The sequence below is a fragment of the Rhinolophus hipposideros genome, assembly GCF_964194185.1.
Source record: "Rhinolophus hipposideros genome assembly, chromosome: 20".
NCBI classification, from domain to species: Eukaryota; Metazoa; Chordata; class Mammalia; order Chiroptera; family Rhinolophidae; genus Rhinolophus; species Rhinolophus hipposideros.
This window is the reverse complement of record NC_138066.1, coordinates 34,984,210-35,122,173: the sequence shown is the minus strand read 5'-3', so window position 1 is coordinate 35,122,173 and position 137,964 is coordinate 34,984,210. Positions and strand designations below refer to the sequence as shown.

The following is a 137,964-nucleotide window of genomic DNA, read 5'->3' as shown; positions in this document are numbered from 1 at the left end:
TTGCTCTAATAGGAGCCACAGGACAGGAAGTAAAGTAGGTAAGATGGAGAAAGAATAAACAATTAAAAGCCTACCCTTCTCTTCCCCTTATTCGTCCCCCAGTACCTTCCCTTCCCCTTTCATATCTCAGCTACTCATCCTTCCACTACAGATCTACCCTCATTTCCAGAATTCTTGAACACAGTAGGCATTCAATAAATGCTTTTGACACGGAGTCAAACTGTATCTGGTTATGCTCTCTAGCTAAACTTTGAGTGGAAGCACAAAGGGGGAAAGTGGACATTCCCCAGATCTGGACTAGGTTCTCCCGCAGGACTGATTGCTGGGGAACAAATGGTTCTCAGACTTCAGTGGGCATTAGCATCACCCGGAGGGCTCATTAAAACTCAGATTGCTGGGCTTTACCACTGAGTTTATGATTCAATGAGACCCGAGAATTTGCATTTCCAATAGGTTCCCAGGTGATGCTGACCCTGCTACTCATCCTAGGGCTGCTAATCTACCTGCTGCTGGTGGAGACTGTGAACCACCGTCTTAGGGAACCACAGCCCCTCACCCCAATGCGCTCACCCTGGGGGCCCGGTTGGTTCCAATTTTGTATAGTTTAGGAGGAAGAAACAGGTGAGAATTGGAAACATGTGACTCCTGGTCTGCCCTCCACCCCAAGGGTACAGGGATCTAAGAAAAAGGATGAGCAGATGTCTGTCTCGGACTGATTATCTGTTTTATCTCTTTTGAAATAGTCCATTGACTTTATCCTTATTGAAAGTCACTTCCCAAAAAACATGTTTTGCAGCAGCAAGGGAGCACTAGGAATTTCCTGTGGCGAGGCAGCGCCAGTGTGGGGAAGGGAGAGGCAGTGCTGAGCGAGCGCCTTCCCTTGGCTCGGGCAGAGCCACGTGCCCCACCCCCTCGCTTGCACATGTCTCCGCCGCCACCGCCAGCAGCAGCCGGGCTGTTTATGAGCGAGTTGTTGTGGTAGAAATGGAGCAGGCTGCACATGCCCGGCCCATGTGACCCCGGCAGCCCGCGTGAGCCTCGAGCCCAGCCGGCACAAACACACTCGGCCCTGTCCTCTGCTGGCGGGAGAAACAGGAGGAAAGATGAAGAAGGAAAAAGGCGCCCTTCTCCTTGTCTCCTGGCTCTTTATCCTGCTACTGTCTCCTTTTGTCTCTCCTGAAGCACCAGGGGAGCAAACACCCAGGAAAGAACCACGGTTTCCCTGGGCATATTCTCCTCCCAGGCAGCCCCGTGACGTTTATACAACCCGAGCCCTAGGCCCTAAATGAACAAAGAAGGGCCTCCCCAAGCCAAGAGAACAGAATGGCCCATGCCAGCCCTGGAACTGATGGGCTAATGTCAGCCTGGAGGCAAGACCTGGTTTCCCTTAGCCTGAGCTCCTCAAATCAGGCTGCCTGGTCCCCTCTTTCTAGGAAGGAGGATGCCACACAGAGATGCAGCGAGTGCCCATTCCGGGATTAGCACAAGGAGAGTTCAGGGATTTGTGGGGTCAGGGACACCAAGCAAGGGTTCTTTCTTTAGCAGTGTCTGTGGGGTTAGTGGACAGGAAGGGGAAAGTCCTTTTGCCAACTGGGGATAGGGAGGAGCTGAGGGTGGGGTAGGAGGGGGCAGAGGGGAGGAGATCTGGAAGAACTTCACACTAACCCCAGCCCAGCTGGAGAACAAACTCGGGTGCTAAAGACAAGCTCAGTCTCCATCCGTCATGGAAGTGTCTCCTTCCACCCGCCTGGCCCTGGGAGCCTGTAGAATCCTTCTCTCCGCACTCTAACCCCAGACCTCCCCCCTCCACTTCCAGCCCTCTGCTCCAGCCCTCTGCCCATGTCCCTGTTTCTGAGCAGCAGTGCCTCTTGATGGGAGGTGAGACTGTGCTGGAGTCAGGCGGACAGTAGGTTAGCAGGAACAAGCAAATGAAATGAGCGAGCACGACCCACATTTCCTCATGGCACCAAAACTTTGCAGATCCTGCATTGCAGAGCTAGCGCTTTTTTTCTTTTCTTTTTTTTAAATCTCTGCTGGGCCCCTACACACGTCTGCATTTTTGCAACGAGTACAGATTTTTTTTTTCAGGGTGCAAACTGTGCATTCTAATGAGCCAAAGCTCCTTCCTGTGGCATTGAAAACCTCTTTGGCAAATTGCTTTTCCCCCCACCAATTTAGAAGAAGGGGGGGAAATCCCAAATTTATCTTTCTCTACTTCCCTGCCACCCTCCCCCAAGATACTGCAGTCTTTCCAGCCCAACTAACAGCTGCAGACCAGGGGAGAAGGATGAGAGGAAAATGATCCCTGTTCCTTCTTTCTATGCGCTGAGCTGGTGGGGCTGGGATTGCTTTTTTTCCTGGGCAGCCCATTGCACCCTCCTCTTTCCCTCCCCATTCTAGCCAGTGTTTATGTAAGCCTCCCAGAAGCTCCACACGGCCCCTGATGCCCGCCCAGCCCAAGGCTCCTCTGAGGTCCATCCTGCTCACGAGGACTGTCATGAGCCTCTGGCCTCCCCAGGCAGCTGCATGGAGATCTGCAGAGGCCCAGGGACTGGGGAGAGATGCTGGATAAGGAGAGGGTTTGAGATAGAGCTTGAGATATGGGGTGAAAACAGGCAGGCACACAGGCACCGCCCACCCACCACACACACACACATTCCCCTGAATCTCAGTCCTACAGAAGCTCAAGGACAGCCAATGGACAGGTGCAGGTACCTGGAACACGATACCACTAGTGGGCTCCAGCAGCAACATAGCAGAGGTTGGGCAGGATGGCCTTGGCATAACATGTGCTGGATGCCACCACCCCCTAACCCAGGAGACGGAACCCCATGTCAGAAAGAGGGTGATCTGGGGTTGCCAAGGACAATCCATGCCATCTCCTGGATCCTGTGAGGTGGGTGGCATCCTGGGCTCTGAGAGGGGGACCCTCTTTCAGGTTCCCCAAAGAATCTGCTGAAGAAACGTTGGCCCAGGATGGTGGGTGGCTTTTAGAGGGCTGTTTCTAGAGGTATACATGACTCAGGCAGGTGAATGGGGAAGTGGGATGTTGTTCTTTAGGGCTTTTTATGCAACTCTGTCTGACCTTGGTGGCCTTCCACACTCAGTGAATCAACCCATTCTTAAGACCTCCTGAAAGGAGGCACCATGGCTCTTTAAAGGGCCTGGACCTACCATGTTTCCCCGAAAATAAGACCTAGCCGGATAATCAGCTCTAATGCGTCTTTTGGAGCAAAAATTAATATAAGACCCTATATCGTATCATCATATCATATCATATCAAGACCTGGTCTTATAGTAAAATAAGACCGGGTCTTAAGTTAATTTTTGCTCCAAAAGACGCATTAGAACTGATTGTCCGGCTAGGTCTTATTTTCGGGAAAACAGGGTACCTGCCCCTCTCCTTTCATGACCAGCTGCAGATCTCAAAGTCTGGGAGTTAGGGAGAGAAGGGAGGTCAGATGCCTGCTTCAGTTACTCACCTCTGTAGCAGTCTATGTGGAAGTTTGTTTATTTGTTTGTTTGTCACACCCTATTCTGGCCCTCTTCTACCTTTACAACTAGATGAGGGGAATGTAGGGAGGGAAGAGTGTAGGGAAGAGGAAATGTGGTTGGAATTAAAAGAGAGATTCTGGGAAGCTGAGGTACTGTGGGGGCAGGAGCCAGCAGTGCTTCAGGCTTCTCTTCTTGGGGGCACACCTCACTTCCAAGTACCATCACTGCTTAGGAAACACCAGGATGAGCCTGCTGCTGAGACATTCCAGCAGGAGCAATCATGTCTCCAGGAAGGGCAGTCTTGCTGGTGGCAAGAGTTTTATCCTAGGCCTGGAGTTGAATTCCCAACATTTGCCATTTTCACTGTGTCTTTAGTAGTGGTAGTTCTAAGAGATAGCTGGGGGAGCTTTAGCCCCTCCAATAATCTTCATCAACTCTGTCATCCTTTGATGTGACATCTTCTTAATTTTAAGTAAAGTGCTGTGCAAATACATAGAGCTTCAAGACAGTCACCTAGCCTCTGAAGCACCTTGGGCAAGTGAATAAACGTCTCTAAGTCTGGATTCCCCATCTCTAAATTAAGAATGAAACCTACAGCATAGTTTTGTTGTGGATATTAACTGAGGTAATGTGTGTTAACGCACTTAGCCCACTGCCTGACGTACAGTTGGTACTTAATACTCCTACATATTTATTATTTCCTTTCTTTGGAAAAAGGAGTAGTAAGGTAGAGATAAAATCTGAGGCAACACACATCCATGGAACCCAGCCCTGAATCATGCCTCACCTGCTCTGCCTTCATCTCCCCCAAATGACAAATTAGCTCAGACTTTTACCCTTCCCAAGACATCAAGGCTCTGGGAGGGCTCAGGAAAGTTAGCTGGCCTTATAGAGAATAGGCAAAGGAGCTAGGAGGGCAAAGGGATGAGTCTCTTCTAGGCACATGGCTGGTTCCCTGATTGTGGGGCATCCCCAGGGTTTCTGTCCCAGGTTATCCCAGGTTTGCATCACCTAGGCAGGCAGGTTTTTCCTCTGGGCAATGGTTTGCTTGGTGAGAAAGGAGGGGGAAGGGAAGGCACTTACTGAAGCTTGACCTGGTTACTAGCAAGGACCCACCCTCAGTCAGTGAATCAGTCAGTCAGTCGATGCTGGCACAAGATTTAGGCCACCCAGGCGTTGCCCTGTTACCCAGAACAACCCACTGACAAGGAGAATAGATCTTGGATCAAACGCACACATCCACACGTATTCACACTATTCACACTTACACACTCACATATGTGGTTTCTCATTCACAATCATATGATCACAAACACACACACACACACACACACACACACTGGCCAGAGGTTAGAGCTCTCAGTCCCTTGCCTTTCTCTACTCTATCTCTGCCGTCCTCCTCTGTCTAAAGAAATACAGGAGAGTGAGAGACATATTTGGAAACACACACACACACACACACACACACACACACATACACACAGAGGCACAGGATCTAACCCTGCCCCTAAATGGTGAGGTCAGTCCCCAGGATCTCAGACTCTGAGGAATCTGAGCAGAAGTGTGTACAACATGGAGGCAGGGCTGGGCCTTGCTGTGGTAGGTTGTGGACATGTATCCATTCCACACGGTTCCAATCTGAGTACGGTTTATTACGGATCCAGTTCCTTCTTGGCTCAATTTGGCTATAGGAGGAATGGAGTGCGTGTGTGTGTGTGTGTGTGTGTGTGTGTGTGTGTGTGTGTATGTAGGAGTAAACTGGAATGTCCAGCTGGCAGGAGGGGTGGGAGGTGGGGTTGAGATGTACCTGTTGCCTTAAGGTCAAGGTTGAGGTCAAAGAGAGGCCAAAGCTAGATTCTACTCCAGGTCCCCAAAAGAAAGCCAGACAACTCAGCCTTTTCTCTCTCCCTTTGGTGGTTCTGGGTCCCACAGTCTCTGTCCTTCTCCCAGCAGCTGTTGGCAGAGAGTGGAGCAGGGCGGATAGACTAGTAGCTTCTGGACCAAGGGAGAGTCCTGTCTCTTCATTATTCTGTATCCTTCTCTCCAGGTACAGAAGGAAGACCCCAAAGTTACTTCTTTGTCAGGGAGAAAAGGAAGGCCCTCTAAGAAGTGAAGAAGAAGGAGGGAGCAGAGGTAACCCCCCTTCTTTGCCTTCTCTGTCCCAGACTCCACCTTCATACCTCACACAGACTGCAAAACAACCTAGCTTCTTGCCAAGAGTTAGGCTGACTGAGTTCCAGCTCTAGCTGCCTCTGCTTCGTCCTCCCTCTTACTTGCTGCAACTCAGGGAGGGAGTCTTGACCCCTGGACCTACCCCTATAGGGGTAAACACCAGCGAATAGAACAAGGGGTGGGCAGGATCGCCAGAACAGCCAGAGCTGTGGGCATTGGGAGGATCCAGGGCAACTAGAGGGAGTGTGCCAGTGGTGGTGCTGGGGCTGGTAGAGAGCTAGAGGTCATGCCAAGGGCCCTGCTTTTGGGCCCAGTCCTGGCAGATCCCTGGGCTCTGACTTTGGCTCTCATGGAGAGTCAGGAAGGGCACAGAGAGCACGCAGCACCAGACATGGCAGCTCACCTCCCAGCTTTTCCTCCAGAGCCCAGGGGGAGGAGGGAGAAGAGGTGGAGGCTGAGTTCTGAACCAAGTTTTCCTGAAAAGCCTCTTTCCTTGTTTGTCCTAGCCCCTCCCAATCCCTCCCACGCTCTGCTGCAGCTTCCCAGGCTCTGGGCCAAAAGGCCAGGGTAGGACAAGGAAGAGCCCACTGCCCTCTCTCTTCCACTTTTTTTTTAGGGGAAAGGAAACAAAGCTAAAGTCCCAGCCATTCTAGGAAGCCCTTCTTCTATTGGGAGTCAAAGTCTACTGGGATCAGTGGTCAGGCCAGTTGCCCAGCTGCCGCTCCTTTAGTCAACCTCACTGTCCCCTCATCTCACTTCCTTACTACCCAGCTTACTCCTTCCTTGGTGCCCACACTCCTTCTTTTCTCTACCTGTCTGGCGTCCGTCATGTTTCAGGCACTGATGGCAATGCTGGCCTAGGAGCTGCCTGTGAATAAGTAGAGAAGGGGGGAAAAATACCCTTCCTAAAAGCACTGGGATTGAGGAAGAATTAGCCGGAAGCAGCAGGTGTCCCAGGCTCACTTAGCTGGTTGAAGAAGAGGCTTTTCTCTCTCTCCCATAATTCAAGCTCTCAAATGGGATAGATCTCTATTTGAGACCTGTTTTTACCAGTGGGGCGATGGCTGCTTTGAAGGGTGATGCTGGCTGTTCCTAATCTCTATTCGGTGTTTCATTTGCTCATCTGCCCATCTCCTGATGTTTAGGGTGGGCAGATGAAACTAGCAATGGATGTCTGACTTTGGGCCAGTCACTTCTAAATCGCATTTTCCTCATTATTAAAGGAGGGAGGGTTAAGATGATCTTAACCCTGGGTGTTCCCTTCTGAGTTACCTTCTGTGGAATCCACAGCTACCCTCAAGCACCGGGGTTGGTGGAAGTGGGGGGTGTCACGATGCTCCCAGGCCCCTGCCTCACCTCTGGCCCCATTACTTTAGGACCTCAAAGCACTTTCACCATAAAGTTCCCCTCCCTTGTCCTTTTTATTTCCCAAACAAAGGGAAATGACTCACTGCAAAGTCACCTCCAATGGGTGGGGTGGTGTCACACAAGCAAACAAGGAGTCCCCAGGGGCATCCCCACCCCCAGAGCAACTCCTTTCCCTAGGGGGTGCTCTCCCTAAGGGGAGTAGAAGGGAAAGGGGGTCATATTTCCTTTTGGTCTCAGGATTTGGCCCCGTAGCAGAAGTTCAGCTTAAGCTACTGACTCAGGAGATATCTCCCTCCCCTACTTGTCTTCTCTCCCCGTGTCACCAGTAACCTCAAGGCGAGGTCAGTTCTGAAATCACGTGAAGCCCTCACGTTTGCAAGGTTTGCGGAAAAGGCCTGTTAGCTTTGATCTCCCAGAGAGCAGCCAAGCTTGCCAGTCCCTCCCCAGGAATTCACATGCCTCTGCCATACAGGCTTTCCAAACACGCCACCCTGACTCTTCAGCGCACCCCACCCACCCGGTTCTCAGCTCCTCCCTAGTCCCAGCAAGAGCTTTTGCAAGGCAAAAGGGGGAAATACACGCAGTCTGCCTACTTTGCCCGTGGACTACAAATCCCGGCAGCGTTGGCGTTACGCACGCGCACGGAGCTCAACGTGCCTGCTGCTGGAAAAGTGTGTCACTGGGGCACGAGGCGCTCCCTGGGATCACATGGTACCTGCTCCAGTGCCGCGTGCGGCCCGGGAACCCTGGGTTGCTGGCGCCTGCGCAGAGCCTTCTGTCCCAGGGAAAAAGGCTGGGGCAAAAGGCGGCTGAGATTGGCAGAGTGAAATATTGCTGCCGAGGGAACGTAGCAGGGCACACGTCTCGCTTCTTTGCGCCTGAGTGCCCTGTTTTTCCCCATCACCTACTTACTTCCCGACTGCAACCTCTCTCCCTCTGGGACTTTTACACCGGGAGCTCCAGATTCGCTACCCTACAGCGCTGCGGAGCCGTGGGGCAGTAGCACCCGGTGCACTGCAGACCCGACCTACCTTGCTACCTTCTAGTTAGAACTGCTGCAGGCTGATTTCCCCTGGCCCCTTTCCTCCACACTCTCTCTCCTCTTCCCATGCAAAGCAGACCTCCGTTTCCTCAGCGTCCTCCCCTTCTGCAGAGCTGCAGTCCGGCCATCCCAAGACCTTGCTGCAGGATACCTCTGATCCTGCTCGGGAGCCGCGGGGTCCACTCCCTACCCTCAGCCAGCGCCCAGGGGGCGACAGCGGCAATTGCAACCTCCAGTTTGTGTCAAGGTTCAGTTTGAATGACCACTCTCAGCCTGTGAAGACATGACGACCCTGGACTCCAACAACAACACAGGTACTGAGATTTCCTTACTGTCGTCATCCTTTCTGTGTCACTGTCTCCTCACTTCCATCTATGCCTTAGAACAAGAGGAACTTTGTAAGGGACTGGGGACTCCGTCGGCGCGGGGATTTTCTAGCGTGATGGGGGCCACAGGCAGGGATTTCTAGAGCCGGTTGTTCGGCCTGGCAATACGCCCGGAGGCGCTCTACCACCACCCCACAGCGTCCTAAAGCTCTCTTTAGCCTGAAGACTGGGATCCTGGGCAGCAGGAAATAGAGAGCAGGTATATGTGGTGGTGAGGTGAATAGTTTAGAGGGCCTGGGAGTTTTGGAGCAGTGCCCCCAGAAGCATCCATCTGTCCACCCCCTGCAGCTGTGGCATGCCTGGCCTTTTCGGAAAGAGGGCCTTCTCCTTCCTCTCTTTCTCTTCCTCTAGTTTCCGCAGGCTGGAAGGAACCTGAGAAGCAGTGGGGTGATCGGGACTCCAAAGCAGGAGGGGCTGGGGCAGTGGGTCGGATCTCACTGGGGAATCCTCAGTGACAGTAGGAACCGGCACTTGAGGAGCTGGGAGAGTGGCGCTTGGCCCCAGGGAGGATACCCACTGCGCTGGGGCGGCCCAGAGGGCTCACATGGCTGCAGAGCCGGGCCCACGTGCTGCGTTTGTTTTCATTCAGCAGAAGCCGTGTTCGCCACCTCATTGGTCGTTGCCTCTCGGCCCCGTTACATAATGAGCTCCGCCCTCCGGTCGCCCCGGCAACGCGTGTTCCCTTCTCTCCTCCCCTCAGTCGTCCTGGTCCAACTAGCTATGGGGGCCCAGCCTAGGACCCGGTGGCCCGGGAGGGGCGGGGCTGCTGTTCCGGATTGACGGGAAGCGGAGAGGGCGGGCTCTCGAGTTCCGGGGTTCCTCGTTGGGGAGCCACGTGCAAGAGGCACACGTGGAGCGGGGACGTGAGGCCTGCTGAGGGCTCAGCTCCCGCCCCGCCCCGCCGAGATCTGGGTGAAGCTGGGCTGACTCACCGCCCCCGCCTGCCTCCTTTTCCTGTCCGCTTGCTCCGGTCCCCCCTCCTTCCCATCACCGAAGCAGAGTAAGATGGAGCCATCCCTGACCTCGCGTGGCCTCATGTTTACACTCCTCAAAGAGCTCTCACATTTAGTTACCGTTCTCTTCATTTCTTTCCTCTTTATTCTGTTTGCACCTATTTCCTGTACTGCCTTTAGACTCAGCTTCACCACATTCCAAATTCTTTCTGTTCCCCAAGCATCTCTTCCCTTAGTCCTGCAAACAGGCTTACTCCCCACCCCCACAAACAAGCTACAGTTTGCGTCCTAAGGACTATCCCCAGAACAACCACATCCCAGAATCATAGATGAAAGGATATCAAGTCTCGTCTTTCCGTTTCACAGAAAGGAAAACTGAGACCCAGAGAGGGGAGTTGATTTCCTCTAGGTCACAAATCAAGCTGGTAGTGATAGCTCTAGATCTAGAACTAGACTCTTGAGCGTGCCCCTCACTTCCAGGTTGGAAGTATCTTTGAGGAGTCTTACTCCTCTTTTGGGGATGGGAGAACTAGGTCAAGTTCATTTACCACCATATAAATATCCCACCCCCCCATGTCAGCCTTGAAACTGTAGGAGCTGATCCTGTTGTGCAACTATTTTACAGGGAGCTAGGTTCACCCTGACCAACCTTGAGCTATTTTAGGGTTGCCCTGCCCAGCTTAGTGTGTGTCAGTGGGTGAGCAAGACATGTGCCTCTGGAGACACGGTAACATGGCCTGTGTCGGCTCACACGTGTTGTGTCCTGGGATCCTCCCTCCTCCCACCCCTCCCATGGCAGGCCAAACTAGGTGCTTGGCAAAGGTGTGGCAGGCAGGTCACCTTTTTGTCCTGCTGATACCACGGGAACACGGCCACCTGGTTGGCAATGTAATCAGAGGGCCAAAGTCCCTGAGTGGCCAGAGAACCAAGGTCGTTGTCACCAGGCTGAGAGATGTGGACAGGGAGTTCCAAAGCTGTAGGCTGAGCAATTTGTCCTTCATGTTTACCTCCTGCAATATGCACTGTTGTCTTTCCTGGACTGAGAGAGAGACTCCACTCTGACTCCTGCTATTGGAGACCAGGGGAACCAGACTGGGCAGGTTCAGTATATTCTGTACCTTCAGAGAATATATCTTCTGATTTTGGGGGAATGTAACTATTCTACTCTTGTAAGACCTCCACTCTCCTCACTGTTGGCTAGCTGCCCCTGCATGGTCTCATCCCTGGAATGTTCTTGGTGTTAATCAGCAGCTGTTTATTTTGGAAGACTGGGCCTTATGAATGGGTCTCAGCTGCTCATCCCATCTTTAGGTCTGACGCTGACTGCAGTCATTAGCTGCAGTCAGTATTCCCAAGGAAGTCATCCAGGGCAGGGGGGCCACATACTGGTATGTGAGATGCCCACAGGGGTCATACCTCTACGGACATACCTGACACACAAAGCAGAAGCTGAATATACCCTGCAAAGGGTCATGGGTGTTGGTTGGCCGAATCTAGTATGCGTTGGGGAGTTGCTTATTGTGGCTATCCTGGGGACTCTTAAGATTAGGGTTCTACGTGGTTAACTTCTGAGTGTCCAACAGTGTTTGGGGGAGGCAGGTGGAGGACGAACAGAGTGGTGCGCTAGGACCAGAGATATATGGTGGCTAACAGCCGCTTCCCTGTCTTCTCCTGCCAGGTGGCGTCATCACCTACATTGGCTCCAGCGGCTCTTCCCCAAGCCGCACCAGCCCCGAGTCCCTGTACAGCGACAGCTCAAATGGCAGCTTTCAGGCCCTGACCCAAGGCTGCCCCACCTACTTCCCACCGTCACCCACTGGCTCCCTCACCCAGGATCCTGCTCGCTCCTTTGGGAGCATTCCACCCAGCTTGAGTGATGATGGCTCTCCCTCTTCTTCATCTTCCTCCTCCTCATCCTCCTTCTATAATGGGAGCCCCCCAGGGGGTCTACAAGTGACCCTGGAAGACAGCAGCCGAGTGTCCCCCAGCAAGAGCACCAGCAACATCACCAGTGAGTACATTTCCAGCTTGATGTGGGGGAAAGGAAGGCGGCCAGGCCTGCGTTAGGAGTTGGTGTCCTGTGACAGTTATCCTCAGGGCCTACCCTGGCCTTGGAGATTTCTCCTAGAGTTGCAGCAGCTGTCCGGCCCAGTCTGGTCATGCAGGTGCCCCCTAGATACTGACGCTACTCCTCAGTGTTATCCCAGAATCTCCAGCCCAGAAAACCTCTATCTCCAGCCCCTCAGACAGCCCCCCTGCTCACCCGCTGCCCCTCTTTTCCCACAGAGCTCAATGGCATGGTGCTACTGTGTAAAGTGTGTGGAGACGTTGCCTCGGGCTTCCACTATGGCGTGCATGCCTGTGAGGGCTGCAAGGTGAGGCAGGTTGGGGGGAAGAGCAGGGGCAGGTGACGCCCTCCCAGAACACAGGTCTGGCTGAGACAGAGACGCTCACTAGCGTCCCCTGCCTTGCAGGGCTTTTTCCGTCGGAGCATCCAGCAAAACATCCAGTACAAAAGGTGTCTGAAAAATGAGAACTGCTCCATCGTCCGCATCAATCGCAACCGCTGCCAGCAGTGTCGCTTCAAGAAGTGTCTTTCCGTGGGCATGTCCCGAGATGGTGAGGAAGCACTGTTGCCCCACAAGTATCCCCACGCCCTCCCCCTTCCTTTAACCCTAAGCGTCTGAATGAATCCCTCCTTTAAAAAAAGTTCTAAACTAAGACACATCCTACCATGAGCCTCATTTCCATAGGGGGTGCCCATACTTCATCTTGGTAAACGCACATTTCTTTCCCATTAGTCCCTCTGGTCACCTCCTACTGCAATCCCTACTTAGAAAACCCCCTGATGGGTGTGGCTTTGCTGGTTTGAGTTTTGCTGTGGAACCCCAAGCCTTTTCAGGTTCTTGCCCTTTCAGGAGGAAGGAAGAGAAGCACGTGAGTGTGTATGAGAACTTCCTGACATTGCTCTCATCCTGTCACAGCTGTGCGTTTTGGGCGCATCCCCAAACGAGAGAAGCAGCGGATGCTCGCTGAGATGCAGAGCGCCATGAACCTGGCCAACAACCAACTGAGCAGCCAGTGCCCACTAGAGACCTCGCCCACCCAGCACCCGACCCCAGGCCCCATGGGCCCCTCACCACCCCCAGCTCCGGCCCCCTCACCCCTGGTGGGCTTCTCCCAGTTCCCACAACAGCTGACGCCTCCCCGATCCCCAAGTCCTGAGCCCACAGTGGAAGATGTGATATCCCAGGTGGCCCGGGCCCACCGAGAGATCTTCACCTATGCCCATGACAAGCTGGGCACTTCAACTGGCAACTTCAATGCCAACCATGCATCAGGCAGCCCTCCGGCCACCACTGCACATCGCTGGGAAAGTCAGGGCTGCCGGCCTGTCCCCAATGACAACAACATCATGGCCGCTCAGCGTCATAATGAGGCCCTGAACGGTTTATGCCAGACTCCCTCCTCCTACCCTCCCGCCTGGTCCCCTGGCCCTGCCCACCACAGCTGCCACCAGCCCAACAGCAATGGGCACCGTCTATGCCCCACCCACGTGTACCCAGCCCCAGAAGGCGAAGCACCGGCCAACGGTCCTCGGCAGGGCAACTCCAAGAACATTCTACTGGTGAGGGCACTAGGGGTGAGGCGGGCAGGGGGCCCAGATGACTGGATTTAGCTCAGGGCAGCTGGGTGTGCCTGGACGCTAACACAGGGCTATCCTCTTCCCAGAGGAGGATGCTCAGCCCGGCCGCAAGGGCTCTGCTTGGGAATCCCTGATCTCCACCTGGCACCTTGTTGCTACTTTACCTGAAAGACCCATCCTCCAGGGCCACAGCCCCTCAGTGAGACGGAATCTAGGTCCCAGACCTGCTGGGGGAGCCCATCCAAGATTGCCTAGCTGATAACTCCCTTCCCCAAATCCCTTTCTCCTCCAGGCATGTCCGATGAACATGTATCCCCAAGGACGCAGTGGGCGAACCGTGCAAGAGATCTGGGAAGATTTCTCCATGAGCTTCACACCCGCTGTGCGGGAGGTGGTCGAGTTTGCCAAGCACATCCCTGGCTTTCGTGATCTTTCTCAGCATGACCAGGTCACCCTGCTAAAGGCTGGCACCTTTGAGGTGAGTGACTCTTTGTGCTCCCTACTCTTGACCTTGGATAGCACCCGGAAGAAGGGGTTGGTGTCTAGGGCAGGCAGGGGCTCTGAAAGGCTTTGGGAGCCTAGTATTTTTGTCTTTAAAGACTAACTGATGAGGAGGGGACAGAATGCCTCCCACTCCTGCCTCAGGATGGCTGGGACTTGTCTTCTCGGCTGAGGTCTAATCCTATCCCACTGCCTTAAAATAACACCGTAGGGCACATTGCTACCCCCATTCTAGGCCCAAGCACGTTCATTTTGGTGAAGTGCCTTGCCTAAGGTCACAGGTAGTGACAAAGTTGAGATTCAGATTCAGGCCTGTTGGATTCCAAAACCAGGGGGATATTCCCCATCCTACCACCCGGTCCCTCCCTTCCCCCCTCCAGCAGCACCGTTACCCATTCGGAAACTATCCCCACTGTTTACTGAAAAATCCAAGGCAGCACCAGTATACCCTTCAGAACACTGTAGAGGTATGATTGGTAAGTGCTCCTGCCACCCCCACTCAGGATGACTGTCCCTTTAGGTGCTGATGGTGCGCTTTGCATCGCTGTTCAACGTGAAGGACCAGACGGTGATGTTCCTGAGCCGCACCACCTACAGCCTGCAGGAGCTTGGCGCCATGGGCATGGGAGACCTTCTCAATGCCATGTTCGACTTCAGCGAGAAGCTCAACTCCCTGGCGCTTACTGAGGAGGAGCTGGGTCTCTTCACTGCGGTGGTGCTTGTCTCTGCAGGTAGGTCAAGCTTTCGCCTGAGTCTGACCCCGGGGGAGGAGGCGGACGCAGTTCAATTCAACACACCTTTTATGGAGTACCTACTCTATGCCAGGCCCTGTGCTGGGCACTGGGGATACAGACATGATTCAGACACAGTCTAGCTTGGGAGACAGACTCATGCCCGACTAATTATAAAACAGTGAGATAAGTGTCACAGTAGAAGCATGAACCAAGGGCTTTGGAAACACAACTATTTCTGCCTGGGGAGATGGGCATGGAGGTGACATTTAAGTGGGGCCTCAAAGGACAATTAAGATATTGCCGGGTGGGGGTGGTGCAGGGTAGGAATTGGGGGGAAAGGGCATCCAGGCAGAGGGAACTACAGAGCACAAAGCAAGGGAGCCTGGATATGTTCGGCCTGTTCAGGGAAGGAGAGGGGCCTTGTGGGATGGGAGGTGACCAGCCCTGCTGAGCCCATGCTCCCAGCTCTCAGGCACCTCCTGCTCTGGGGCAGAGGTCTGGGAGGAGGAGTGATGCTCTCCTCCTCCTCCTTCCCCTCGGCCGGCCTTCTGAGGGGTTTCAGGGAGAGGCTGCATTGCCCACCACGTCCTCCTCCTCCTCCTTGCAGACCTCCGGTTCCTCGTCAGAGGAGCTCAGGGAGCCTGCCTCACTGCTGTCGTCTTCCCCACAGACCGCTCGGGAATGGAGAATTCCGCTTCGGTGGAGCAGCTCCAGGAGACGCTGCTGCGGGCTCTTCGGGCTCTGGTGCTGAAGAACCGGCCCTTGGAGACTTCCCGCTTCACCAAGCTGCTGCTCAAGCTGCCGGACCTGCGGACCCTGAACAACATGCATTCCGAGAAGCTGCTGTCCTTCCGGGTGGACGCCCAGTGACCCGCCCGGCCGGCCTTCTGCCGCTGCCCCCTTGTACAGAATCGAACTCTGCACTTCTCTCTCCTTTACGAGACGAAAAGGAAAAGCAAACCAGAATCTTATTTATATTGTTATAAAATATTCCAAGATGAGCCTCTGGCCCCCCGAGCCTTCTTGTAAATACCTGCCTCCCTCCCCCATCACTGAACCTCCCGTCCTCCCCTATTTAAACCATTCTCTCCGCCCCTTATTCCCTAGCCCCCCAATTTGTTCTATTTCTGTCTCAAATCCAATAGTTCACAGCTGAGCTGGCTTCTGTGGTGTGTGCTCGTTCTGGGGGGGGTGGTGGAAATATTGCCAAGGCTGGGGGCACACCTCTCCATCTGGTCAGTCTGTGGGGCGGGTACTCTGCCAGCAGATGGGAGGATACAGGGAAACAGCACACAAGTCTAAGGGGGGGGGGTGCCCAAGGGGGTTATTTTCATCATATATTTATTACATAAATATATAGTAAAATAGACGAGCAACAATTACCATAAAAATATCTTTCTTTAAAATCCTGACCCAAAAACACAACGGGGTGAAAAATCGCACATAACAGACATACTGATTGTCAATGTGGGGCAGGAGTAGGAGCCCCCCCCAATTCACCCCTACTGGCCCCACCCCTCCCTGGGAAAGGGACCTACCTCCTTCCCTGTTTCTGGCCACAACCCCCCTCCCCCCACCCCAGCACCAGCTTCTCATACATTCAGTAGCGCCTCCAGGGAAGTGTCCCCCTCCCCCAACCCAGGAGTTCCCAGGGCAGGAATTACTGTCCCCCTTATGGACTGTGTCTATGTCACACGCCCTGCCCTCTCCCAGCCCTGTAGACCCGCCACCAGGGGAAGGGGTAGGGGCTCCTCCACCCCCACCCTCCCCAATTCTGAGCAGAGAGGAGGCTGGATGAGGTATGTGTGTTATGAGTGATGGGACGGGGAATACTGAGATGGAGAGGCAGGTGGTGGGGGCGGGGTAGTGGTCATGGCTCTGGCACCCCCTTGTCCTGTCCTGGCCCCCTCATCCTATTCTCAGTAGCCACTCCTCCCACCAATACTGCACCTGCTGCCCCACCCTGCCTGCCCTAGTGCCCCGGGCCAATACTGGGGGAGGCATGCTAAGCACCCACATCAAGGCCATCCCCCTCATTAGCACCAATGGCCCCCAGGAGAGGGCCCTGTCGCCCACTTCCAAAGCAGGGACTGGGACAGCTGCCTCTCTAGAGCAGGTTCGTGGCACTCCTGAGTCCCCCCAGCTCCTCCCCCACCACGTGTACTCGCTCACACATTCACGCAGAGAAACGCACACATACACCCCACATCACTGAGCGTGAGGGGGAGGGGGTCAAGGGAGGAGTGGGGGGTCACAGCTCATATGATTGGGGAGGGGGGAGGGGATTCCCAAATGCCTGTAAGAGGCCAAGCCTCTTCAAGGCCTTTTCTCCACCATGGCCATGGCTGAGAATGGGACTGGAAGGGTAGAGTTGGGGCTGGAGGGATGGGGAGACAGCAGACAGGTCAGGAATTCCACTGGGCCCCCAGGGGTAGGAGGAGGGTACAAGAGGGGCTGGCCCATAGGACAGGAGGAATACAGGAATCAGTGCCCCAGGGAGAAAGAGGGAGAACAAAGACAGCATGCGCAGCCCACCAGCCCAAGTGGGGCAGGGCAGGCACACGCCCAGGTGACAGGATGCTCTTCCAGGCCCTCCCACCTGTCAGAACACCTGAACAGTGGGGGACAGACATGCCCTGATGGGCAGCATAGCATTGCCTTCGTGTGTGTGCGTGCGTGCGTGCGTGTGTGTGTGTGTGTGTGTGTGTGTAGGGGGTAGGGGGCTGTGGCAGGCTGAGGGTTAGGGTGGGGTGGCAGGTTCCCCACTGCTTAAGACATTTTTGCCCCAATAGTGCAAAGCGCAGGAAGCCCTGGCACCCCTCCCCTGCCCCTGCCCCGTTCCCCATGGCTTCCGGGGGCATCTGTGTCCACCCATTCATCCCTGCCGACATGCAGCCCTGAGCCCAGGGCCCTCTGGTCTGCTCTGTCCCTCCCCACCCTCCCCTCGCCCCATCCATGGGAGAGTTACCTCCTCAGACCCTCTCCCCTGCAGAATGGATGCTAGCCAAAGGGAGGAGGAGGAAGGCAGCTCACCCAAGTGCAGACCAACAGAGCACTCCACACCAGAAGGGTGGGAGGCGGCTCAAGCCAAAGTCCCTGAATTAGAGAAAAGAGGGGAAAAGGGTCCCAAGGGTAGAGGGGTGGCTGGCCTAAAGAGCTTCAAAGAGAAAAGGAGGAGCACCAACCACCCCTTCTCCTGGGGCCTCAACTAAGTGCCATTGATCAAAGCACCCCATTCCTTGGGGCCTGCCCACCCAGAGGCTGGGTTAGTAAGTTGAGTGGGAGTGGGGAAGGAGGAGGGCAGAGGTCAGAGAGAGCCCAGAAGACATATGGGAAACAGAGTCCTAAGGGGGTGGAGGCTCTGGGAGAAGCTCACGCACAGCCCCCTCGCCCCTAGTGCAGCAGCATCTGGATTGTAGCTAATACTGCGGGATGTGAGGAGGGCGGGAGCTGGAGCCACAGTTTTTCCTGTGTGGGTGCCAAGGTGCAGGAGTGGGGGGGTAGACAGGGAGAGGCCCCTGGGGCTGGGCACTTGAAAGGGGAGCTGTGCGGGCAGCAGGGCAGGCTGGTGAGGGGCCAGCTGGCATCCAGCGTGAGAGGTAGATGGAACTCAGCGGGCACGAGTGGCAGAGAGCAGAGGGAGTACGGGGGTGGGGGTGCCAAAGGGGCACAGAGGGAGGGGCAGAGCAAGGGGGGTGGCCAGGACCCTGTTGTGTTAACTCACAGCTCTGATCGGCAGCCCTACCTTGGGGACCTGGTGTGGGGAGCAGTTCTCTCTGGTTTAGGGGGAGGAGGGGCAGCTCTCAAAGTGCATGGGGGTGGTGGGGGGGGGTCCTCCCCTCTGGCCAGCTTCAGTTAATAATTTAATATCATCTCTATCAATCGCTCGCGCTCTCTCTTTTTTTTCTTTTTCTATCTAGTTTTTCTTCATTTATCTTCTCCCCTTGCCTGGTTTCCAAAGTGCAGTTAGAATGACTATAATTTTTAACCTCCAGGGAGGAGCCAAGCCAAGCCCTTCTTTGCACCCAGGCATCTGGGGAAGCAGAGAGGCCCTTAGCCTGGAGGGGGAACCTAGGCCAAGGAACTGGGGGGGGGGGCTCCCTCTCCGTGTATGTGTGTAGGGGGTGAGTTGGGGGCATCTTCCCCCACCCCATATTCCTCTCCCCTACAGTCAAGATGGCTTGTCCCCTCTTAGTTCTCCCTCCCTTCCCCTATCTTCTTAGAGGACGGGGTCCTGGGAAGTGCAGGACAAGGTCCCCAGCCTCCCACTGTCCTTTTCATAGCAAGTTCATTTGTTTGCCCTGTCCCAGGGCTGGAGGTTCTGAGAAGGGAGGGGCTAGTGCAGGGGTGTGTGTGGGAGCTGAATCTATCCAAGGATGAGAGGAAGGAGAGAAGAGGTGTGGGGGTCTCCCTCAGCCCCCAGCTCTGCCCCTTCTCTCCAGGCTCCTCCCCACCAGCTCCGCACACCCTCTGGCCGCCTGAGGCTTTAGACTTCCTGATCCTCAAAGACCTCGAGGAAGAGTGGGGGGAAGAGTTCGGTGGGGCACTCGACTTTCATGTGGAGGAAGCGGCTGGCGTGGCAGGCCCCGATCATGCGGAGGTCAGTCACCTTCATCAGCAGCTTGGGCCAGAAGTGCGGAATGTTGTGTTTGCGGTGGTTGACATAATGCTCAAACGCCAGCAGGTACGCCTCCTGACTCTTCTCAATCTTGTCCACACACAGCAGGCCTGAGCGGTCTGCAGGGGGGGCGGGAAAGAGGCCCGGGGGTGAGCAGGTGAAGGGAAACAGAGGGGAGAGAGAAGGGGCCATGAAGGGAGGAAAATACACTGTGGGGGGGCATGTGGAGGGGGAGAGGGAGGGGAACTATGTGGACGGGGACACGGAGGGATAAACAAAGCAGACAGAGGGACAGAGAGGTGGGCCTGGGCAAAGAGAGGAAACTTGGAGATAGGACAGGACTGTGGGCGGAGAGGTTTGGTGGTCAGAGAGGTGGGGTGGGAATAGGGATAGAGAGGGGATGGGGTCAGAGACAAAGAATGGGGTAAAGATGGGACAAAGAGCAGAGGAGGGATAGGGAAGCAAGAGATGGGCCTGGGGAACGGAACAGAGGAGGGACGGGTGACAGAGCATGGCACAGGGGACAGAGGATGGGCCTGGGTGACGGAGATGGCTAGGATGACAGGGGTAAGCTTGTGGGACACAGTGGTGGGTTTGGAGGGGCACAGAAGCTGACGAGCAGAGAGACTCAAATTAAGGACGGAGGAAAACGATAACCCTCCCAGCCAACGCGCAGGTACCTGTTGACATTAGCAGCACAGCCTGCAGTAGAGCCACTTCTGTGTCATCCAGGTTAAAGGCAGAGAGTGACTTGCCCAATTCAAAGATGGCGTCGGAGACTACACCCAGGCCGCCATTCTTGAGCTGCTCCCGCTTGACAGCCATCTCCCCACTCAGCGTCAGGGTGTCGCTCTCGGGGTCATAGCGGACCGCCGCCCGCAGGGACATGATCTCCATGCAGCACCCCTTCAGGAGGATGATCTGGTCTTCACAAGGCAGCTGCAGAGAGGCAGGGCCACAGGAACACTCAGCTTGCCCCACTCCAAAAGTGTCCCATGTGGGTGTCCCCTGGGAGCTGCGAGGCCACCATTGGCCTCAGCCAGTAACATGTACTCTGAACAGCTAACCTTGCACTGGGCCACAGACAGGCCCTATTTCACAAAACCTCACAATTATCCCTTCATTATCTCCATCTCCACTGCAGATGAGGAAACCAAGATGCAGGAGAGTTAGGCAACATGGCCAAGGTCACACAGCTATGTGTGACACAGTATGACAGCCTGTCCCCAGTCAGTGCTCTTTAAGATGAGAACTCTCAGGCTGCCTTAGAGTTGGGAATGGCTACGTAGACTTCAGGGGACTTGGCACTTGCTGGTTCCTTAGGGTAAGGTAGCGGGGGTTGGGCGGGGGAAGAGAGACGAAGAAAGAGACCGAGAGAGAGAGAGAGAGAGAGAGAGAGAGAGAGAGAGAGAGAGAGAGAGAGAGAGAGAGAGAGGAGGGAGACAGCACATGCACATGCTGCGCTGTTTGTTAACCCAAAGGAATTGCTCCTTGCCCAGAGAAACACAGATGAGCATGTGCTGAGACTTGGTGACCTGGGAAGCAGCCCCAGGTTTCCCTCCAGTGTGGCACCATGTCTCTCATCCCATTGTCACTCACCTCGGAGAACATGGGCAGTTTTTTGGCAAAGTCCACCACACGGGTGATGGCCGGGGTGATGATCTTGGTAAACTCACTGAAGGCCTCTAGGTCCACCTTGTCTCCGTCCGGCATGGAGACAATGGGTGACTGGCCAATGTCATCAGGCTGGAGGGAAAGATGGGGGTCAGCAGGGGCTACAGACCCCTTTTAACCTCTCACTGAGGCTCCCTGCCCACCAGGGGGAGCTCCAAGGCAGTTTGGGGAAGATGGGCCACCAGTACCTGGGATTGCTATGTCCCAGGCCTATGGCATCCCTTTCACCTTGGGGCAGTGAATAGATCAGAGCCAGAGCTCCACGTCTGCTAATAATAACAATGACCATAAGGGTAGTAGAAGTAATGTCATAAAAATAGAAGCTATATTTATTCAGTATTTAATACGTGGCCAGGCGTTAGGCTACATGTTTTACGTGTATTATCTCATTTAATCCTTATCATAACCCTGTAAAATATTATAATTAGCTCCATTTCACAGATGAGGAAACTGAGGCATAGTGCAGCTGACTAATAAGCCCAAGGTCACATGACCAGTAAGTTGTAGAACCAGAATATAAACCCAGGCAGTCTGACTACTGACCGTTACACGTACATCTGCTTGGTATTTGAGCCTATATTCTTAACAAACAGCGCACTGTTCCACCCCTAGGAAACAGACAAGTTTTCTGCCTTCCCCCACGATATGCAAGCAACCATCCACACTCAAGCTGACCATTCACTTGGTACCCAGTTTTGCCAGGGCCTAACACAATGCCTGGCACCCAGTAGGTGCCCCCAAATACTGTTACATGACTGTGTCTCACCCTCTCCTCCCAGTCACTGTGGGCAGGAAAAAGAGGAGAGGTCGCCCCTGTTCACTAGAAATTCGATGATAAAGGCAAGGCCCTATCCTCACGGAGCTCCCAATCGGATGGAATAGGCAGGACCCAGACAGCAAGCAGTGACACATATACAGGTGTGTCACGAAGACCACCAAGTTGTGGAGAGTATCAGCTTTGGGTCAGATTAAATTAAGAGGGCTCCCTGGTGGAGACAAGACCCTGAGCTTGTTCTCCTCCCCGAGGCACCTGGTTGCCACTCACCCCCAACCCCTCTCCTTACCAGGAATTTCCGCCTCTGCTTCCAATGGCTGCCCTGGGCATTTGTGCTGCGATGGGCCTCTGTGGCAACATGGATCAGATCCCACTCTTCAGGAGTGGGCTCTGGTCGCTGCTGCAGTGATCGGATCATTTCTTCCTTCCGTCGCCGCTCCCGGTTCTGCTCAATCAGCTTGCGCTTGGCCACCCGCTTTGAGTCATCTAGAACCACTGTCAACAAGAGGGAGACACACGCCTTTTGCATGACATTCTCTACAACCCTCTCAGAAACTACTCTTCCCACTGTACAGGTTGGGGAAACTGAGGGCCAGAGAGGTTAAGCGACTTCCAAATCACTGGGACATCAACTCCACTTTGGGGTGGTTCAGAGGCATAGCAGGTTCTGGCCACAGGGCTGTGGTGATAGTAATTATTAGAAGACCCTGCCACCCGATCCTAGCCAGTGAAAGAAGCCCTCTCACCCAGAAGTGGGGTGTCTTCTCTGATAGAAACACTGTCTAGGATGGGGTACTCAGGATTTCCTTCTACCCAACAAGTCCCTCTAAGGCCTTTTACCAAAGGCAGGTAAGCACTGGGACTCATGCGCAGGGCTCAGAGAGGAATCCTGTTTCCTTTTCCCCAGGGATAAGGGCGGCAGGGACCAAGATTCTGAACCTTCATTCCTCCATCAGCCTGACCTGGATTGTCACTCTGCCCCATGGGCCCTGAGGGTTCCCTGGAAGGGAGCTGCCATTATCTGAACTTACCCCCCCCACAGTCACCTGGCCCGACTCCCCCCACGATCCCCTTACAGTCCATGGCCATGCCCACGGCAATGCACTTCTTAAAGCGGCACAGCTGGCACTGGTTGCGGGTAATCTTGTCGATGACACAGCAGCTGTCATATTTGCAGGAGTAGGTGGGATGGAGGTTCTTCTGGATTGTGCGGCGAAAAAAGCCCTGGGGTTGGGGGGAGATGAAGCCTGCTGTGGTCATGAGCTCCCCTTCCTGAACCAACCATCAGCAGGTCACTGAGGGGTGGGCGACTAGTGAGGGAATCTGGCATACTCCTGACACAGCAGGCCCAGGGTCACTGGACTTTGCCAGGACTCGGGACCTTAGAAACACATGTCCTCAGCTCCCCAGGCTGCTAACGGGTGGGGGTACTTGGTAGGGATGGTGTTGGAGGTGAGGATGAGGGCAGTGGGGACATCTGGGCCTGGGATGGTATGAGGTGCTGTGAAGCCTGAAGGAATAGTAGCGTTGGAAGTCCAACTCATCCCTGATTTTCCATCTTGCTAAATGACTAAAAACAACACTGACCCCCAAACCTTCTCATATATGCTGCCTGTTGCCCATGTGGTGGAGTTCATGAAATTGGGGTGGGGTGTCAAAAAGTCTAAATATGGCAGTGGGTATGAATTCTAGTAGCTTTAAAATAAAATTTTCAATTCTATATATCATGTTGAACGTACACTACGTGCCAGGCATTTGTAAGCCTTTCTTTGATTCATCATCACATTTAACACTCATGTCAACCCCATGAGGTAGAAGCTACCACTGTCTCCATTCCACTGACTAGAAAACTGAAGCTTGGAGAGATGCGATTTGCCCAAAGTCACCTAAGTTGCTTAAATTGCCCAAATGGCTAAATGGACAGCAGAGTCAGAACTGGTCCTGAGGTACAGGACACCAAGATCTGAGCTCTCAGACTCTGGGGTGCATTAAAATCACCAAAAAGCTTACCAAAAAGACAGATGCCTGGGCCTCACACTAGACCTATAATATCAGACTCGTTAGGGGTCAGGCTTCTCTCTCCTTTTGAGATGCTCCTCTGGGACTCAGATGTCTCTGAGGGTGAGGCTCCTTGGTCTATGTTACATTGCTTGTATTATATCCAGGGAAACTGCTACGGGACTCTAAATCCATGGTGGTCTTGGTTTGGTTGACACCCAGACAGAGAAAAACTTGAAGCCTTAACATATCTTTAAATATTTCTGTTTCTTGGAATGTTTTACATTTTCAGGAGGTAATGATCCTGGAAAAAACTGGGCAGGTTGATATGTCCAAAGTTGAAGTCCAATAGTCCCCCCAAGTCTATGACCTTGTCCCTTCTGCCCAGGGAGACTCTGCCATCCTCTTCTCCTCTGGGCCCCACTATGCCCCACCAGCATCAGTTCTCGACCCTTTCAGATTCAGGAGAAGCAACTGGGGAGCTTGTTCCAAGGCAGATTCCTGGGCTCCACCACAAAGGTTCTGCTTGAGGCCTGGGAATATGCGTTAAACTAGTACTGCAGGTGGCCCATGAACCACATTTTGAAAAACACTGATGTTGGTTTCCACTGATGTCTGTCTCTCTCTCTGGTAGGCTGTGACCAGTTTGTGGGCAGGGTACATACAACATCCCTCACATGCTGAATGGATGGAGGATAGCTGGCGTTTACTGAGTACTTCTTATGTGCCTGCCATTGTTTTAAATACTCTGTGTGAACGATCTCCTTTAATTCTCCCAACAACTCTATGTAGCACATTATCCCCATTTTATAGATGAAGAAACTGCGGCTCAGAGAGATTAGGCTTCTTACCTACGAGGAGCAGGGTAGGGATTATGAATGAACAAATGAATTAATGAATAAGAAAAATAATGCTGATGTAACAGGTGGGCTTTCGGTTACATGTCTATAGAGCCATCTGTTGTGCCAGGTACTGAGGGTCTTACAGGGGTGAGACGGGGGTGCCGGCGGTGGGGGAGGGGCAGGAGCTGGCTGGTCCATACCTTGCAGCCCTCACAAGTGATGCAGCGGTAGTGATAACCGGTTGCCTTGTCCCCACACACGACACACTGCTCGTCTTTGTCCAGGTAACTAGGGATATACCCTGGGAGGGAGGAAGGGAGGCAGGCATGGCTTGGGCCCCCAGAAGAGAGGCTCCTACATTTTCTCCATCCCCCAACTTTTCCTTCCTGACCCATGCCCTAGCCCAGCCTCCCTGAAGGGTAGAATCCTAGAGACCCTTCAGAGGTTATCTTGTCCATCCCCTTCCCTAAGAAAATGGAGAATCCCAGAGTTCTTCTGCCTGCCCATTCAGGCTTTTCTCTTGCTGCATCTGAGGAGGGAGGGATACAGGAGAAGAAGCAAATATCAGCAGCTCATCTCAGGGGAATACAGCCCCTCAGCCCTTTAGCACAGGCCCTGATTCCAGGCTGAGGGTGGGGGTCTCAGGCAAGAGTGTCATCAGAGAAGGGAAGAGGCTCTTCCTGACTTAATCCATATTCAAGGCTGATGCATGCCCACATCACCCATCTCAGCTCCCGACGAACCCATCCCAAGCCCTGTCAGAGGCTCTCCCCACAGGACGCGGGAGCTGCTGGTACGTGCCCAGGCTCCAGAAGAGCCCTGGCCTGGTTTCGTGGGCTTGAGTGCAGGGAGGAAGGGCACATGCAGCCAGACTCACCTGACATGCTGGTTTTCAGGGAACATTGGCCGTTCTTTCTTTTTCGCTTTCCATCTGGTGACCTGGCACTGGATGGGGGCAAAGTGGGCAGAATCACAGAGCAGTCTTTGGGCAGCCCCCTTCTCATCCAACAGGCTTATATAAGCCCCCAGGCCCAACTCCCTGCGACTTGTGTCCTCATTCTACCTCCCACCCCCAGGTCAGCTGACAAAACTGAGAAGGGTCCAGCTGTCTAGTAGCTTCAAGGAGAGAGATAAGGGGCTTGGCTGCAGCACAAGCATGTTCTAGGGCCCTAACACACACACCACACACATACACACACATGAATTATTACAGAACCTTAAGTACCCATAATCCACAAGATATCCACATATTTAAGCCTTCAGTTCATGACTCATGCAGAAAGAATCTTCAGGACATGCTTAAAGCTATATGACCTTTAAAACATACACATATATATGCAACACAAGACCACTGCATATGAATAACTATGCAGTCTTCAGTATAAACCCAAGAATGGCAAATAAGCACCAGGATCTACACATCTATGTAACTTTCAGGTTATTCTCAAATGTGTTATATGATCTCTAGGATATATCCACGGGTTACACAACCCTCTGGACAGGCACCCAACAATACCACGCCCCTCCCCTCAGCAAATATGTTCCGTGATTTCCAGGTCATACACACATGCTAAATAACCACAGTGACTGAAATCATGTGAACAGGACCTTGTATAGTGCCTAGCAACTAGAACCTAGAACCAAGAATATGAAAACAGGAAGGGACTTCCAGCGTCACCCTGTCCATGGCATCCATTTAACAGAGCAGCAAACCGAGGCCCCACTTGTGCCTGGTGACACTGTGCACTGGAATCAGAGCCAGGACAAGGACCCTGAGCCCCTCCATGCATGGTATTAGCAACCTTCAGCCACTGTACATATATGTTGTCAACCTCTCCACATACGTGTTACATAACCTCAGCACACACAGGTTACATAAGCTTTCTACATGCATGCACGGATTGTATAACTTCCCACACCCTGCATGTTGCATGGCCCCTCCCACTGGAGCCTGAAGCAGCTCCCAACACACTGACACAGTGACCTTGGTCAGGGTCACACAGTCAAAGACAGCTCTGTGTTCCACGCCCCCTGGGGACTACCCCTGTCTGATTTCTACAACCGTTGGAAGGTCAGATCTCCCTCCTACCTCCAGGAGGGGAGGGTGTGGGGGAACTCCGGGCCACCTAGCCCCAGTAGCGCTGGCGGTCTTCACCAATTACAAGATTTACAGCTTCTAGGTGCAATCCCCGGGACAGCCACAAGGAGGCGCAGGGACATGGGGGCGGGGGAAGGGCTGCAGCTCTGGGGGACCAGGAACCAGGATTCCCGCCTTTCTCCGGTTAGGAGCAGACTCTCCCAGACCCACAGAAGTCTGGGCAGGGAGGTACAGAGGCTACCAGTGAGGGTGACGCGGTGACACGTCAGATATTCTTTTTCAGAGCCCCCCAGGGGTGAGGTTTGAGGGGAAAACCCCCAGTGCCCTACCCAACTGCCAGCCCCATCCACTTCCTCCACCCCTCCAGGGACCCAGTCTCGGGCCCCAGGGCTTTGCCTGGCCAGGCCTCTGGCCCTCTGGCTCAAGATCTGGTCTCCTAGGCAACAGCCACTCTGCTCCCCAGAGCATCGCCTCCTCCACCCTATCCCTGGCCACAGGCACAGGCTGTCCCCAGCTCCAGGGGCACCACACCGGAGCTCGGTGCCACTTGGAGTTGACAGGAGAGGCAGAGACCCTCTGGGCTCCTCAAGGGCAATGCAGATCATAGGTAGTCCATCCCTAGCAATGTGTGCAGGGCTGATGTCTCCTCCACGTGTGAGTAAAACCTTCACAGCTGGCATTCACTTCCACTTCCTGGGAGGAGCTCCATGGCAGTGCCTGCCCTTGCTTATGAACAAGGAAGAGCTTGTGGAGCTCCCAAAAGTTTCCAAATATAAGAGTGGGCTGTGACTGGTGCATATGCCATTAACTGTCATGTCACATGCACCATGGCCTGTGGACCTCACACTAGTGATCAGACGTGAACAGGCTGGCAGGGAGAGGAAGCAAATGGCCAGGCTGTTGGGTTCCAAATGCTCAGGTGAGGGTGGCTGAGGGGACATAGAGGGCATTTGAGACTGCCCAGTACTGTCAAGGGAGGGGCCACATGCCTGCTGCACGTAACTTCTCTGTGGTGTATCACCTCCTCACTCCAAAACGGGCATCTCTCAGTCCAGGTGCCTAATTCTCTGCCACATGTGAATATGACCTCATCTCCTGGGCAAAGGTAGGCAGCAGGCTTGCTGGCCTTGCGCCCATTCCCCTAAAGGCCCAAGCTCAGCTCTCTTTTGCCCAGCCAGGTGATCATGCCTGCTGCCTAGGAGTTGGCACGACCTAGTTGCTGGATCTATTACCTGTTCTCCTCTGGGTCTGACCCACACTCCACCTTGCTTGGCTTCTGTTCCATTCACTTCAATTCCATCCAGGATGCCCTCCAGCACGCCAAGAGACTAGGGTGGGCACACTGGCCCCCCCTGCACGCCCACAGGCCACCCACCCCCCGCCACCCAGGCCTAGGGCACAGCACCCATGGTGCCCGCCTCAGCACTTGGCCTTTCACACCATGCCCTATGCCCCAAGGGGGACAGGCGGTGAGAGGGGCCAGGGAGTGGCAGGTGGTAGGACTGGGGGGAAAGCTGGGTCTGTGAGGGGAGGGGTCCTGGGCTTGGGGAGTAGCTTCAGAGTCTTGTCCTGTCCAGAAGTCCCTGTAGAGAGAGGAGAAAGGCAGGGATAAGGCGGCGCCATGGTGGGGGTAGACAGACAGGAGTCCTTTGGGGGCAACATGTTGGGCTCCTGGGGTTCATAAGATGGTAGTGGGCATGGAGGGCAGGCACAGGGAGAGGACTGGATGACCCCTCAGATGAACAGGTATAGCAGGCAAGATTGGAGATCCATGTCCTAAGCCCCAGACATGGAAAGGGATGGAGGGAAAGAATGAGATCATCCATGTACCATGTGGTAGTCCTCATATTCAGGTAAGCGCCTGGCCCGTAACAAGCGTCGATTAAATGTGAGCTATTGTTACCACCAATCTAGCCAAGTGTTTATAAAACTCATCCTGATATAAGGCAAGAGGGGACTAGAAACAAGCTGTTTTCAGCCCAGGCGTGGGGGGGTATCCATGAAGGAAGGGTGCGGGGTGTGGGCCTAAGGGGCAGGGATCATGAATACCCATCTGAGTACCTTACTAGAGAGAGACACTGAAAGCCATGGGGAGCCGACCTCCCCTGTTGCTGGCCAAGTTATGATTCTCCAACCCTGGCCTCCCAAGGACTCCAGAGTTGTCCGTAGAAGGTCCCAAATCACACTTCCCAGTCTGAGGACCAGATATCCCAGTAGGTTTAGCTAAGCTACCACCCACCAGGATGGCAAGGGGAAGGGGGAAAGGAAACTAACACACTCTAACTAAATAGATATGTGCCCTCTGAAGAGGGCAGCAGAACTTTACAGATGAGGAAACTGAGTGTCAGAAAGCTTGATCATTCACTCAAGTTCACGCAGCTAGTAAGCAGGTGGCTCAGGGATTAAAACCTTGAAGCTTGGCTTGACTGCTAGCCTTGTTCTGCTACCTGGGGTTCAAAGCAGTGCCAACCTGGGCCCACCTTTCCCTCCACACTGCACCTCTGACCATAGGTTCCAGAGCTGAGGCTTACTGTCTGCACACATAGGCAGGTGTGGGCATGTGCGAGGGGGACAAAGGGTGCAGTTCCATACACACAACTTTCATCACATGGCTGCTGCACCAGAGACCTCACCCCTGGGCCCCCCACCCCACCCCCAGGAACTGATAAGGAGCCAGGGTGGGAGGGGAACGGTGAGATAAGTCAGGCCATTGGGCAGGGCAGGGCAGGGCAGTGGGACAGGGCCTCTGTACTCAGGCAAGCCCCCAGTGTGGGGAACGTGGCACGAGGACAGAACGTTGGCCCATTCTGTTTCTGGTACCCCCACAGACCAGGACTGGGCAATGGGGGCTGGACAGGAGACTGGGGGGGGCGGGTTGCGAGCAGGGAGCCTTAGCCCAGAGAGCCGTCAAGAAAGTAGGTCAAGTTTTTCTTGGCTTGTGGAGAAATTCCTGTTATAAATTTATAATGGCGTAGCCAGCTCTAAGGGGTGGAGGTGGGGGGAGGAGGAGGAGTGGGTGGGGATGCCCAGGGATTGGGCACTGGGGCCTGCTGCCCTAAGCCAGAGCAGTGAGGGGTAGGGGGCCAGGGCAGTCGTGGGTGTTGGGCTGGACAATAGAGGGCTATTTTCTGTCACCCGTTTCCACTTCTATCTGTGCCTGATGTGGCTTCCTTGGGTCTGTCTGTAGGCATATGAATGTCTCTCTCTCTCTGTCTCTCTGTCTCTCTGTCTCTCTCTCTCTCTCTCTCTGGGTGTCTCCCTGTTTCCCCCCACCCCCAACCAGGCTGTGCCTCGGTGCTTGGCACACCCTGGCTGCGGTGCTGCCCCTGCCTGTCTCCTACCCACCTGGCACGCTGCCACCACTTGTTTACAGAGGCTGGAAAAATCCACTCGCCAGCCGGAGGCCCAAGCGCCCCCAGGGAAGGGAGGAGGCAGGCACAGGAGTGGGCATGCTGAGAGAGGGGCAGCCCTGGGGAGAAGGCCCTGGGGGCAAGCGAAGAGGGCCAGGGTATGTGAGAATGGGTATTAGCAGTTGTGGGCTAGGCCGGCCAGGGAACACCGGCAGCAGCCACATGCCATGGGCAGTGCCTGCCCCGGGCCATAGCTCTGGAGGGCCCCCTTTTCCCTCACCCCTGCTACTGCCAGTTGCTACAGGGCACACCTGGGGCAGTGCCAACCTAAGCCACCATGTTTATTTTCCCTTCCCCCTCCCCAGCCCAGCCTTAACTCCAAATGTGTCTGGGCACTGCCAAGGGCTTGCACGTGCCCACGGCAGGGAGGGGAAAGCTCTCTGTCTGCTCCACCTCTGAGCCGAGCTGACTGGTGCCCTGGTGCCTGTCAGTGCAGCCCAAGCTACACTGAGGCCCTGGCAGTGGGCAGAGGCGCAAGGTGCTGCCCTCAATGCTTATGGCACCCTCACCTGGCACTGAGCAAGAAGCTGTTACCCCTAGAGACTCCTTGTCATCTCTCTAGGGACATACCTGGACCTCTGAGATGACACAGAGCAAGCAGAGGGCCCAGCATGTGGGGAGGCACATACCACGTGAGCCTGTGTTAGCTGTGGGCAGAGAAAGGTTGGCAGGGAAGGGGGCTGGGGCGAAGGTGCCCACCCTGAAGGGCAGCCTCGCTGCCCTCCTCCTTGAGTCCAGCTCAATTCCCCCAGTTCCTTCCTGGCACATCCCCTGCAGAGCCAAGGCTCAGCCCCAAGGAAGCAGAGGGGGTGGAGCTATGGGGTTCTAAGACTAGCCTGGACAGCCGGACCAAAAGACCCACCTGTCGGCTGGCCTGGCCACCCACTCTCTCTTTGTCAGATAAGAGCTACTGGGTAGCAGTGTGGGCAAGGTGCCCGTGGAGGGGGAAACATTTCATTAAGCTTAAGTGCTTCTACAATGGGGGGACCGAGACAAGCGCCCAATGCGGCATCCATGGGCACCATGCCAGGTTCCCACTGCCAGACTGTCCCATTCCACAGTCCTGCAAACCCAGGGGACTTTCCCAAAGGACTTCTGGGGCTGCCAGAAGGGACTCTTTGCCCCCAAAATCTAGCCCCCAATTCTATACACACTACTCTCCTGAGTGTCTGCTCTTGGCTTTGACCCCACCTGTCTGGGGCCCTTAAACTTTGTCCTTAATGCTCTAAAGAAAGCCCAGCCCTCCTCCTTGCTAACCACAGAAGGAAAGACACATTCATATAGAGGGGGTCCAGAAAAGGGGAAAAAGAAGAGGATAGGGGTAAAAGGGATGATGGGGAAAGAAGGGAAGAAAGATGAGGAGGGGCAAGAACAAAGAGCTGGGCAGGGATGGGGGTAGCGCAGGGCATGCCTAGCAAGTAAAGGGAAAGGAAGAAAGGCAGCAATGAGATGGGGTGGGGGCTGGGGAGAGAGGGGTGAGGTAGAGAGGAGGACAGATAAGGGGAGGAGAGACAAATGAAGGAGAGGGAGACAAAGAGAGAAAGGTAACAAAGAAAGATGGGTGGGGGGGTGCTTTATGCCCTGCCTAAGTCCCACCCCATGGAGGCTGGGGGAGGGGGGAGTAGAAATGGTTTCCACGGTGACAGCTGGTTCTTGGTGGCCTGGCATGTGGGCTATTAATAGTGCTGTGGGTAGGTTCACACCTCCCTCTCCCCTTCCCCTTTGCCTGCTGCTAGGGTGGGGGGAGATACCCCCCCAACTCCCACTGATCTGGCGTTGATGTACTGACTCCACACTATGGGAGCCAAAAAGGGTGATGCTAAAAGGCCCAGGTGGCCACTGTAGCCCAAACATACACAAGGGCATGCACAGGCAAACACAGGCATCTGTGTGCAGACACTGCCGCCTGTGCCAGCGTGGGCTCCTATGGGCAGCCACAAGCACCAACAGCCCCTGGGAGTCTGGTGGCGGTGGAGGCTGCAGAAGCAACCCAGGCCCCCACACTGAGGGGTAGATGCCTGTCGGGGTTGGGACCTCTTTCTCCTTTCCCAGATCCCCCCTGTTCTATTCTTGGGTATGAACTGACCAGGACTGCCCCACCCAACTCACTGTTATCCTACTGCCAGGAAAGAGAGGAGTGAAGGCGGAAAGGAAGGTACTACTTGGCAGGTGTGAGATGGCAGAGGAGTACACAGACACAGGCACCAGCTTGGCAAGGAGGAGGGAAGGAGGGAGGGAGGGAGGGAGGGAGGGAGGGAGGGAGGGAGGGCAAGGAGGCAGCACTCCTTGGTGGGCTCTCACTGGGCACACAGGAGATGAGATTCTGGAGCTTAAGGGCAGTGATCCTTAAGTCTGAACTAGCCACTGTGGGACCCTGGAGGCTAGAGAATGGGAGATGGGGGTGGGGGATGTGACATAAGGGGGAGATTGGATCAACAAAGAATCCTCTCCCCCAAAAGAATAGAACAGGAAATTCCCCCCTGTAGGTCAGAAACAGAAGGACATAAACAGCAGCTTTGACTTGGGCCAGATGCCCAGTATTAACATCAAAGACTGTGCTTCCCCCCACCATAACCTCACCCACCTGCTGCTCTCCTCTCCCTGCTCTCACCCCAGGCCAGCTCCAGTCAGGCATCAAGGTGGGTGCCCAGGTCTAGAGGTCACCTCCATCCACTATGCCCAGCCCCTTCCCTGCCAACCCACAGAACTTCATGTCCCCTGCCCCAATGCCCCTCAAGAATGGAGGTGGGAGATCCAAGCGGCCAAGAATGCAGAGATAGGAGCACCCCGAAGCTGGGCATGGCACATTCTCCCCACCCTCCCCCCAGCAGTCAGGGGTAATTGGAGCTGGGCGCTGGGGCAGCTGAAGGCTAGAGGCATGAATGTCACGGGGCCCAAGGCCCTCACTGCAGATGGTATCATGGGCACAGGGCTTGGGGTCCTCCCTTCCCCACTCCCCTCTTCCAAGGAGGAAGAAGGAGGCCACAGAGAGGAGTTGTTCCCAAGCCCTGGGGAGTATTGCCCAGGAGGGAAAGGAAAGGCAGGGATGTTCTCCCAGGCACCCCAGGGAGGTGGAAGCTAGCCCCCACCCACCCAAGCAGAACTGGAACTGGGGGGGAGAGAGAGAGAGAGAGAGAGAGAGAGAGAGAGAGAGAGAGAGAGAGAGAGAGAGAGAGAGGAGAGAGAGAGAGAGAGAGGAGAGAGAGGAGAGAGAGGAGAGAGAGGAGAGAGAGGAGAGAGAGGAGAGAGAGGAGAGAGAGGAGAGAGAAGGGAGAGAGGAAGAGAGCAGGGAGAGAGAAGGGGGTAGGGGAAGCGGGAAGAAGGAGGGGAAAAGGAGGGAAGGAATGGGGAAAGAGAGATTAAAAAGTGTGTGTGTGTGTGTGTGTGTGTCCTCACGCTCGCGCGCGCACGCGCGCAAGTGAATGCAGCTGAGTCTCCGGCACACACACGGACACGTGCAGACACACACATTCACCGCGCATGCGCAGAGCGGCAGGCTTCGGGTACCGTTCCACAGAGATTCAGAGCCCTCCCCAGCTCACACATGTACAAAACACGCACACAGGGATGCGCGCACAGCACTCCCACTCACTGATGTGTACAAAAACGTAGATAGCCACCAAAGCCTCGGTCCCCGTTCCCCTTCCTCCGCCCACGCGCCTGGGTAAAAGAGAAAATGAAAACAGGCAGCGAGGCTCTGGGAGCCAAGAGCTCATCTCTTCCTCACAAGAGGAAAAGAGGATGAAGAGGAGGTGCCCTGGGGCTTGGTCCGGTCACGCTGCTCTTTGTCACTGCTGGGGTGTGTGGCTGTACCTTTGGCCCTAATCTGCAACCCCAGCCCCTGGTCCCTATACTGAATGCTCCCCCAAGGTAGGAGGGCAATGATAGCATTTCTTGAGCACCAATAAGTTCCATCTTGCTCCCCTTGTCTACCCAGAGAACTTCTAACTTCTCCCTCCGGAGCACCTCACACAACAGGTATACAAAAGGGAGGTCCCCTTTGGCACCCCTGCAGGGAGGAGGGCAGGCGACACCATATACCTGAAAATTATATGCTCCCCCACCCCCACCACCACACACCAGCCCCAGACACCTCCATGAAAGACTGAGAAGTATCTCTGGTTCCAGGTGGCATGTATATATCCCCACCCTAAAGTGTGCCAGACCCTGGGAGGACAGGAGAATTCACAGGCGTTGCTTATCATGCTAAGATGCAACACAGATTGAACACAGGTGTCACCCCATGGTACGTTATGTACCATTCCTCTGAGTGAGGTAGGCATCACTGTCTCTGGATGATGAAAACTCAGGTTCAAAGTCAGCAACTGGTGGATGGCAAACACCCAGCCTCCAACTCCCAGCCAGTGCTCTCTACCTTGGTCAGGTTTGCCTCCCTCCCCAAGATGCACAAAAATCCCCCAAGCACCTTTGCTGCCATGAGAATTAGAGTTGAGATTGGCTCCCAGTGGCCCACTACAGGGCATTCCCCCATTGTCCTTGCTGCACCTTGAAAAGGAGTTGCTGAATTTAAAAAAAAAGGGATTTGGGGGAGAGAGGCGTCATCTCCAGACTCACAGAAGGAAAGTGGCAACCCAGGATAGACCCTGGATCTCAAGGCACCACACACACCACATCGGTCCTTACTCCGTGCCTCCACCCTTCACACTAATGCCCCCTCCATGCATGGGTGGAGAATCTAGTGTCTGTCAGCCAGGGCTGGGTCTTGGTTGATTGGTTGATGGTAGGTAGCTGGGAATGGTGGGTCCCCAGGAGAGACGAAGGGTGTTGTACTCTACACTCAAGAAGGGTTAGGGAGAGAAACCTGCTTTCCTTGTTATTTTGCTCCCCCACTCCCAGTGCTCAGACTTGTCCCAACAGAGATGCAACAATGCCCAAACATTCATGCTTGTGCCCCTAACTGGGAGGGGAGCTGGGTCCCAGGCTGAGATGCTAAGGCTCTTTTTAAGAAGAAGCTAAAAGGCGAGGGTCAGAGGGCCTCCAGGTTGCAAAAACTTGTCAGGGAGAAAATGGTGATGTGAAGTGTGAGTAGAGATTAGGGACCCACTATGCCTACCCACCCGCCATCTCATTTCTGTTCCTGTGATGTCTAGATCCAATTCTCCACCAACCTTCTCCAAGAAATCCAGGGGACCCTAGCCCGCAAGCTTCCTCACTGTAAGCATAAGTGCTTATTATGCACCATGCACTACAGGACATTACCTGTTAGAGGAATGATACCTTGGTCTTTCATCCAGCTATGTGTTCCCTGTGACTACACTTCAGTTTCCCTTTCTGTAGCAGCCCATGGATTCTCTATGGTAGAATCACTATCCATGCCTCCTGACCCAAACAGGCCGTAGCTAGAGGAGAGCATGGCCAGAAATGCTTGGTGTCCCCTGCTCAGATTCCCTCTCTGGAAGATTTGCTCATTCTGCCGCCCTGGGCTGAAGCCTGCACTCCTGGGAGAGAGCCTCACTCAGCCCTGCACACAGTCTGGGCAGCTGTACCCTCAGAAGCAGGCTCTGAGGCTGGGCAAAGAGGACACAGCTGTTGGGCATCTCTGAGGTAGGTCTCAGCTGCCAGGGGTGTGGAGAAAGGCCACTGTGGGTCCTGCCAACTCCCGCCACTGCCCATGGGGGTGATTCTCTTCCAGTGGGTGAGTGTGGAAGGGAGCTCCTCACTGGCTTGGTTAGGAGCTAGTTGGATGTGGCCTGCACCCCCAGCTTCCACTGATCTGGTGTCTCCTGGCAGAGCCTGCCAGCCTGAGAGGTCAGCATGGGCAGTTGGTGACCCCTTTCCCTCCCCCCCTTTCCCAGCCCCCAAAACTTGCTGGCCTGCAACTGCAGCACTGAGGAAGTGCAGGATGTCCTGAACAGCCAGCTGAGCCCCCCCGCCCCCCACCCCAACCTCTCAATGACCCCAGAGACAGGGCAGGCGGGGACTGGGGGGCGGGGTTTGAGCATTAACAACCGGAAAACTATGAAGAACATCACTGCCAGTTCCCAGCTCAGAAAGGAGGTTGTGGAAGAAACAGACGAGAACAGGGGTAGACAGGGGTAGCGACAGGGTGAGAGTTATAGTCTGGCAGAGAAACAAGGAGAGGGAATCAGACACAGCAAGACAGAGCACCAGAGAGACAGCGTTAGAGAGAAATTCCAAGTCAAAAATACACATCACTCACCCAGACACTCACCAGCATACGGCCTCCTAAGGAAAGCTTCCAAGTTTAGACAGGAGGGCAGAGGTGGGAAAAGGAGCCAGACTCAGGGTGAGAGGCAGCAACTCAGCTGGGGGTGAGTGAAAGGCCCCAGAAAAGGCTCAGACAAATGACTCCAGCAGGGGCAGCTAGATCTGCCCCACCATTTGTTTTTAGGGTAGGGGTAAGGACTGCAGCACCCAGTCCCTCAGCAGTCAGGATAATCCCAGCTGCTGGAAGTCACTGGACACTGCTTCAGGCCCGTGACTCGGCCCTCTGGAACCCCCCTGCCCCTACTCTTTGCTCTAGTTTCTCTGTCCCTTAAAAAAAAAAAAAAAAAAAAAAGCTGAGCCTGGAGGAAGAAGACAGAAGGAAACTTAAGGGAAAAAGTCCACGACTGTGTGCATCTAGGGGTGTGCGTCTGGAGTTGTCGGGACACAACTGTCGACCTGGACCTGTGACTGTGTCGACCTGAGTCTTGTGAACACCTTCTGCACCTGAGTCCCTGGGACTGTGTGCAAATGAGTGCACCTGTGTCCGGAGTTCCCACAGTCAATCCATTAACAAGTATTTACAGAGCACTTCCTGTGCTAGGCTCTGGGTGGGATCCAGCACTCTGAGTGATTCTGCCAGGTCTCAAGCTCACTATCTAGTAGGGTGGGATGACAAGCCACGGAGAACATTATCACAAATGCATGCCTTGCACCATTATGCAGGAAAGTCTTTTCACACAAATTTAATTTCCTTGGGAGCAGGGGTTTTGTTGTATACAGAACCTCAGAGATCCACAGTAGAAGTCCAGGAAAATACTTGTTGCTAAGTTGTGTATACATGTGTTGATGTGTAACTACGGTTTGCGTTTGACTGAGTAACAGCGACTGTCACGGCAGGCGTTGATGCCTGTGTGACTGGGCTCATGCGAGCACGTGTGTGCCTGTGAGTGACAGGGTCTTTTGTAATGTGTGGCGGTGTGCAATTGCTCTGTGTTCATGTATGCATACGATAGTGACTTTTTCTGTGTGGGTGACAGCGACTCCTCCTTGCCCCTGTGTGTGACAGCGTCTCCGTGTGACCCTGTGCGTAGGTATGTGCATGGGTCGGTCTCCCGTGGGTGTGTCCCATCCCTCTGAGCTCCCCAGTGCAGCAGCAGCCTGCCACTTCCCTTGTTCCCATGTGGGTGTGTCCAGTAGCTCCTGTCCTTGACTACGCCTGGGTGTCCCTGGGTGTGCATGTGGCTGTCTATGTGGGCATATCTTGGTGTCTGCATGTCACATTTGCTTCCCTTCTCATCTTGGACAACAGTCCCCTTCATCCCTTCCTCCTCCTGGGGCCAGAGCCATCATTGAGGGGTGGGCTACCATCCCACTGGCTTCCCTCCTTCGACCTCCACCCCTGGAAACAGTGGCTCTCTCCATTGCCCCTATCACTCCCCCCCTCCCCAGGCCTTTCTTTCACACGGGACAAGGGAGGGCCCCAGACAGAGAAGGGGCACCAGAGGAGACACGTTGCAAGGGGAGGGAAAAAGGGGGGGGTACACACAACACAGGTCCATTCCTCCCTCTCTTCCCCAACCATCCTAGCTTGCAACTGGAATCATCTAGGGACCCTCAAATACACTCCCCCCCAACACACACACATACACACACACACACCTCCACCCCACCCCCAGCCGCGTTTTTTGCAATTAGGAGTGTTGCAACCAGAGAGCCATGCTCAACTGGGAGGCGGGTGGAGGGGGGGGCTTGCCTCTCCCGGGACCCTTGCAAGCCCACTCCCCACCCCACACATACTGCCCTCCGCAGCTGGAGGCAGCTTTGCAAAGGCCACTCGGCCTCGGCCTGGAAGGCTAGGGGTGGGGGCTGAGGGGCAGGCCTCCCGCGCACCGTAAACAAACCGCGGCGCGGCGCGGCGGGCGGGGGCGCTCGGGCGGCCGGCAGCGGGGCCGGGCCCGGGAATGCGCAGCAGACGGGCCGGACAGAGGCCGGGCGGGCCCTCGAGGGGGAGGCCTGGACGCCATCTCCGCCGGCGAACCCTGGGGCCCACCGACCTCCTAGCAACACCTCCCTTCCCCAGGGCGTAAGTTGCAAGCTCCCGGGTTGTGACAGGGTCTCAGGGGCGTCGGGGGCAGGCTAAGGTTGGCGGCGGGTCCCCCCCGGACGCCCCCAGCCCGCCGGGGAGCTGGCCAGAGAGCCCTGTGGCTTTGCATAATCAATCGTGAGGTATTTGCATATTAATACCCCCCTCGCTCCCTCCCCCTTACCTCGGCGTGGCGCGCTGGACAGGGCTGGGCAGCGACGCGGGGTCTCAGCGCCCCGTGCCGGGGGCGTCCATGGGGGGCCGGTGGGGCCCGGGCCGCCCGCCTCCTGCGCCCGGGTGTGAGTGCGAGTGAGCGCGGGGGGGCGGGGGGCGAGTGTGGCGGCCCCGCGGCTCCTCCGGCAGAGGCGGCGGCCGCTCTTGGCTCCTCCCTCCCCCGCCCCGCTCCGGCTGGGGCTCTTGCTCGGCGCGCCCGGCCGGCTCGCGGCTGCTCCCTGCAGGCCGCCTTGCCGCCGCCGACCCGCGCCCCCCGCCCCCCGCCGCGCCCCGGGACCCCGGCCAGCCAGCCGCCCGGCCGCCCCTCGGCCGTCTCTGCACCCGCCCAGCTCGGACTCGCCCTCCCCACTCCAGGCGTCTCCGTCAGGAGTGATACTTGGTGATAGATTTTGAAAAAGATGTCATTTATAAAATAGTCTTCAGTTGCTGGAAGAATGGAAGGTTTTGGTGTTTGCACCATGGGGCTGGAGGAGGGAGTATTGACGAGACGCCTGCACCTTATAAGTAGGGCGAAAGTCTAAATACTAAACCCTTGGAGGTTTAGAGTTTGTTTCTGAGTTCGGGTCTCTTCTCAGCCAGTAACTCACTGTGTGACCTTGAGCAAATCACCCTTGCTGTCGGGGGGCAGAGCTTCCTCAACCTTAAAATACCAGGGTTGGGCAGGTGACCCCTGAGGTCCTTTTAACTTCAATCATGTATGTTTTAAATTCTTTTGGAGTTTTACTCGCCATTACCTTCCTTCCCCTCTCATTTCTAACATCATTACCTGAGCCACTGCCTCCCCTTTCAAATGTCACCCTATTTCAATATAGGCTCTTTTTATTCACTGTCATCAGCCATTTCCTCAACAATCTGATCCTCTTGCTCGGCTGGGGAGGGGGCAAGGCTTGCCCTACCCCATCAACTCTCAGCTTCACAGAGGTGGTATTTCCTTCCATGTTTACCCCCACCAAAATCCAAACGGTATCAGGGCCAATTTAAGGAAGGCAGCCTGCATAAAAATGGATGCCCTTCCCCTACCATCCAGCTCCCACCCACCCCATTGCACACACACACACACACACACACACCTGCACTCATGGACATAAAACCATCCCAGTGACGCCAGAGCCCCTTTCATCTCGGGATCTCCGAGCGCCAGGCAGAGCTCTAATTACCCCAGCACCCCCTCTGGCCCCGCCGGTTCCCCTGCTGTGATTAGCCCAGTTTTACCAGCGGGGACCACAGCCTTCCCACGGCTTTCAGGGCAGGGCCCTGTCTCCACAGTCTGCTGTAGGAGTGTGTGTGTGTGTGTGTGTGTGAAGGGGGAGCTGTTCTACAAAAATCACTTGCTAAGTGTGGGGGTTCTGACCAACAGCCTATCTGAGTTGGGCTGCCCTGGTTCCTCTCAGTCTCAGCCACCTTCATCCTCGTCTCTGTTGCAGCCACTTCTCTTACAGGGGGTATTGGGGTCTACCGTGCATGGGGAGGGGACAGAGCATCTCTTGGGACCCGCTGGAACCATGGGGATGAGAAGTATCGCTGGGATGAAAGCCTGGGGCTGCAGAGTGGAGTGCTGGTGATGAGGGGTAGGCCATGGGTGAAGGGAGCCTGCAGTGTGGAGTTGTGGCAGCTGCAGTAGGGAATGGAGGCTGCAGTGTGCAGAGTCAGCATGCAGTCAGTGAACCTGTGGGCTCGACCTGGCCTCACAGTGGACATGCAACAGCTGCGGTGTGGGGCAGGAGGCTGCAGCGTGCAGTGTGAGGTGCATTGAGGGTAGCTATCTGCCCTTGGTACCACCTCCTGGGTGATCGGGTTTCGCTGAAACCCTGGGGAGCAAAGCTGTGGTGTGCAGCGTTCAGGGTGCATGCTCTACCCTGTGTGGAAATAGTCTCTTGGGATTGGGCTGCCCAAGGAGTTGGGGGAGAGAATCCCAAAGCATGGGATACATTTATACTCTGCATCAATCAGGCAGAACCAGGAGGCAATGGAGAGGTCTAGCTGTCATCTAATTAGGGCAGGGTGACTGAGTCCAGAGGGAAGATGACAGCGCTATGGTTTTGTCTCCCCTCCATTCTGGCTTCCCCCACCACATCTCTCTATGATGAAAGGCCTTAAAGATATTGGATGAAGGAGACTTTTTGAAATCCTAGACCCAGAGCCATAGAAAATGAAATACCTCCTGATCTACCCTTTTTTTTTTTTTTTTTACCCCAAGGGCACAGTGGGGCACCTTGCACTCAAAGATAAGTGTTCACCATTCCTATCTTCTCCTTACCTCTCTCCCTGTCCTTGGCTCCCAATAAGGGCTGCTAAAAGACCTGGGCAAGGGCAAAGTAAAGGGCACACTGCCTCTAAAGTAGACATTTGGCCAGATGCCAGGACCCAGTCCAGGTCCGGGCTTATAGCCCCTGTCCCTGTGTTTCATGGCCCTTTCCAGCCCTACCTACCCTCAATTCTTGAAGCTTCTAGCTCTTTTCAGAGTCATTTCATCTCCAGCTCCTCTTCTTTCCTTACCATGAAATCCCCACCTGGGCTGTCTCCTCCCATCCCCCCCACCTCTGCTTCAGGGCTGTCTATTGGGAGAACAGGAAGGTGGGGCACAAGTGAGGATGGATAGAGACCCTCCAAGGGGATATGCTTGGCAGCCCCCTTCCTCTTATATTTTTGTTGCCATGGAGGCAGCAGGAACAGCCTGTTCTCTGGGCTCCCATCAGAGCAGCTATGCCCAGGCCCCTCCCTCTCTTCCTTTTTCCTTTTCTCCCTCCCAGACTGTTGCTAGGAAGCACCCCAAGATTTCTCGAGGGCCCCACCCCTAGAAAACAGGGATCTAGATATCTTTCTGAAGAGCTTCCCCCAAAAGCCTTGAAGCCAAGACCCCACACAGCATACTCCTCTCTTGCCAAGAAGCCCCAGGCAGTTGAGGGATAGGCCCTCAACCAGCCTGTTCGGGCACTAGCTCTGTGGCCCGGGCCTCAACAATTCCCCTCCCTGAAATCATTTTGACCTCCTGGATGGTGGCAGCAAGTGATAAGCTGTCCAGCAGAGACCCCTTGACTCTGCAGACACAGCCCCACTTATTGGGGAGTTCTGAGAAGACAGCAGAGGAAAATAAGGTACCGTCAGCTAAGACAACTTAAAACCCAGGTGTTTCTTTCCCCTTAGTGATCTTTCAATCAAGAAAAGATGGTGGAAATAAAGGAAAGAAAGAGGGGACAGTTTATAGGAGCTGGGGATCAAGTGGCTGGCAGAGTTGAGAGACAGACTGTGGAATTAGGCAAATAGTTGCACTGCTAAAAGTAAAGTGGACACTTTAATGCCCCCTTATCAATCATCTTTATCCTATCAGATACCCTTGTTATGGGTCATAAAAAAGGGAGCCAGGTAAGGGACTCAGGCCAGGCTGAGCCTGGCTTTTGGTAGCTGAGGCAAGAAGTGGGAAAAGTTGACACCTTCTCCATGACGTCTTTCAGGATTTCTCCTGCTTTTATTCATTCATTTGACACTTTTTTTGAGCATTTAATATGTGCCAGGTATTGGATCCCCTAAAGTTCCCAGCTTCTGGTTTCACTCCCACACAGAACCTGCTCATCCAGCCTTTGCCAAGAGGAGAGAGGAGGGAGGAGGTAAGGGACTGTCTTCTTTTCCATAGAGTTTGGGTCTTACCATACCGCAGCCCTACCCATCCAGCTAAAGGACACGTGGGACAGGCTGGTATGGAGGCCATGAGTATAGAGTGGCTCTCAGGACCTAGCGGGAGGGGCAATGCAAAGGAATGGCAGGCTGGCCTCCTTCTCTGCCACTGTCCAGGCCTAAGGATCATAGTATCTCTTTTCTCTGCACTGGGAGTGTGGAAAGGGAAGGTGTCCTTCAGGGTGTTAGAAAACTACTCCAAGGATGGTTCAAATTCTGCCTTTTACTGTTCTGGCTGGTCTTTTTCTTGACCTCTTGTGAGGTCAGTGGGAAGACAGAGATAGGAAACTGTAGGGGATCCAGGGCTGTCCCTGTGTTGGGGGCACCATGTAGGTCTCTCCCACATCCTCCCACCCCGCCAGATAGATAGAAAGCAGGGATTTTGATGTAGGGACTGGTGGGGAAAGGGAACTGCTTTGGAGCCAGCTGTATATGAGTGTGTGGGAATGACTCTCTTTCCCCATCCATCTGCTGCCAATTAACTCCCCACAGTGGGGGGACCCAGGCAAGCTTTCAAAAGAAAATATTCCATTAGGGGAGGAGACTGACTCAGTTTCCCTCTGTGCCTTATATGCTTCCCAAGTATTTCAGTGTTTCTGGGTCTGTACTCTTACCACTTGTCCTTATACTTCTTTCTAGCCTAGATAAGAAATGTCTCCAACCCCCTGAGTACCAAAAACCCTGTTCCTCACAACCTCTTAGTCCACCCCAAGCCTATTCTAGCCTTTTCTGCCACTGTTTCAGTGTTGCCATGTCACTACCTGCCTGGCTTCCATCTGCCCCTCTTCTCCAGCCAGACCCCTTTCCCAGCCAGACCAGCCAACATGATGAGGAGGTTAGGGCTCAGGGATAAGAGAGCAGAGGTGGGAGCTCCACATCTATCAGTGCTGAGGGAGAAGAAACAGACAGCAAAAGGAAGTGGAGTGAAAGGGGTTTTTGAGAGGGACTGTTTCTGGGGAGAGTTTCCCTGCACATCCGAAGGGGATATCAGCATCTCTTCTCTCATGCACTGGAGGATTATCATGGAGTCCCACCCTTGTGGGGAAGCCAGAGAGCTTGTGGGTCCTAAGAAGCTACTGTGGTGTGGAGGGAAGAGGTGGTGCATGGAAAGGCTGTCTCTGATATTTACAGCCTAGAAGTCAGGACAAAGTAGAGAAATTGAAGACAGCCCTTGCCCAGAACTAAAGGAGTCCTTGTGGAAACCCTGCAAAAGATAGAGAAAGGGCTACTGGTGGGGGTGGGGCAGATAGCCTGACTACAAAATCCACCTCCCTGCCACTGGGAAGGGAGGAAGTGGGAAGGAGCTTCCCCGCCTCCAAGATCTGGAAGGTTTCTGGCCAGAGGGTGATGGCTTAAGCTGAGAATATTACTATCCTTAGGGCCCAAATATTCCCCACTCCCATGTGGACTGGACCCAACACCCAGTCAGGAGCAGTCACAAAGTTGACAGCTTCTCTCCCACAGGGGCAGTTTTGGCTATGAGGGATGGGAAAGAAGCTGCAGGATCCAGGAATGGCTGAAGGTGGAGAGCCCTGGGCTGCAGTAACAGGAAAGGAATGAGAGTAGGGTAGCAGGCAGAGATAGGGTGAGGGGCCTGGGAAAGGAAGGGAGGCCAGGTATGTGCTTCAACTGCAGAGAGAAACAGGGTTTGTGTGTGTGCTGGGGGTAGTTTGGAGGTTGTAACGAGTCTCGGTTCTCCCTCCTTTCTGCTTTGGAAGCTTTGGCTATACATATTTGGCAGCTGTTTTGTATAAACAGTGGTATCACTAGGGCAGGCACAAATGGGAGCAGAATGGAGGGGCTGTGGGTGGTTGTATGGGGAGTGAGAAAGGCGGTAGGCAATAATGACCTTAATGGGATGTGATCTGGCGCTCCTCTAGCTGCACCTTCCCCTTCAGAAGAGGAGTCCTTGTCTCCCTGTTTAGACTATGCTCCAGATACCCAGATATTGTTATTCTTTGTCCTAAGGGTCACAAGTTTGTTTCCAGAGCCTGAGTGGGCTGCTCTCCGAGATTCATTTCCCTGAGGACTGAGTTTGCCACTGAAAGGGTGGCCAAAACATGGTTGGTTGTTGGCGAATATCTAGGGAGCTTGGAATCATGGATTAGGGAGGATATCAAGCTCCTCAGGGCATGGGATGAGGGGCTGAAAATAAGGGTGGCAGGATACTGGCTGGGCCTGCATGTTTACTCTTGTCCCTGGTTGTAAATGTTAGGGACAACCTGTTCACAGCACAGGGTAGGGATGAGGGCTGTGATAGGGAGGCTTAGACATTGGAACAAGAAGTGGGTAGCATTTGCTTTTGGGCTTTTCACTGAGGGAGAAAGAAGGGCCAATGCCTGAAGCCATAGACATAATTATCTACAATATGGTTCCATAGGATAAGTGAGACATCACATTTTTTAAATATATATTTTTAAAATTTTCAATTACAGTTAAAACATCACATTGTTTTTAATAATTGTTTTAAAGAATGTTTTTAGCTACAAAGGAAAAAATTTGAAGACAGTAGATGGTCACTGCATATTCCACACCCAATTTCCGCTTTTATTAACACTTTACATTAGTATGGTACATTTGTTACAATTACGATTATTACAGTTGAACCAACATTGATACATTATTATTAACCGATGTCCATGATTCATTCAGATTTCTTAGTTTTCATCTAATGTTCTTTTTCTGTTCCAGGATCACATCCAGGAGACGAGTTACATTTAGTCATCAGGTCTCCTACGGCCCTCTTATCTACCACAGTTTTTCAAACTTTCCTTATTTTTGATAACCTTAGTTTCCTCCTTACTTTTCTTTTTACTCCTCCCTGTATTCAAGCAGTATGCAGGGCCAGGAGATTCTGGGAGGGCTGCCAGATTTGGGGGAGAAGTGGTGGTGTGTGTGTAACTGAGGGACCCTCAATGTCGCCTCTGGAATACAGGTGTGGAAATGAGAACTCTGGCAGACCCAGAGGTTTAGGAAAGAAAGAAAAAGAGACCAGGAAAGAGGGAACGTATTGCTAAACTAACGCCACACCCTTGTTGTGCCTACTAACTAGCGGGTAAAGAAAGGGTGTCAGAATATGATTTAAATGCCCGGTCTGCAGTGACGTCATTGGGCGACGCCTGATGGCGAGCGGCCTTTCGAGAACCCTCCCTCCTCAGCCTGCTGAGCCCCTGTGATGCCTCAGCTCTTACGTGTCCTTCCCTAAAGATGAGAAACAAGTGGGCTGACTAGCTTAGTCCCTTGTTTTTCTCGCTCGCTAGCTCAGTCCGAGAAACTACAATTCCCAGAAGACCTCGTGGTGTGACCTGTCGCTTGCTGCATTCCTATTGGTTCATGTTTGTTACTCCTAGCCAATAGAAAATTAGCTCTTTGATAAGTGCCAAAATGGCGATACCTGGGACCTAGAACTAGACTGTCCGGTAGGCTTAATTTGGGGAGGTGGTGGATGAAAGGAAATAGGGAATTATAGTTTCATGGCTGGGGAAGGTGGAGGAAATGGGGGTGGGGGTGGAGAATCTAGATTTGGGAAAATCTAGATTTTGGGACGCAGCCAGAGGTAAGGGAGTCATTAGGCAACTGGAACTGTCTTAACTCTTTGTTGTCCTTTTTACTCTTTGTATTAAGCCCCTTTGCCACCCTTTTCTTATTGCCCCAGTTCAAGGAGGGATGGTTCAGGAGGGAAGAACCTAACAGTATTCGTACCACCTCCCTTACCCTTTTTTCCTTTTCAGTTCCTCTGCCTCCCTTAAATTTTCTTGTATCTTCACCGTTCCATTTAACTCTGTCCTCCCCTTTTCTTTCCCTCGGAATCTCCTGTCCCCTTCTCTGGTTCGGTTTCTCCAACCTCAGAGCTCACTGCCTTCGGCCCTGCCTCCGGTCCTGCCTCCACAGAGTGAAATCATGAAGGTGGTGAACCTGAAGCAGGCCATTTTGCAAGCCTGGAAGGAGCGATGGAGTGACTACCAGTGGGCAATCAACATGAAGAAATTCTTTCCCAAAGGAGCCACCTGGGACATTCTCAATCTAGCAGGTCTCAAGTGAAATAGGAAGGAAGGATGGGAGGGCTAAACCCAGAAAAGTTGTAACCACACAGTCGCTGTTATTCCCCTTGCAGAAGCACTGCTGGAGCAGGCCATGATTGGACCTTCCCCCAATCCTCTCATCCTGTCCTACCTGAAGTATGCCATTAGTTCCCAGGTAAACTGCTCCACTTATTCTGGCAGAGGTAAAAGACTTGGAGTACAATTGTTAGCTCACACTTTCTAGGTGAATTTGTTTGAACACACCACTTCTCTGAGCCTCAGTTTTCTCCTGAAAAGAATGATATTTCATTGGTTATGATGAATATTACATTAACTTATTCTATCAAAAAATATTCATGGATGCTTATGTGTGCCAGACAGTGCTGTAGGCCCTGGGGTTATGGCTGTGAACTGATCCCAGCACCGAAAGAATTTAGTGAATAATACAGACTAAATAAGCAGTCAGTCACAGGATGATGGGCTTATGATATAGGCTAGGACAGGGTACCGGGGGAGTACATGGGAGGGGCACCTAATCCAGGCTGAGCAATTGGGGGATGTGATGTTTAAACCAAGACATGTATGTTGAGTAGGAGTTAGCCAGGCAGATTGATGAGAGTATACAAAGCCGAGAGAAAAGCATATGCAAAGGCTGGGAGACAAAAACCACGTGGTGTTGTTTAGGAGCTGGAAATAGTTTGGTATGGCTAAAGCAGCAGTTTTCATCTCAGGACCTTTCATACTCTTAAAAATGATTGAGACTCCCATAGAGCTTTTGTTTATGTGGTATCTATTCATATTTACCATTTTAGAAATTAAAACAAATTTAAAAATATTCATATATTTAAAATTAACAAAAAATAAACCCATTGCATGTTAATAGAAATAACATTTTAATGAGAAGTAACCATATATTCCAAAGCAAAAAGAAATCAGTGAGGAAAGGGACATCGTTTTACATTTTTGCAAATTTCTTGAATGTCTGGCCTAATAGCAGACAGCTAAATTCTCATATCTGCATTCAATTATACCAGTAGGCTGTTTTGGTTGAAGTATATGAACAAAATCTGGCCTTACACATCAAATACTTAGTTTGAAAAGGGAAGAGTATTTTAATAAGCGTTTCAGATAAATGTGGACGGTCTTCTTTGATATCATACTAAAATTTAACAGGCGATCTGAAACCACATCAGTGAACTTTTTATATTGTTGCATTACCGTTTGGTCTTTCTTGCTTTTACCCATGCATGCCTGATTTTATAATATTATGAATTGGTCATTTGGAAAATATTCATTACTGAGTTATACAGATATTCCAGTTGTTGACACATTTAGTTATATAACATCGTCACATGGCATGGAGCCTCTGGGACATTCCACTGTACACTTGTGAGAAAATGAGAGTGGAAAAGGTAGATAACATCATAGTAGTATTTAAAAAATAGTTTTGACTTCACAGACGCTAGGGGTTGGTTCCTGGATCATATTTTGATCACTGCTAAGCTAGCACTTCGAGGAGACTGGTTTAGAGAGACATAGAGGCTAGGTCAAAAAGGACCTGTGGGTGATGCTAAGGAATTTGGAATAGGGTGATGAGTACCTATTTAAGTGGCTTTAAGTGGAGGAATAGTGTGACAGGATATATACACACACACACACACACACATATGTGTGTGTGTGTATGTATGTATATTTAACATGCAATAAAATGTGCAGATCTTAAGATTAATTCAGTGAGTTTTAGCAATTATATATATATATATATATACCCATGTCATTAACATCCAACGTAAGATACAGAACATTTTCTTTCTCCCAGAAAGTTCCCTTGTGCCCCTTCCTAGTCCGTTCTCCTACAACCACTAAATGTTTTCTGTCACTCTAGATTAATATTGACTATTTTTGGATTTCATAAAAATGGAATCGTATACTCTGTATATTTCTCTTTTGTTTAATATCAACATTTTTAACCTTTATGTTGTTGTGTATGTCAGTAGTTCATTCTTTTCTAAAAATTGCTGAGTAGTATCCCTCAGTTGGCACATAGTTGTATTTCCTCTTTCCTCTTGGCATCATCTTTGCTTCCATATTAGCACATACTTACCTACCTTATTCTTTTTAGCTGTGGTATAATATTCCACATGTACTGTATGTTGTTTGTTTTTAATTTTTTATTTTATAATCCATGTTTCACTGAACATCCTTATACTTACCTCTCTGCATATCTGGGAATATTTCCCTAGGATAGATACCTAGAAGTGGAATTGCTGGTTTGAAGAGTACCCACATGTTAAATTGTAGTAGAGGGGTGCCTGGTTAGCTCAGTTGGTTAGAGCATGGTGCTGGTGGCACCAAAGTTGTTGGTTCGATCCCTGCGTGGGCCACTGTGAGCTGTGCCCTCCTTAAAAAAGAATTAAAAAAAAAATAAATTGTAGCAGATCCTGCAAAGTGCCCTCCAAAAAGGATTGCATCAGTTTGCACCCCCTTCCATAGTGTTTGACAGTATTCCCCACACCTTTGCCAATGCTGGATGGATTCCTTTAAGATTTTTTTCCAGAGAGGCAGAAAATGACATCACATTATATTATGTATTTCCATGATTGTGATGTTGAGCATATTTTTGTATGCATATCTTCTGTGAATTACTTATGTATATAATTTGCCCATTTTTCTATTGTTTGATTGTTTCCTTTATTTTTTTGGTAACGGCTTTATTGAGATATATATCATGGACTATTTGGTTTACCCATTTAAGGTATATAATTCACTAGTCTTTAGTGTGTTCAGAGTTGGGCAACCATCACCACAATCAATTTGGAACATTTTCATCAACCCGGGAAGAAAGAATTTTTACCGATTTTTAAGTGTCTTTTAATATAATCTATCTTTTAATCTTTATCTGTTATATATGTTTTAAATTTTCTTTCTGTTACTTTTCTTTAACTTTGTGATTTTATTTTTTTGGTATGTGGAGTTTTTAATTTTTTTTTTTTGTCAGATTTAACCCTTTTTTTTTTCTATATGGCTTTTGTCTTCTATATCAGGTTGCCTGCTCCAAGGATCAAAATATATTCTCTAATTTCTGCCAACACTTCACTTTTATGTTTTATATTTATTTTGTCTAATACATTTAGAATTTATTGTCGTGTGAGGAAAAGATCCAAATTTATTTTTCCAAACAGATAGTCAGCTCAACTGACCTTTGTTGTATAGGCTATTCTTTGTCATATCCTAAATTCTTTTAATAGATGAGGGTCCATTTCTTGACATTCTAGTATATTTCATTGATATATTTGTCTTTTTCACATCAGTACTTTACTAGTATGTTTGATATCTGGCTAGGCAAGTCTTCCTGTAGTTGTTTTATTTTTCAAAAATTTCTTGGCTGTTTTCAGGCATTTTTCTTTTCCAGACAAATTTCAGAATCAGTTTGTTGTTACTTTCAATCCTTGTGTTTTGATTGGAATTTCCTTGACTTTGTGAATTTGGGGAATTTGTGGATTAATTTTAGAAAAATTACTCTGGTTTTAGTTTAAAGAATGAATTGGAGGAGGGTAAGACAGAAGGCAAGGAGACCATTTAGTCTGGCGTATTTTTTTTATAAAGGACCAGATAGTAAATACTTTCTGCTTTGTATGCCATATGGTCTCTGTCTATTGTGGCATTATAGCATGAAAAGATATAGAAATATGTAAATAAATTGGAATGCCTGTGTTCTGATAAAACTTTTAATTACTTATAAAATCTGATGAGCCAGATTGGGCTTGCAAGCCATAGTTTTCCAACCTCTGATTTAGGCTATTGTAGTGATTCAGGTAAGAGATGATACTAGCATAGACCTGGGAAGTGGCAGCAGGAAAAAATGAATTCAAGAACAATTTAGGAAGTGACATTGAGAGAATTTGGTGATTAACTGGATGAGAGCCACAAGAGAGGAAGAAATCCAGGCCAAAGTCTAGGTTTCTGGTTTGGAGGACTAGATGATTGATAGGATTGTAAGGAACCAGTGAGAGTAGAGTAGAGCTGTTGTTAGGGTTGAGATGCAGATGATGGGTGGAGAGGACATGTTTGATTTTGGCCTTGTTACGTTTAAGGTGCCTGGTGGGCTAGCAAAGAGGAGGTACTCAGTAGGCAGTTGAATTCAGGAGAGGTCTAGACTAGAGCTTTTGATTTAGGAGTCATCAGATGATAATTGAAGCTATGGGCATGGGTGAGATTGCCCAGAGAGAGTGTGGAGAGAGAGAAAGGAAGTGAGTGACCCAAGCCATATTCCTGAGGAGCCAGTCACATTTAAGGAACACACACAGGAAAGGAATTTCATGTAGAAGTCTAAAAAGAAGGGATCAGCCAAGAGCGTAGAAAAGCAAGAAAGGGTGGCATCAAGAAAAGCCCAGGGAGGAAGGGAAGGACTGAAGAATGAGGAGGGGTTTCCTGGTGTTAGATTCTGCTGGGAGGTCAGTGAGATCAGAACTGAGACATGTCCGTGGGACTTAACAACGGGTTTGTTGATGAGCTTAACGAGAAGATTCATGCAGTGGGAAGGCCAGAAGTGATTAAAGTGGGTTGAATTGCAAATGGAAGGAAGGAAGGCAAAGACAATAAGTGTAGAGACCTCTTATGCCTTGAAGAGCAGGAGAGAGAAAGTGGTGGTTGATTGGAAACGTAGAGTCTGCAGAAAGTTCCTTTAAAAATAGATATGTAAACACTGATGGGAATGGCAAGAGGGAGAAAGAGGCTGGAGTAACAGTGAGAGAGAAATAAATACACATTAAAGACCTTTGTGACTTACAAAGTGCTAAGCAAAATTAGTAATTTATTCCTCTTTCACAGTTAAGAGGCTCTTTGGTCCAGTGCTGTGCGTGTAGAGGGCACTCAAGAGCAGTTGGGGTATTGAACATGAAGAGCAGAGGAGATTAGAGAACAGCTGCAGGGGCAGTGTGGGCTGGCCAGCTGTGCAGTGGGCCACACAGACGGTCTCCAGCCCTGGACTGGTGGTAGTTTAGAGCCTCTACGTTGATAGATGTATTAAGCCTGAAATAGGTTAAATCCTGCTGTGAAAAACAGTTCACCATGTGGAAAGTATTTTTAGGTCTCTAGAGTAGAAGTACTTTATTGATGCTGTTAGCAAAAATTGAACACAATTCTGAATTTGGAGACCATATAAACTCATTGTAACTAACGGCATCCCTTAGAACATACGGAATTGCGGAATTGTGGGTTTCTCTTCTGGTAGTTTGGGGTCAGTTTGTAGTGGGAACGTCCAGCTCCCCCTTCAGGTTGGTACCCAACAAGGTTCAGTTCTCTGCCAAGCTCTTGCTATGGGGACATCAGTTATAAATAAACAAACACTTGCCTGGAACGTTATGGTCATCCTGCCCAGGCAGGCTCCCAACTTTCTGATCACTGTCAGACACTAGCACTTGTCTCATAGTGTGTCCTGCTGAGAGGGGCACTAAACACTAATTGTGTATTTAAGTCCTCTGTGTGTTTTGCACCTGTTTACCCAAGAATATTAGTTAAAGATGTCTGAGCAGAGAGCAGTCTGTTCACATGATGGAGAAATTAGACGTGGAGGGCATTGCTGTACACATAAAGTTCACCATACGAAGGTCTTGGAGGCTGACTTAGCTTTCTTCTTAAATCTTTGGAAATTTCTATTCCTCTGGTGAAGACAACCCACCAGGCAGGTATCTTGACAGTTTCTGTCATTGTGTCCTGCTTTTTCATTTTGGTGTATTTTGCCACTGTTCCCCCCCTTTTTTTTACCCCCCCCACCACTCCAGTTTAAGCCGTCGTTTCTCAGTCTAGTTGTGTAGGACACAGCTCCCTGGCCCCTGCTGGTATTATGAGACTTGCGCTCCCCCCCCGGCTGAGGCAGTCGCTCGACCGGCGGCCACTCACAATGGCTCACAGCAGCTCTCACTGGCTTCCGGCCATTCATGCTGCTGCCGGCCACTCACGCAGCCGCCCACCCCAGCTCACGCCAAGCTCCGGCTGCCCACGGCAGCCCAGCTCCAGGGAGAGCTGTTGTTCACAATCTTAGCTGTGGAGGACACAGCTCATTGGCCTATGTGGGAATCGAACCAGTGACCTCGGCATTAGGAACGTGGTGTTCCAACCACCTGAGCGACCAGGCCAGCCCTTGCCACTGATTTTGAACATATGATTGTAACTATTTTCTATAGTATTACTCCTATTTTATCAGCATGCTAGAGTTATTATTTTTTAAATATGGCAACTTAAAAGACGTTGTTGGGTTTGTAAGACTTTGTAGGATTTGATTTCATTCGGGAGAAATTATGTCTTTTGAACTACATCTCTAATCTTATGGTGATGAATAGGTTTTACTAGTAGAAATTTATTTTAAGGTAAATAATTTTTTTTCAGAATGTTAGTTACTAGAATTCATTAACCCAAAACAATAGAAATGGAGGACCTACCTTCAGCTAGGCCCCGGACTAGGTTCTAGAGCAACAGATATAAATTCAACATTATTTCTGTTCTCAGAAATCTCACTCTTTAGGTGGAATTTCCCAAAACGTATTTTGGAAATACTAGTGAAATGAGATTCCTTGGTCAAGTAAGTTTGAAAAGGATTGCTTGCTTCATCAGTCGTAATCTTAGAGATTCTCATTGTCTACAGGTATATTGTGGTTCAGAAAAGTCCTGCAGGAAAGAGAGCTCTTTACTAAAAGAACCTTTACTTTGCAGAAAGCTCTTTATATTTATCCCAGAATTTCTCAAATTCACATCACACAGAAACTATGTGCATATGTGTGTGTGTAAAATTTCTTTTTAAAAATTTTAAAATTATTTTTAGTTGACGTTCAATATTATAAAATTTCTTAACATCTTCAAGAACCTTTGGAACAATATTATCCAATAGAACTTTCTACAGTGATAGAAATGATCTACCTTTATGCTGTCTGATACAGTCGCCACCAGCCACATGTGGCCATTGAACGCTTGAAATGTGGCCAGTATGACTAAGGAACTGAATTTTAAATTTCTTTTAAATTTAAACAGCCACATGTGGTTAGTGGTGTCTTTATGGGACAGTGCAGCTTTGGAAGCTACTTTGGGAAATACTGATCTAAAGGTGTGTTTTTTACTTATTCATTCTACAAACATTATCATCAAGTTTATGGGGGTCACTGAGTAAAAGTATTCTCGCCCTCAGGAAGCTCCTGGTTTGGTGGGGGCAGCAGGCACCCGCTGTGCAATGATGAGCATAAGGGGATTACTTGGAGCCCAGAGGAAGGATTTCAGCTTTGGGTGGGAGGTTGCGGTTGATTAGAGAAGGTATCCTAGAGGATAAGTCCTGAGAAATGAGTAAGAGTGTGTATAATGAAATTCACTGCCTATTTCAAGGTGCAGATACTACCTAGTCATTGCAGGAAATGTGTGCTTGTCCCCAGTTCTTGTTCAAATAAAATCACTCTTGATAGAAATTATAGAGGTAAAGGAACATAACCTAGCTCTTATCCATTCTTCTGCTCACTGGCAGTCAGTTAAACCTTGGGTGTAGTGAACAATGAGTGGCATGTGAACATGAAACATGGCACCTTGGGATACCCCCAAATCATCTTCTGAGTGCGTTTATGATGTCACTGGCGGTGAGTCTGATAGGAGCAGGAATGGGTACAATGTCTAGTGCTAGTGCCTTTCTTTTAATGGGTTGAGGAAGGCCACTGGAAGGGGTTGAGATTTTAGGAGAGCTGCAGCAACTTGAACTGTCAGTGTTTGTTTCTCTTAACTGGGGGACACTAATGGTCTGAACTTCATCTTTCTTCTTTCCCTCTAGATGGTGTCCTACTCCTCGGTCCTCACAGCTATCAGTAAGGTATGACCATAACTATTCACAAGCCAGGTGGGGGGCAGGGGGACAGAGATATGGTGGTGACAGGGAGCTCCACGTCCTTGACCTCTCTGATCATGTGACCACCGAGGCTGGCGGCAGCACACAAGGCCTCTGGCTGGCATTACTGCCTTCCATTGGAGGGAGGAGCATCTTGGGAAGTAGGGACTGGCAGTTAGGAGCCAATTTCCAATGTTCAAAGGATGCCAAGTGTGAAACCTGAGGTGGGAGGAAAGATGAGCAGGAATCCTGAATGTCCCATCTACCTTGTGTAAGACTGGGGCTTTACTGGGCATTCCGTAGCATCGCCAGTGTTCTTTCCACAGTTTGATGATTTTTCCCGGGACCTGTGTGTCCAGGCTTTGCTGGATATCATGGACATGTTTTGTGACCGACTGAGGTAATGGCAGGGGTGAGGGGCTCCCACCCCCCATCATTAGCTTAGTATAAAGGGGAAGCTGCATGAACATAGACTGAGCCCAACTCTGTGGGTTTCCACACTTCTTCCCACCTGTTCATCTGCACCGACCCATCCGCATCCTTTTCTACTTATTCCCTGAGAACAAAAATGCCTCTTAATGGATTTGGAATAGCTCATTTGAAATCTTGTCCAGTGGAAGGCAATGGGGCTGTCTTCCCCGTCTTTGCTAACTTCCCAGCTCTTCTCCTTAGTAGGGGCGTGCCAGGCACTTTGGGGAACATTGGTGTGGGTCAGATTTCAGCCATTGGAGCGGAGACTGATACTGCATCCTTTCCTGGTAGCTGTCACGGCAAAGCCGAGGAGTGTATCGGGCTGTGCCGGGCCCTTCTCAGCGCCCTCCACTGGCTGCTGCGCTGCACTGCAGCCTCTGCGGAGCGGCTGCAGGAGGGTCTGGAGGCTGGCACTCCAGCCGCCGGGGAGAAGCAGCTTGCCATGTGCCTACAGCGCCTGGATAAGACCCTCAGCAGCACCAAGAACCGTGCCCTACTCCACATCGCCAAACTAGAGGAGGCCTGTATGTCCCCTAGTTCCCCTGAGCCCCACCTGCCAGTGCTCCCATAGCTGGTTCTTTAATTGAGAGGGGAGAGGCAGGATGGCATCCCACTTTCCAGGAGGATCTGAAATCATCCCACTTCCTTTTTTTTCTCCCCATAAGCATTGCATACATCCCAGGGACTTGGGCAGGGTGGCACCCGAGCCAATCAACCAACAGGTATTTACTGAGCATTATTGTATGCCCAGCACTGTGCCAGGTGCTGGGGGCGGGGGGTTGGGGGGCTACCGAAGGAGCATGTGGCAGGGTCCCTGCCCTCAGCCAGCGTACATGCTAGTGGGGAGCAAGACTAGCATGTAATATACATGGAAGAAATTAAGAGGACAAGACAAGCACACCACCATTCTTGTGTTTTCTCCATGTTACTGATCATCTGAGAAACAAATGACTCCAGTGTTTGAGCATTGCCTAAAATGTCCCTTTAAACATTATACGTGTCTGCTGTCAGGCCTGCTGTGCCGTACACCTCTTCACTTAAGTGCAGATGTTAAATATTGGAACCCTCCAGAGCCTGAGATCAGACAGGTCACCTAATGGGAGGGAAGATTCTGCACATGGAGCCTGTGGCTTGGGGGACCTCCCAAGGCTCTCTCATTCTCCCATAATGAGAATGGTAGAATGGGTTACCCCCAGGTCTTCAGGACCTGGTTAAAGAACTTGTTTCAGCATTCGTATACTTAGTACCGCTCAAAATGTGTTCCATTGCCTATGAAAAATCCAGAAAGGTGACCACTGTGTAAAAATGGGCTGTGTTGACAGTTTCTTAACTATCTGGAGCACTTGACAAATGTTTATTGGCTGAAAAATGAATGAATATTTAACTTAATTTGAATGGATCTCAGGTCATATCTTTGTTTTTTCCCCCTATGCTACATGGAGGTTAATGGGCTAGTTGGTGCCATTATTCATCATTTGACCCTCTGGAATTGTAACTAGGATAAGTGATTTGTAATTAAGTGCTAAATCATTCGGTATAGACCATGAGTCAGGCATTTGGGAGGAGAGCTCAGTGGGCTGGACCAGTTGGGGAAGGTATGAAAGGCGCTGGGGCTTGAACAGAGACTTGAAGGACAGTGAGAGTTGGAGCGGTGAGGATGAGTAGGAGGGGCATTTCAGGAGTGAGAGCAGGTAGTGCCAAGGACCAGACAATGAGTGGATAAACACGGAAGGCTGTGTAGAGTCCAGCTTGACTGGGGTGGAGAGTGATGGCCACTTGGCAAGGCTGGCCCACTCCTGAAGTGACGTGTGGCTGCCTCCCTCTTCCAGTCACTGGACTCCACGCCCCGCTCCCGCCCCCGCCACTGCCTGTGTTAGGACATACCTAGTCTCTAAAGTCAGCTGCACGCATCCCCTAGAAGTCAGGCCTCTGGGAATGGGGTTTAGGGGCTCCACTGTTGGTATGTACCCTCCTTCTGGAAACAGTGCATGCTGCCCCCAGGCCCCCAGCCTCCTTGTCACCCTCAGGGGAAGCCTCCCTGCGTGGTTTTGTGGGCCCAGGGGGCACCAAAGACCAGGAGTTTGGGGCCAGTCTCTCCCTCTCCTCTGTTTCCCATCATGTTCCTGCATTTCCTTTTCTCTGCTAGCCTCCTGGACAGCCATTGAGCATTCTCTCTTGAAGCTTGGAGAGACCCTGGCCAATCTCAGCAACGCCCAACTCCGGAGCCAGGCTGAGCAATGTGGCACACTCATTAGGAGGTACCCAACTCCCGGGGAGAGGTGAAAGGTCATGGGTAGGGGTGGGATGACGTAGCACCTGGCCCTGACCATTCTCTGCAAACTCTTCCTAGCTCACCAAACACTGTCCCCTGTGTATCTGTCCCCTCAGCATCCCCACCATGCTGTCTGTGCATTCTGAGCAGCCGCACAAAACTGGCTTCCCTACAGTCCACGCACTGGTCCTGCTCGAGGGCACCATGAACCTGACGGGGGAGACGCAGCCCCTGGTGGAACAGCTGATGATGGTGAAACGCATGCAGGTGGGAGGGCCAGAGTTGCTTCTCTGTCTTCAAGGTGGCTGGCCGCTTGGGGGCAGGAGGGAGGATTCTGCGGGTCCTTCTGAGAGAAATAGCGTTTCTCCTGTTCGTAGTGGAAAGTGGATGCTCGTCCTGCATGGTTCTGCCATCTCACCTGACGTCCCTGGTCCTCACGTTAGAGTAGGGAAGTACCTGTGCTTTGTAGTCTTGGGCCCAGCCTGGTCCCCAGGAGCCTGCAGAAGATGAAAGGGGGATGGGGCCCCCTCTTATGCCTCACCCTTGGATCTTCCCACAGCATATCCCCACCCCCCTTTTTGTCCTGGAGATCTGGAAAGCTTGCCTTGTGGGGCTCATCGAGTCTCCTGAGGGCACAGAGGAGCTCAAGTGGACAGCTTTCACCTTCCTCAAGGTACCTGGGACATGGAAGCAGCAAAGAGCCATGGAATGGTTCTCAGGAAAAGCAACAATATCCTGGACCTTGGCCCCATGTTTCTCCCCACTGGCGTCATGCCCAGCCTGCCAGATCCCCTAGCACGAGTTCCCATTGATTATTTTCTCTAAAAGTTCCAGGGCCATGCTTAGCCCACTTGGCAGGGCTCTGCTGTTTCTTAGCACACAGGTGCTGTTCAGCTCAGCTGTCAGCCAGATTGGTGCAGGGCAGTTAAGGGAGCCAGGGAAGTGGGACCTGGTCTTGAAGCGGGGTCCCTATGTCCTGTAGGCTGAGGGCACCAGGTGCTTGGGTACCCGTCAGCTTCCTGATTTGGTTCCAATAATGGTTTCACTTCCGGGACAAGCGTGTTCCTATCTCTCTGCCCAGAACAGGCGGTTGGAGGGGATGTCATTAGTTCTAGGTGAATGAGAAGAACTCATGCTTTCTGTTTTTCCCCTGCGTCACCCTCTAGATTCCACAGGTTTTGGTGAAATTGAAGAAATACTCTCATGGGGACAAGGTGAGTTGAAGAAATGAGATGGGAGCGGCATGGGAGTGGGTGAATTCTTGTTTCTGCCCTGGAGAAACAAGGGCAAGGGAAGGGTCACGTAGGCCCTAGCCAGGCAGTAGTGCAAGTTTGTGCCTGGGGGAGGGAAGTGTGTGTGGACCTGAACATCTACTGGCATCACACGCGTTCAGTCTCCAGACAGGAGGCAGCCAGGCTGCTCCGGAGTCAGGGTTGTCTGAGGTGGTCAGGGCCAGCGTGGCCATATAGGGAGCAGTGATGCCTCCTACTTGTGAGTCTAGTGACTGGAAGCCAGCGGGTGGGCACGGCCAACTTGTGGGCTTTTATATCCTGAAGAGTGTCCTTGTGAGCCTGCATTGCAGGCTGTGGGTGGGGAGGGGAACCGAGAAGCCAAATGGCAGTTTCTGGCCACTTACAGGACTTCACCGAGGACGTCAACTGTGCTTTTGAGTTCCTGCTGAAGCTTACCCCCTTGCTGGACAAAGCTGACCAGCGCAGCAAGTACGAACTCCCCTGCTCTCCCTTCTCACTCTGCCGGAAGGGGTTCTGGGCTTTTCTACTGGTCTTCTGTCTCCTCGTTCACTCCCCTTGGCAGGAGCAGGCGGCAACCGCCCGCTAGTTCCGAGTGCCTAAGCCCCTCTGCCCTCTCTACCTTCCCTCCCGCACTCCGAAGCTTCTTTATCCGGAAGGAGGGAGGATACTGGGCTGGGACCCACTGCTCCTGCCCCTCAAGAATCCCTGATCTGTGCCCTGTCCCCTCATCATCTTTTTCCCTCACAGCTGTGACTTTACAGACTTCCTACTCCAAGAATGTAGGAAGCAGGGGCTGTTGTCTGAAGCCAGTGTGAACAACCTTATGGCCAAGCGGTAAGTGTGAGCTCCCTTGCGCCAGTCCAAGGACTGGGGCTCAGTTCCCGGGCTCCCATAACTGCCCTCCACTAATCTGATTGACAACTGAACGGTACCCATGTGCTAAGAAACAGCAGAGGCCTGCCAAGTGGGCTAAACATGGCCCTGGCACTTTTAGAGAAAAGAATCGATGGGAACTTGTACTGGGGGATCTGGCAGGCTGTCATGCCCTCCCTCTCACATCCAGACTAGGCTGCTGGGTGTCTTTCCCCTCCTGTGTAGTTTGGGTTGCGGATGGCTGGGACCAGGCCAAGGATTACCAGGACCAGACACTGATTTCTGCAGACCAGGGTTTTGCCCTCTTAGGTGCTACGCTTTAAGTCTCGGCCTCCTTTGTGATCAAAGGCAAAATCCTAAATCTTCCTTCAATCTTAAATGAACTTTCAAAGTACAGTAGATGTAATGACCAATGACAAATTGAAGCAATTGCAATATTGGATACACTTTCATAAGCGTCACCTGACACCAAAGCTTCTTATGTGCTTCCTACCTTCTCTGTGCCTCTGCTCTTCGGGCTAGACTAGGGAGTGTGTCAGGAATTTATCTCGACTCCTCTACTTTTCTCTTGGCTGACTGTTTATGGCCACAGTGCAGCAGACCGGGAGCATGCACCCCAGCCCAAATCAGGAGAAAATGCCAACATCCAGCCCAATCCTGGGCTGATCCTCCGAGCGGAGCCCACTGTCACCAATATCCTCAAGGTGAGTGTACCCTTCCCTTGCCACCAGGGTCATCTCTTCCCTCCTTCCAGTTTTCCCTCTACTTCCAGATACATAAACAGAGGCCATACACCTCTCTTCTGGCTTTTATATATAGTTGCTTTGGAAGTAGAGAAAGGGGGAAGGCAAGGGAAGCCACCACTGAAAACGTTTCCACCGAGCATCACTTGGGAGCCAGGCACTGCAGTAGGTGCTTTCATTTCGGTCGTCTCATGAGGAACGTGGGCAATCTCACAGTACTGACCTTGCCCGCTGCAGCCCCACCTCCATCATCCCAGTTAAGTTGATAGGGAGGGATTGGAGAGCAAGGCTAGATTTTAGGAACTGTTTTCTAGATTGGAATCAGAGAGATGTAGATTACATTGCAAGTAATGGTGTGCCTATGGGATGGAGACATACAGAGAGAAAGACTGTGGCTAGGCTGTATCTGGGGGGTCTTCAGTGTTCTTCAGGGTTTGATTTCCTGTCGTGTCCCCAGACGATGGATGCAGACCACTCCAAGTCCCCGGAGGGGCTGCTGGGAGTCCTGGGCCACATGCTCTCTGGGAAGAGTCTGGACTTGTTGCTGGCTGCAGCCGCCGCCACTGGGAAGCTTAAGTCCTTCGCTCGGAAATTCATCAAGTAAGGAAGGCTGAGCTCCTGACAAGGGCTGGGGGTGCATGTCTGAAGGAGGAGGTAGCAGGATAGGGGTGAGGCCCTGGGGCGCCCAGGCTAAGGCAGACCATCCCAGCTGGAGACCCTGGAGGAAGGACCAGTTCTTTGGCATTTTATTCTCTACAACTGAGGATGATGTGGAGGTGTTTGAGGAGGTAATTAGGCGTTGAACAGTTGGCGTGGAAGGATTTCCATGTGTTATTAATCAGGAGCTCTCAAATTCTGTAGACTTTTCTTTGGTTGATCTGGAATTTGATATATAGAACATTGTTCTATTCAGCAAGCCATTCTCTAGGTCTTGGACATTTTAAAAAATAGATAAGAGTTCTTTTTTTCTGTCGCAATGGTGTTCATTTTAAGTTTCACCTGTAATTCGCAGTCTAGTGACTGTCTCTTTGAGTGGATGTAGCGCCCCCCCCGCCCCCCAGCTGTTGCTCAGCCCATGTCCTGGGTGGCGTAACCCGTCTCCATTCCTTCCACAGTTTGAATGAATTCACGACACATGGCAGTGAAGAAAGCAGTAAGTCAACACTGAGAATCCCCAGGTCCACTTGGCACTGAAAGGGCTGTGGAGAGAGAGCTCCGGGGAGGGAAAAGGAGGCCTTTATTCATCCTAGGAGGCCCTGTTCTCCCCCAGCGATGACTGATGAAGCTTTCGGGGAGGCTGGAAAGAAGGGTAGTGCTGGGAAAAGGATGCTTCCGCAACCACCCCTTTGTCTCTCTGGCTCCCCCTTATGATTTGGCTGGGTATGGTGGGGAAGGAGGGGATAAGCAATCCAAGGAAGGGATGATGTTCCAGTTAAGACTCAAGAAAAGGATTCTGAGCCTCAGAGCTTTGAAGGAGCCACTTGGTCCCTGACCTTCCTTGAAGTGAGTCCTGATTCCCTCCTGACGCAGGCAAGGTCTTTGGGCCCCTGCCTGAGCTGAGGGGTCAGCCTTCTCATCCTTCACAGCCAAAGCAGCCTCAGTTCGAGCCTTGCTCTTTGACATCTCCTTCCTCATGCTGTGCCACGTGGCCCAGACCTATGGCTCAGAGGTGAGTGAGAGGAGAGCAGGTGGGATTAGGGACATAAAGTGGGTGGGGCAAAGGGGAAGGAAACCACCCATAGCTCTCCTACCGTACTGGCTACTCGTCCCCCTCCCCCATCAGTCTCCCAAGCCCATTAGTTCTGCTGGCTGCAGAAATCAGGTGCCCACTCTGAGAAGTCAGTAGATACCCGCCATCACATCCCTAATCTTCAGTGCCACATTCACACCGACCACTAGGTGGCAGCGTAGCCCTCGTCTTTCTCTACACCGGTTTGTTCCCAGTTCTGGCCAGGAAGGGAGAAAGCTGCAGGGCAGGAAACTGAGGTGCAGGTTGCCTCGCCCTCCCCACCCAGCTGGTGACTCTCCCTTCCTTTCTCAGGTGATTCTGTCCGAGTCAAGCACAGGAGCGGAGGTGCCCTTCTTTGAGACCTGGATACAGACCTGCATGCCTGAGGAGGGCAAAATCCTGAACCCTGACCACCCCTGCTTTCGGCCCGACTCTACCAAAGTGGAGTCCTTAGTGGCCCTGCTCAACAACTCCTCGGAGATGAAGCTGGTGTCAGTGGCCTGGGCACCCACTGCAAGGGTGGCGGTGGGGGCAGCGCCAAGTCCCTCTCCCTCAGCCCATCCGACGCTCCCCTGTGGTGATTTTTCTCCCCTCCCCATCCCCTCATAGGCAGATGAATTGGCACGAAGCCTGTCTCAGCATTTCAGCGGCCATCTTGGAAATCCTCAATGCTTGGGAGAATGGGGTACTGGCCTTCGAGTCCATCCAGGTAGCCCACCCTTTCAGCAGCCTTCTCTTCCCTGGGATACAGAGCCAGTCTTTGATAGCTTGTTATATTTTGTAAGAACAAGAAGACCCTTAATGCAGGAGCTCACGTTTGGATGTCAATCCTCCTTGTAATCATAGTCTTAACTACTCCTCCCACCCAGGTAACTTTGGGAAAAATCAAACATGGACTCCCAGGACTCCACCTGGTGCACTTAGCTACCCGCAGAGGCTGGGGAAAGTGGTAGCCAGAGAAGGGGACCCAGTGGCCCTAGTCACCCTTTTCCCCTCTCTCAGAAAATCACAGATAATATCAAGGGAAAGGTATGCAGTCTGGCGGTGTGTGCCGTGGCTTGGCTTGTGGCCCACGTGCGGATGCTGGGGTTGGACGAGCGTGAGAAGTCGCTGCAGATGATCCGCCAGCTGGCAGGGCCACTGTACAGTGAGAACACCCTGCAGTTCTACAATGAGAGGTCAGTAACCCGGCCCCTCCCTTCTGGAATGCTGTAGGTCTGTGTGAGAAGTCAGCACCTCCCGTCACCAATATCCCCCTCTTCTCTTACCTTCCCAAACACGGTGCTCACTTCCTTATTCACGGGTTCACTCCCTGACTCAGGAACATTCTGTGTGTGTCTCTGTGCCAGGCTTGTTCTAATTCAGCACCTGCTGTGTCTCAGAAATACAGACCCAAACAGCTATGATTCCTGCCCTGAGAGAGGTCAAGTTCTGGAGAACTAGCTTGCCAGAAGAACAGCGATTGTCTTAGCAGTGTCACTGTCTAGGAACTGTGAGCCCATCTGTAGATTTTAGAGGCCTTGGGCCTGCCCAGTCCCTGACCCCCTGCCTGGCTATCTTTGATGACGTTTTTCTGCCTTGGCTTTTCAGGGCCTTGGAGGACCTCACTTCAGTGATGTTGGTTCATTCACCCACCCAATAAGCTTTTTTTTCTTTTTCTCTTTTTTCTAATTGTAAAAAACACATAAAATCTAACATCTTAACCATTTTTAAGTGTATAGTTCAGTAGTGTTAAGTATATTCACACTGTTAGGAAACAGATCTCTAGAATTTTCATATTGTAAATCTGAAACTCTGTACCCAATAAGCAACAACTCCCCCTCCCCCTGGCTTCTTGTAACATCATTCTACTTTCTATGAATTTGATTACTTTAGGTACCCTATGTAGGTGTAATCATATAGTATTTGTCTTTCTGTGAGGGGCATATTTCACTTAGCATAATGTCCCCAAGGTTCATCCATGTTGTGGCACATGGCAGAATTTCCTTCCTTTTTAAGGCTGAATAATATGCCATTATGTGTATATGCCATATTTTGCTTATCCATTCGTCGGTCGATGGACACTTGGGTGTCTACCTCTTAACTGTTGGGAATAGTGCCGCTATGAGCATGGGCATGAACCAACTGATAAATCGTGAGTAGCGACTAATGAGTAGGCGTCAGGATGTCTTAGAGGGGAGAAGTGGAAAATGGAGCTGAAGTGAGGTTGGGGAGGACCTGGGAGATCCCATCTCCTGTTTGTCCCTTGCCTGCTTTCTTCCCTCATCATCCTCCCCGCCACAAGTAATGGAGGGTTTGCTCTGACATCAGCCATGCTAAGCATCCTGACTCCTACCTGAGGGAGGAATAGTGGGAAATCTGTGCCTCCATAATGCAGGTAGAAAAAGTGGCTCAGAAAGTCATAGTGACTCACCCAGCATTCCAGAAACAATCAGCGCTCAGACCCAGGTCTGTATTCACAGTCAAAGACACTTCATGAGAAAATTCCTGGATATACACTTACGTTTGCCCAGCTACCAAGGGCCGGGAAGAGTCCTGTGGGGCAGCCCTTGGGCCCCTGTCCTGGAAGTAACAGTTTACTTTGGGAGGAAGCCAAGACTGGGCGGGATCCCCCTGAAGCACTCGGCCCAGAGGGAAGTGATTGTATTTATTTCTGCCAGAGGATTGGCAGGGCCAGGCCTGGGGGATGGGGGAAGCTGGAGAGAGAAAATGTGAATATGTTGTTGGAATAACCTGGGGGAGGAGAGCCACCCCTCCTCCCCCAATAGGCTTAGTGCCCAGCAGGTGAGAGTCCTTCCAGGAGCAGGACTGGTAGGGTCAGCTCTGCTAGGGGTTTGCAACTTCCTCTTGTCGTCGTCTCCCTCAGCGTAGAATGGGGTTAATTCCCCAGGAATATTTCCGTAACCCAAGTCGTGGGAAAAGTCTGGGCTGGGCTTTTCTTTCCCTCCCCACCCTGGTTCCTGAAGCCGGTGCTGCTTGAGCCTCGGGTCCTTCCCTCCCCCCAGGGTGGTGATCATGAGCTCTATCCTGGAGCATATGTGTGCCGACGTGCTGCAGCAGACAGCCACACAGATCAAGTTCCCATCCACGGGTATGGACACGATGCCCTACTGGAACCTGCTGCCCCCTAAGCGACCCATCAGGGAGGTGCTGACGGACATATTTGCCAAGGTGCTGGAGAAGGGATGGGTGGACAGTCGCTCCATCCACATCTTCGACACCCTTCTGCACATGGGAGGCGTCTACTGGTTCTGCAACAACCTGATTAAGGTAGTTGGGGTGGGGTGGGTGTAGGCCAGATACATGGGCTGGGGGAGCAGGTTTCCTCAGGCTCCAGGTGACATTTGAGAAAATACCTGACAGGACCAAACTCGGTCCCATCCTCTGACTTCCCCACACCCAGCTTGGTCAGCCTGGCCTCTGTCAGAGGCTTCTTAAATGCTGCGAGAAGATTCCTTGGAATACAGAGGCTGGTCCTCTCCTGGAGCGTGCTCCTGGACTCTGAGGGGAAGCTGTCTCTCAGGTAGCTCTGACCAGAGGCAGAAGGAGGGACGGAGCAGCGGCTGGAGCTCCCCGTGCCCTCCCAGGGAGATGGGCTGGAGTGGCAGGAATGTCAGAGCCCCACGTTCGGGGCCCTCAGCTCCTAAACACCCCCTCACCTGCCCATCTAGGAGCTCTTAAAGGAGACACGGAAGGAGCACACGCTGCGGGCAGTGGAGCTGCTCTATTCCATCTTCTGTCTGGACATGCAGCAGGTGACGCTGGTTCTGCTGGGCCACATCCTGCCTGGCCTGCTCACTGACTCCTCCAAGTGGCACAGCCTCATGGACCCCCCTGGCACTGCTCTCGCCAAGTAGGAGTCTCTGCAGAGCCTCAAATCCCCACAGTCCTGAGGCGGGCGGTGGGGAGGCCCTGGCAGATGGGGCCAGATCACCATGGGCACAGCGACCCCCTTGGAAGCCCCTCTAATTTTACCTCTTTTCCCGGAACCTTTTGCCAGGTTAGCCGTCTGGTGTGCCCTGAGTTCCTATTCCTCGCATAAGGGACAGGCGTCTGCCCGCCAAAAGAAGCGACACCGTGAAGACATTGAGGTAGGGGACCCCTCTGTTCTCTTGTTCAGCAGACGTTTCCTGCGCCTCTTCTGGTAAGAGGCGCCTTCCCAGGCAAAGGCAGCGAGGCCCGCTCCCTGCCCGCGGGCAGCCTGGTGAGCACACGTCTGCAGGCGTATGTGAGCGGGTCTCACTAGGATTGTTGGAGGGGCTGAGGAGAGGGACACGCAGAGGGAAGATGGCCCTGCTGGAGGTGGCTGACTGAGGCCTGTGTGGACGTGGTCTTCCCCTTCTGACCTGAGCTCCAGTCCTGTTGCCCAATAACGGGAAATTGGGGGATCCAGGAGTGGGTAATAGTGAGTCTCCTGCCCTCCAGGATTATATCAGCCTTTTCCCCTTGGACGACATGCAGCCTTCGAAGCTGATGCGACTGCTGAGCTCCAATGAGGAAGAGGCCAACATCCTTTCCAGTCCCAGTAAGTGGCCGGCTGGCGGGCAACTTCCTTCCCTGCTGAGTGTTCTGCGCTGCTCCCCGACTGCAGCCATCTTTGCTGGCTGGTCAGAGACGGGGTGGCAAGTGTTTGTCCCATGTTGTCCCCTAGGGGCTGCTGTTCAGTTTCCTAACCCCAGAGAGACCAAAGGTTGCTGTGGGTCTCCCCCTAAGGGTTGAAGTTCTTCTGCCCGGATCCACTCCCAGCCTGGGGCACCACTGTCCCTTCCCCACCCTTTACTTACCACAAGGTGGAGGGAATAACAAGCTACCCAAGTGAGTTCACAGCCTTGGGCAAAGTCTGTGCTGTTGACTCACCAGCTCTGCCTTTCCTTGCCCTGAAACAGGCCCTGAGGCCTGGGCTGGGACCCAGGGCTGCTCCCACTCTTCCTGTCTGAAGAGCACCCCTCCCCAACCTGACCTCCCTAGCTGTCATGACCTCTCCTTGCTACGGACTCCTTCTGTGGCACTTAGTTTTTCCTATTTCTAAGAGATTTCTCCTGGGCCTGGAAGTTTCTGGGGCCTTTTAGGGACTAGGGAACCAGCTCTGCATTTGAACAGAGGAGAGATGCTGGGTCTGCCACCTACCAACCCTACGACCTTTGGCTACTTAGCAAATCTGAGTCTTGGTTTCTTGTCTGTAAGATGGAAATGTGAGGATTAAGCAGCTTAGTCCCCGTTCAGCTCCCAGATCAGCACTTGGAGCCTGGTGGTGCTCACCAATGTTAGTTCTTGTGTCCCATCTCCTTACGGGGTTCTCCGTATTTGAGGCCCCTCTGTGTACCCTCCGTGCCCGATGGGTGAGGTCTTCCCCGGGAAAGGCGGTTTGGAGGCCTGAAGCCACTTCCTCAGTGTTGCCTCCACGTGTCTCCACAGCTGACCGGTCCATGAGCAGCTCCTTATCGGCCTCGCAGCTGCACACCGTTAACATGAGAGACCCCCTGAACCGAGTCCTGGGTGAGTCCTCCCTCCCCGCTCCTGAGACGGGGCTGAGGCCTCGTCACCTGGAAGGGGCCTCCTGGTGCCTTCCGCCCCGGCCACATTCCCCCCACCCCCGCGTCCTCCATCTCCCCTACTTACTAGCTCTCCTGTCTCCCAGGCTCCCGTTTAGTGCCTCTCCTGACTCGCCCCGATTTTCCGTTTCCACTTTTTACATCCCCAGTTTGGAGGGCACTCTTAGCACGTCTTTCGGTTCCCTTTCTGGTCCCCTTCTCCCAGAGTCTAATCTCTTCTCAGACCCTTCTCAGGGAATTCTTCCTTCTCCCCGATCCCGCACAGCCAACCTGTTCCTGCTCATCTCCTCCATCCTGGGCTCTCGCACCGCCGGCCCCCACACCCAGTTTGTGCAGTGGTTCATGGAGGAGTGTGTGGACTGCCTAGAGCAGGGCAGCCGAGGCAGTATCCTGCAGTTCATGCCCTTCACCACCGTGAGTACTTCCTCTCGGGGCAGGGGCTGGCCCCACCTTCTAGGTCACATGGGGTCAGCAAGTCTCAGCAGAGCCTGGGGTTCAGTGCCTAGCACTCAGAGTGGGGGGGGGGCTCTTTCCTCCCGAGACATTGCACCCAGCATGAGGTAGCTCCAGTGAGCAGCTGTCTGTCTGTCTGTCTGGTAGGTATCGGAATTGGTAAAGGTGTCAGCCATGTCCAGCCCCAAGGTGGTTCTGGCCATCACGGACCTCAGCCTGCCCCTGGGCCGCCAAGTGGCTGCCAAAGCCATTGCTGCACTCTGACGGGCTTGGAGGGGCCGCAGGGGCCCTCTGGGAGGGTCCCAGTCCTAGGCGCCTCGAAAGGGAACAGTGAAGAAAGATGAGACATCATTGCTCATATCCACATGACGTAAGAGCCTTTTGTGAGTTTCCAGGTCTTTCCCGTCTCCCTGACTTCTGACCTTTTGAATGTCTCCCGGTCTCGTTCTTTCATAACTTCTTGTCCCCACTGCCCGTACCTGAAGAGAGTGAGCCACCTGATTCCTCCGCTCTGGGCAATGTCACCACACCACACTCCCTCCCGCGCCCTGCCCCCTTCCAAGAGTAGATGTACCTCTGAGGAGCTTTGTAGGTGCCGAGTATGTGTATGTATATATGTATATTGTTATTTTGTAATACACGAGGGACGCTCCCCTCAGCTCACTTGTAAATAAAGATCCTGTCTCTCCCTTGGTAAGTGCTGTCAGTGCTGTGTCCGATAGCGTGGGAACGGTGTCTTCCTGGAATCCTGTGTGCTGTGGCTGGGGAGAGACTCGGCCAGCAGTTGAGAGGGGCAGAGGTGTGTACAGGAGGCCTGGCTACAGGGTTCGGGTTTTCAGGGGCAAGGAGGGTGATGGGAGCAGTGTCCTTTCCTCAGACCCTGGCTGTGTGATAATGAGTCAACACCAGCCTGCTGCCTACTCCTGACCCCCAAAGCCAGACTTACTCTGCAAAGGGTGAGGTTTTGGCAAAGGGCCCCACGGGGTGGGGGTAGGCTGTCCTGTTCTTCTTGGCCCAGCCCCACCCAGAGTCTTCCTAGCCCAGAGATTGATCTGTCCCCCAGAAGAGCGCTGGGGGGAGCAGGGGCAGGAGCTCCGTTTAACCCTGCCATGCCTGCTCCCACATCTCTAAGCCTGATTTCTTCAGGACCGCCCCGGGAGGGAGGACCCTGAGCCGCACAGCTGGGAACTCCAGCCTGCCTCAGCCAGACCCTGCTTTCCAGGGAGCCACATGGGGAAGGGAAGTGACGTGATGAGCATGGGGAAGACTTGAAGGGCCGCTGGGGACCGGCTGGCTGGCTGGGCTCCCCGGGTCTGGTGGAGGCACCTGGGAACCACAGGTACATCCTGAGTTGAGGGCACAGGGGTGTGTCTCGAATGTGTGGTGTGAGCAGCCCCTGTGTAGGCGCCACTTCTCACCCGCTCCGCAGCTGTGAGCTCAGCCAAGTGCTGAGACAAGCAGAGTGACGGGCTGACGTGAGACTGCTCCCTGCCAGATCAGAGGCAGAGCTGGGTGAGGGAGAGAAGTGCAGAGCCTGGAATTTGAGTTGCGACTCAAGTTGTCCCCTTGACTCGGCGTCTCCCTAATCTGTACAAGGCACTTCCTAATGCATTCTTTGTGGGCATGTGTGAGCAGGGATGGGCTAGTTCATGGAAGGTGGTGCCCTGCCCAGCCTGTGCAGCTCTCCCCGCTACCCCACACACCCTCTCCTCTCTGGTATGGTTCTCCTCTGCCTTCCATCTTCCCCACTAAGCTGTGGCTCCGTGAGGGCAGGACATGCCTGCCTTGCAACTGCCATGTCCCTAGCACTTAGCCCAGTGTGTGCACAGAGTAGGTGCAAGATAAATGCACGCTAAAGGAATGAATGTTGATGAGCCAGAGGACTGCCCCCTTCCTCCCTGTACCTCCTCTTCCCCTCCCTCTGCCCTTGACCGTTGTTCAGCTCCCCGCCCTCCAATCCCTGGCCAGGCACCAGCTGGACTCAAGAAAGAGGAAGGACATTTATTGGAGGTAAACACTTTATTATCATGAAGTTTGGCTACAACGAGAAAGTGGGGGCAAAGGTGGAGAGTGAACAGTTGAGCTTCTCACACACTCCGTCACATAATCTCCCAGCATCTTTTCCTGCCCACATTCCCCGTTAAGCAAGGCAGGTACATGACCGTCTGCCCAATCTGCCCAGCCCTAAAAGGAGTCAGAGTCCTGACTGGGGCGGGGAGAAGGGGAAGGACAGGCGTCACTAGCATGTGGGTGTCTCTATAGGGCATCCAGTAAAAGGAGATGTCAGTGATGCCTGGGCTCCCCATGGGTGTCAAAACACCAGAAAAAAATCTTACAACGAAAAACTAGATTCCCCAACAAACTTGTGGGACCCCAGGGTCAAGCCTCCCAGCTTTGGGTGTCCCTGCTGGGCTTCATGCCCGTGGGGAGGGGATGTAGGGGAAGCAAGGCCTGGCCAACCTGGCACGTGTGCGCCAAGCTGACGCCAGAGCGAAGGAGAGATACGAAGACCCAGCTGGGGAACACTGTTGTTTAAATATTAAACAGGGCTGTATTGTCTCCCACGTAGGAGACTTCCTGATGCTTCCAAGGGCCCCAAGCTGGGTACCCTCAGGGTCGGGGGTTCACTGCATCTCTTCCCAGTGCCCACCAGTTACAGGAATTAATACTTGGTATTTACCTACCTACCTCCCAGTCCAGGGGACAGGAAGACAGGAGCTTTCCTCCTTGCTACAGGCAGGAGAATGAAACTTGGAGGTGGAGGGAACGACCCAGGAGGCTGGGGCTCCTTTCCACTCTTCCCTGTCTTTAAATAATAGGTTTAAATAAGCATAAATATTAAATAGAGAGAAATACGTGCAATAGGGAGGGTTTTGCTCAGGGTTCGGCAAGGTAGCGCAGAACACGGCACGCCAGCTCCAGGAAGTTCTGTAAGTTGGAGGCAACCAGGACACCTCCTGCCCGGCGCTGGAAGGCCGAGGTGAAGGTTGGCATGGTGCCCTGGGTGGCCTGCCTGGCAGGGGCCATTCCCAGGTCTTCCATCTGTGGGGGGAAGGAGCAGCGATCAGGCCCTGCTGAGTGGCCCTACCACAGATGAGGAAATGCAATGGGCTGATGGGCTGTGGAAGCTCACGGGGTTAACAGAGTCAGGACTTGAACCCAGGTCTGTTTTGAGGTCCAGTGATCTGGCTCCTGCCCTCAACTAGGAGTAGGGGAGGGCCAGCAGCAGGAGGGTCCTGGGATGGGGTGGTAGCTCCCTGCATACAGCCCCCACCCTGCCCCTGAGAATGCTCCCACCAATCCCTAAAGAACTTCTGGGACCCCCAGGCTTGCAGCAGGACCTTTAGGGACCCACTCAGTCTAGGCCCCTCACACTTGCTGCTCCCAATGAGGCTCACCTGCTGCCATATGTTGGTGGCAAGGTCGGTGATGTCCAGTTGCAGCATGTCCAGGGTGGGCGCTAAGTCTGGGGAGATCCCTGCCAGGGCCTGCAGGAGGCCCTGGTACAGGGAGAGTCCACTGTGGAGTTGTCTCAGGCAGCCCGCCTGGGGGACAGAGTAGGAGAGTTAGGGGTACTGCCTGCCACACTCCTCTCAGGGCTCCGTCCCTCCCCCTACCCGCCCTCCTCCTCTCCAGACACTTACCAGCTGCAGAGCCTGGCTGGAGCAGCTGCTCATGGGAGCCTGTGTGATGCCCAGAGAGTGCCCGAGTAGCATCAGCTCCTCAGGGTGGCACAGCTTGTGGGTGGCACACTGGGGACGGGAAGAATGCTGAGTGCAGGGACTTGGTAGGACCAGCAGGCTCCTCCCCATGTCTCCGAGGTCTTCCCCTCCCTGCGAGTCCTGCCAGGCTTCTCAGCCCCATTCCGCCTCCCCATCCAGCCCAGCTGGCCCCGCCCAGCATTGTCCCCCCAGTTTCTTCCCAGCCTTCCACTGCTTGGCTTCTAATCTGCTTTCTTCCATTTCCCTGTGTCTCTCCTCTCCCATGTTCCTTCCTGATGTTGTCTTCCCCATGCTTTCCTGCCCTTCCCTCAACTCTCCCCTCTGAGTCCTCTTTCCTCTGCACCCCCCCCCCCACACACAGCATGTGTCCCCTCCCTGTCTGCCGCTGTCACTCACCAGCCTCTCCTGCAGCAGCACATCGTCAGCCTGGATCTTCCTCACTTGCTCTAAGCACTTGAGCAGGAAGCTCGGGGGCAGGTGCCCGGCCGGGCCCAGGGGGCTGGCTTCTTGCACCGTCCAGAGCGCACTGTGCCAGAGCAGCAGCTGCAGGGCTGGGAGCAGACTGTGGCTCAGGAGACATGCTCTCCACTCCCACCTGGGTCCCTTTCTGGGGGCTTAGGGACCCCCAGCCTCTTGGCTACTGCAGACTCCCTCCCACGCCCTGGCAGGCAGCTCTCATCCTGGGTCAAGACACTCACCTATCAGCTTCATGGGGCTCTGGGCAGCAGGCTCAGCTGAGGGTCTGGTGGGTCTGCTGGCTCAGGGCTGTGTCAGGGCCCAGCTCGAGCGGGCCTTTATAAATAAGCCCATGGAGTCCTGGGAGGAAATTACCTGGTGCTGAGACTAAGGCTTAGTAATAACTTCCCAGGATTTATGCAAATTTGTTGTCCAGGACAATGCAGGGGGGTTGAGACAAAAAGCTGTTTGCGAAAGTTTTGTGAAATTGTGGAATCTCTGATTATTCTTTGACGTCTTGCCCCCCTCAAGCTCCCTTCCTCCCCTAAGCCCCACCCAGGCCTGAATTGCCCCAGGGTGTTTGAACAGAACCGCTGAACAAAGGCTGAGCCACTGATAAAACCCTGGAGGCTGGAGTCTTGTCAGACTGATCTGGGAGAGGCAGGCCTCCAGGTGGCCCCTCGTCCCTTCCCTGGCAGATCTGTGGCAGCCCCCTTTGCCACTCTTCTTTGGGATGGTCAAGCCATCTGCTCCCTTGGCCCCCGAATTCTGAGAGGGAAGAAGCTAGTTGCGCCCATTCCTACCCCTCACATTCCCGGCAGGCTGCCTTCCTGAGTCCCCTCCCAAGGGACCAGGGGCCTGAGATAAAGACATTAGAGTCTTGCCTCCTGTCCCCACCCCACACTTCGATGGGCATCATCCCAGGCTCCTGTGCGAAGTGGTTAGTTGGGAACTCCCCAGTCCCCCCATGACTCATCTTTTAAGCCCCCAGAATCCTGGCAGAGACCAGAAGAAACCGGATGTCTGTCCTGAATGAAGCAAGACCCTTGGAGGCTCTTGGCTCACCTGACCTTGCCCTTCCTCCTCCTCCCGCACCGCCCCTTCCCCAATAGTGTCCCAGGGCTTTGGAGGTGGGGGTCTGGGACACGGGACTTCCCAGGCCAGGTTCACTGCCAGCCAGAATGTATGTGTTGCCCTGAAGCGGAGAAGGGCTGGGGGTGAGAAAGAAGAAACTTCTCTGGCTTTGAATCCTAGAACCATGCAGTGCTGGCACTGGAAGGGACCTTGGAGACTGTTCCAACCCTGTGAACTGGGCCAGAGAGGAAAGTGCCTCCTTGTCCAAGGTCATGGGTAGCAAAGTCAGAGTTACAACCCAGGCCTCTGCCTCGGGCTGGGGAGTTTTCCACAGGCCATGGAGCCTGCCTAGGGCAGTCTGACTGACCACACCCGAGGCTGTCCCTTTCTGTCCCAATTCACCCCAAAGGTGCCAAAAAGGCATCCTCTAATGAGTGGGTGTGTCTGACTGGAGAGACCATCTCTGGGGCGGGGGTGCCCCCTGGTGGCCACAGCTGGCAGGTAATTCACCTGCTGATAGGTTCACATCCTGCTTCTGGTCCGCTGTCCTGTACCTTGATGGCATTGGCCCCCAGTGCACTGATTGAGCCCAGCTCTGGGCCCAGCTCCAGAGTAGAAGGCTGGGTTTAACAGAACTGTGGAGGACAGGAAATTCACATTCACAAGCGTGGCCCCTTCCCCGAGCCGCTGAAACCTCCAGAGGACGCAGCCTGCCCCAGCCCAGATATTGTGTGAGCACTCTCTACACATTATCCAATGCATTCCTTTCAATAGGCTAATGTGGAGGGGACTAGAACCATTTCCTTTTGTACTGAAGATGAATCTGACCTCGGAGAGCTTAAGTAACTTGCCAAGTAGCAGAATCAAAGTCTTAAACTCTTAACCATCTAATCTCTTAACCAATGTCTGGCCTTCCTCACCTGTGACCAGGCCATCTCTAGACTCAGACTTTTATCTTCATCTACAGTCCTAGTGTGTCAGATGTTTGGTTCAGAAAAATATGTTAATTCTGACAAGGGTAGCCAGAATGGTGAAAGGGCTCAAGATCATGATTTGAAGAAAACAGGCTGTTTTGTCTGGGGAAGAGAAGGGTATTGTTGTATGGTCTCAAGAGCTAGAAGTGGGACAGGGAGTGGAGGCCACAGATAGACAGTTTTCAGCGCAACAGAAGGAAAGAGCTTTCTAATGGTCCTAGGTGTTGGAAGATGGAGTGGCTGCTTCCAGAGGAAGTGAGTTGCCGTCCCAGGAAGTGTTCTGGCATCCATCCCATAGGCTTAAAATCCAAATGTTGGCTGGCATTTATTGGGCACCTCTTATAGGTCAGACACCTTCCATTTAACTTTTGTCATTTCAGCTTATCAACCAAGTGGCAGGGTGTGGCTTATTCCCATTATAGACAAGGGAGGGCCTCCAAGAAGCTAAGGGCCTTGCCCAAGTTCACAGTGGAGGCAGAGCCAGGCAGGATTTGCTTCCCGGGCCCCTGTGGTTCCCATTACACTACTTCCTGTTCAGATTGCTGTACTTCTTGGCTAAGGACTCAATTCAGACTTCTGCCCCACCCAAGGTAGAATAAAGACCAGGTAGAGAGACAGCAAGGGCTTGTTACTGGCCATGACACACCCAGGCCTAGCTAGACCAAAATGATCGTCTGGCAAAGGGCCTGGCCCCAGGGATCCCTAGTTACTCATCCTTCTAGCTTCCAAATGCTTTCCCAGGTATTTCTCAATGGCCTGAACTGTTCAGCAACTTCCTCTCACACTTCTTGTTTTCATTTGGCACGAGGCTGGATCATCACTAGACTCAGCCTATGGGCCAAGATATGTACACCCTGAGTTAAGAATGGGTTTTCCATTTTTAAGTGGTTGGGAAAAAAATCAAAAGATTCTTTCATTACATGTAAAAATCATATGACATTCAAACCCCAGGGTTCATAAATAAATGTGTTTACGTATTGTTTATAGCTGCTTTCAAGAAGGGCGGAAGTGAGTAGTTGTGACAGACCATATGGTTCAGAAGCACAAAAAAAGTACTATCGGGCCCTTTAAGAAACTGTACATAGCACATGTGTGCAGGGAGACGGAGATGTTCTCTGCAGCACGATTTGTAATAGTAAACATGCCCACCAACAGGGGAATGGCTAAATAAATTATGGTCCATTCATGCCACATAGGCCTCCTTGGGACTCCCCCCACCCCCTGTACCTCCGCAATGAAACTCCACGAGGAAAGGAGTTTGTTTTATTCCGTTGTATTTACAGTGCCTGGAACACTGGGCTTCAATTTCAACATGATTAGACCTCAAAACCAATCCATACAGAGTAAAAAGAACAAGTTACATTCATGTGATACATCATTTACAAAGATTTAAAGACTCAAAACAATACTATGTTACTGGGGAGCATTTGAAGACTTGCTCCCAGGCATATGTCATCAGTTTCGCTCCGATAAAATTATAAAAATTCTCAAAAAAATTTACTATATTTTGTAGGAAAAGTGTAAAAACATAAACTGGAAGGCTACCCACTGAATTCGTTAGAGTGACTGCCTCTGGGGAAGGAGGGCCTGAGCAATGAACAAGGTGAGCTTCCGATTTATCTAATCTTTTTTCTTGGATTAAAACTTGACATGATAACAAATGTTAACGTCTCTTAAAGTTGGGTTGAAAGTACATGGGTATTTTATATTATACTTTGTATTTGTCCGTAGTTTTCTTTTATTTTTTTAATTATTTTTCAGTTTCTGTAGTTTTTTAATTAAAAAACAGAACTGGAAGATGGAAAACACAGTGAACTCTCCAAGCATAAAAATGACACTAACTTTTCTACGAAAAGGAAGCCAAGCTAATGGGGATGAATTACAAGAAATTTCCAAACAGTGAGCAGACAGAACAATGGTCTGTAGACTCAATGTGAGCAAGAACAGGAAATCCTAGCAAATGACCCCAAGTCTCTGTAACAGGGTGATAACCCTCTCTAATCGGTTACCAACCAAGAAAGGGTCTGAGGCACTTTGGGCCAGCCTCTGACTTTAAGATTTATAAACAATTATGAGGTTGGGCATCATTAGAAATATTAGTTACAATGAGACGTTTTAAGTAGGTTAGAAAGAGCCACAGGCAGCTGCACCTGCCCTCTGTATACAGCAAGGGCCTGCCCTCTGTATACAGTAAGTCCCCTTATCAGATACTCAAAAAGGCACTTTTAGAGGTCAGGTAAAGTGGTCAAGGGCCAGGACAGCCATATGGGGTGTGGGAAGAGTCCAGAGAGCAGTTTCCAGGCTCTCGGCCTCCCGTGGAAAGGTGCTGGCTCAGGTAGTAGATGGCCATCAGCTGTGACTAGTTGGCCAGCAGCTGTTACCGGTTAGCCATTGGCCACTGATGTAACTGCCATGGCCGAGCCAGTAAGCGCGGAGTGCAGTTAGCACGGATTGTGGCTAGCAAGGGGGTTGGTTGGCCGAGAAGCAGGTAGTGGATTGTGGATCGTGTGGCTCCTGCTTCCTGTGTCTCCAACCCAGCTGCCAGGGAGAATATAGTGGTGTGACTCCATCTATGGCTCCATGGGTGTTCCTTTTTGGCCTCAGCATATCCTGCGTTCTTATGTGGGGAGCAGGAGTTGAGACCCCGCGTGACACCCTGCATGACAGGGCTACACCAATGTGAGGTAGGAAGCAGGGAGGATGTGTAGGAAATCAGGGCGTGGAGAGGAACAATCCCCCCCTCCCCAGCCATGTTCAGATAACAGAGCTTGGCGGCAGCAGCGGACGTGTACAGCAATGTTCCAGATGCCAGCCAGAGAACACTGCGCTAATTCAAATGACCCAACATGGGGGAAACCTGCTGTGGGAGACTTTGAGACCTAGGCAGGCATTTCCCCACTAGGAGTATATGCAGCTGGAGTCGGTGGGCCGGGGGCCACAGGGAGGCCCCTCCTGCCTGACCCCAACTCTGCTCAGTCAGGAGCCCATCCCCATTCCCTAAAGGCACACTGAGCAAAACCCTGTTCTCTACCTGCTGCAGCCTCGGCAAGAGACCCTTCTCTCCTCTGCAAACCTCACTGGAGGGTCGGGTTCTCGCCTTTTCTTTGATCCTTTAGAAGCCGAGATTCCTAATTTGACGCAGGAGGTCAATGAGTCTGATCCTTTGACAGATGTGGGAAAGGAGCCTGAGAGGTTTAGCGATCTGCCCGATATCTGAGAGCCAGGCAGACACGGAACAGCAAAGCCAGGCCCTTCTGACCCCAGCTGTGTCTACCCCATCCTTGGCTTCCTGGTCATCTTCAGCGGCACCGTCCTCAGATTACACTGGGGGCTCGTATTCCAAGGCCAAGGAAAAAAACCTGAGTCTGTCAATACTGCAGGTGTGAAAGCCGAGTACTGTAATTAACTGATGTACAAAGAGCTTTGGAGAACTTTTTATTGTTTAAAAATCATAATTGAAGCTTCAAAAAACATACAACCCAACACATGTCCCAATTCCAGTCCCCTACTCCCTGGAGGAGAGCACAGGGCTTTCCCCTTCCATCTTGCTGCCCACACGACTAGCCAGGACCCTGCCCTGGGGAGGCCGCCTGCCCGCCCTCCTGCCCATCGTGTGCTAAGTCACCGGCTGGAGAGGGGCCCTGGAGTGAGGTGGGGTGGCTGGCTCTCTACACCCTTCACTCCCACCAGCACATCCGCAGTCTGTGAGCTGTGTGTGGGAAAAGGGGCTAGTTCCCTGGACGGGACCCCCCACGGGGGAAAGAGAAAGAGCCAGTCCCCACTCACCCCACCCTTCCCCAGCCCCCCAGCTCAAGGAAAGCTGTCATCATCATCCTCTGCCATCTCTTTAGCAAACTCCAAGTCTTGCTGCTCTCGCTCACGCCGCTCCTGGGGAAACAGATGGGGTGAGGGCTGGGCTCCTAAGGACCAGTTGGGCTCTCACTGCGAGCTTCACCCAGCCAGACCCACCCCCGGGCCAAAGCTTCACAGCTGCCCCAGCCCTTCCAGAAACGCCCCCTCTTCCCTTTTTGTAGGGAAGGTCTATCTTCCAGTTGTACCCGCAGCGGCGGACAGCTTACCTCTGCTGATTCCAAGTCCTTGTTGTATGATTTGGGAGGAAACCTCATTGCCTGAAGCAAAGTAGAGAGAGGAGCAAGATGAAGAGGCGGCACTAACTTATCACATTTATTATGTTCCTTCTGGGGATCAGGCACCAAGGTATGAGCAAGACACGCTATTCACTGTCCAGTTTAACAGTTGGGGAGCTGGGCATGGAAATGAACTATTATAATACCATGTGGTAAATGCTAAAAAAAGAATTAGGAGAATCTGGCGCTATAAGTGACTAACCTGGATTGGGCAGGCAGGGGGAGTGGCAGGGGGCAGGCAAAGGAGGGCGAGTGGACTGGCTGTGGGAATGGAGGAAAAGCAGTCCAGGCAGAGGACTCAACATGTGAAAGGCCTGGCCTGAGTGGGTCAGTTTTGGGGGGAGGAGGTGCAGGAGAGCAGTTATGGGGAGGCTAGGACACACGGGACCAGATCACAAAGGGCCTTGTGTCTCTCGAAGCACAGCATTTGCCCAGTTTTAAGCACGGCAGCGCTATCCCTCGTTCCCAGGGAGGAGGAGACCAGGAGAAATCCAGCAGCCAAACAGCCCTGGCACCTAACTCAGTGCCTGACACAGGAGAAGGGCTTAACAGCGCTTCTGTTAGAACCAGACACCGCTACGACCTTTTACACAAGTTAGACTCCACTAAGTGCCTTAAGACAGTGATTTCATTTAATGGCTGTGAAGTAGGCAGGGCAAGCTATACCTCACGATTAGCTTCACAGGTGGAGAAACAGGCTCAGAGAAGGCAAATGACTCCAATTCGGAAACAAATCTAGAACCCTGAACTCTGAATCTGTCTCGTCCCCCTTGGCAACCAGACCCCTTAAAAGCAACTGAAGGTGCTGTAGTCTCACAAAGTCCTTTGCGCTTCTGGGGCCCCCTGCCCTGCCATTTAGTGATTTTACAGAGACAGACTAGGAACTGGGCCCCACATCCAGCCAAGCTCCCGCGAGGCAGCGCTGGGTGTGGTGTGGAGGGCGGGCCTCGCAGCCAGGCGGTCTCACCTTGACAGACATGTTGTGGATGTCCAGGCAGAAGGAGATGCGCTGGTGGAAGGCGAGCTGGGGCTCCCGGGTGGAGTAGATGTCAGTCATCTCCTTGGACTGCACATAGCCCTTCTCGTGGTTGATGCTGGCCTCAATGACGCCATCCCGGATGGCCTGCAGGTCCCCGAAGGGAGGCGGCACCACAAAGCCCATCCGCTAAGTCCCATCGCTGTGTCTTCCTGACACTCACACACTCACTCACATACATTCTCTCTGGCAGCTTCCTGGCTGCACTGCAGACTGGTCTGAAAAGACTGCTCTGCTTCACCCATTCCCGTCCCGTCCATTCCCTCCCACTCCCACCCCCTGAAATAAGGCAGAAGGTGACAACGATGGTGCCCAAAGCAGCCCCACCTTGGCAACAATGAACTCTGCATCCTCTGGGCTGTCCAGCTGCAGCTTCTGGGCGATGTCAGCCAGGGAGATTCGGGAATAGGAGAGGCTGATCATGCGCACACCTGGGAGAGGAAGGAGTGGCGGGTGGGCAGGGCAGCACAGACCCTTCCCGCCCACAGACACCCACAGGGTTGTCCCATCCCTTGGAGAAGCCGAGTCTGGGTCCCGCTCTTCCAGGGGCCCCTCAGGCTCTGAACCACACCTGTCTTAATGACGTTGTGCCGCAGTCGGATGATTAGGGTGTAGGTCCCATCTGCCTGAAACTTGTCTCCAAACTGGTCCAGGACCAGGTTGAACTTGGCTAGGTTTCCCGTCCTGACAGCTGTGGGGGAAAGAGGAGTGGACAGATGATGCAAATGGGCATACAAATCAAAGAGGCCACAGGGCCAGGGGGTCTGGCAAGCTCTGGGCGGGGCTCCGGCCTCACCTTGGGTCAGAAGGAAGTAGGGCATGAGTGAGCGCTTGAGGGATGGTTGACGGAACTGCAGGCGGTCCGGGATCTCCCCCAGCAACAGCTCCACCACAATTAGAAGCTTGTGCACCTGCCAATGTGACAGGAACAGTGGGCAGGGAGTTCCCCCGGACGGAAGAAGAGCATGAAGTGGGGCTTCAAGTCAGTCAGATACACTGGGCAATGGGGACAGCGCCCTGGGACTGGCCTGTGACCAGGCCCATGGAGAGAGGACAAACCCCGGAACCTGTGCTGGGCAGTGATCGAAGCTCTGCCTTTGGAGCCAGGTACTGGGAATACCTGCCCCTTTGACCACACTTAACCCTAAGCTTCATGTCGTCTGGCCAGTCAGCACACGCATTGCTCTGAAACAGCAATATTCGCAAGTGCAGCCCAGTGCCCAATTTCTGTGGCTGAGCAATGGGGAGGGCCCAGGGCCCAGAGGCCTAGGAATGGAACGTGAGTCAACCACGGGTTAGGTTAGGGAGGTGGATTGTTACTGGAGGAGAAGAGGAAAACAACGTGGAAAACTAGTTATCTGGGTAGAGGCAGAACCTCAGTGAACAAGCCGTGTATGAACATAGGAGGCTGGCTGGAAAACTAAGCCTTTTTTCCTCCTCCATAAAACCATGATGTATATCTGAATAGCGCCTGCTGTGGATTCAGCACCGTGCAAGGAAAACCACGGTGGAGGGGACGACGCCCGGCTATTAAGGAGCTTTCTACCACGCAGGAGAGACATGAACATCATGTGATAACAGGTCAGAATGGGTGGTGGGTGATCGTGCCCACACCTGGGCAAGGGCTCTCCACCCTCCACGTACCCCAAGGCTGCCCTGTCCCTGGGTATCACCTACGGGTGAGGGGAAACCCATGGAAACGGTAGAAGTTAATGTATGCCTGAAGGATTCTGATGAAGTAGAAAGAGGAGGGACGATGTTTCAGTCAAGGGAACAGCTTGGAGGAGAAGAAGGCAAATGTGAAGACACCTCGGGGGCGTCTAGGGGGCTATCAGGACAGACGACTGGGGCCAGTCTGGGGAACGGCTGCTTTGAATGCCAGGCTGAGTTCTGACTTTGGAGACAGCACGCTAGTCTTAATGTGCAGCGCGGAAATGCTGAGCAGCTGAGCCCTTGGTTTCCTCATCCCCCAGATGGCACAATAACAACAGTAACACCTGGCCTGCCTACGTCCTGAGAATTAAGAGTCATACTCTACTGGGCAGGCCATGGGGAGTAATGCAAGCTTCCTGGGCAAGGTAAACACGTGCCTGGAGCGCTGCGCACTCGGGCAGTTGTGCGGAAGCTGGGCTGGTGGAAGGCAGAGTGGGGCCAGAAATTAGTGGCTTGAACAAGGGCACTGGTCATCAGAGAGGAGACACATACAAAAAACATGGAGGCAAATCAAGACGACTCAGTGATCGGGAAGAAAGGTAGGGAGTCAGGTGATCGGAGGCTCCCACCTCCATCAGTTGGGAGAACAGGAGGCAGCACTGGTCAGGGCGCCCAGAAGGGTCTGTTTGCGACAAGTGGCGTGTGAGTCGTGGGTGAGCATCTGCATGGAGATGGTTGGCGGGAAGCTGGATGTGTAGGTCTGGTGTTCAGGGTAAGGGACTAAATTAGTAGCATGGGCTGAACCGGGGGCCTCCAAATTCATATATTAAAGACCTCAGCCCCCAATACCTCAGAATGTGACTATATAGAGCCTTTGAGGAGGTAATTAAGGTAAATAAGGTCATATGAGTGGGCCCGAATCCAATTCCTTGTAGGAAGAGATTAGGGAAGACCATTTGAAGACGCGGGAAGAAGATGGCTCTCTATGAGCAAAAGGGACGCCCTTGGGAGAAACCGACCGCGCTGACACCCAATCTTGGGACTTCTGGCTTCCTGAACTGTGATGAAATACATTTCTCTTGTTTAAGCCCCTGCACTCAGGTACCTTACCATGTCAGCCTGAGCAGACTAAGAGTTAGTAATAGACTCTGGTGAAGGTCAGAGTTGAGCTACAAAGCAAATAAGCTTACCCAAGGAGAGAATGTGGATTTTACTATGGATGGGTAAGCTGTCAAAGCGTTCTGTTGTGGACTCCACTTTAAACTTGATGTCCCCCTTTACACACTCTCACTGTCCTGGTCATGACTGAAAGGTAGCTTTCCTACCTGTGCTCTTTCCCCATTCCTACCCATCTCTTCCAAGGCCTTCTTGGCCCAACACTTACTTGCTCAAGCCCCTCTGGTGGGAAGTCCCCCAACTCTGCTTTCCTCTCAAGCAACCATTCCATCTCTTTCCTGCTCCCTTACCAACAGTCCACTGGCCAAAAACCTCACTCCAGCACTGTCTCTGCCCCTTCCTGCCACCTGGCTACTCCCCAGAAAACTTGAAAACCTTCTTCGCCCATAGTGAAATCTGGTTTGAAAACACTGCTTACCCCACAACGCCTATCCCTGGTATGCGGACACAGTCTATGTTAATCAACTGTATTTTTAGTGGTTTTTAGAAGAAACTTTAGTGTATGTCCTATATTAGAAGCAATCTAACATTCTGCACATGTATCCAGTGTGTCTGAAAAGCCATTCCTTTCTGTGAAAATTCTACCTATCTTTCAAACACTGAATCGAAGTTAACTTTTTTAAGATCTCTTTATTTGACCAAAACCAAACCTTCCTTTCTCTGAACTTCTGAACAAAACAAACAAACCGAATCTCCTACCACACCGACCTAATCATTGTGTATTTTTGTCTTGTTCTCTTTCAAGAGCATTAGGAAGTGGGTATAGTATTAAGGTGGGACCAAACGTTTGTAATTGGGAAAACTGGGTCGAAATTCTGGCTACCAGGCCCTCAAGCCTTTCTGAGTCAATGTTCACTATTTATCTCCTCGAGGTCCAACACCATTTCTTATCCCTCTTTTCTAGCCCTCACAGTGCCTAGTACCAAGGTCAGCACTCCAAAACAAAACATAACAACAAAATAAACACACAAAAACCAACCCTAGGTGACTGACAGTTCTCAGGTGATCAAGGCTCATCTCCATCTGAATGAGCCGCCTGATGGAGACTTCCTGGGGTCCCTGGCCAGACCACACTGCTCCGAAACGCGTATGAGGGACCAGGTAAGAGCCTGAGGTTATCAACACAATCCACGCCCATGCCTGGAATAACTATATGGGCTGGGGAATCAGGACTATTCTAAACCTATCGACCAAGGAGAATACTCTGAACATAATTGCCAGAGGTGGAGGTGGCGTCTGCTTCGTGTGCTCTGAACAATGCCACCTTTTGGATAATGGACATTAAGGAAGCCTTCCCTGGCCCCTCATATAGGGGCACAAAACTAAAGTGTTATCAGATGAGCAAGTGGCGAAGGGGTGAGAATTGCTGCTCACAGTCTGTTTGAAGCCGACAGCTGTGTGCTGAGGGGCCTTGCGAAGGGCATTGGTCATTGTTCTCCGGGCCTCTGAGTATTCCAACTGGATGGCTTTGATCCGCCCTGGGTGTGGAGAAGAGGAGAGTGGATCAAGAGAATGGCACCACCCAAACCCCCTTGCAAACCAGAGGGCCAAAGCACCTCTGACGTACGCAGTGCACCACATTTTTAGGAAATCTGCACTAAGGAAACCTGAGACACCCTCTGACATGCTCACCTGTGTAGTAGAGGTACCTTGCCCACTCGTTATTGTTGGCCTGCTCAGGGAACACGGACTTGGACACCAGCTTCTCTGCCTGGTCGTACAAGTTATAGTGCAGGTAGTTTCGCAGCAGGAGGTTCAGCAGGGTGGCCTGCCCGTCGGCATCGTGCCGGAGGGTGGCCGTCCGGAGCCGAGCATGCAGGAAACTTCGAGAAGGAAAGAAAAAAGATGTCAAAGGCCTCAATTAAGAATGCTTCAGACTGCCTTTGACCTCTCCATTCTCTCTCAATCCCTAAAAACGTGATACAGACTGCTTTTCTGGTTATTTACAGAATATTCAACCACTGAATGCCTACTGTGTGAGTCAATATTCTAGGTGCACCAAAAGGACAGAACCCTGCTCTCGGGGAGCCTGCAGTCTAGTGAAGGAGACAGACAATGATCCTGATAGGTGAGTGAATTATGCTGCAGTATAGAAGGTGATAAGAGCTATGGAGAATCAGGGTAAGTACAATGGGGCACATGAAAGGCAAGGAGGATGGGGCTGCGATTTTAAACAGCATGGTCAGGGTGAAACTCACTGAGAGTTAATTAAACAAAGGCGTGAAGGAGGCAGGGAGAAGAGTACTCTCAGAAGAATGAGGGGCCAGTGCAAAGACTGAGGAGGAGTGTGGCCGGCATGCCCAAGGGAGACTAGGAGGCCACCGTGGCTGAGCAGTGAGTCGGGGAGCAGGGGGAGATCAAGTCAGCAGGCAGTGACGGGCCAGAGCACGCTGGGCCTTATGCCCTATGGCGAGGCCTCTGGCTCTTCCCTGAGGGAAACGGGGAGCCACTGCAGGTTAAGCAGAGTGAAATGGTTTCCAGCTTGTCATTCCACCCTTGACCTACCAATCAGTCCTCCCTTGATGGGAGGTGAAGGGAAGAGGCCGGGACAGTTCTTAACAGCCCAGGAGCCATCTCCATTTCTTCATCTAACATCAGTGTCTCTCTCAACCCTCATATGGCTCAGGGCATGTTAACCATTGTCCCCATTTCCTCTGGGCACTTTACATCTACCAGCTTATCGCCTTCTGCTAGTCCGTAACTGTGGTCGTGGCTGACCACGTTTCTGACCCCACAGGCCAAGAGTGAGACCCTTGGCCACCGGTACCTGCGCACCACATCCAGCTTGTCCAGGAACTCGTAGACCCGGGCGTGGTAATAGTAACACTTGGCAGCCACGAGGTCTAGGGCCCGGCGGTTCTGAGTGCTGATCTTCTGCATCAGGTCATCAGAGATCTTCTGTGCCTGGGGAGGCAGCCAAGAGAAGAATCAAGTGGTAGTTCCGCTAAAAGTTAAACATGGAGCCATCACATGAGACAGCACCCCCCTCCTAGGCATATATACCCCAAAGAACTGGAAACATTTGTTCACATAAAAACTTGTACACAGTGTTCATAGCAGCATTACTCACAATAACCAAAAAGTGGAAACAACCCAAATGTCCATCACTCTATGAATGGATAAACAAGATGTGCTGTATCCATACAACGGAATGTTATTCAGCCTTAAAAATGAATGGCGGATAGATACGTGGACAACATGGACAAATCTAGAAAACATTATGCTAAGTGACAGAAGCCAGGCACAAAAGGCCACGTTACATAATTCCGTTTATATGAAATGTCTAGAATAGGAAAACCCATGAGATATACAATAGATTAGTGGTTGCCAAGGGGTTGGGGTGAGGATAGGGAGTGATTATTAATAGGTACTAGTGTGGTGTTTCTTTTTGGGGTGATGACAAATTGTTCTGGAACTGGATAGTGATGATAGCTGCACAACCTTGTGAATATACCAAAAACCATGGAAGTGTATACTTAAAGGGGGTGAATTATATCTAAAAAACAAACAAAAGCCAATTAGTTGCAAAGAAAGGAAAAAACAAAACATGGCATTGAGGAGTGGGACCTGTCATTTCTTGAGTGTGCTCTTGGGACAGTGGTTATGACTGACAAAGAAACTGGCCCCAAGTGGAGGGAGTGGTGGAAATGTAATATAATATCCAAAACGGAGTTGTTCAGTCCCATAATAAGAGCTGCTATTTATTAAAATAATGCGTAAGCTTACTATGTTCAGATCATTGTGCTAAGTATTCTTGAACATACTATTTTATTTAATACTTGGAAGTTGGGCATTATTTTCCCCACTTTACATATTGCTAGGAGATATTAATCTGCCGAAGGTACAGCTGGGATGTGAACCCAGGTTTTTCTGTCTCCAAATCTACTTTTCTCAAAAGAATCTACATACGGATATTGTGCCACAGAGTGAGCACTGCCAGCCCTTCCCCTTGGTGCTTAGGCAGGAATTGAGGGGTCTTCCCTGGCTGTGGGATTTGGTGCATTCCAACGGGGGAAGGGTTTGGGGGGCGGTTAACTCAGGAATTATCTCCGTTTCTCCACTAGAGACAATCTCCCCTGCCAACCCCTTGGACTGCTAGGGGTATGTGAATCATTCTCCCTGGTCCTGATACCTCTTTGTAGCGCTTGCTGTTCATCAGGAAGATGACCACCAGGAGTTGTAGATAGGCTTCCACTTCAGGCAGGAGGGGCGCCGAAGCAGCTTTTCCTGTTCGGGGACGGAACTGTAAATCAGCTTCTGTGTCCATGGGCTAGGAGAGGACATGAGTTACCATGGAAAAGCTCAGTCAGATCAATCAACCAAGAAATTATTAAGCACTCACTATGTATTTCAACAAATACTGAGTGCCTACTATATGCCAAGATTTTTCTAGGTGCTGGGGATAAAAACAAATTAAAGATGGAAGTCTCTTTCCGAAAGGAGTTAAGGAGGCTGGCAATACAATACCGCACACTATAATACAATACAATACAATACAGAAGAGGATTACAGGAAACAATTATACAGAATGTACTGGGGAAAGAAAGATGATGTAGGACCCCTCACAGAACCTACAATCTAAGTGTAGAGATTAAACCACCACACCTGGAACTACTACGTACAAATTCTATCAGACAAGGTTTAATGAAGCGATGTAATTCTAGAAATGAGATCAAGAATAATGAGACCAAAAAATTTTTTTTTGTAGGTACAAGGAAATTTTGGGGAAATTGATACATATATATATATATATATATAGTACCTATTTTTAGGTCTAGTCACTAAAACTGGAATAACATGTAACAGCTCAAAAAGTGATCATGTTGGGTGAATTTAAAAAGCATTCCGGGTGGGGATGGGGAAGGGGCTTTTCCCCTTTCCCAGATAATCAACTCTTCATCGTTCCACCTCAAGGGATTCCCTGAGATTTCACATCCATGGAACAGACTGTAAGCATACAGGATTTTAGGGAGATGAAGGTGGCTGAAGCGTCTATAAGGTTTGAGAAGGGGCAGGATCTGGACGACAAGGGAGATTTTACAGCCGGGAGGAAAAGGTGAGGTCTCTCCTGGCTCGAGACCACTAGGACTATCAAACTAACTTCATCAGCAGTCACTGCATGCCAGGCACTGTTCTAGGAGCTTTATACATACTGCTCCCTGGCCACTGCCCTCCAAATCTGTTCATCACCATTCAACAAATGAAGCAAATGTGGCACAAGGAAGTTAGCTAGGTCACTTGCTCAAGTCCCACAGGTACCAACGAAATGGTAGAGTTTAGCTTCAAATTCAACCCCACCTCCAAACCCTGTGCTCCCAACCTCTGTTTAGAGATCCTCCACTGAGAAGCTTCAGAGGCAAAGAGGTGGTGGCACCTTCTCCTAGGACAAGAGAGACATTGCCTAACTGCAGGGAGAGGGTCCATGTTGGGGGATAGTGGGAAACGAGTTTGGTTGGAAGGGTCCTGATTCCCCGCTCCTCTCCCTGACTCGGAAGAATGACACTACAGGGCAGAAGGCTGGTTCCCTTGGTCATGGGCAAATGAGGATTAAAACGGGCTTCTTTGGTTCATTACTCTGCCACAGCAGGTAACCAGACGGTCTTCAGGATGGGAACAACTACACGGGGGCGGGTGGTAATGAGACCAAGCCCGCACTCTTTAAAGCCGGCCTGACTCACTCACCTCTTCCAGGAAGGGTAGCAAGAAGTCTCGAGTGGCATTATTTGAGGTGAAGAAGCCATGCACAGCCTTGTAGAGAACATAGTGGTTGAGGCGACGTGATGTGGACGGCAGCATCCGCAGAGCCCTTAGCACGAAACGAGGCTCCTTGCCCGAAACTGCCTTCTCCAGCTGTTTCACATGCTCCTTAATATCTGTGGAGGACCAGAGGAGGACAGAAAGGTTCCTTTCAACTCCTTCTATTCCCCCACCACTCTAGGCAAGTAGTTCTAAGGAGCCTCTTACAGGGCAGGATGTGGCCAATCACCTCTTTTACCCTAATCGGGCTAAGCAATACTTATGGACGCCATTGATTTTTAAGACATAACCAAGAGACAAAAATAAGTAAAGCTGGGATAGGGGAAGAGGTAAAGGGTGGGAGAAAGAGGAAGAAAGGAAAAAAATGATGAGAAACAAAACAGATCTCTAAATAGGACAATACTTTCTAAATGTAAACAACGGGAGAAATCACATACACGATAGACAAACTTGGCTTCATAAAAATCCTTTTGAATAATTGTGTAAACAAAAGAAAAATATCTGCAACAAATGTGACTAAAGATTTACATTCTTATTCTACAAAGAGCTTGTATAAATGATTAAGATAAATATGGGGTGAAAAGGACATTTCTGCTGGTATAATGTAAACCAGTACTGTTTTCCTGGAGAATACCTACCCAAAACCTTAACAACATTTACCCTTTTGACTCAGGCATATAGAGAATCTATACTGAAGAAAAAACTATAAAGGTAGATTAAAAACTTGGGTACAAAAGTGATGGCTGCAAAGCTCTTAATAACAGTAAGAACTTGGAAACAATCTAACTGTCCAAGAACAAGGGAATGCAATCAATTGGCAGTTCCTGTATAGTTAGCACAGGGTGCTTGGGTCACATGAATGATATAACGATGACAACAGCTAACATTTAGGGAAGGTTTACTAGGTGTTCTTCATGTGCTAAGCACCGTTCTAAGCATCTTACTCTTCGCAACAACCCAATGAAGTAGGTACTACTACTCTCATGATAGAGACGAGGAAACTAATTCTGGAGGCTTGTATTCTTGGCCACTGTGTCAGGTATTCCATAACCGTTTCTGCAATAAATTGAATGCCCCGACGGTGGACATGTAAATGAAAACACACACTCATCTGTATTTAGTTATGCCTTGTTCCAAACCATACATATAACTTGATCTCAATTATGGGAGAACAGCTCAAAAACTGATAGGAAAAACGGTGAACCATGGTTGATTTTTCTCCCCCAAAGTTTTTACAATAAACACGAGTTACTTTACAATAAGGAAGTGAAGTGTTTATGAGAAACGTAATGTATATACCCAGTCAGGAATGCTGAGTGGCACCTTTGCTATTATTGGCTATCATTACTTTAGGTAAAAGGATCTTTATTCGATGCTGAGCCTATTACCTAACTTTAAAGTAGGAGCTGATGCAGTCAACACCATCACATCCTCAAAAAAACCCCCCAGGAGCATACTTTTGCTTATCTCAGTGTTTTTGAGCTGTTTTCTCAGGCAGTTAAGTAGAGGGAAAACCCAAGAAACAGTTCGGTCCCACTTGATGCAGAACTGGGAAAACAGCCCCAGGCTCCCAGTGGAAAGCGCGCGCCCTACCCACTCCAAACGTGGACAGGAAGCTCCACGTAGGAAGAGGGGAGCGTGAACTTGGCGGCACTAGAGGATGGCAGAAAACTGGGAACAGGCACCTGGGAGAAAAGAAATGGGGGGACTCGTATACAGTTTTGATCCAAGGGGAGTGTGAGGAACTCAACGTTGACACCTGAAAAGTTGAAACGCGTGTAAAGGTCTTTAAGCCCTTCGGAAACAAAATGGAAACAGGAGTAAGGGCTTGAAGGGGAAGGGAAGAAAAGATGGGATCGTTTAGGCACCTCAATTACAGACACAAAGAAGCAAGAGACTAGGTAGAAAGGCTCCTCTTAGGGGAGTTGGCTAAAAGTGGTTAAGACAACAGACACCTTTGTCCACTCTTAAAACTCAGAGGCCAGTGTTCTGCGTCGTCCTGACCCCTTTACGCACGTAAATACACACACTGCTTCCTCGAGGGAAGAGGGATCGATCACGTATTGGGCGCGATAGACTCGGTCCGGGGACGGAAAGGGGGCTGGTCGGAGGGGGGGCTCCGGGGGAGTCCACGGGCGCGGGGAGACCCAGCTGTAGCTGCAACGCCCGGCGGGGGCGGAGGGTGAGGCAAGGGCGTCCCGCGCCGGAAGTTACCGGGTCTGGGGTCGGGAGTGTCAGCGTAGTGGGGGCGGCACTTCGGCGGGGGGGGGTGATCCTAAGGAACCCGGGATGGTGGAGGTTGCAGTAAGGTCCCGGGAGAAGCTGGATCACCAGGGCGCCGTCACCCGTGATCACAGCACGTCCCCGGCCGGGTTCTCATACCCTCCAAGGTGACGGTGTCCAGCTCTCGCTGCGAATGCTCAGCTGCCGCCGTCGCCGCCTTGCCGTCAGTCTCCCCCGTTGACCCGCCACCCGCCGCCGCCTCCTCCTTCATCTCCACATCCTGGGGGGCCGGGGGCGGCGGTGGTTCCTGTTCCCCTCCGCCAGGCGGCGGCTTCGCCTTGTCCGCGCCGCGGCGCCGTGCCGAGCCTTCCTGCTTCATGGCGCCCGGGGTCGCGGCCTAGTCCGGGGTCCGAGGCCGGGGCCTCGCGTGAACCTTCAAACCAGAGACCAGGAACCGAGCCGGGCCTGCACACAAGCGCGGGCTCGTGTCGGGCCGCACGATGACAGAGCAGCTACAAACCCCTTCCCAGCGCTGGGCCTTCTGGGAAACGCCAGGCCCCGCGGGCCGATGGCCGAGTCCACAAAGGGGAAAGAAATCAACAGTCGAGGTGCAGGATGGGGGTGGATCTTCGAGGAAGGAGCGGGGAGGAGCCTGTGTGAGTTTGTGGGGCTGTCTTTGGAGTACTTAAGTGTGTTTTCTTTCTTTCTTTTTCTTTTTTTTTGACCTCCGGAGTGCATTTTTGGGCATGTCCACGAGAGGTCCCTTCAGGCTCCAATCTGGGTTACATCGGGCTCTTAGAGCACCCACCCCAACCAGCGTGGAGTAGGTAAGGCCTCCCAGGACGCAGGGCGTGATGTCTCGAGTGGCCGCGCGGGGTTCTCGTCCAAACTCGGTCAATTTGCCCCGCCACCGGCTGGGGTCGCCTTCGACATCTGCGAGTCTCGCCCTGAACAGCCAGCGGCCCAGTGCATCCGGCGCGAGGGAATTCAAGAAGTTGGGAAAGAGGGATGTGGAGCTAAAGAGGCTGTTTGACTTAAAATAAAACCAAACTGGAGAGTAGGAAGAATACCATGGGAATCGGACTTCCTTGGCAGATTTTAGCTACAGCTGAACATAAGGCATCAAAGCTCTGCAGCCTGGGAGCGTGGATAGGGGCAGAGTACATTTGTGTACAATCACTTTAGCAAAATTTAGGGGTCCGCTCTATGTACGGCCTAGAGCTAACGCATTCGGGAGTGGGGTAGTAAAGAAAAGCTCTAGAATGCAGTCTGCTGGAAACTTGTGCTCTGGGTTGCAGCGTATTGTTGAGACCGGAGGAAGGAGGGTGGAAGTCCCTATTGGCAGAAGCTCCAGGGAGTCCGTTGGGGCGCCGGTATGCATCCAGACAGACATTATAGTGAAATGGGGAACAGAATAGTAGTGTACCTAAGGAGAGCCTGAGAATCCCCCAGGGGCAGGAAATTAGACCAGAAATCCTCAGAAATCTTGTCCACTTATTTTACAAAGGAATACTCCAGTGATGCTTCAGGAGGATACGTGTTCCAATTTATTTATTTATTTACTTATTTATTTACTTACTTATTTATTTATTTATTTAAAGGAGGGCTCAGCTCACAGGGGCCCATGTCTGGAATGAACTGGCAACCTTGGTATTATCAACACCACACTCTAACCAACTGAGCTAAGCGGCCACCCCATGTTCCTGTTTTTAAAGAAAAAACAAAAACTTGCCTCTTGGAACTTTTCTCTCTTGCACAAGTGGAAGTCCTGAGTTTTAGACTAGCTCAGGCCCACCAAAGACAGTCTAGCTCTGTTGTAAGGTCCCAGAGGGCATAGAATATATTTTGACTATATTCCCCTTTATATTTATGTATAGAAAGGAAATTCTTTGTATTGCCCTTTTCATACTGTTGCACCAAATAGCTCCTTGCATGAAGCAGCCTCTTGCTCAATGGAAAAATGTGTGCTCCAGTTTTAGGGAACATGCCTTGACCCATTCTCCCTAATTATCTCCCTTCCCCTTAGGGCTGGGATAACAGGACTTTTGAATCATCACTGGGATAAACTCATTAAAGCCTTTTCATAATGTGGTATCTGTAATTGAGGCTGAAGGTGGGCGACAATGGTAAAGGAAGAAAACAGATGAGCTTTGTTGTTCATCCTTATGAAGTGACCCTTCTGGATAGTTAGGGTGTTAGCTCACCTCTTTAATACGTTTACATCATAAAAGAAAAGCAATCACGTCAGCAAGTAACTAGCTAATATGTCCTTGAGCAATAGAGTGAGGCCTTAGGAGATGCCCCAGAATGAGGGAGGATGGCTTAACACAAGGCCTTTGGCAATTGGTCATGAATTCTTGGTGTGTGCGGAAACTACTAACCGAGGCAGGGGGTGGCTACGAAGGGGGCGAGTCTGACTTCTGGGACCAAAAACCTTGGAGAAATTATTCCATCCATAAAGCTATTTTAAAAGAGATTGGTGAAAGATGTTAAAACCCAGCTTTGGACAGAGGAGGATGGTATAAACTTAGACGTTTTATGAGATTGCAATATCCCTATTAGCAGGACCATATGCCAAGCCTACACACATCACTTCCTCCCACAACCAACCTGAATTGAGGGCAGAAAAGGGAAAGGTGAAATCAGAGGATAACATCACAATTTGTTTTCAAAAGTTTTGGGTCAGTCTTATTTTGGGGTACCATTTTTTAAAGACCTATTTGCATCTTCTATTCAGTAAACTTGAAAGTTGTCTTACTCTTGTTTTGGGCTTGTACCATGTATCTCTACTCGCTCACCCCAAGTCCAGAGGACCCCAAAGGCTCCTCTTGAAAGACAAGCTGCTGTGATGATCTTTTCACTTTAGAATCTAGAGTCCACATTCTACAGCCCCAGTTCTCTGAGCATGTTCCAGCTCCCACCCCAGGTGCTGGCCTGAGGACAGTATAATAATATTCATGTTTATAGATCTATATGTAGTATGATAATGTCTCTTTTCTTTTCTGGCACAACTTAAGAATTACCTTATGATAGATTCTTTAAAGAAAAACACAAAAAGACATTTCATCAAAAGTGAAATAATATTTTCCATTAATTCCAGTAAAGCTTGATTTTTGGAAGCATGAACAGGAGGTATTGGGACAGGAAATTAATTGATTTTGGTTTTGTTGAAATGCTTCATAGTTTTAAAAGTTTGAGTTTTCAAAGTTTGAGTATTTCTACTTTCAGAGGATTGAAGCATCAGCATATAGGCTTAGGGGGTGGTGGGAGATACAGAGGCACCAGTAGAAATTGGTCTTGGAGGATCAGCTAGGGTTTCCATCATCCTCAGCCTGGTGGCTCTGAAATGCCCTGGGATGTTAAGGACACAGCATAATGAGGTAGGGAAGTTATTAGGGAAGCAGGAGGCTGATGGAAAAGGCAAGTTAGGAATCCTTGGTCAGCAACTGCAGGAAGGAGAGGCCAGCATAAAGGGCACAGAGGTGGGGAAGGGTATCTGGGTCCCACGTGTACTGGGGGCCTGATCTCTGCACTTCCAAGCCACTCAGCCCCACTAGGGCCTCAGTAAGGATCAGGTCCTCTTCCCCAAGAGAGGAGAGCAGGTCAGGTTGCAGGGGGAAAACACCCTCTTTATCCTGTAGAAAATTCTGTTCCATTGTGCTCTCCACCTGGAAGGAACCAAAATAGCATGAAAAGAAAGAACTGGAAACCTCTCCTCCTTTGTCCTAACTCATAAAACCCATAAATATGGCTACCTTTCTCTTTTATAACTCCTTTCATCACAACCCCATCTAAGCCTATAATAACGTGTGCAGTGGGCAGCATGTTTATTTTTAGCCCCATTTTATAAAGGAGTGAATTGAGGCAGACGCAGAAACATTAAAAGATTTGCTCACATCACTTGACTAGAAATAAGCAAAGCCAGAGTTTTCTGTCTCTTCTCCCAATATCATGCTGAAAAACCCAGATAATTGCCCAGAAATTTACTCTTCTATCTCGAGTTGTGAAATAGCGAAAAGGAAGAAACATGGAGAGAAACAAGAAGTGGGCGTGAGCTTCTGGGATAAAACAGAGGACCTCTAGGCTAGTCCTATCCTTAATCTAAATTTCTATCTTTCCACTGGTTCTAGCTGACTCCCTTCCAAACTCTCCCGGGTATGCGCCGTTATTTTTCTCACAAGCTTTAGTTGCACAGGTAGGATCTTTTTCTCCATGGATTTTACCAGCAGCTTCTGTTGGGCTTCATTTAACTCTGGAGAAAAAAAGCAGAGAAAGAGATGTGTGTTGTTGGTGCAAGGGGACTACAGATTCCAAATGGGTACACTTCCAGACTTGCAGCATTAATGAATTCATACATTTGCAATCGTGGTTGAATGCTTGCTCTGTACCAGGCATCTTTGCTAGGTGTGTTAGGTAAAAATCGTACTCCCTTCGCTCAAGGAACTTGCAGTCTAGTGGAGGAGAAAAAGGAACGTGCAAATACAATACAGGGTATTAAGGGAGCCATGGCTGAGGGGTCTACTTTGGTCTTGGTGTTTGAGGGCAAGCTTCTTAAGGGAAAGAAAACATCTCAGTTTATACTTGAAGGACCAGAGAGTTCTTCTGTGTGGGGGAATGTTTCATGTAGAAGGAAGAAAAGAATTCAGGGGTAAGATCAGAAGATGTCACCCTCTGAAATGAAAGCTAACAAATATCGATACGAAAGTGCTGAGCTTAGCTATATGTTGAAGTTTTCAATGTGTGGCTGATAAAACTAGGGTTACATCTCAACTTCTATAGCAAGACTAGTCCATCTTCTCAGACTATCCAGTGTGACCGGTGCATCCTAAGGAATGAAACCAATTTTTTATAATGTAGATATAAACTACTTAACTGTGGTATAATTTGCCTGGCATTCATTCTTTCATTCATTCATTCAGTGATTCATTCCTGTCACTGGTATATAAATGAATACTCCCTACTTACCTGTCAGGGCTCCAAGGAAATAGAGAATGGCACCCATAGCCTCCTTTGATAATAGGACATCTTTGGGGAGTGCCTCCAGTGTCACTTCATGTCCTTTGTCTAGAGCCCCTTCGAGCTGTGGGGAAAGGCGGGTGACTATTTAAGATGACACAGGTAGGGGGCCCAGCGTGGTGTCTGACACATAACCATCCCTTGACACGTGTTAACTTTCTCCCATTTCCTCATTTCTTTTTCAACACATCAAGTCCTGAAAATACTGGATTCCTGCATTCCTTGGTCCCTGAGCCTTGGACTCGGGAAGGGAAAGCTTCCAGCCCCCTTCCAAGAGAGGGTCCTGCTGGCCTGCTACCTCCCTCTGTCCCTCAGGAGAGAGCATGTCCCTTGGGGGAGTCTCCGCAGGGATGAGGGGGTAGCGGTGGCCGGGCAGCCTGGAGAACACCTGGCCAGCCTTGGGGAAGGCATCTGCCGTCAGTTCCCCTGGCCACAGACCACCGCCTGCCAGTGTCGGATCACCCAACCAGCTGTAAGGCCCACACCCGCCTCCACCCAGAACCTTCCTTCTCCCATTCTCCCCCTACTTCCACTGGGACCTCACCGAGAGCTCCAGGTCTTCTAGCTCCTTTTTCTTCCCTAGGAGTTTGCTGAGGGAGGTGAGCAGGGAGCTTTGCCCCACACGGCTCAGCTTCTCCACTTCTTGGGTCTCTCTTTGAATCTCTTCTTTCAGTGTCCTGAAGTCATTGTGCACCTCCCCTATGGGGACAGTTAATGTGGCAAACAAACCGCCCTCCACCTGGCACCCTCCCCATTCAGTCGGCATTCTCCCTGAAGGCTCCCTCATGCAGCCTTTCTCAGGTCTCATGCTCTGCTCCCAGCTTGAGCGAGGCCTTTCTTGTTTTCTTGACCCAGGGACACAGTGATGAAGTTATCCATCAGCTCTGACTTGAGCGGTTCGTGCGTGCGTGCGTGTGTGCGTGTGCAGGGGAGGTTAGGAGTGAGGAGGTGCGCCACCCCCAGTGTCATCTCAGCCAGCAGTCCATTCTCCCTGAGCTCCCAGGCCCCATCCTGGGTCAGCAGATGGTTGACTTCCCTTTCGCCAAGACTACGGCTAAAAGTTGAGAAGGAAGGTCTGTATGCCCTTCTCCCGAGTTAGTGGACAAAGAAGAATAACTCTGGCGACTGAGTGAAGGCCAGCATGAGACTGCTCCAGAGAGCCGTGGGTCTGTGTCCAGGATGTGGGTAGATCAGGATGGCTTGAGCCTTAGCCTGACCCTCTAGGGACCTGGCGGCCTAGGAATACTTCCAGCCTGCGTTGGAGAGAGTGGCCTCCTGGGAGCAGTGCCAATCTCCAGGACCTGGGACTCAGCATGTGTCTTCCCTTCCCTCCACCCCAGTGTTTCCCTCACTGCCTCCAAGCCCACGTCTTGGGAGAAACTCACAAAATTCCTTACCAATATCAGATGCCTTGATAACTGAGGGGGGAAAAACAACAACAAAGGACGTTAAGAATGTAATCCTCTAAAACAGTAGCATACCCAGGGCATGAAGCATTAATGGGGGTTCAGAAATTGGTCCTGTCTCCTGGGATGTCCCAATAAGCTTAAGGATACTCTTGCCCCATTCGTGAGAGGCAGGAATGGGTCAGGAGAGAAGCTAAGGCAATGAGAAAAGGGGCACCTGGACTGAATTGTCAACACTGTGACTCAGAGACTCCTGCCCCAGGCGCTGGGTGGTGGCATTGCACGTGTGTGTAACAGGTTATAGCTTCTAAGGTCCTCAAGGACAGAGGTGTGTGGCATCAGACCACATGGCCATCTTGTCCGGAGACTCCCTCTTCACTGTGTTTCCCTAAGCTATTGGAATTTCTGCCACATTGCAGGGACACCTGTTGGCTGAGATCTGCTCTGCCATGTCCCCTGGCGGTCCCACGGAGAAGAGAAGACAAAGATTGGACTTTTAACATTCTGAGTCAAAACAGTCACGGTGAAATGACAGGAAATACTTACAGATGAACTTCTCCTCTTCTGGCTTTTCTGAAGACAGAAACAAGGCACACATGTCAGCATAAAACCTATGTGTGCCTTTTTATCTAGCGCGGTTATCAAGGCAGCGTTATCAGTGAGCACATGGGGACTATGTTAGCTCAGCGGCCCCCGCAGTTTGGGCACACACTGTCTCCAAGTCTTGTTTCTGCTTCCAGCTGTGCCTTTTGGTCTCTGCCTTTCTGTTTCTCTGTCTCTCTTGGGTGGTATTTATATGCCTCTATCTGTCTTTCCTAAAGTAAAGGATACATATTTTTAGGGACTTGGGAAACAAAACCAGGGGCTCCTTGGGAAAGGATGGTATGCGCTCTTAGAGGGTACAGGGAGTTAGCAGATAATGTCAGGGGTAGGACAGAAGATGTGGGGAGCCAGGAAGCAATCTCACTTACCTCCGGGAGGGAAGGTTTGCATGTTGTCATTGTAGATGTATGGAATTTCTGTAAGGAGCAAGAGAGGGGAGAGCAGGACTCTTAACAGCGGCGCCACCTTTCCTTCTCTAGTCTCAAGTCTAGCAGCTCTGTGAAGGGCTAGGGCCCTGCCCTCAAATGCCGCCCCTAGTCTGCAGCTCCTCCTTTATTGCTGGTAGTAACCCTTTCTTCCTCTGTAAATCCTTTCATATGATAGCACTATTTTCTCTCTTGCGTCCGAGTACGGGTGTCTGTGTCTGTTTTCTCCATTGGCCACAGACTTTCGGAAGCAGAGGCTGTGTTTGTTCTCTCCGTTCCTCTCCCCCCAGCTAACAAGGCCTGACACACAGGAGACGCTCAGCCTCAGGAGTCCCTCCACTCCCTCTGCAGAGCAGCCTCTGCTGTTCTGTCTCCGGCCGCTGGACCACAATTCAAACATGCTCCTTCACTCGCCACAGAGGGGACCAGGTTGCCTTAGTATTGGTGCGGGTAATTCTGGTCCTGAAGGGAGAACATGCCGGTGTCTGCTTACCCCACTCATTCTTGCCCTTGACCATCAGCTGTCTCACTCGAAAGGCCAGGATGCAGCCTTTCGGGATGGTGATAGCCTCCTTGTGGTTTATGGATCCCTAGGATTAGACAGGGAGGATTTGTGACTCTGCAGAGATCCCAAGAATGAGACATTGGGAGTGGGGGTGGGGGTGCAAGGGGAGGGTCAGGCCTGAGAACCTCTGGGGAGACCAGAAGTTGGGAACCCTTCAGTGGTGTCCCTTATCGCCTTTGCACCTGGTCCAGACTCCATGGAGTCAGTTTCAAAGCTCTTCTGCCCATTTCCGCTGATCATCCCTCTGACCATCTGTATCTCTCTTCCTGGATCAGACACATGAAGGAACTGGGCAGACCTGCTCCATTACCTGCCATCCCACCTCAGAGCTTCCACCGAGGTCCTGGTTCCTTCTTCCTCTTTGCTATCCGTCCCATGCTCACCTCTTTTAAGAAGCCTTCCATGACTAACCCCTCCTCCTAGTTCCAACTCATCCCTTGAATATTTATATAAATTGATAGGTATGTAGAGCATTACTTATTTATATTGAATTTGCCAAGCCCGTGTTTTGTGGGCTTTAACCTATGTGTCTCCTCCATGAGACAGAACTTTCTAAGAACAAGGATGTCTCTCCTGTAGATTGGGAGCACCATGAGGAAAACCGCACGACTATGAGTTTCCCTTGCCTGCAAGTTCCCTGGGGCACTGGGCACCATGGACCAGAGAGAGGATTTGTGTCTGGCTAGCTGGGGCCTGAGTCTTGAAGAGCAGGGCTAAAGTGTGGGATTTTTTACAGCATCCTGGCTGGGCACTGATGGGGCAAAGTTCATGCCGCCTCTGAGGAGAGGCTGAATGTGTGTCTCTGTGTATGTGTGTTCGAACCAAACCTGTAGCCCCAACGGTGCAAAGAACGGGAGGGAGAAGCCACCCTCTGCCTTGCCGGCTCTCTCCAGAGTGACCTCGTGCACGGTCTCCACCACCTCCATCACCACATATAGGTTCTCTCCTCGAGCATGCATCTCCTTCAGGAACGGATGCTCTGCTGCCAGCTTCCTGGGCAGGAGAAACATAAGGGAATAATCCAGAGCTTCTCCCGCCTGGGCCAGGGCCTTCTCTTTTCTCTGTCGTTCCCAGGAGCTAGACACGGTGGGAAAGAGTGAGGACTCTGGAGAAACCCAGATCTCCGCTTCATGGCAGGGCAGCTTCTCTCAGACTTAGGGCCTCATCTATAACATGAGGATGATAAACCTACCGCCAGGGTGTTGAGAGAGAGACGTAGCACCTGGCCCAGAACAGGGCCTTGTAGTTGCTGCTTTCTCCATTTTCCCTTGGCTCCAGGGTGGATTCTCCTCCCTTTCCTCCATTTCTTAGCCTTGTTCATCTCTTCTGGAGTCTTTTGTCTCCATCTCTTATCCTCTCTCTTGCTTATATTATATAAGATCTGGTCTTACATTATAGTCAAATAAGACCAAGCCTTATATTAATTTTTGCTCCAAAAGACGCATGAGAGCTGATTACCCGGCTAGGTCTTATTTTCGGGGAAACATGGTACCAATTTGTACTTCCTAATCCCTTCACCTTTTTCATCCAGCCTCCTAACTCCCTCCCATCTAGGAACCATCAGTTTACTCTCTGTATCTATGAGTCTGTTTCTGTTTGTTTATTTTGTTCTTTAGAATTCACAGATGAGTGCAATCATATAGTATTTGTCTCTCTCTGTCTGCCTTATTTCACTTAGCATAATACCCTCTAGGTCCATCCCTGTTGTCACATATCAGCTTCATCTTTGACAAAACCCACTCCTTCACCCTGTAATTAGCTGCCAAGTCCAGTTCGTTCTGCCCTTCCAGAGGCCTGGCACCCACTCCTCCCTTTTCATTCTGACTGCTGTCTCCAACTCAGCTCCTCATTTTATGTCTCTGAGGGACGTGGGACAGTGTCTCGCCCGGTCTGCCGGCTTAGAACCTCCGTCCCTCGCTCTCCATCTGACCAGAAATCATGCCACACATCAGAGCATGGTCAGGGTCTCCCTGGTGCTACGGAATAGTTGCATCTCCTTGACCGGAGCGCCTGGGTCCCCCATGATCTGGGCCCACCCTACATTCCCCACTTGTTCCACTCAGACCTTTTCTGCTCCTGCCAAGCCGGCTATTCATAGTTCCTATAGGTTTTGGGATTTCTCACCTGTGTGCTTTAGTAATGCCCTTCTTCCGGCCCTGCATGTCCAATTTCTACTCATCTTTCAAGGCCTAGCTTGTGGGCTGCCTCCTCTGTGAAGTCTGTCCTCATTTCCCTAGCCAGAAGTCCCGGGACTTGCCACAAAACTCAGACAAACCCCTCCTGGCGCACTTAGCACTTCTAGTTACTGTTGTACATTTTCTTCACACTCCTAGATCACAAGTTTCTTGGACCAAGATATTCTAGTGCACTCCAGCACCTAGTAGGGTGCTTTGCACTCAGTGAGGGTATACGAATATTTACTGGATGACTTCCAAGCACCCCAGGCCTTCCTTCCTGCACCCGCAGCCCTCATCTCCTTCCAACCACTACTTAACTACTTAAAAGTCGGTTCCCCTGTCAAGCCAAACATCTGAGGTGCCCAGCATTGGCATGGCATCTACCACGCCCCTTGTGCTGCTGGAGCAGCATTCCCCAGGGCTGCCCAGTGTGTGACAGGGCTGAAGGCTTCCTATCTGGGAGCAGAATGCTGTGCTCAAGTCACAATGGGGAGCAGTTAAGACCCCTTCCCTTGTTAGTGTATTCCATAGTCACAGGGTCGGGAGAAACCCTAGAGATTTTCATCTGACCCCATCATTTTTCAGAAAACAAAACTGAGGTCCCGAGAGAAATGACTTTTGCAAAGTCACACGGCCAGTTAATGTGAATACACGCATCCTCGTGTGTGTGACAGTGGGGACGTGACACCAGAGTAGTGGAAGGATGGGGGGAGAGGTTAGGAAAAGGCCTAGAGGCGCCCACAAGTCAAAAGGGTCATCTTCACGAGCTCCCAGTGGTGACCTTTAACTCAGGGCCCACTCCACCCATCCTGGTCGCCTCCCAGCCCTGCCCAGTCTCACCGCTCCTGGTGCAAGGTCTCCAGGGCCTTGGGAGCCACACTAAGCGTCTGGACCTCCAGGGTGCTGTTCCGAGACAGCCCTGCAGTCCCTGTCACCTTGACTGTCCTTGGCATATCCACCTGTCCCTCCACTCGGGCATCCAGCATGTTCTTAAAAGCAAATTTCCCAGAGTCTGTCGGATCTGCAGGAGGGAGAAGAGGAAAGAGGCTGGGCTGAGGCATCTGTGCTTCTCCCTGCACCTCCGGGAGAACTCTGGGCTACATGACACCTAACCACCTCTGGGCGGAGGGAGCTTCGGGGTCCTCGTCCGTTGCAGGCTGGTGCGAGGCCCCCATCCCGCAGGACCCAACCCCACACCCGAGGCTGACCTGAAGGTGAGCTGCCTGGTTCGAGCACATCCAGGAGGGTGTAGTCTGTGCGCACGTACCGGGCGCCCCAGAAGAGCGTGCTCTTCCTTTTCCTCAGCACCAGGCAGAAGGGGTGGAAGCGCTTGAAGTCTATGAGGCTTTCAAGGGGTGTCAGGTCCCCTCGAGGGTTTAGCTGTTTAGTCAGAGCCCGGGTGACATTTTCAAACATGGTCATTGTCTCTGTGGGGGAAAGGAAACAGGAGAGTAACCAGTTGGGAGACCAGGACATGGTAAGGCTCCTGCAGAGAGAGCTCATCCAGCTCTTGGTGGGTGGATGGGTGGGGCACCCTGAAGGATTCCCGGATTCTCGGAATGTCAGAGCTGAAAAGAACCATTTTATGATAAGGAAACGAGGCCCCGAGATCTGAGACAATTTGCCGGAAGCCGCACGGCTGGCTAGAGAAGCCGGACCTGTTCTTTCTTTGTCAAGGGCTCTTTTCTCACTCCACACTCATTTTCTTCACGGACTTGGAGCCCGGCTAGAGCATTTCATTAGCAATGGGAGTAAAGCTCTTCTCACACAGCTATGCCTACCTCATCTTCCCAGAGAACCGTGCCAGCCCAAACCCAGGGACACCAGGGGAGGGAAGCAGGAGGGCCTGGGAAGGCAGTTGCCCTTTTTTGGGGGAGGGTCACTTCCTTGACCCGACTTCCCCTTTGCCCTCCTCCTGGCTGCTGGAGGTGGGGACTCACTGCCCTCAGGTCCTGCCCAGTAGCTCAGGCATTTCACTGCTCCTCCTTGTGCTCCCCCTCTGCTTACAATACCCCGCTTCCAATCCAGAGAATCCCTGGTTCATCCTTTAAGACTCAATTCGAGTCACCTCCTCTGTGACTTCTTCTCTTATCCTTTCAGACAGCAAGTGACTCCACCCCGTGTCCCCCAAACACTTTGTACCTACCCTTCTAAAACACCTGCTGCCTCGCGTTATGATCTGTTCACCTGACTCGCTTGCCTACTCGACTGTGACCGCCCAGAGGCCAGGAAATGGGCCTTATTCATCTCTGTAGAATCAGCACCAGGCACAGTGCCTGGCGCAGACTTGGAGCTTGGCAAATGTGTGCAGAAAGAATGAATGAACAGATGAATGAATGCATGTGGCGCTGGGAGTCATATGCTGGGGTGAGAGGGCCCTGGAGAATGTGAGGCCTGCAAAAGTCTGAGGTTCAGAGTCTCGGGTCTCTGCGTTTGAAGTTCAAGTCCAGGTGCTCTGGCTGGAGGGGCCAGCTAGTATAGCCGGATTATCCTCGTGGGTGGAAGAGGGCACACCAGCTGGCCTGGAACTGCCTCACCTCCCCTGTAGGCACCTCAGAGAATCAGGGAAGCAGGAGGCGTGAGCACAGATGTATGGGGCTGTTCTGCTAGCCACATAAGCTCCCCTCCTTACTAGGAGAGCCCGGATGGGACAGGACAACCCCCTGGGGCCAGCCAGATTCACTGGGCAGGGCTTGGGCGACTGCAGTCTCCTCCTCACCACAGAGGTACTCACAGGGCCACTTCTCCATTCTCTACCCAAGGCCAATCAGGCTACCTACCCGGGCGGTAGGTAGGGACTCCTAGGCCCTTTTTGACCCACCCCCTGCCTTCTCCACTGCCATCAAGCTCTTACCAGGGAGCGGTGCTAGGTCCTGTCCTGCAGCTCTGTCTGGGGTGAGGGCCCAGGGCTCACTCGGTGTGTAGGTTGAGAGGGTGACTGTCTCTTACCAGGACAGGCTGCCGCTTTATGCCTTTGTGGAGGCAAGGATGTAGGTAGGCTTCTAGGGACCCCGCCTGCCCCAGTGACCCCACCCTTGTCCTGCTCCACTTCCGGGAGAACAGCATCAACCTGTTCCATGTGGGCCCTGCCCCAGGCCCTGAGGGGGTGGAGAGCTGCCAGGCAGGTGCCAGCGTGGGTTGGGGAGTCAAGGCCAGAGAGAAGTGGCGACCGAAGTTTGGTTTGATGGGCTGAGAGGAGAGGAAGGAAGACACCTTTGGGAGAGGGGCTGGAGAGAGAGAGAGAAAGAGAGAGAGAGAGCGAGAGAGAGAGAGAGAGAGGAGGGAAGGCATCTCTGTTCTGTCATCATCATGGTCGTCAGGAAGCATCTAGGATTCATGATGAGGACGCAGGGGTATGATAAGGGCATAAGAAATCCTGTGTGTCTGCATAGTCCAGCAGAAAGCAGAGCAGCTAAAAAGTTGCCCTTTGTCTTTCTGCTTGTCAGCCTGTATATTAGTACCTCACTGTTTTAGCTGCATTTACGTATCTATGGCACTGCTAGAAGCATAGTTTGTGTAGGCAGAGATGGTTTCTTGTTGTTTCAGCATCTCTGCTCCTCATGGAACATTGTACATACACATACACACATATATGTGGGCAGAGGCATATGGAGTTAGTGGAAAACCCAAAGTGCATGTCTACCGTGGGAATTCAGACATCGCACCATAAGTCACTCAGATCCTGCTCCTAAGTCCTGGCCTGGAAGTTAATTTAAAGGGGACTTTGCCTACATGGTCAGGTCTATAGATGACAATTCAAGACATTTACAGGCCAGGGTCCTCCAGTGTTGGGACATGTGTCTGTGCATATGCGTGTACAACCTGACTACAACTGAGCCTTCACACTCTCACCTCTGCTTCACCATCGAAAATGGAATACAATCTTGAAAGCCATGAGGAGTTAGGTCTGTCCTGGAGGTTTTTCTGAGGGGCTGGTGGTGAATGGGGAGATTAGACTACACCACATTCAATAAAACTCCCCTCAAGCTTCATTACTCCACCTTTGTCCCCAAATTCTCACCCAATATGACAGCTCCTCCTATGTCTTAAAACAAGACCTTGCCCTTGCTGGGTCTCTGGTCCCAGCCCCCTATCTTTTTGCTCACCTCCCTTCCCACCCCAGGCCCTTCTTTTGCAGCTCTGTAATACTTTCTCGTTCGATGGCCCGAACCATTACATCGACCAAACATTCCTCCTCCTTAGGAGAGGCACAGCTGAGAGCTTGGGCACATGACAAGGTTGTCATCCGTCATTTGGTCCCCCTCCCAGGTGCTACCCACATATGTGGAATGTGTTTCTGTGTAATATCCTTCCCATCTGTAAGTTTTCCTGGTTCTTCCCGGATTTCTGCCTCTTCCCCTCTGTATCTCTGAATCAGTACCTTGCTGTGACATCACTGCAATCCGGCATCTAGTCCTGGGCCGTGTACTCTCCCATCCCTTAGCTCCAGGGTAGGTGGTCTCACTCCCTACTCTCTCATCAGCCCACCATTGCCTCAGTCCCACTTTTGGAGGCTTTTTCCTGGTGTTCACCCTCCACCCACTGGCTTCACGCCAAGATTTCCAGTCCAGTTCACCTTCCAAATATCTAGAGAACCGTGGTTTCAAGAAGCCACACATGTATCTGCTCTGAGGACCCCAGAAATACATCTGGCCGGAAGTCCATCTTTCCTCTGACCCAGAAAACTTGCTCCTTTCGTTTCTCTTGCCCTCCTTCATTAACTCTGAACTCTACCAGACCTGTCCTCAGTCTCTTTGTCCTGCCCCACCCCACCTCCCCCACATTGAACTATCTCCAAACCGCCTAATGGTGTTCCTAGCAGGAGGCTTCGAGGGTTCAAGACAGAGAAGAAATAAGGGCTTGAGGGGGTCAGCCAGGTTAAAGGTCTTGTGTTTTTGGAATAAAAATACCCGTGTCAGGCTTGTTCCTGTGCTGCTCCTGCCACTCATCCAGGAAACCCTACTTTTTGTCACATACTCCCCACCCTCATAGTCTTAGGGAAAGGCCACAGAACCCCTTTAGGGTCCAGACGCTCCTTCTCCTTAGAGTCTTGGTTTATGTTCAGGGGAATCTGGGACATAATTTAAATTGCACTAGAAGAGATTTAAGTTTGATACGTAAGAACTCTTCAGGTCCATTGAAAGTCCTGAAACCTGAGGCTAGGTGGCGAATGGTGCTGATGCAGGCGGCAGGCTTTGCTCTCTATCTCCCTCTGGTGGTCAATCAAAGGAGGTGATGGGCGATAATCACCCCGGAGGTGCGCTCCAAGATTGTGATTTGTGCTTGGTTGCTCGATGGGCATCAGGAAACAGAATTGACTTAGGGGAGGAAGCCCCAGCCACCCACTTGTTCTCTGGGAACCTGAATGTCTCTCTGACCCACAATGCTCTTCAGGCATTGCAAACAGACACAGACATTGGGACAGAACATTATTTCCTTACCCGTTTTCCTTTTTATTATTGTTGATTTTCTCCTCAGGAAGGGGCCAAAGAGGAAAGAGAGAAGAGTAGGCTACTGGAGTTCCGAAGGGTGGAACGCACTGATCCTGGCAAGAACGGGAAGAAGCTGGCACTTGGGATTCACGAGGTCAGGGACAGGGTTCAGTAACATGCTTGTAGGATATGGAGCCCACTTGTAGGGTGTGGGATGGCTGGAGCATTTGGGGGAAGTGACCCCATGTACAGACATAACGCGTACTTCCAAACCTTCTCTGCATGAAAGGAAGAGGGATAGTTAAGGAGGAAGACAGGCTGGAATGTGGGTGTGACGGTGAAAGGGCAGGAAGAACACACCCCAAGGGTGTTGAGTTTTTATATCTCCCCTGGGAAATTGGAAGTTTGGGGTGCAGATTGCAGACTGTGAGCTATACTTCCACAAGTGAACTATACTTCTTTTCTGAACAAAGGAAAATCCCTAGACTCCTTTCTTATCCCCTGAAAAACTGAGGTTTCTTCCCAAATTAACTTTGGAGCCCCAGACATCTCCAGACTCCGGGCTGAGCAGGCACTGTTCAACATCTTGTGACACGTATTCAACTTGAAGTTGTGCTGAAGAACTGAAGTGCTGAAAGTAATTGTTCAGCCTGAGGCACGTCAAACAGCGTCAGACTTGAAGATGTCAGGCCTCGCTGCCCCCAGCCCTCCATTGACAATTCCTCTATGCCTCAGGCTGAAGACACAGCTGGAGCAGGTGTTGGAGCTCCTGTCTACGTCATGGCTTTGCTCCTCAATTATGACTGCCAGGCTCTCCTGATAGGACAAAGCCCCCAGATCCTTCTTAAAGAGATGGAATCCCAGATGGAGCCTTTGAAGCTCTGCCTCCAAGAACACATGGAACTGAAGTGTCTCTCCATTTCATCAGCTTCCTCAGGCTGTGCCATGCCCCACTCTGCTTTCCTTAGCCCTGATTGGGGACAGCCAGGTGTTGTTGGCCAGCCCCTGAAAGAAGGAGAGGGCGGCATAGGGCACAAAGTGGTCACAGGCATTGGACTCCCACATACAGAGGGGTCCATCCCCTTGTATGTCAAGGCTGCAGAGTCACCAGGGCCTGGATCACCTTCAGTTTCTCACTCAGAAGCCTCTGCCCAGCTTGAAGGGAAGACAGAAGAGCACTGCCTCCCTCTTGAAGGCATGCTCTCCATCTGCACAGTAGAGAATAAACATCGTAGGATGCTTTGCTTTGGGGCAGCCACCAACTTCAGAGGTGGTCTCCAGTAAAAATTTAAATTTCAGCCCCCATCCTTGACCCCTCTGCCCATGAGTGCTAGAGTCAAGCAGGAATGGGCACGGATTAAGAATCTGGAGACCTGAGTTCTGTAGAGAGCTCTGTTGGGAACCTGCTGTGTGGCCCTGGAGAAGTGCTCTCTGGGCCAGTGTTCATTCCTGAGCCAGGAGCTAGACCTGAATGAGCTCCTGCATCCCCTCTAGTGGTCAAACATAATGTTACCCTACTTGTCTTTCCTCACACCTATCCTGCAACTCAGGGAAAGAACCCTTTCTCCATGGACATGGCCAGCAATTGCTGTTGCTCCTCACTCAGCTCTGCAGAGGGTAGGAAAAGAAGATACAGGGAGGGACAAGGGCATACTGTCTCTTCCTTTAGTAAGGCAGCTCTGCGAGCTGGGGCTAACTTGTGTATATGCATGTGTGTGTGTTGGGGGACAGCAGATTCACTATTTCCCTTCTACGAGAGGATGAGAGAAGATTCCTGGAAAGATATATTCCATTTTTGGGAAATAAAGATGGGAGTAGGTGGGTGCGCATCTTTTGCTTTTTCCTCAGAGAAGGGGACAATAGGATTTGGATTCTGATTCACTTTGCCTGTGGTTTGATATCCGAGCTGGCTTCCTGGGCGTGCGACCTGTCGTGTTGCTCATGGTGCCATACTTGGTTTAATGCTCTGCTGTTGCTATCGTGAATAATAATTCTTAATAATTGTTTAGCAAGCGGCCCTGTATTTTCCTTTGTACTGGAACCCAGAGATTATGTTGCGGGTCCTGGTTGGTACCACTGGGCCTAACACAGTAGGCCTATCAGGCCCAGTAGGGACTGACCCCATCCCCACTCTGGGCTCTCACCATGGAGACCCGCCAGCAGGTAGAGAATGTAGCCAGCTGGTTGAATTTGCTAAAAGTTTCTTGCTGTCATTCGAGGGCTGTGTCCCTGGCTGGGCACCAAGGATTCGCTGAACCACTGGCTCACTAAGATCCACTTGACAGAGATAGGAGTAATCCAGTTAGAGAGACAAGGAGCTCCCTGAGGGTGACGGAGCGGGTCTCCCCGCTCAGAGTGGGGACTCCCTCAGGGCAGGGGTCCAGTCTCTCCAACAGCCTAAATAAGCCTCCCTTGAGTGGACGCGTGGGCTGAGATCTTACTGGAGGAGGCAGGTCACGCCCCATCCAGCCACACTCGGCCCCAAGATGACCCAACCCCTCCCCTAGCCGTCTTAAGCCCCGCCTCTGGCACCCTAAGTCGTGCCACCACTGTCGCCGGCTCTTACAGTCTGGCCCTCACTACTTTGGCACGGCCCCCAAGTTCCCCAACTTCGCCCCAGGCGACCTCGCCCCGCCCCCAGTCGTCTTAAGCCCCGCCTCTAGCCCCCGCAGTCCAGCAGTCAACACTCCAACCTTCTCCAGATCTCCTCACTCAGTCCCGGGCCACCCGCAATCCTGCCCCCCGCCATGCCCCCGCCCCACGCCCCGCCCCACTGTGTCCTCCAACTTCAGCAGCATCCGCGTCTGACGCGGCTGCGCCAGTCCTTCTCTTAGCTGGGAGGTCGGCTGTTCTGGGGTCAGGCCCTTCAGCGCCAGCAGCTCCTCCGCTTCAGCCTGCAGCGCCCCAAACTGCGTGGGCTCCCGGGGGCCAGCTCAGGCCCTGACTGAGCTTTGGGTACAGGACAGTGGTGACCAGGATTTAACTCACTCCGCCTGTTTTCACATGACTTCACCCAGCGAGTCCCTTACCACAGGTACAGGGGCCCCCTTCTGGGGCTTGCCGTCCTGTGACCTCCCTCAAGTATCCTTTCCTAGGGAAAGATGATCAGGACAGAATCTGGTGTGGGATGCCCTGGGAGCTCAACTTACAGTATTTTCCAAAAGGCATTGAGGATACTGCAGAGGGGAAAGGGACACGTCTGTCACCATAGCAAATGGAGAGACCGAGCACCAGACTTGCATGGGGAGGCTGGTGGCAGGGAGAGGACACCCAAGAAATCCGTGGCTGGGATCCCATACATCACCATGTCCTGCCAAAGTCTGAGGGACTCCTCTGCAGCCCACCTGTCATCACACCTAGATTTGGAGAAGGGACTCGGCTTGAGTTCCTCACTTGACATGTTTCTTTCTTTTGTGTCTTTGTGTCCCTCTTGCCTTCATAGACTTTTTCCACCCTTTCGCCGCCCCATCACATTATGGGGTGGGGAAGAGGACAAGAGTCCTTCAGCTTCTTTCACCTTTGGAAGGAAACATTTTCAGCTTCTGCTCCTTGAATGGGAGGATTTCTGTGGGGGCCAAAAATGGGGCACTGGCTGTCACTGACACCCAACTCCTTGCCTTCCCTGGTTGGTTCCCCTACCACATAATGTGGCCTCTGGGAGTGGGAGGAGTGATGGGAGGTGCACACATTAGGGAGCCACACAGAAGGGGTTGGGAGGGGTCCAGGAAGGGGTTGAGGTCACCAGCTGGTTATGGGGGCAGACCCTAAAGAGGAATGGAAATCCCCCACCTCCCAGATTTCAACTTGACTCCAAAGGCTGGGAGGCATGGGATGGACCCTGGGCTGTCTGCCTCCCCTCCTCTCCCTCATATTCCACCCAGCGCCCTTAGCTATTCTCTCCAGTGATGATGGCTTGAGGCAGGTTGATGGAGGTGTTGGAACTGAGAGAGCCCTGGGGAAAGAGACAGGTGGTTTAGGGGGTGGGGGTTTGGAGAGAAATGAAGAGAGGGGAACTTGGCAGAGGATGGGAAAACTCTGGCAGCGGTTGGAGCTTCAAGAGGAAAGCACCTGGGTTTTGCTCACAGATTCACCACCAAGTAGCTGGTGAACCACTGGACTTTTCCCAGGTAGTTTCCTAAACACTGTGAAGTGGGAATTGTAATAGCAATTTAGCCTACCTCACAGGACACGTGTGAGACAATAGATGGAAAAGTCCTTAGAAACGAATGGTATTATAAAAGATGAAAACCCCATTATTAGGGGAACTGGATGAGAGGCAGGTATGGATGAGAGAGGTACATTAGGATGCCCTAATGACAGGCAAGGATGCAGGAGAGATTCCAGGACTGTGGGAGGGAAGGAGTGGGGGCAAGCATGTTATGTATGGGGATGGGGCAGAGAAAACATCTGGGAGATTCCCAACTTCGACCCTCCAGCAGTGAGGAGGGGAACGGCATGTCCCATCCAGTCTTGCCCCCCTTCTCCAGGGTGGCTTCCTTTAGTGTCTCCACAGCCTGAGTCACCATGTACAGGTTCTCCCGACTGCTGAAGCTTCTTCGGTTTCCTGTGGTGGGTGGGGTAGGGTCCTCTTCCTGTCCATGTCCTCCTCCCTCAGTTGCATCCGTGGGTCTACCATTGTCTCTCCCTGGGCCTCCCTCAGTCCATTCTCTTGGAAGGGGAGTGCGTGTGTATGTCCCAGAGGACAGAGGCCCTGTGGCTTCTAGTGCTGGTTCTTCCTTGACTCCCTGTGTGACCTCAGATAACTCACCATCCCCCTCTGAGCCCTTTTGTAAAATGAAGATCCCTGCCAGCTCTCACAGCCTGTGCAGCTTTGGGTTGGGCGTGCCCTTGGTGCCAGCCCCTCTCGGGCCTGGAATCCTCATCCTGCCTCCCCATCCCACTCTGCAGCTCACCTCTTCTTAGGTTTCTCAGATCATTCACAATACTGAGGGTTTTTAAAAACTTTTTATTAAAAATATAGCTAACATACAATATTATATGAACTTCAGGGACACACCATAATTGTTCAACATTTATAGACCTAAAGAAGTGATCACCATGTCCAGCAACCATCTGACACCACACTGTGCCACCACACTATTATTGACTATATTCCCCATGCTGTACGTTACATCCCCATGACTTGTTTTTCACCTGGAAATTTGGATCACTTATTGCCCTTAACTTCCCCCCCCTTTTTAATTTTTCAATTACAGTTGACATTCAATATTATTTTATGTTAATTTCAGGGGTACAGCATAGTGGTTAGACATTTATATAATTTAAGAAGTGATCCCCTGGCTAGTCTAGTACCCACCTGGCACTATACATAGTTATTCCCATATTGACTACATTTCCTATGCTGTACCCTACATCTCCATGACTATTTTGTAACTACCAGTTTGTACTTCTTAACCCCTTCATCTTTATCATCCTGCCCCCCCATGCTCCCCACCTATCACCCCAACAAATCTAGTACCCATCTGACACCATACATAGTTATTACAATATTATTGACTATATTCCTTGTGCTGTACCTGACATCCCCATGATTACTGTGTAACAACCAATTTGTACTTCTTAATCCCCTCCCCTTTTTTCACCCACACCCCAATCCCCCTCCAATCTGGCAACCATCAAAATGTATTATGAGTTTGTTTCTGTTTTGTTTGTTTGTTTATTTTGTTCTTTAGGTTCCACATATAAGTGAAATCACATTGCGTCTGTCTGACATACTCCAGTCAGCACAATACCCTCCAGGTCTAGCCATGCCACCATAGAGAACTGGAACCCATTCCCTTCCATGGCTGAGCAATATTCCACTGTATATATGTACCACCTCCTCTTTACCTGTTCTTTCATCGACAGACACCAGGCTGCCTCCACATCTTGGCCATTGTAAACTATGCTGCAATGAACATATGGCTGCACATGTCCCCTCGAAGTAGCGTTTGGGTTTCTTTGGATAAATACCCAGAAGTGCGATTACTGGGTCTTTATTTGTCTCTTGTTATAGTTTTTGTCTTGAAGTCTATTTTGTCTGGTATAAGTATGACTACCCCAGCTTTTTTGTTTGTTTGTTTCCATTTTCATGAAATATCTTTTTTCCATCTCTTTACTTTCTGTGTTTCAATCTGAAGTGATTCTCTTGTAGGCAGCCTATGTAAGGGTCTTGTTTTCTTACCCATTTGGCCCTCCTATGTCTTTTGATGTCTATTAATCCATTTACATTGAAGGTAATTGTTGATAGATATGCAGTTATTGCCATTTTATTATTTATAATTTTGATCTTTTTTTTACACCCCTGTCTTAAAGAAGTCCCCCTAACATTCCTTATAATACTGGTTTGGTGGTGAGGAACTCCTTTAGCTTTTTCTTGTCTGGGAAGCTCTTTATCTGTCCTTTGATTTTAAATGATAGCTTTGCTGGGTAGAGTAGTCTTGGTTGTAGGTCCTTCTTTTCATCGCTTTGAGTACGTCCTGCCAATCCCCTCTGGCCTGCAAAGTTTCTGTTGAGAAATCAGCTGACAATCTTATGGGAGCTCCCTTATAAGTTACTAGTTGCCTTTCTCTTGCTGCTTTTAGGATTCTCTCTTTGTCTTTAACCTTTGCCATTTTCATTATAATGTGTCTTGGTGAGGGCCTGTTTGGGTTCATCTTGTTTGGGGCTCTGTGTTTCCTGGGCTTGACAATTAAGTTCATGAACTCATCCTATAAAAAGTGTTACATACCTCGTTGCTGACTATCACTATGGTCACCTTTTAAGTACTCCCCTTGGGAAGCTATGCACCAACGCAAGTGCCTAGTCCACCCTTCAAAGCAATTTTGGAACTCTTTTTCTGGAATGGCCATCAGAGCTGTCGTCGTATTACCCTTGCTGTCCTGAATGTCATCAAAATGTATTCCTTTCAATCTTTTCTTTATCTTTGGGTAAAGGAAGAAGTCATTGGGGGCCAGATCAGGTGAATAGGAAGGGTGTTCCAATACAGTTGTTTGTTTACTGGCTAAAAACTCCCTCACAGACAGTGCCACGTGAGCTGGTGCATTGTCGTGATGCAAGAGCCATGAATTGTTGGCAAAAAGTTGAGGTCGTCTAACTTTCTCATGCTATCTTTTCAGCACTTCCAAATAGTCAACTTGGTTAATTGTTTGTCCAGTTTGTACAAATTCATAATGAATAATCCCTCTGATAAAAAAAGGTGAGCAACATCATTGCAACAAGTTCGCAAACTTAATTGTCAGACCTCGTATGTCTATTTCCTTCACTGAGTTAGGAAAGTTTACAGTAATTATTTCCTCAAATAGGTTCTCAGTCCTTTGCTTTCTCTCTTCTCCTTCTGGTGCCCCTATGAAGCAAATGTTGTAACAATTGATGTTGTCCCAGAGGTCTCTTAAACTATCCTCATTTTGTTGGATTCTTTTTCTTTTTGCTGTTCCGATTGGGTGTTTTCTGCTACTTTATCTTACAAATCGCTGATTCTATCCTCTACTTCATCTAGTCTGCTGGTGATTCCTTCTAGTGCATTCTTATTTCAATTATTGTACTTTTTACTTCTCACTGGTTCTTTTTTATGGTTTCTGTGTCCTTTTTTATGCTTGCTACCTCTTTGTTGAAGTTCTCACTGAGTTCCTTGAGCATCCTTATAACCGTTGTTTTGAAGTCTGTCTCTGGTAGGTTGTTTGCCTCCATTTCATTTGGTTCTTTTTCTGGAGTTTCCTCCTCTTCTTTTATTTGGGATGCATTTCTTTGTTTCCTCATTTTGGCTGCCTCCTTGTGTTTGTTCTATGTATGAGGTAGGTCTGCTATGTCTCCCAGTCTTGGCTGAGTGGCCTCATGTAGTAGGTGCCCTGTGGGGCCCTGGCACAGTCTCCCTGGTCACCTGCTCCAGGAGTGTCCCTTGTGAGGGTTGTGTGTGCCCTCCTGTTATAGTTGAGCTTTCATTGCTATTGGTACATCAGTGGATAGGATTGACTCTTAGTCTGATTGGCTGTGGGGTTTGGCCATGTCCTCAGCTTATGGGACTGCTGTGTGAGGGGCTTATCCCAGTGAGTGGGATTTGCCCCAGCAGGCTCTGGTGCCTGTTGAGACTTCCCTTTGTGTATGCTGCCTGTGTAGCTAATTGGGTGGTGCTCTGCGGTGGTCTGAAGCCAACCTCCAGGTATATTGGTTCTGGGGCCTCTCGGGAGGGGATCTGGTGCAGGCCTAGGTCACCCACTGCCTGTGACCAGCCGGGGAGTACTTGGTAGGAGCTGCCAAGTGATCTGTGGTTTTTCGCTGCCTGTGTTAAACCTGAGGCATGTGGGAGAGGCCATGCTGTGAACTGAGGATGGCTGCCTACGGTACCAGGCCTGGGGTAGCTCTGCAAAAAGCAAAGACACTTGCTGACCACCTGCCAGAGCCCTGCTGCTACTTACTGGCTCCCTTAAAGTTTAGCCACTGATAAAGCCTCATGCAGTATGCGAGTTGGGTGAGGCAGAGTTTCAGGGAGTCACTAGAGTGGAAAGAGTTGTGCTCACCAGGTTAATGTACATTCTGGTTTGGGGCCAGTACTGAGCTTAGAGCTACTCAGGAAAAGTCTCAGAGTACATCGATGCCAGTTGTCACCCTCCTGGATCCTGTGGACTCTAATAGTTTTCAAAGAAAGAGTGCAATGTGGGCGGGGCTGGCTGCTCTCAGAGAAAGTGTCTCTGGGGTTGGGGGAGTTGGGTGGGGCAGGGTCCCAGTGAGTCAGCAGGGAGGAGACCTGGAACTCACCATACCAATGAGATTCAGATTCGGCCAGAAGTGTAGGGGGTAGGCTGAACACATTGAAGATGGTGGCCATCTGCCTGGCTGCATGAGAGAAGGACCCCATACAGGGAAATTGGCGACTGTCCTCCAATCCTGGCCTCAAAGCCAAGTACCTTAGTCTGCTCCCCGTATGCCTCTGATGGCCTCCGAGTCATCGTTCCTCCACTGGAGACCAAGGTGAGTGCCTACAAGTGAGTGAGTCTGTGTGTGGACCATTTAAGAAGATGTCTGGGTTTCCAGCAGCCTTCTGTTCCACATGGATGGTTGGAATCCCTACTGTTTTTCACAGCCAGATGGTGTGGGTGCTCCTCTTCCTGGAGTGTGGCTGGGTCCTTCGCTCCTCTGGGGGAACCTCTGAGGCCGAGATATCCCTCCCTATTTTTAACCACCATACGGAGGTTTGGGACCAGCCCATTTTGGGACCAGCCATGGCTTCTTTATATCCTTACTTATAAAACTTCTGTTCAACCAGACTTCAGATGGTTCTCCAGGTTGATTGTTCTATAATTTAGTTGTAATTTTAATGTTGTTCATGGAAGGAAGCTATCATGATGTTTATCTACCCTGCCATTTTGGATCTCCTGTGACAATGCTGAGGTTTTGGATGTCCAGGGAGTTTTGACATTTGCTACTGACTATGACAGAGATATTCACCAGGAGACCTGAGAGTGCAGTCTTGGTGATCTTGGAGTCTTTTTTTGGTTCTACAGGACAGACATGCTTGTGTGCTTGTTTCCACACATCCCTGGAAGGAAACCTTCCTTGATTGATTCTTCATGATAAATTGACCCGACTCCAAAAGTGAATGAGAATTGAGGGATGACCTCAAACATTAGTTTTATTAGGGGGACTTGAGGTTTTTCTTTTGTGTTCTAAAAGAGAAAGATGGTAATCCTCATAAGTGCAGAATTGAGTGTTGTGACTCAGAGAAGATAAACTGGATTCCATGAACCTGAGGTAGGCACATGGGTTGTTGTTTGTGATAGGACGTTAAACGGGACAGAGAGATATGAACGGAGAAGAACCATAATGTGCTGAGTCCAAGTGCTGGAGACTCCAGAGCCATCTTCACCTAACCAAGGGGCTATCATGACCGAGAGAGACTGGACTTTCTCTGCACTGTCCCAGGGGCAGATCTTGGACCCATGGGAGGAGAAAACAAGGAGACAGGCCAGGTAGAATGAGCATTTCCAACAATTGCTCTGAGTTATTTCCTTCAGCCCTGATAGAAGGGAAACTTTCTCAAATGCATCACCTGCTTCCTGTCATTGAGAGTGGATGTTCTGAGATTTGACCTTTCCTGCAGGTAACTCAAAGTCAGAGTGATTAATAATATGCATTTTGCCAATGCTCAAAGGTCCCTATCCCCACAGGGCCATTTAGAGGACACTAAAGGCCTTACTGTAGTGTTTTTTTGAGTTCCTGTAAATACTTTAAATAATGTCCCTCCCTGCTGTCAGGCTGTCGTTTCTCACTGCTGTTATTCTGACTATCTATAATATACTTTTTGCTACTTCAGATATATTGTTTCTAACTTGTTGTATACAGGAAACCATAGTTCCAAAATTATTAGAAGCCTATGTAAAATGAGATTTTAAAACTGGGTAAAATAAATGGATTCTGAACGAGTGTTCCTGTGAGCAAAGTACATGAATCTTAGTAGGTGTTGGCTTTCAGTGACCCTTCTGGGCTCACATGGCTCTTGTGCACACCTTGTCACCTGGCTAGTATTAATGATACACTAATCTGTCAAGTCCCAAAGATGGGCACCATGGCTTCCTCATTGTGTTTGCAGTGCCTGCCACGTAGTAGTAATTCGAGTGTTTGTTGAATGAATGAGTGGACTTGTGGTGGCATCTGCTTTGGCAGTGTGGACACCTTGCTCTGCTTTGTTTGCTTCATCCCTGGGTTGGGGCAGCATTCCTCCTAGACAGGCGAGGTTGTTGGGGACAGTCCCAGAGAGATGAAATGAACGTGTTTTTGGTTGGAACTCCCCTTAGTCTAATGGAGAGGCACAGTCCCTCCCCTTGGGATAAGCTACCTGTGTTCCTTCTGGCTTTGATGTTGCCATCCCTCACTCTGTAGACGAGCTCAGTGTTGCTCTTGAAATGTCTGTACGCGAGCCCAAGACAGGAAGGGTGGGGCTGTGCCCTATCCGTTGCTCCTTAACTGCCTCCCTCAGCTCCTTGGTGTATTCAGTTGGCTCCTCTATTCGTTTCCTTTTGTAGAGAATGCGGCTTTGTAGATGCTTCAGTCTCTGTGTCTGGGGTATGCTTGGGTCTCACCAGTTTCAGAACTCTTCAAAGAGAAAGGACCCTGTTTCTTCCATGAGCCTGGGAGTTCCCTGAGAGTTAGGTTTATATCTCTCCCCCTCCGACTGGGGGCTCCTTTCTCCGCTGCTCCATAGGACAGGAAGAAGCTGGTGGGGGAAGGGCTGAGTGAGGGACTTCTCCTCTTCCCACGCTTACACACAGCCTGCTGGCTCCAGGGTGCTGCATGGAGAGGACAAGAAGGGACCTGCCCCAAGCCTCCCAAATTCTTGCCTCAGAGCTAGACCAGGTGTGTAGCTGGGCTCTCTTGGCACCTGACAGCTTTGTACCTGGCTCCAGTACATCCCAGTGGGAGAGGCTGGTTTTAACTTAGTGCCTCCCCCTCTTCCTTTATAGGTACCAGGCAGATGGGCCAGAAGCAGGCAGCAAAAACGAGGCCATCCAGCTGCCTTGCCACGGCCTGGAAGGCATCTCAGCATACGGGTCCTATGATCCCTGATCTCCAGCAGAGATAAGGATGGGGTGAAACCAGTTATGCTACCCCTTCCTGCCTGCCCAGTGGACAAGTACAACTCACAGGCCAGGGTGCTGAGGGAAGGGCTTAGGGGTTCAGCAGCTGTTGTTCTAGGTGCAAGCGTCTCTGAGTCTGTGGAGGCCCTGTTCTTTCCAGTCTCCTGCAATGTGCTGAGCTGGAGCCACAGCTTCTGAAGCCCCCTTCCCACCAACTTCTGACTCTGAGACCCTAACTGGCTGTCCTGCAGGGGTTCTCTCCCTGGGGAGGGGAGCCAATGAAGCATCTCCCCTGCTACCTCCGCAAGCCCCCACTCATGTTCCCTCTTCCTTTTCCCCTGTCCTAACTCCAGACAGAAAAAGGAATTTGAGCCAGATGGGGTCATGGAGATAACTTGTAGAACATTTATTATCCAGGGCTCTGGGACTCCTCCTGATCAGACCTCTAGGCAAAGCTTCCCTCCCTGAATCCTTTCTCATCTGAGAATTGGGGATAAGTGACAGGGTAAGGGAGCTGACTCTGCAGACCTTAACGGCTCGGCTCGGTCCCTGCTGCTCAGGATGGCAGGGAGTCCAATGAGGCTCCAGGAATGGGCACCAATGGTAGCAAGGCGAGGCCCCGCCTGTCCCCCACCCTTCCACCCCCACAGGGCTACACAGTCTATTTCCCAGGCCCCAATGCGACGTGGCCCAGCCTGATTCCAGTAGGGGTGGGTGAGCAGAATGGGGCAGACTGAGAGTGGCAGGGGAAGGACTGATGGAGGCTTTGATAGGGACGGGCCAGGATTTCAAGACCCAGGCCAGGATGTGGCTGGGGTGGACGGTCAAAGCCGCAGCCTGAAACTTCTCACGCCCTAATTCCTTCCCTGAGCACCCCTGCAAGTGGGGAGGCCAGGGAGAAAAGGACGGGGGGCGGGGGGGGCGGTGTCCCAGGTTTTTCTGAGATGAGTCAAGTGGAGGCTTCCTGGCTGATATGAGGGAGTTCAGCCTTGGAGTGGTGGGAGGGGCCTCAAGGGTGGCGAAGGTGCTGGAAAGAAGACAGAGAAGTCAGGATGGGTCAGAGGGACCAGGGAGGTGACACATTCCCCTTTGCTACTCCTTGAGTGGCCACCCAGTCAGCCCAGGCTCTGCCCCAAGCGGAGTGGAACCCTGGTTCAATGATGCTTATCTTCAGTTTCTACTGGGGCTCCTATAAGCTTCCCCAAAGCAGCTGTGTCCTCCACGGAGGCCACATGGGCCGATCATACTTCTTGGGGGCAAGAGACAGGATGTGTTGACCCCTTTGGGTCCCTTAAGAGCCTATTTGGTGACAGGGATAGTTCATACAGCCCCTTGCTTCAGCCAACTTGGTCTCCACCCCTTTACCCCCCACCAAGAATTCTTTTATTAACTTTGAACACATCTAGTTTCTCCCTATTGCCTGCTCAGACTCCTGATGAGAGAAAAGAAGATTGCCAAGAGTGTAATAGCTCCCTCTCCCTTTGCTTCCTCTGCCCCTTCCAGCAGGCTGGAGACTGCCAGCTGATGACTGATGCCCAGGCACTGCCCTCCTCCCTCCAGGCCCCCTCCATTCCCCATCCTTCCAGTTCCGGCATCATTAATTCATAGGCCCTGGCATCCCTAGCAGATAGACTCTAGTGTCAGGGGCTGAGTGTCTAGTGCCAGGTAGGAGGGGAGAGAGGAGTTGGCACCCAGCCCAGCAAGAGCACCCACCACCAAAGTGGCAGTGGAGGTGGTGGTGAAGGTCCCAACACCCTCCCACTCCTCACTGCGAGGCCACGCACATTCAAGAAAAGGAGCATTAAGAAAGAGATCAAGGGCATTAATAAAAATGACTTTATTGAGTTATCCTGGGGTGGTGTTCTGGGGGTGAGAGACCTCCTAGTCCACTCCCCCGTCGCCAGCTCTCCAGGAGTGACCCATCTCCATCTCAGGTATAAAGGAGACCGCTTCACCCCCAAGAGAAAGAGTTCAGGAAACCCTTCAGTGTATAAAGGAAAGGCAGAGAGATGGGGAGCCTCTAGGAAGGGAAGCAGGGGGCCCTAAGCCAGGGGTTCCCCAAAAGAGAGGACAGAGAGAGGAGCCTAGGGCAAAGAGAGGCAAAAAGTGAGGGGGGAGCTTCTCAGTAGAGGTGAGAGAGAAGAGAGGAGGAGCCCACAGGATCCATCTCAATCTGGCCACACCCCAACTTTCTGACCTCACCTCCAGCTTGTTCCCACCCTCCCCTCGCCCCTTTTTACACCCTCTATTCCAGCCCTCAGGTAGGTCTTGCTGCTGCCCAGACGTTCCAGGTTGTTTTCCATCTTCTTTGCTTTTGTCCACCACCTTTCAGCTAAGGTCCTCCCTCTTCCCCTCAAAGCCCTTCTCATCCGTTAAGAGTCAGTTCAAACATCTGTACAGCACAGCGAACCCTTTGAGATCACCTCAGCCAGGCAGGGTCTCCCTCCAGGCGCCCACAGCTGCCTGCTCCTACTTCTGAGCTGGCACACATGTCACCCACTGTCATTCTCTGTTTTGTCATCTCCCTACCCCTGTGGACTTGGGAGCTTTGGACTTCAGAATCTAGAACAATCTGGGCCCAGAGTAGACACCAAAAGTAGACACCAAAAACTCCAGGCACCAAAGATAGTGTTGGTTGAGAGAGACAGGAGTTTTGGGGAGACGGAGGAGGAAGGGCGGTGGAATTTGGGGGGTGCGATGGGGCTGCAGAGGAGGCAGAGGGGGTGAGAGGAAGACAGAGAGCACAGGTGAAGGGGTGGGGGAGTGGGGGCGGAGGAGAGGACCCTGGCATCACAGCACTGTGCTGAGGGTGGAGGAGCCATCGGAGCGCATCGGCAGCACAGGGGCACGCTTGAGGGGACGTCGGGTCTCATCCCGATTCTGCCACACGTAGTGGACCAGATAAGCCACCACCAGGGTCAGCCAGCCCCCCATGGTGACGAGCAAAGCCACATCAGTGCCCCGCTGGGCCCGGCCCCGCCCCGGCCCACACAGCTCTTCCTCCCCTGCCGGTGGCAGGGACTCCTGCCCCACGAGGTCTGGTCGGGCTCCCGAGCCACACACGATGCCTGTCCCAGTGCCCGGTACCAGCCTCACCTGTCTGAGCACCTCCTGGAGGGTACAGTCGCAGTGCCATGGGTTGGCAGACAGGTTCACTTGGGTCTGCAGCCCCACGAAGGCCTCCACGGGCACCGAGGCCAGCTGATTGGCAGAGAGGTCGAGGTGCCGCAACGTGCCTTCCAGGCCCTGGAAAGCAGCCTCTGAGAGGTGGGCAAGGACATTATGGGATAGATCCAGCTCCTCCAGAACAGGCAGGTGTTGGAAGGCACCAGCAGGCACTGATGCCATCTGGTTGGCATCCAGGTAGAGCTTGCGGGTGTCGTTGGGGATGCCGGTGGGCACGGCACTCAGGCCTGCCTGGCTGCAGCGGAACGTCCGCTCACCAGCTTCCTCTGCCACGTAGCAGCCCTGGGGAGGTACCTGGGGGCTGGGCATGGTACCCCCTGTGCCCAACACCAGCAGGAGGGACAGGAGGTGACCAGCTGGTGGGAGCATGGCCATAGATTGGCATAGTCCTGGAGTGGAGTAGAATCTGGAAAAGAAAAAGCCCGATAAAGGAAGAGTGAGTCAAGAGCATTCCATTCCCCACTGCCAGCTCTCTCTTTCTGAGGTCCCCCTGTGGAGTCTCTTTGGACTGGAGCCCCTCCTTTGGGGACTCTCTCAGGCCTGGGTGAGAACTTTGCTGCCTCTTTGGGGTCTAGAGCTCCTCATTCGGGCCCTTTGGGTAACAGATCCCCTGGGTCTGAGACTCTTCTAGGGTCTCTGATTCTGGGGCTAATCTATGAAATCTCTTGGTCCAAGGCCCTATTGGTCATTCTGGGTCTGGGGGCTTCTAAGTTTTTGCTTCTAAGTTTAGTCCCTCATTGGACTAAAGTCTTTTTCCACCAACCTACCTGGGTGGCTGCCAGGTGGGCCAGGTAGGCACCAGAAGGTCAGTTGGCACTAGTGTGAAGGAGACAAAGAGGACAGATCAGCGATAGGACTTCAGGGCATCCAGCTCGGCTAGGTGACTAAGGCCCCACCTCTGTGCCAAGCCACCCGTTTTCCTGGAGCATCCACCCCTCTGCCTGCCCCAGCTTTGTCTTCTCCACCTGCTCCTTTCTCCCTCATCCTCTCCCTCCTCCGCCCAGCCTCTCACCCCTGTTGGTGGGAGAGCTTTCTCCTTGGCTGCCCTCTTCCAGGAAGTAGCCTCCCTGCTGCTCCGCTCTGGAGACCCGCTTCCTCCTCCAGAAGTCCTGCTTGCTCATAGCTGCTGGAAGTTGGGGGCTGGGGCCCAAGAGTGTTGAGTTTCCTGGCATGTGACTCTGGGCCCCAGGTGTCAGATACCTGAGCCATGGCCTGGCCAGACGATGCCAAGAGAGGGCAGATCCTGGACCCTGATGAACTCTGCCTGGGGAGACAAGGCCCCAATTTCATTCCCTGCCTCGGGCTCCCCTCCCAAGGCTTTGCTGTTGCCATCTTCCATTCTTCCTCTCCCAGCTGGGACGGAGACTCTTCCTCCCAGAACCTCTGTCCCTTGCCCAGAGCCTGGCCAAGCAGAAGGAGGCCTGCAGGGCAGAACTGGGGTGGGCCCCATTTCATATCTATTGCCTCCGGCAAGGCGGCTCCCTCCAGCTCCCTTCTTCCCCCACTCTCTTTCTCTGCCCTTCTACCACGCCCTTTTTCCATGGTGAGCAAACTGGCCTTGGCCTTTTCCTTGGAAAACTTGTCTCTCTCTAGAGCAGCTCATCTTTGGCTCCTCATAGAGCAGCTCTCTTGCCTGAAGGGCAGCACTGTGGTTCAGGTTTAGTTTGTTCTCTGTGCTGTTGGTAGGTGGCTCCTCTAGGAGTTGGAAGGGGTTCTTCAAGGTGCCTGAAGTCTGATATTGTTGCCTACAAGTTTTCCTGCCGATTTTATGTTCTGGGCTAGAGCTAACTCAGGTTCTCTCAGTTTGCTGGGGCCCAGGGTTCCCAAGTGGGTCCTTTTCACTCTCCCTCATGCCTGAGAGCCAAGAAGGGCTGGGATGACTTATTCCCAGGGCCTCTTGATCCCACCCACCATTTGCAGCCCATGCCACTACATTACACAACCCTCTCTTCATGTTCACTGGGTTGTGGAAGGGAACAGAAGAGCGGGATGTCACAGAGACTTGCACAGAGGAGGCTGAGGTCATAGGCCATGGAGACCTCTTTGAGAAGGAAAACCTGGCTGTGTTTTGTGACAGACTACAGATGACCCGAAACAGACACAATTGCAGGGCCCAGCAGAAAACTGAAAGGAGGCCCTTGTTCAAAGACTGTTATGAATATCAAGATGGCAATAGCAGGTCGCAAAGCCAAGTGCAGGCATGGCGCCCTGCGCAACTGCACAGGTCACAGGCCCATGAAGCTGGCCCTGTAGGTGACCTTTGAACAGGCAGTTTCAGAAGCATGATGGGGGCCAGGATGAGACGTTAGGAAACCAGATGACGTCATCGCTGGGGATGCACTCAACGCTGACTCATTCTCATGACATCAAGAGGACATTTCTCACAGTCACATTTGTCCAAGGAATCAGATAAAACGCTTTTTCTATACTTGGGCAGGAGAAGTGAAACATTTGTCTGTGGTTTGCTTGTTAGACCACGCATTGTGCCACTGAATACTTCAGTGTCCATGTTGCGATTGTAGCTGGACGTGGTATAGAATGCATGGAGACCCTGTCCCTCCCACCGCTCTTCTCTTACCCTGGGCAGGGGTTTTAGCTAAGACACCAGAGTTGAGCCTGGCTGTCGATGGAGTTATCCCCTTGTCAGAAGAGGGGAGCCTCCAGCGTGGGACTGGGGTGCCCTGTACAGCAGCTGCAGGAAAAGTGGCAGTCCACACACAGAGGAGAGGCCACGTGGAGCATGGATATGGTTAACTGAGGGGGCTGAGTGCAGTGCTCAGGAGAGAGAAGGGAGACCTGAGAGGAAGGAAGAACCTACCTGAGGATGGTGCACAGTGCAGGTTCAGGGGTGACAAGGTTGGGGCAGAAATTCTCCTCTGCCATTCATTCTGCTCCCATCCTTGGATGGACGCTCTCAGTTGTTCAATGCACACTTCCTGTGCCTCTTAGGTTTTGAGGATGCAGAGAGAAGTAAAACATCCCCCAGACGATGGGGGAAAGACAGATGTGTGCACAAATACAGCCACCTGATAGCATAGGGGAGGGCTCTAGCTGAGGTGTCTGCAGGAGTCAGAGGAGCCCAGAGGACAAAGCAGTGGACTCTGCCTGGGCAGTTGGGGGAGGTTTCACAGAGAAGGTGACAGGTGAGCTAGGCCTTGAGGGATGAATAGGAGTCTACCAGATGGAAAAGGATCGGAGGGAAAATATTATGGACTGAACCAAGAGCAAAGAAAGGACAAGGTGTGTTCTGAGAACAGAGCTCAATGTGGCTGTCTGTAGTCTGGGATGTGTGGGTGAGTTACTTCCTTCAGCTAACATTTATTGAGAATCCTCTATGTACAGGAAATGCAATTATGAGTAAGAGAGGCAGCAAGCACCCTAGCAGGGAAAGTGGATATGTAGCAGATAAATACAGTGGCCTCAGGGCAGGCTCGAAGTCTTTACAAGGCATCTATGGAAATAAGAAGGACACACAGGATAAGGGCCTGGACAGGCAAGAGTTTTTGGGAGAAATGCCACTTCCAGCTGTGGGACGTTGGGCAAAATATTTAAACTCTCTGTACTGCAGTTTTCTCATTTGTAAAGTGGGGATAATAAAAATACCTACTTCACAGGGCCGTTTTAAAGATTTAAAGGGTTTATATATGTAAAGCCTTTGCCGAGTCCCTGGAACACAGCTGTGATTGGTACTAAAGGAGGAGTTGGCATTAGGCAGGGGAAGAGGGTGACTTGTGGCAGGGGCCACCCATAATTTCTATAGCGGTGGGGTCGACTAGGGGTAGTCATGCAATTGGAAGGGCACCAGGAGATCTTTTCTGAAGCTACTGTTTTGATATCCATTGCTCTTTTGATCTGTATTATTTATAGTTTTCTAAAGTGCTTCCCCCCCCCCTGGGAAAAAATATCAATTATCCATATCAAAGAAAATGCAGCTTGAGGGGTTCCTAAAGAATAGCCCTGATCTTGGTTCCCAGAGGAAAGCTCTAGTTCCCAGGGCTTGGCTCTGGCTCTCGAGGCCCTGGCCTCCCAGTCCTTTTCCTCTGCAGCCTAAAATAGCCCACCACAGGGCTGGGCATCGGGAGGAGAGTGGAGGGCCCACTGGCAATGCTGCCATCCCTGCACCTCCTCCTCGTTTCCCACCAGCTCAGTAGCTCTCACTCAGTGCTCGTCTGCTTAGCATCACCGCCCCCTTCCCACCGCTGCCTCCACATGCCTGGGGTGCCCCCCACGCAAACAAAAACACAATTGCTAAAGAAGGAAGATTTTTTTCTTCCTTGCACTTGCTCTGGGATTGACCTCAACACCTCGCCTCAGGAAGGAGCAGAGGGTAGGGGTAGGGAGCAGGAATGAATTGGAGGGGAGTAGGGGGTAGTAAGAGTAGAGGGGTACCATTCTTTCCTGTAGGGGTCAGGGGAAAGGGCTCATTTCTTACAACCCACCTCCTCACTTCCCACCACTGCCATCACCTCTGAAATGTGTTCCCAGTTTGTCCTCCATCCATGTTTGCTATTTCTGCCCACATGAGTGTATCTATTGCAAGCAGAGGCCACACCATTCGCCAGATGGAAACACCCCAAGGCTGGAGAATATGGCTACCTCAGTGGACTAAGACACTCGCAGAGCGCAGGGAGAGCCTGCGAAAGTGGCTTATTCTGTTTTTAAAACACAAACACATTTCATAAAAAGTTTAAAACTAATAATCTCACATGACATAAAGTTTGAAACTAGAGAATGAACAAGATCACCCCAAACCCCTCCATCCTAACAAAAGATCTGTTTTCATTTTGTTGGATTTCCACAGCCCAGTAAAGTAGATGCCCAAATATCATTGAAATATGAAATGGGTTAATAAAAGGCAACACACACAGAGCACTTACTATGTGCCAGGAATTGTTCCATGTGATTGACATTTATTAACCCATTTCATCTTCACAACCGCATGAGGTGGGCTGTCTCATGATCATCACCATCTCCATTTAGAAATAAGGTAACTGAAGCACAGAGAGGTTCAGTGACTTGCCTAAAGCCACACAGCTGGTAACTACAGGAACTGGGAGTTGAACCCTGGCAGTCTGGTGCCAGGATAGTATCAGTGTTGCTCTGTTTTTCTAAAATCATAGTGGTTAATGCATATGCAGGTTTATAAAAACTTATTATGGATAATTTGAAACATAAAAAAGTAGGGAAAATAATAGAAGCAACCCCATGTTTCCATCTCCCAGTTTCAATAACCATCACCTCATGCCCATCTTGTTTATTTTATTCCCCCACGTCCCTAGCCCAGTTTATTTTGAAGCAAATTCAGTCATCATATAATTTCATCCACATATATTTTAGTATATATCTCCAAAAGATCAGGATTTTTTTATTTTAAAAAGCATCACAATACCATATCATGCCTTAAAAATTATAATTCCTTACTATCATCAGTTTGATTAGTCAGTATTCAGATTTCCCTGAAAATTTAGTAAAGTCTTTCTTTAGAAAAGTTGGTTTGCTTGAATCAGGATCCAAATATGGTGCTTGGTTGATATCTTGCTTAATTCATTTGAATCTGCAAGTCTCTCTCTCCTTTTTTAATTCTAATTTATTTATTAAGGGAATTGGATGTTTGTCCTAGTCTTCCTTTTTCTAGATTTTGCTGGCTGTAGCCCTAGGAAATGCTCACGCTATTTTTTCCCCCCTGATCTTTTCATATCACCTAGCAAACATTTTCCCACACTGCCACATAGTTTTCAAAACCGTTTACTATATGGCTTCATACTATTCCATCCAATGGATGGATACACCATAGTATTTTTCTTGGGCATTTAGGTTGCTTTCAATTTTCCACTAGTATAAATAATCTTGGAATGAACATCCTCACACATAGTGCGTGGGATGTACTTCCTTAGAATATGCTACCAGAAATGTAATCATGGCTCTGAAGCCTGAATGGTTTTTCAGCCTCTTGGCACATATTATCAATTGTTTGTTCAAGGGGTTGTTCATTTTCCAGCACCACGTAAGAGTGCTGTCACTCATTCGGAACAGTACTTAGGCCTATTCATGGCTGAAGGATGTTTAGTGAAGACATAGTAATTATGAGGGCAGAAGGCTAGAGAAGGAGAAGGATGATGCCAAGGACTCAGGCTAAATTAAGCAGAAAGTGATCCACAGTTTACCACAAACCTAGAGTGAGTCAGAACTCCGTTCATTCCCACTGTGAATAAAACCTTGATAACAGGAGTTATTAATAGGGCATGGCACGTCCAGTAATCTTTCAGTTAGACTATGCATTAGTCAGAACCTTATTTGAAATGAGGAACCAGTCTGGGTCAGTGAACTTCACAGAGATGTGAGGAAACTGGGAAAGATCCAGACAGCTCCATCGGCTTGATAGAGAATAGAAGAATCCCAGAGAGAAGGCAAAGGACTCAAGTAGGCTCACTTTGGAAAAAAATGGAAACATCTTTTTTTTTCCTTTTTGCCTCAATGTTGAGGAGGTTTTTGAGGGAAGGACAACACTCAATTGTTTGCTTATGTCTTCAGAAGGCTGAAGTCTTCAGAGCCTCCACGAAGCAGTAGAAACTTCTGTAGAACACATGGCAGAACTTTTTCAGACTCTGGGGCGATTATTTCGGTCTTGGGACGAGCACTCTTAGGCCACTGGCTCTGGAAATATTTGAGAAGCTGCCTGTTCTCCTGCTCTGAGTGGTTCAAATATCCACCTGCTTGGTGCCCACTAGTTGCTGGTCTCCATTCCAGCTTCGTGACATCTGTTTCCTGCCAGCCCTCTGGGGAGGGGTGGGTGAGGTCTGAAAGAAGTACTCCCCTGGTTCCCTGGGCCAGCCTTCTCCTTTCTGTCCCCTCACATTCATTTCGGTGTGTGTTTACCGCCACTCAGGTTGGAATGTCATGACATCATCTGATCCTGCTATTCCAGCGCTGCCATGCAGAGTGGACTTAGAAAGAAGCTGGGTAGGGCCAGTGGAAGCTACTCAAACAAGGCCCTCTTGGTGACATGGAGAGTGGGAGTGACCCAGGAGACCTCAAGAGCCATTTAGTTCAACCTCCTACAGAAATAGCTTCCTACAATGCAACAGGTGCTTTACATACATTCTTTTGAATTTCCACAACCTTGAAGGTAGAGTTTCACCAGTGTAGAATTGGAGATTGACAAGTTATTTGCCCAATGTCACACTGCTGGTAAAGGAGTGCCTGATAAGTCTACATGTTAGTTAAAATCTGTGCCCTTGCCTCTGGAGCACGCAGACATGAAAATTACAGACCAGAGAGGTCGAGCCTCCCACCCGATGCCACACAAGCTGACCTGGGACTGGAATTCAGGCTCCTAATTCTTCATCAAGGAACCTTCCCAAGACACATGTCCTCCTGGGACATTTAACGTGGGGAGGCCAAGGCTGTGGAACTGAGGAGTAGACAGGCTTGGACAAACGCTGCCCACAGGCTGCATTCTTTGCTCTCCAGTCTCTCATTCCAACCAACGTGGTGAAAAGCCCGCTTCCAGGAGGGCCCAGCAGGGCAAAGGGCTGGGCCAGTCCGTTTCTGGAGGAGCCAATTTGGGGCTAGAGCGGAGGTGGCGAGATGTAATTGAAAAACTCTGACCTAAGGAGGTCAAATTCTGGCTTCTGGTCCAGGTTGGGAGTCAGCAGGGACCTCGGCAAATTACTTTCAACTCTTTTGAGTTTCCCTATCTGCAAAACGGGACAAGTGTACACAGCACTTCAAGCGTGCAGACGCAAAAGCAGTTATTACGCAACAAAGCAATACCAGCTGATCTTAGTATTGCGTCCTATTGAAACTTCGGAGAGGCCTAGCGAGGCTGGTGTGAACTAGAACTACCAGTCCCAGGAGGCATCGGGCGGGCGGGTACACGAGCTGGTAGAGAAACTACAATTCCCAGAAGGTATCGGGGAGGCCAGCGCTGGGCGGTGACGTCGCGGAGGCCGGCGCGGGACGCTGATTCGGCCGGAGCTGCCAGCGGGGTGGCTGCCTCCGCTGGTTGTTACAGCTGCCTTAGCAGCAGCGGCCGCCGCCCCCGGGCACCCCTCTCGGGCCCTCTACCTCCGGCCCCGCACGGTGAGTCGGAACGGGCGGCCTCAGGGTGGCCGAACCGGGAGGCTTCTGGGGCTAGAGACGGGGCGGGGAAGGAGGTGGGGGCTGCCAGGGAGGTGCCGCGGCCCAGAGGGGACCGGGGCAGGGTGAACGGAGGTGGGAGGTGGTGTGCATGAGCCGAAGGGATGCCCAAAAGGGAAAATCGGGGCGGGAAGCCGAGGCTGGGGCGTCGTGGTGGGGGAGCGCTCGGGCTGCCGCTGTGGGTGAGGGGCCGGGAGTGGCTTGGCTTCGAGGATGAAGATTTGGCCGCTTCCAGGGCTGGGGGAACGCGTGGAGGAGGTGGGGGTGGGGCTCCGGACCCGGCCAGGCAGTGAGCGCGAGGTCGGAGGCTGGGTTGCGGAGCCGGAGGCCTCCCTTCGGCTTAAGGTCGCACTCAGAAAACCCCAGCAGTAGTGAGGACTCCGCCTCTTCGCTTCACCTCCGGGGCTCGTGGGGGTTCGCCCCAATACTCCATGTCCACCGCCCTCCCGAGTCCAGGAGGCAGGGCCAGAGCTGAGAGGTGAGCTCCTGTGGCCCTGTGGGTTGGTGGGTGGGCACAATGAAAATGGCATGGTGGCGTGCTGCCAGGTACTCCCCACTGGGGTCCAGTTGCAGGCTTGGACGTCTCGTGCTCCTCATCCAGAAGGCAAAAGGTTTGCTGCTTAAAGGGCTGCCTTTACTTCGGGGAGAGAATGGGAATCGCTCCCCTGGCAGCTGCCCTGGGACGCACTGTGGCCTTGGCTTAGGTGTCTGACAGACACCTAAGCGGGGCAGGGGGACTGGTGTGTGCAGCCAGGGGCAAGGGAGGAAAGGAGTAGGAAAGCTAGCAGCAAGAAAGTGGTTAAACAGAACAGTTGCTGCAGGCTCTGGTTTGAGGCGGGTTATGAAACCACATCAGGGACTGGCACAGGCAGCCACCTGCCGGCTACGGCCTCAGAACTTCGCAGCCTCCGCCGCTGTAGACTTGTTCTGTCTCCGCCAGCTGCTTCTCACCACTTCTCCCTTTCTGGGCCAGGGGCACTTGGTTATCTTACTAATGGAAGTAACGTGTATCCTACTCACACAAAAGTCTCAAAAGTGCTTCCTGGCTGCCAGTCTTTTTCTTCATTTATTGATCTCATTTGTCTGTTGGAGGAGGGGTGTCTCCTGGGATTTCTGCTCTCAGGGAAGTCAGTGAGTGTTCAGGCTTCAGGAAGAAGTTTCCCAGCATGTCAGTTAGGTCTAGGCCCCTCCTAGACTGTTCAGGCTTCATTGGATTCCCTGTTTGAGCCAGAATGAAGCACATGATGATCTGGGATTCAGCAAGGCTCTTGGCACTTCTGGACAAAATACCAGGGAGGACGAGAGGGCTCTCTCTACTCCTCTACCCTGTAAGTCTAGGTTAGGGAGAAGTGGAGAGGGGCAGCAACTTCTGGTGAGACTTGGGGAATTGTTTCTTTCCTTAGTAATAAGTCCTTCAGAGCCCTCACTTCCCAGCCAGCCCTCCCCCTCCCCCACTAGATGGAGGCTTTTGTGTAGCAGAAGTCCCAGGAGCTGCATTGGTAGCTGAAGCCCCAAGCCCCTGGGAAGGTAGTCCTGGTTTTCTTCCCTGGGTTTCTGTTGGGCCCAATTCTCCAGCCTAATGGGCTGGGCTGATGAGCCTGGGAGCATGCTTCTAGGATGCACCCTGGGTCATCACATATGTTTGCATGTTGGGAAGGTGTGTTGTGCGTCACATTTCCCCTGAGGTCTCAAAGCGTGGAGCTGTCTGAAACGAGGAAAGTTGTTCCCATTATCCTGGAAGTAAGGAGCTGATCCTTGAGACGTCTGGCACCTACGCAGGCTTGGCTTTGATCCTAGCCAGAGATACATAGCAGCTGAGTCTGAGGGGGTTCGTGGCTGCAAGGTGATGGAGGCGGCCTTCTGGGCACTTCCAGGATACCCCCATCTGGGACCCCTTCCTGCATCTTCAGGAGAGATGGGACTGTTACCATGGTGATGATCTTAGGGTCTTGATCAGGCAGGACATTCTCTTAGCTCAGGAGGTTAGCCAGTACAAAGGCACCATCTGTTCCCACCTCCTGCTGGTCACAGGGCCCTCAGGGATCTGGGGACAGCCATGGTCTGGACAAGGGACTGCTCATTCCCCTCCTTACCTACATCCAGAATGCAACTGGGTTGCATTGTTTCCTGGGCATGAAGGGCAGTGCTGGTTCTTCCTGCTGCATGCTTCTGCCTTGCTGCTGGGCAAGGGAAGGAAGGCATGGTGCTACTTACACCTGGAAACAGGGAACAGAAGCCGAGGTGAGGATGGGTGGGGCAGAGAGGAAAAGGGGCAGGAGAGAGGCTGCAGGTGTGGTTTTGTGTCCTTGGGAGGGGGATGTTGGTGTGGATGCCAGCTACTATGGGAGCTGTAGGTGTTGGCTGTGTTCTCTGTCCTCACCTCTCCTCTGGTAGGGAAAAGGGCTCTGGTGGTTTCGCAGCAGAGTGGGTGGCATCACGAGGGTTCGCCTGAGTGGCTGCCAAAAGGATTAAACATCTGGATGGGTTGTTTTGTGTCACCAAGAAGGAGGCTTCCAGGTCTGGGCAAAGGTCCCTAATCAGTTGTTTTTTTCTCTACCTCCCTCTTTCTACCCTGTCAGTCCTCCTGGATCAGGGTTGGGGGAGATCCAGGACTAGAGAATTGGATGAGAGGGTAGAAGCAGTGACCTCCCCAAATAGCTCAGCCGCTGCTGTCCTTGCAGGCCCCAACTCCTTTTATTCCTTTTGATGGGGAAGGTAGAGGTAGGAGATATTCCGTATTAGGCCCTTAGTGAGACAGTCCAGCAGGGCTTATGCTGAGTGATTCTTAGGGGACAGTCCTCGTCTCCTCTCTCCTGGGCTTTGTGGGAAGAGGGCCCTCGTGAGAATGCTCTAGGGCAGGGGTGTCCAAACTGTGGCCCGCGGGCCAACTGCAGCTCGCAATCCATTGTTAATTGGCCCGCAGCAAATTCCAAAAATATATTTAGTTTACTTAAATAAACTGGGTGAGGCAATACATATTTCACCTCGAGTGAGTGGCCCGGCTGTTTGTGTATTTTACTGCATATGGCTCTTGGTGAAAACCGTTGAAAAAAGTTTGGACACCCCTGCTCTAGAGGATTAGATTGAAGGAGGGGCAGTGATTTCTTTGCTGTGGGGCTGGAGGCTTCTTGATGACCTGTTCACCAGGCAGCCTGCCTAGGAGGGGACTGTCCTGATTGGATGATGTACGGGCCAGCCTGGTGTTTATTCCAACCCAGCATTGGGAAATGAATAACATTAAGTCAATGGACTTTCTCTGGCCTCCTGTTGTTTGAACCCAAACAAGAGAACTGCCTGGAGTTCTTGGGGAAAGCAGAGCCTCCCTCCCGCAGGGTGTGAGAGTGTGAGGGGGCAGGGAAAGTGGTGTGACCTGTCTCACCTGTGCTGCTTGTTTGCAGAACAGTGGCAGGAGAGGGGCAGCAGGATGAATGTGGGCACAGCGCACAGCGAGGTGAACCCCAACACACGGGTGATGAACAGCCGAGGCATCTGGCTGTCCTACGTGCTGGCCATCGGGCTCCTGCATGTCGTGCTGCTCAGCATCCCCTTCGTGAGCGTCCCTGTCGTCTGGACCCTCACCAACCTCATCCACAACATGGTGAGGGCCTGTCTGCTGTGCTCCCCGACCCGACCCTGTGGGCTGCTCTTTGGCGGGGCCGAGGAGGAGACCCTACTCGTGGGCAAGAAGTCAGGGTGACATACTGACAACATCTGTCACCAGAGCTCAGACCCAGCTCTCATCTCTGCCCCACTCCCTCTCCTGAGTTCCAGTCCTGTGACTCCCATAAGAGGAATATAATCTGCAGGTTTGTCCCCCTCTCCAGGATGGGGTAGCTTGTGGACCTGGAAGATGGGCCGTTGAGAGCTGAACTAAGGGTCCCAGAGAGGCCCCAGGACCCAGGTGCCTCGCCGGGTGCAGAAATGCCCCTCCCCCAGCTTAGGATCTCAGATCATCTTTGACTCTTGCCCTCTGTGCTCCCTCACACTCGTTTGCTACCTTGTTCTCATTTGGTGGGTGAGCAGGGGCCCAGTGCCCTCCCATCAGCCTGCTGCGTCCCAGCTGGCACGGGGAGACTGCCCTGGGGCTGGAGCACAGAGCTGCGCTGACTCCCGCCCCGTGCCTCTCCTCGTGCCAGGCCTGCCCTCTCACCCAGTGGCTTCTCTTACTCTTCTGCCAGGCTCCCAGTTGCCTCATCCTGACGTCCAGCCGCATGCCCCTGCCCAGCAGAGGGAGGCTCCCGATCACCCGGAGCCCACTCCTGGGACTAGACTGGAGGAGCTGAGCTGGAGGGCCTTTTGCCTTTTGTGTCCTCTAATGAAGGCCCCTCCCTCCAGGGCATGTACATCTTCCTCCATACGGTGAAGGGGACACCCTTTGAGACCCCAGACCAGGGCAAGGCGAGATTGCTAACCCACTGGGAGCAGATGGACTACGGGGTGCAGTTTACAGCATCGCGGAAATTCTTGACCATCACACCCATCGTGCTGTGAGTGCCTTGGGTAGAGGAGGATGCTAGCAGGCAGCCCAAGGTCTGGGGGACCCTGGGGCCCCACCAGGCCTGAACCCCGCCCCCCCAGCTTGACCCTTGGCATCGGAATGAGCAGAGGAAGGGAAGTTGGAGTATCCCTGGTCACGCTGGGCTCAGGCCTTGTACCCCCTGGCCCTATCTTTCCTCAGTTGGGGTTTCCTTCCTGACAGAGAGATAGACCCACAGGCCTGGGGCAAAGCAAAGGGACTGGGTTGGGAGAAGTTTCTTTAGCCTGGGAGATCTTGTCCCCCTCCTTCTGTTCTGGGGGCCTTTCCCATGACTTCTCACGTGTCAGAAATTTGCGGGAGGAAGGGGTCTTCCAGACAGAGTCTGACACCTGTCCCCAACTTTCCCCCCAGGTACTTCCTCACCAGCTTCTACACCAAGTACGACCAGATCCATTTCATCCTCAACACTGTGTCCTTGATGAGCGTGCTCATCCCCAAGCTGCCCCAGCTCCATGGAGTCCGGATTTTTGGAATCAATAAGTACTGAGGGTGCAGCCCCTTTCCCTGTCCAGATGGCAGGAAAGGGTAGACGCCTGTGCTGTGATGCTGAAGACAGAAGGAGCCTCTGGTAGTGCCAGAGAAGGGGGTTGAGCCTCTGGGCCCTAGCTCCCCCCACTTCCCTCAGTAGCCGACTTGAAGTAGCTTGTAGTGGGGTTGGGATGACCCCCTGCCCCCAGCTCTGACCCTTCTGATTGTTTTGATCTTTTCCTTTTGCCTTTTGGATAAAGACTCCATGGGGATGGTCACAGAACGGGCTGGGCTCCCGGGCTAAACACAGACCTTTGAGGTTGGGACAAGTGGCCAGGGCAGCCCCCTGTGCACTTGCTCCTCCTCAGACCGCTAAAGCACTTTAACCCCTGTGAGGGGACGGTACAGTTTCTAGATTGTTTCACTTGAGTTCTGAAGTCTTTCGGATGACCCTCAGTGTGTGCTTGTATGTGTGACAGCCAGTGCGTAATGGTGCCTCATCCCTCTGGGAAGAGAACCATGTAATCAAATCCTTACGCTTTTGGCAGCTCCCCTACAACCCACCCTGGTTAGTGGGTGGGAGTGGGGAGGATAAGGAAAGGGATGATGGGGCTGGGTGTGGATGGCCTGGTCCTGGAGGTGGGGCCAGGGCTGCTGCCATCCTGCCCTGGTGGAGACAGGGAGGGGGTGGGAGAAGGGGTGGGGATGATGAATTGAGACTTACAAGAAGAGGGGTCACATAGTAGCAGAGATTAGTATGATGGAGGGAGGGAGGGAAGAAGAGAGGGAGGGTGGGAACAGAAGCTACACCCAACCTCATCCTGTGGAAAGTGGTCAAGGATGGGTGCAGGCTTCCAGAGTTCATTTACCCACAGCATGGCGGTGGTAATAAGAAGGGAGGCTGCTGTGGGTTCCATGCTTCTGGATTGGTGTCAGGCGGTGGAGATGCATGAAAGAAGCCCGTGAGTCATCGTAAGCACGGGTCCAGTTTGACCCTGACTTCTGCAGTGGTGTGAGGGGCATGGGGAAACCGGGATAGAAATGATGAATGGTGGGCCCCTCCACAGCCCTTTGCCTCGGCCTCCTTGTGCAGACGCGCTGGGGCAGGGCCTCTCGTGTGGCATGCACCTGTGGGGCTATTGAGGCCACCCCAAAACTGGGCGGGGGGCTACAGTCGTGCATGGTCCCTTTTTGTGCAGGGCAGTGGAAGGTGCAAGGAGTGGCCTGCAGGCACTGTCTCCTCACGTGAGGAGCAAAGAGGTGGGGCAGGAGCCTGAGCTGGGCTGGAGAGGAGCCACTCTGCCCCTCCCCAAGCTGACTCGCGTCTGTGTTACTTCTGAAAAGGTGTGGGTGCCTGTGCCCCTTCCCAGGATCCCGAGGGAGGTCATTGACTGTTTTCTGCCTCCTCGTCCCCCCACCCCCACCCCATGTATCATAGGGAACTTTCACCTCAAAATCTTTCTAAGCAAAGTGTGAATAGGATTTTTACTCCCTTTGTACAGTATTCTGAGAAACGCAAATAAAGGACAATGTGTTCCTGTTTCCCCCCTGAGTCCGGCCTCTGCTTCCGGGAGGGCTCTGGGGAAGGGGGCAGGGGTGCGGGCAATGTGGGAGGGTCAGTTGGACCCTCTCCCTGGACAGTGGGCGGGGCCCTGGGCTGCTGCTCTTCCTCCCGTCCTCAGCGGAGCAAAGGGCTGTGAGAGAACTGGAAGCCGCCTCAGGCTGAGACTACCTGGCTGTTCCTCTGACAGAATTTCCCCCTCGGTTCCCCAGGCTGGCTGAGCCAGGCTGGGCGGGCAGAGAGATGGCTTGTGCCATGGCCAGGGAGTGGGTCAGTCCAGCAATGGCTTCATAAATGAAGCCAGAGTCCCGAGGGGTGCCTGTCCTTTCTTCTGAGTGCCTTTGCCCATTCTGATTTCTCCTCCCCCGTGCTCCCTTCCTGGGAGGACTGCAGCTCCGGGCCTGTCTGTCTTCAGGAGTCTTCATGCTCCCTCCGCCCTGCCATAAGCATGAGTGGAGGGGAAGCCGTAACCCCCAGGGCTTACTGAGGCTCACGTGGCTGGAGAGGGAGGAGTCCTTTAGCAAAGGAACTTTATCTCCGAGGCTCCCGGCCTTTCAGGGTGTTCTGTGCAGTATCATTTGTTGTTCCCGGGACAAAGTCCCACGTAGAAGGGAGGGGCTGCCCCAGCAGCCTGGGCTCCTGTCTGGCCGCTGTAGCATCACAGTGTCCTTGGAGTGGCTGTCAGGAAAACTAGGATCTTTGCCCAAGTCCACCTCCCCCCTCCACTGCCTGCCCTCCCCTGAGTGAGGCCCATGCAGCCCTGGGAGAAATGCAGCCACCTGGGCTCAGTCCTGGGGGTGGGGGTGCCCTAGGGGCTTCCATGGACCTGCAAGAGTGTAGTCAGGGGAGGGGCTAGGACACATCAACAATAATCTGGGTTCAAATCCCAGCTCTGCCACTTGCTAGCTTTGTGGCCTTGCTAAGTGACTTCTCTGAGCTTCACCTTCTTCCTCTGTTGTCTGAAGATAATACCTCTTAACTGCTGTTGAGAGGATTAGCTCAATGCTTGGCACGTGTAAACACGGGGTCGCCCATGGGTGTTATTACTGTTACTACCATCACCATCTCCTGAAATGGCCTTTTGGAATTGAGGGAGGCAGGGGCCGGAAGACAGGTGGGGCTCACTGGGGGGGGGTAATCTCTGACTGAGGGGTGGAGCCAGAGACCTCTTCCTGGACAAGGAGGCGGGTGAGGGCCATGTGGGAGCATGTGGTGGGGAGCGAGGTTGAGTCCCCCTCACTGGTCCCCACAGGTGTCAGGTACTGTGGCTGAGCCCAGTGTTTCCCACCATAGCACGGCACGTGTGCAGCTGGTCCCAGCTGGATCACTCTCATATCCCTGGTACAGCCTAGCCATCGCCTGCTGGCATTTGGTTGGTACCCACCCATATTCTATTTCTCTGTACCAAACTCATCGGATTGCACAGCCTACTGTGCCCCCTGCTGTACCATTCTCTGGCCCAAATCCACCTACTCACCTACGATATACATCATACATTCCCTGAGTCCAAGAGGAGGGAAGGGTTTCTTACTTCTGGCCTTATCTGCCTCCAGCCCAGCCATAATGTGGCTTATCTAAGGGCCTGAGAGGTGGGGCACCGAGCCCTACCCAGCTTTCCAGTTCCTTTCAATTCCCTTATTATAGCTTCCTGAGACACAGTGGCCAGGCACTGTGCAGAGATCTTAACCAAGGGGGTTCTCACAACCTCCATTTCTGGTGAGCAGCTGAGCAGAGAGAAGAGGTGGGTAGCACCTGAGATGGGCCTGTGGGCCCTGGGCACTGCCTTTCCAGACACGCAGAAGAATTCCTAGGTTGGGAGTGAGTTAAGAGTTGGTCACCATGGTGGGGGCAGGTACAGAGAGGGAGCATGGGTGAACAGGTGCCTGGGCCAGCCAGAAGGCACCTAGGGGAAGGTGGCCAGAGGTAGGATGGGGAAATGGAGCCCAGGAAGCTTGTGAAGGGAGGCCTAGCCCCAGGAGAAAGCAAAGGAGCCTGGGGAAAGGCAGATCTCAAAGGAAGGAGTTCCAAATGATTGATGGAAGGAGAGAGAATAAGAATAATTTGGAGGTAAGAGAGCCTGAAGGGTTCAATATGGTGGGGACCAAGAGCTGCTGTTAAATGGAAACAGAGAAGGAGCAGTTGTGTCAGACTGGACTGGTGACGGGCCTATAGAGGGTCCTGCAGGCACAGTCCCAGCAGGGCCAGTGATAGACCGGGAGAGTGGGGGGAGAGGAGATGCCCTAGGTGGGGTTTTGGGATTCATTTTATTTTACAAAGCGTAAGGGGGCCCTTCCAAAGGTGACCAGAAACTGAGGAGAGAGGTTTGGAGGTGGGGGGTGGGGAGTTGTCCAGGGTGCCTGGCTCCAAGCCTCTCTTGCACTCCGTCTTTTCTCTTTTGTTTCTTTCTGAGGCCAACTGACCACCATCTTGTTGGGAAATGGTTGGTAGGGTACCCATTCAACTGCCTTGCAGAATACATCAAGGGAGGGAGGCCCAGGAGTCAGAACCAAAGGAAGAAGTAATCAGTTGGGGTTGGTAAGGTGAGGTCTGAGCCATGGCCCTCATCCCTTCCTGGGACCTCTGCTGCGGCACTGGTGAGGGTCTGGCTAGGGGATGGAGGGTCCCCCTGGGCAAGTGGGCAACTCTACTGTGGCAGATCTAGAAAACAGGTCTCATTTTCCGTCTGGGGCAATTACTGCTCCATCTTTCTTGCAGAAGGGTTCCATGAGGGGCAGAGAAGAATCTACCATTTGTGGTTGTCACCCCTCCTTAGTGTGTAGTGACCACCTCACCTTCTAGAAACAGGGAAGGTGAATAATACCACGACCTGGTTGTCCTAGAACTGTTGGATCTTCCTTGACCCCAGGCTGCCAAAGGTAGGAGATCGAAAAACTTGAACCAGCATCCCCCAAACTGAAATTGGCTTCTTTTTCCCAGTTGGTCCAGGCACAATGCCCAGCATGTTTGAGAAAATCACAAGAGTTGTGGTCCAAGAGATGGACACTGGAGGTGATATGATTGCTGTCAGAAGTATCGTGGAAGCTGACAGACGCCATTGCTTCTGTCTGGTGAGGGAGAAGAGAAATTTGTTGGGACGCCGCTACTACAGTACAGACCTCACCCTGGAGGACATTCTGGAAAGAGAGGAGAGTGAAGGGCAGTTGGATAAGCTGGATTCTGGGTTCCAAGGTCAGTATGAGATACATAAGAGATGGTCAGTCAGGTGGCTTTGCCCCATCCACTCTACCCCACACTCAAGTCCCCTTTGCCCTCAACCAAATCAACCAGTCAACAAAGAAACTGGGATTTGTACAGATGTGTCCATACACCTTAGTTTAAGACATGCATAGCAGAGCTGCAAGAGGAGAAGGGGATGGGGGAACGTGGAAATTTCTTTTTCTTGGAAACTCTTCCTAAATAGTCTTCCCTTCGTATTTCTTCCTTTAGTAAATAATTCCCTTTTAGATTAGCTGATGTCTTCTTATATGTGTGTATGTTTATCCTGTTAATGGATAAAGAAATGGAGGCAGTTTGCTCCGTGGTT

General features: G+C 51.8%; 9 protein-coding genes across 21 annotated transcripts in view; 4 read left to right on the top strand and 5 right to left on the bottom strand.

The window, feature by feature from the left end:
- The first annotated feature begins 7,611 nt into the window (after positions 1–7,611).
- NR1D1 (nuclear receptor subfamily 1 group D member 1) lies at positions 7,612–15,453 on the top strand. Its single transcript, XM_081028879.1, has 8 exons — positions 7,612–8,391; positions 11,095–11,427; positions 11,703–11,791; positions 11,891–12,035; positions 12,401–13,044; positions 13,355–13,540; positions 14,084–14,294; positions 14,968–15,453. The coding sequence occupies exons 1-8, from the start codon at positions 8,361–8,363 to the stop codon at positions 15,165–15,167; spliced, it is 1,839 nt and encodes a 612-aa protein (XP_080885005.1). The 5' UTR covers positions 7,612–8,360; the 3' UTR covers positions 15,168–15,453.
- A 3,187-nt stretch (positions 15,454–18,640) lies between these two features.
- Positions 18,641–38,380, bottom strand: THRA (thyroid hormone receptor alpha). The gene is made up of 9 exons (XM_081028880.1): positions 38,169–38,380; positions 27,535–27,885; positions 25,082–25,149; positions 24,405–24,505; positions 22,441–22,588; positions 21,654–21,859; positions 20,515–20,661; positions 19,596–19,854; positions 18,641–19,034 (listed from the first exon to the last, which is right to left on the bottom strand). Exons 2-9 carry the CDS (start codon positions 27,585–27,587, stop codon positions 18,784–18,786), a joined length of 1,233 nt encoding a protein of 410 aa, XP_080885006.1. The 5' UTR covers positions 27,588–27,885; positions 38,169–38,380; the 3' UTR covers positions 18,641–18,783.
- On the top strand, positions 37,828–67,812 carry MED24 (mediator complex subunit 24). Of its 9 annotated transcripts, XM_081028868.1 has the most exons (28): positions 37,830–37,984; positions 44,582–44,618; positions 45,740–45,920; positions 46,005–46,087; positions 53,717–53,755; positions 54,097–54,170; positions 54,533–54,765; positions 54,907–54,963; positions 56,388–56,499; positions 56,630–56,780; positions 57,073–57,186; positions 57,680–57,727; positions 58,152–58,234; positions 58,514–58,600; positions 59,232–59,343; positions 59,840–59,982; positions 60,498–60,535; positions 60,969–61,051; positions 61,424–61,602; positions 61,721–61,820; positions 62,114–62,289; positions 64,117–64,381; positions 64,783–64,964; positions 65,112–65,202; positions 65,537–65,636; positions 66,527–66,607; positions 66,929–67,077; positions 67,264–67,812. In XM_081028868.1, the coding sequence occupies exons 1-28, from the start codon at positions 37,863–37,865 to the stop codon at positions 67,378–67,380; spliced, it is 3,237 nt and encodes a 1,078-aa protein (XP_080884994.1). In that variant the 5' UTR covers positions 37,830–37,862; the 3' UTR covers positions 67,381–67,812. The 9 variants fall into 9 exon arrangements, with proteins under 9 accessions (XP_080885002.1, XP_080884994.1, XP_080884996.1 ...); XM_081028876.1 differs by lacking the exon at positions 44,582–44,618 and having other exon boundaries at positions 37,828–37,984; XM_081028870.1 differs by lacking the exon at positions 54,907–54,963 and having other exon boundaries at positions 37,836–37,984; positions 45,782–45,920.
- Positions 67,813–69,993: 2,181 nt separating this feature from the next.
- Positions 69,994–70,832, bottom strand: CSF3 (colony stimulating factor 3; the record flags this gene model as incomplete). Its single annotated transcript, XM_081028554.1, has 3 exons — positions 69,994–70,158; positions 70,515–70,661; positions 70,761–70,832. The coding sequence occupies 3 exons, from the start codon at positions 70,830–70,832 to the stop codon at positions 69,994–69,996; spliced, it is 384 nt and encodes a 127-aa protein (XP_080884680.1).
- Positions 70,833–76,760: 5,928 nt separating this feature from the next.
- Positions 76,761–89,878, bottom strand: PSMD3 (proteasome 26S subunit, non-ATPase 3). The gene is made up of 12 exons (XM_081028861.1): positions 89,495–89,878; positions 87,038–87,228; positions 85,488–85,625; positions 84,123–84,259; positions 82,988–83,178; positions 82,730–82,833; positions 79,323–79,437; positions 79,098–79,217; positions 78,854–78,957; positions 78,458–78,613; positions 77,422–77,472; positions 76,761–77,230 (listed from the first exon to the last, which is right to left on the bottom strand). The coding sequence occupies exons 1-12, from the start codon at positions 89,712–89,714 to the stop codon at positions 77,153–77,155; spliced, it is 1,605 nt and encodes a 534-aa protein (XP_080884987.1). The 5' UTR covers positions 89,715–89,878; the 3' UTR covers positions 76,761–77,152.
- Positions 89,879–90,072: 194 nt separating this feature from the next.
- Positions 90,073–134,410, top strand: ORMDL3 (ORMDL sphingolipid biosynthesis regulator 3). Of its 4 annotated transcripts, none has more exons than XM_081028865.1 (4): positions 90,073–90,162; positions 131,253–131,452; positions 132,190–132,341; positions 132,743–134,410. In XM_081028865.1, the coding sequence occupies exons 2-4, from the start codon at positions 131,279–131,281 to the stop codon at positions 132,876–132,878; spliced, it is 462 nt and encodes a 153-aa protein (XP_080884991.1). In that variant the 5' UTR covers positions 90,073–90,162; positions 131,253–131,278; the 3' UTR covers positions 132,879–134,410. The 4 variants fall into 4 exon arrangements, with proteins under 4 accessions (XP_080884991.1, XP_080884988.1, XP_080884990.1 ...); XM_081028862.1 differs by lacking the exon at positions 90,073–90,162 and adding an exon at positions 127,666–127,797; XM_081028864.1 differs by lacking the exon at positions 90,073–90,162 and adding an exon at positions 127,697–127,797 and having other exon boundaries at positions 131,258–131,452.
- GSDMA (gasdermin A) lies at positions 92,400–100,952 on the bottom strand (the record flags this gene model as incomplete). Of its 2 annotated transcripts, XM_081028867.1 has the most annotated exons (11): positions 92,400–93,003; positions 93,514–93,587; positions 94,301–94,415; positions 94,896–95,050; positions 95,749–95,769; positions 96,304–96,330; positions 96,729–96,776; positions 97,279–97,375; positions 98,178–98,343; positions 100,368–100,548; positions 100,736–100,952. In XM_081028867.1, the coding sequence occupies 11 exons, from the start codon at positions 100,947–100,949 to the stop codon at positions 92,761–92,763; spliced, it is 1,341 nt and encodes a 446-aa protein (XP_080884993.1). In that variant the 3' UTR covers positions 92,400–92,760. The 2 variants fall into 2 exon arrangements, with proteins under 2 accessions (XP_080884993.1, XP_080884992.1); XM_081028866.1 differs by lacking the exons at positions 95,749–95,769; positions 96,304–96,330 and having other exon boundaries at positions 94,896–95,098; positions 100,736–100,949.
- Positions 119,320–120,126, bottom strand: LRRC3C (leucine rich repeat containing 3C; the record flags this gene model as incomplete). Its single annotated transcript, XM_081027982.1, has 1 exon — positions 119,320–120,126. Exon 1 carries the CDS (start codon positions 120,088–120,090, stop codon positions 119,320–119,322), a length of 771 nt encoding a protein of 256 aa, XP_080884108.1. The 5' UTR covers positions 120,091–120,126.
- Positions 134,411–137,371: 2,961 nt separating the features above from the next.
- Positions 137,372–137,964, top strand: part of GSDMB (gasdermin B) — a gene marked incomplete at its 5' end in the record, with an annotated part of 8,885 nt that continues 8,292 nt past the window's right edge. Inside the window, 1 exon segment of the mRNA XM_081028018.1 lies at positions 137,372–137,609. Within this exon segment, the coding sequence (XP_080884144.1) occupies positions 137,372–137,609 (238 nt within the window).

Excerpts from the sequence above, each read along its gene's own strand:
- NR1D1 (XM_081028879.1), top strand. The coding sequence starts at position 8,361 with ATGACGACCCTGGACTCCAACAACAACACAG. Across the intron at positions 13,045-13,354 it reads ACTCCAAGAACATTCTACTG|GCATGTCCGATGAACATGTA; the intron begins GTGAGGGCACTA and ends TTTCTCCTCCAG. Across the intron at positions 13,541-14,083 it reads TAAAGGCTGGCACCTTTGAG|GTGCTGATGGTGCGCTTTGC; the intron begins GTGAGTGACTCT and ends CTGTCCCTTTAG.
- THRA (XM_081028880.1), bottom strand. The coding sequence starts at position 27,587 with ATGGAACAGAAGCCAAGCAAGGTGGAGTGTGGGTCAGACCCAGAGGAG. Across the intron at positions 25,150-27,534 it reads TCAGACCCAGAGGAGAACAG|TGCCAGGTCACCAGATGGAA; the intron begins GTAATAGATCCA and ends GCCCCCATCCAG. Across the intron at positions 21,860-22,440 it reads CGTGGGCATGGCCATGGACT|TGGTTCTAGATGACTCAAAG; the intron begins GTAAGGGGATCG and ends TCTTGTTGACAG.
- MED24 (XM_081028868.1), top strand. The coding sequence starts at position 37,863 with ATGCGCAGCAGACGGGCCGGACAGAGGCCGGGCGGGCCCTCGAGGGGG. Across the intron at positions 45,921-46,004 it reads GGACATTCTCAATCTAGCAG|AAGCACTGCTGGAGCAGGCC; the intron begins GTCTCAAGTGAA and ends TTCCCCTTGCAG. Across the intron at positions 64,382-64,782 it reads TCTGCAACAACCTGATTAAG|GAGCTCTTAAAGGAGACACG; the intron begins GTAGTTGGGGTG and ends CTGCCCATCTAG.
- PSMD3 (XM_081028861.1), bottom strand. The coding sequence starts at position 89,714 with ATGAAGCAGGAAGGCTCGGCACGGCGCCGCGGCGCGGACAAGGCGAAG. Across the intron at positions 78,958-79,097 it reads GCACAACGTCATTAAGACAG|GTGTGCGCATGATCAGCCTC; the intron begins GTGTGGTTCAGA and ends TTCCTCTCCCAG. Across the intron at positions 78,614-78,853 it reads CAGAGTTCATTGTTGCCAAG|GCCATCCGGGATGGCGTCAT; the intron begins GTGGGGCTGCTT and ends GGGGACCTGCAG.
- ORMDL3 (XM_081028865.1), top strand. The coding sequence starts at position 131,279 with ATGAATGTGGGCACAGCGCACAGCGAGGTGAACCCCAACACACGGGTG. Across the intron at positions 131,453-132,189 it reads CCAACCTCATCCACAACATG|GGCATGTACATCTTCCTCCA; the intron begins GTGAGGGCCTGT and ends CCCTCCCTCCAG. Across the intron at positions 132,342-132,742 it reads ACCATCACACCCATCGTGCT|GTACTTCCTCACCAGCTTCT; the intron begins GTGAGTGCCTTG and ends CTTTCCCCCCAG.